Raw genomic sequence first — 144179 nt, 5'->3', positions numbered from 1 at the left:
TGTTGAGAAAAGCTTTTTCCTCTCAAAAGAATCTTATCTTCACATCTTATCTCTTGCTTGTCCTTACAGTTTCTGTAACGACGTAATCGAGACGAGTGTCTCTGAATCAGATAATATCGTCCCGTGAATGTTATCTCCATCCCATCTTGTGTTATCCTACAGTCATAACGCCAGTGTGAGCCCAATTTTCTCTATTATCAATGAACGAAATAAAGTAAAGAGCCTCTCGCTTCTCAAACGAAAAAAATTAGAAGTTTCCGCTCAGTTACGGCTGAGAAAATTGCTTAAAACCATTTTAAAATGCAGTTCCCATAAACCCAGACTGAGCTATAAATGGATTAAAAAGTATTTTTCTTCCCTTAAAAAGGTGAATTTTAGCCCATAAATGTCAATTATGGAAGAAAGAACTGATAATGATGATTTTACACGTATTCAGAAAATACGGGTATGCCGAGCTTTTGTTCTCGAATTCGAAACACAGATTTCACGCATTTCTTCAGAACTAGGGTAAAATAAGGACTCCAAAATGAGGACGCATGCTTATGTACCAACCTTAGTAACGACTCACTTATATCTATTCACAATAGATGGTGCCACTATACTGAAAAATCATTCAGTGTGTCCTATAAATTCGTAAAACTGCGTAGTTTCATAAAAATTGATGGAATTGTTATGTTTGAAGAAGTTACGGGGTTTGTGAAAAAAGTCCGCCTTCTCACAAAGGCGGACTTGTTTTGTTACAGGAAAAAAAATCTGGTTCAAATTTTCATTTATAGAGAGCGCTGCACGAAGCTAATCACTGGTAATATGCAAATAAGAGCTCTATAAAATGCAGGGTGTACGACCAATCTACGACCCTCTACCACCTTTGTTATTGCGATTCGACCGCATATTCTATGATCAAAAATACTTGTTTTTAGGTGTCTTATACAGTATATCTCCTCTTAAAGTTTGTCCCATGAATTTAGAATCACCCTTAATTACATATGAGAAACATCAATGAAAACTGGATCTCCTTCCGCACCTATCACAGAAAACGGTTAGAATTCTTCGATTGAAATTTGCGACCGGATTTTAATTAATGTGCCACGTGAAAAAAAAAACAATTTGACATAATATCAGTTTATATTTTATATGCAATAATACGGGGTGGACAAAAAGTCCGTAGAAACTAAAAATTCATAAAAACCGGAAAAATAACTGAAATAAAAAACGATTTGCAGGGTTAGCATCGCTAGGTCACGGGAATTTTTTTGACGGTGAAAAAGTAACTCAAAAACAACCTATAGGTGGCGCTGACGTACACGAGTCAAAGAAAAGATACACGCAAATAACGAACAGAATGCCTCCAAATTGTTTATTACAGCAGTATGTGTTCTACATGACCACCACCACAGGGGATAACACATTGCAGGCGAATCACAAATTCAGCAACAGCAGAGTGCATCAGCTCCACATACACGGTTTACAACGGTGAACTGATTGTGGATTAGGAGCGCACGTTCTTATAACCGTCTCATTTGCATATTTCCATTGAAGTCACTCGCACTAGCGCCACTTATCGGTCATTTTTTTTCCTGTCTTAAAAATATTCCCGTGACCTAGCGATGCTAACCATGCAAACCGTTTTTTATTTCGGTTATTTTTCCGGTTTTTATTCATGTTTAAAGTTTTTACGGATTTTTTACCCACCCTGTATTAGTTAAATTATCAAGTTTGCCTCGAAATTTTAACACCTGTTATTTGTATGCGGTAAAACACGGATGACAAATTTCAAAGTCCTTTCGACTCGAGTTACTATTGGTATCACAGTCGAAGAACTACAACATAATAAAAAAAAGGATAAAAGGAAAAAGACTAAAAACAAACTTTACAGTGTTGAAAATTCTCTATCTACCCTAGCAAACGAAACAATTAATACTAAGGGGGAAATGAATGTGCCCCAATCACCCACTGCGGTGGATGGCAGCTCTGAGACTGAGCTGAGGACCGCGCTGGTGGCGTTGATGATGGTCCTAGTGGTGAACGTGATGAAGACACTTCCTCATCTAACAACGGAGATGTGACAGAAATTGCTCTTGAGCAGAATACTGATGTCAACGTGAGCTTTACTGAAGTCAATCGAAAACGTAAAAAAGCCCCCCCCCCCCCCGCGCAACGTTCCTCAAATAGTATTACTAAATGGGGGGATGATTGGATATCAAGTTTTAAGAAAATAAGAGAAATCTGTGAATTCGTTCCTGTATCGAAATCCACCAATAAAAATATATTACTTAATTTTTTTTCAGTAAACAACCATCGTACTTCAACCAAATTTCTTAATAGTCAGGGTAGCGAGTACCACACCTATCAACTTGAGTCGGAAATTTATCATCCGTGGCCTACCGGCTAATGTCAATGTTGATGAAATCACTCAAGATCTGGAAAAGAAAGGGTTCGAAGTCATCCAAATTTGTAATGTGAAAAGTTATATGACAGGAAGAATACTTTCACTCATTCTCATCAAGGTACCCATTCGTTGTAAAGAAATAACAAATATTGTTGACATTGATGATTTTCCAATACAGATTCCCGCTGCAATGCCGGAACTGTCTTCTATTTGGACACTCGTCCTATTATTGTTATAACTCCCCAAGATGTGCATTCTGCTCTCTTGGACATAGTACTAGAGTTTGCCAGGATAAAGTAATAAAGTGAAAAAAAAATTTATTTTTACCCGTTCAACAAAACGTTTTAAAAAGTTTAACAAAATATGGACGTTTTAAAGTCTGAGAATGCTTCTGCATTTTTGTTGTTCAGTTTCTTTATTGGGCAGAAAAAAATTCCCTATATTGTATACAGCATGTTATTTTGTAATTCCGCACAGATATCGAAATTCTGTGAGCAGAGAAACATGTATGCGCAGGTGAAATAAAAGGCAATATATCCGCAATTCGGAAAAAAAGAGTTAAAGGGCACACATTTCATGTAAAAATATATTTTTCCTTTTTACCGTCATCATACCGAACATCTTGGTGCTCATCAGGCTCCCTGGAGGACTGAGATCTTTGGTGGGGCCTTCTCTGTAGTTAATTTCTAGTGTAAAAAACCAATGAGGTTTCTCCCGGGCCTCCGTACTGGAAGATGATTGATTTCACACTCAGGTGATATTCACCGACAACTCAGATGAACACCCTATGATTAACATGATTAGCATCATGATTATTTTAGTTAAAGCATGTGTCAGAGTTCTTGTACGGGTGGTTTTTCGTCTGGTGATGGTTATAATAGCTCTTGATCCGTGAATATGAATCCCAATGGGCTTATAGGGCTCCGACCTCGTGAGTCCCAACCATGAGTTTAACCGAGCAAGGCACGGAACACGGAAACCCATGGTCGTACATCCTGCAGTAGGATGTACCTAAGCGTACCTATGCTGAAATTTGGGCTCCCACTTCACGGGCACCTCTATTATGAATTTTTAGTGTGAAAAAAAAAAAGAATGGCATCCGATGAGAATCATCTCGGGCCACTGGACAGGAGCACTGTCAGACCCACTCCCTTTGTAGAGACCATGCAGGGACCTCAGTCGAATAGAGTCTTCCACGATAAGATCTAATACAATGATTTATGACAATAAATATGTAAATTAAGAGGTTCTGCCTATGCCCTCTGTCAGTTTGTCCTGTGACTGATGTTGTTGGGACAGCAATAGAGACACACTTTTTTCTGAGGATTAAATATTCAAAAATTTGTTTCAGTTCTTTAGAACAGTCTTATTATCATCAAGGATTCAGCGGAACAACCTTATAACTATCCTGGGGGTGAACTATCTCTGCAGTCCTTAGTAACTACTAGTCCTAATGAACTACCGTTCGGAGGACTACAGCTAAGGACCGCTTCAACTACTAGTAGTTAAGAGGTACTATGAACTACCAGTCCTTAAGGTCACGTGACGTGAAACAGTAGTTAGAGGGAGAGAAAATTTTTGGTTTTGAGAGTAACAGATCGCTAACCAATCGGGGTGCCGTTTGAAGCCTAGAACTACTACTAATTATTTAACAATCGTTTTTCCGCAGTGGGTGGTGGCAGCGATTTCATGTTTACAACTGATTGTAAACAAACTTTTTTTCCCGAGGGACTCGCCACACATTTTTTTTACTCTTAACATCGCCAGCTAGTTTAATTATTTTGCAAACGTATGAGACGTTGCATTTTTCATCTTGGGACTTTTTTTAGAATAAGATTCGGTATTTTTCTTGTCCGAGCTCATGGATCCCTCTTTTGGATACTTGAAAAAGCGAGTATCTGGGACCCCAGCTGCATATAAGCGGGTCGCATACTGATGAAATCAAAATTTGAAAAAAAAAAATTCTTACAACAAAATACAAAATTTTAAAGTAAGGTTACCGGCACTAGTTGAGCCTATGGTCGTAGTGTGCCTTTCCGGGGCAGACTTTCCCTTTTCTTTGGAGGGGGGGGGGGCTCTTCTTGAAAGGGATATTATGCAAAATAATTGTAGATTTTTGGGCCCCCCCCCTATTCGCCTCGGGGGCCCTACTTGAGGCCCCAGCTGAATACTATTTTTAATATTGAGTGCCACTTTTTTTTTTAAGACCAATTTGTTAAAAATGATTTTTTATTATCCATTTTTATTCCTTTTAAATTCATTGAAACAATGAATTGCAAATTATTTTCGGAGCAACTAAAATATTAAATTATTGATAATTTATAATTAAAAGAATTAACTGCCTTGCTGCGTATTGTAGTTCTATATTTTAAACTATGGGTTTCTCCTCAGTATTAAAAATATCAGAACACGATTTTCTATGAATGAGCACTTACCTGTTAATGGAAGTGAATACTTAAATATTTAAAATATATATACGTCTATATTAAAGATCTTTCATCAATTTATCTGTTTCATATTTAGCTTCCAACAAATAATTTCACCTGATAACTTTCATTTTGACAATATATTTCATTTGAGTTGATTAGAAGATGAATGATTGATTGAAATTGATTAATAGAAACATGAATTAAATAACAACTTGCACATATGATTTGTCATACAAAAACATTTTATTTCAAACATATGTTCATAGAGAGTTATCATAATCACAATTTATTGCTCGTACTTCTCTTAGAAATCGCATCTTTCAAGAATATAATTTTTTAAGATTCATAAATTTTCATCTGCATCTTCAAATGTTGATTTACCTGGAATTAAAAAGAGGAAGAAAAAAAAACACTTTTATTATGCTTATCAATATTTAAATGTACTGTATATTTTATTTCAAATTATAACACAGTCTTTAGTTATATAAGTAGAGATAATTCGTGCACAATAGCACTTAGTCGACTCGCTACCATTTTATCACAGTAGGATCCAAAATGTATAAACTGTGTTTTGCAAGGGAGGCCTGGCGTTCCACATAGATGCACATGTTCATGTCTAGATGTATTTACCTAGGGCTTGGCAAATCTTAAGAACCAACATTGCAAAAAAAAAATTCATACTGACACCTAAAATTTTCTATGCAGATCATGAAATATTTGGAGTTTATGTCTGAATCTTCCAACATGTGAAGATCATCACTAAGTGCTGAAAAAGTTGAATATAATTGTTTTTTACTTCGGATTATTGGTCTCACTAGTTAAAAAGTATGATATTATTTGTCGTCAAGTATATTGTTTTAATATTTCCATTCACAAAATTTGCTCATCAGTAAATATAACACGTTTTTCAAAGAATTAATATTGCTTTTCAGTTAGTAAAGCTTCTAAAAGTTTTTTTTTAATGTCCTCCCTCTCATTTATATAGCGAAGACAAGTTTTTCAACAGTACATGTTTTTACTTGCACTGGTCAAATTTTGAGTGGTATAGGTAGCCATTAAGAAATCGTCTATCTTAATTTCCTCAATTCAATTATGTCAAAAACAGTTGTTCTTTCAATAGTATCTGAAAAAATTATTATAAAGATAATTACTCATAGCAAGATATTTCTCGAGAGAAACCAATATGGTATGTACTAAAACGATGCCACCTTCCCCCCCCCCTTGCTTATTTTGTTTTTGCACATATAAAATGTGTTGCTGAAATTACAATAATTTCAGAGGGAAGTATGTTTCTGTTGAGTTTTATATTGAGAAATATTCAAGTGATTTTACAGTTTACAATTTTTATGAATTTTCTCAACTTAAAATTGAATGTGTATAAATAGGTTATTTTATTCATGGTGCAATATAAATAAGACACTGAAATACAACATTTCTTAATAAACATGTGAATTTATGTAATACAGCCTCTCTGAAACGCTATTATGATTATGATCTGATACAACGTCAAAATTCTGTGGGTGGGATGGAGGTGTTAAATCGGGTTCGACTGTATTTGTTCCACTAGGGTTGTTGATACAAATGAAATCAGTGAAAATGATGATTGTTAAAATTTATGTCATTAAATCATGCATGGAAATATTTCATTTTACATGAAAATAATAATGGAAACTGTTGCTCAAAGTCAAATACAAAGAATTAAAATTACCTTTGTTTGCTCTGGGAGAATTGTTTGGTAACCTTGAAAACCTTCAATAACTTCGTAGCCACCTATAGCCAAGTTCCTGGGAAACAAAATTTTTCGGAGTTAGAAAAGTCTCACAAATGTATATACACTAATATATATATAATCGCTCAGCTGTTTACTAACAACATTGTTAAAAAATAAATGCTTGTTAAAAGTTTCACTTCCATAACATCTCAAAATGTTATATTTTAAAGTTCTTAAATATTCGACATGGAAATTTGTTTTCTGTGTTTACCCATACACACAAAATAAAAAACAATTTTTGACAAAAAATTAAATTTGAACACACACAGCAAGGCCATAAATCAAATACTGAAGTAGTAATACGTTTCGAACACTAATCTGCTTCCTCTAGTTATAATGTATATACCTCAATAAAAACTGTGCCTGAAATTCCAACTTTGTTTTTTAGTCCCATTGTACGAATTTCATTTTTCATATCAACAAAACAATATAATGATTCCTTATTAAATATTCCTCATCTCAGAGCGAGTTACAGAGTGCAATTTTTCAGGAAGTGGCACATGATTTTTTTCTCAAAATTTAACTTCCACTAAGTATTACAATATTGTTCATTTGAACAGTTCAAAATATCAAATCTATATTTTAATCCTTTAGTGCACAAGTTTTACAAAAATTAATATTTAACATTACTGCCAATTTTTACCATGCTTTATTTCAATTTCACCATTACTCTTCACAAAAAAATAATTAAATTTTTTGTCATTTAGGTGCTGTAATTTATTATCAATGAATTGTAGCTTATTAGTTACTTTGTGCATTGAAGGGAGGTTGATCTAAAACACAAATTTTCAATTTCCTTATTTATAGGCGATTATTCATAGCATAGTCATCCAAGCACAATTTTTATTGTGCCAACAATATTCAAATTATTTATTTACACACATGCTCAATTTATTTAGACATAATTTTTCATTGAAAAAAAATAATACGGCAAAAAGCATAGAATGTAAAATTTCAATCTGATATTATCGTAATTGCAGATTTATGTTTCATTTGCCATGTAAATATTTTCAATACAATCCAAAGTATACATGGGCTATTTGATATTTTTCAGCATTACCAAGTGGGATCCACTGCCCTTATTGATTGCGTGACATTGTCCATTTATATTTTTAAATAACGCATTTACCGAGCAAAAAAATATTAAAAATATTTCTAAACACTCTTCTTATATAGTTCGACAGCAATAAAATAATTCTTACCTCAGTAATGAACATGCTAGCACTTCGTCGTGGCTTCGATCGCCGATGTCAACATCTGGTTTTGCAGGATATAACGATGAATCACTTCAACTTTGATGACATCGAAGATATAATCTAAGTTATGTCTGTCATTATTATCGTAAAAAATTGTTTAATTCGAAAAAAAAACAGCATATTTCATCACTAAATATCACAGCGAGAACTCGCGGCCAGAGACGAAATTTCCTCTTTTCCAAGATGGCAGCCGTGAACTACTTTTCTTTCTGCTTTAGGACTGGTGCTAGGTAGTCCTTAGCAGCGGTCCTAAGTGACTACTAAAAAAAAGTCCTTAGCTTAGAGATAGTACCGAAAAGTCGAACTACTGGCCATCTAAGGACAAATCGGGGCTTAACTACTTTTTTTCGGCTAAGGACCGCAGAGATAGTTCACCCCCAGGATTCCGCGAGAAACTTTACGTTGGAAACCTCTGATATAGGGAACAGATATAAGTATACAGAAATAGGCAGTAAAAACATTCCGGACCCAAACAGCACTACACTGGAAATGTTTCTAGTATAGTGTTGGCTGAAAGAGACATTTGTGTCGGAAGTTGAACAAGGAATCCAAACTTGTGCAGGGGAATTCAACTAAAAAAAAGAAAGTCAATTGGAAAAATGTTGATAAAGAGCGAAAGTTTTTCTTTTCAGAAACCAGCTTCTCTAGAAATAGGTGGCACTTTTTGGAAGTGCAAGAGAGGAGGTGTGCTGAGATGAATTAAGCATTGAATAGCATTTCAACACTGAAAAAGTATTGTATTTAACCTCGCTTATTTATCTACTATCTACTCGCACTTTCAGTTCAAAATTATTTCGATGTGTAAAAACTTTCGAGAGTGAAAACACGGTCATGATAAATCAGTCATACAAAATACTGCCCTTGTAATCATACCGCCCTAGGCGGCCGCTTCGTCGCCTCATGCCTGGCGCCGGCCCTGATTGTAATGTTGGCATTGGTGGATGAAGCACTACTGGTTTAGTTGTTTTACCTCCGCCACGAATCGACGGCTGAAGCTTTACGAACGTTTTGAACCCAGAAGAGATTAAAGAAAAGTTGTGTGAATGAACTCTATATATATATGATCTGCTTTCGCGTGACACCCTCCATCGACAAATATATGAACCAAATATTTTTTTCTGTACAAAAAGAAGAAAAAGTCCCCCCCCCCCCACCCTCGTGAGAATTACTTTTTGCAAACTGCACTCAAATATACCAATTTCTACAATTTTTATGAGGTTTTAAACCACTTACGAATTTATAGAATACCCAGTAGTTTTCAATTTTTTTTTTTTTTTGGTCTTTGACTAAGGGTTACCAGGTTTTGAAACTTAAAAATCATGACACATGATCGTGCACTCCTGGCAGCATCACAACATATGGTCGGTGCCTCTGTACCAACAAACAACGATTGTTTTCCAACCAAACCGCTTCATGAAAACAGTATTTTTTCCCCTGAAGAGAAACAGTACTTTTTAATCAAGGATAAGTACAGCTCTGGGTTTCCTCAAAAATTTTGAATATGTGTGGGGGGGGGGGGAAACCAAATAAAAGCATACTGATGAACAGATTTTTGTTTCGCAATACCCACCACAAGATGTGCAACCATGAAAATGAGGACAAAAGAGAGAAATTTCAAGAGCGTATGTGGACGCTTGAAACAGCATAAAAGAGGAAATGTCCTCATAAATAAAGATATCTGGTTAACCCTACTCAGAAACGCATCATCTTCACGCATTTGATGTACTTTAATATTAATGATATCAATTTGAGTTAATATATTTTTTATTTTCAATAAAATCAGAAAATACACAGTCGAATCCCGTCATAACGAACTCCAAGAGACCGGAGAAATCGCTTCTTATAACGAAATTTCGTTATGAAGAATTCCAGGTTTTTTCATTATGGGGCCATTCAAGTATTACATAAGCAGATTTTCAGCCATTTTTGGCCCCCTCCCCCCATTGTCATCAAAAGTCGGCAAATCCGAAACCCCCCCTCCCCCCCCCCCCGATGCTAACGTAATACTTGAATGGCCCCTAGTACTATGTAAACTTATCTGGGGGGGGGGGGGAATAGAAAAGTATTCGTTAAAACGAGATTTTCGCCATAACGGTATTCGTAAAAAAACGGGATTCGACTGTATTTAAACGTCATATTCTAAAATCATTCCTGTAATACTCAATCAGTTCAAATTATTTAAAATGAAAAATGAAGCTTAAAAATTATATTTAATGAAAATTCTCGTTACGCGTATCATCAAGGTTCCAACAATGTTAATAGCCGACAGCGAAAATCCGAAAATCAGAAAAATTTCCGTTTCGAAAATTATTTGCCTGAAGGGATAAAAAAATAATAATATCTTCATTCTCATTACGATGAAAAAATTTTACAATCAAATTCCAATTTAAAAAAAAATGTGTATGATAATTTATTCTCGAAATACGTTATTCCTCTTAATTAATTGATCATGAAACTTTAATTTTTTCCCCTTAATTTATTTTCTGATACCCTCCAGTCGTCCGGAGATTTCAAGAGCGAAGATGATTATGATGTTGGATCGGTTCTCCCGCTGATTTAATATCAACGAGTTTCAAACTTAATTAATTAAACTCCAATTCGATTGAAATGAGTAGGATTAATGAGATTAAGTCGAAGATATAAAGCGTACATGCAGAAATCAATTATGCACATGCTGAGTCATTATTTGGGGATTATATCCTAGTATATTTTTTTTGTGAGAGATTTTTCAATTAAATGTATGACAATGTAATGCATGATAATAATCAAAAAAAAGGGAAGAAAATAAATTTTCTCATGTAGTATATAATCATGTAACATACAGGGTGTCCTGTAAATAATAATTTGGCCTTTATCTCATCAACCGTTCGTCGTAGAGGTATGGTTCTAATTTAAAAAATAATGCTAAAAATGTGTTCAGAAATCACTCTGTACCAGTTCTGTGAGTGAAAATGCAGTGTGTCATAAAATTAAATAAAAATCACTTTTTGTACTGACCGAATTCAAAAACCGAATCAAAAACCTGTCTCTCCAGAGGCTAACAAAAAAAAATTACACGTTTCCAAGTGCAAAATTTACTGACATTTGAATTAAAATCTTTGAGAAAAGTTCGCAAAGAACAGTATAAACTAACGGACAACGCTCTTTTCCCTCGTCTAGGCTGTTCTTTCCCACCTTTTTTCCGATTTTGAATTCAAATATCTTAGCGAATATTGTACTTTGAATTTTTTGTTAGCCACAAGAGAGAGACAGGGCAACAATTTCTAATTGGAAGTTAGAGGGCCGTATAAAGTATAAAAATTTTATTTTTTCATTTTATGGCACACCGTATTTTCACTTTCGAAACTGGTGCAGAGTGATTACTTAACACATTTTGAGCAATTTTAAATTGGAATCAACCTCTACGACGAACAGTTGATGATATAAAGACCAAATTAGGACTTACAGGACACCTTATATAATCTATATTTGCCACTGAATTTTTATGAATACACTTCTTTCAAGCATTGTGTTTTTCATTAACTGTACCTATTTTTTTCTTCTGGTTGTCAGTACGGTAAAACCTTTACTCCTTGACAACTAACTGATAAACACTATTTATGTACTCTAATCATGTTTTTGCATATCATCCAGAAAATTCAATTTCTCTGTACAAAGGGGAATATCAAGCAAAGAAAAAGAGTAGATTTTCCAACAAAGCAAAATGAAAGAAAAAAAAAGAGTTCGCAACACCATGAATTAAATAGAAAAACGTAACATGTAGAAAAAAGTAAAATGAACGGAACTAGAGTGAAACTTTAAACCATGCAGAATAAACAAAAAATGTTTTTCGAACAACTCAAAAGCATTCGCAACACATGCAAAAGAGCAGCACTCGCAACAATAGAAAATGAACCGCATTCATAACAATGCAAAATGAATGGTCTTCACAACAATGTAAATCAAACAAAATTCCACAACGATGCAAAATGAAAAATCCCGCAACAATGCAAAGCGAGCAAAATTCGTAACAATGCAAAATAAGCAACATGTACAACAACTCAAAATAAGTAGCATTCACAAGAATGTAATACCAACAACATTCACAAGAATGTAATACCAACAGCATTCACAAGAATGTAATACGAACAGCATTCACAAGAATGCAATACCAACAGCATTCAAAGAATGTAATACTAACAGTATTCACACAACAATGTAATATGAACACCACTCAACTATGGAAAACCAATCATATTCATAACAATACAAAATGAACGGCTTTACAACAATGTAAAACAAACAAAATTCTACAACGATGCAAAATGAAAAATCTCACAATGCAAAATGAAAAATCTCACAATGCAAAATGAAAAATCTCACAATGCAAAATGAAAAATCTCACAATGCAAAATGAAAAATCTCACAATGCAAAATGAAAAATCTCACAATGCAAAATGAAAAATCTCACAATGCAAAATGAAAAATCTCACAATGCAAAATGAAAAATCTCACAATGCAAAATGAAAAATCTCACAATGCAAAATGAAAAATCTCACAATGCAAAATGAAAAATCTCACAATGCAAAATGAAAAATCTCACAATGCAAAATGAAAAATCTCACAATGCAAAATGAAAAATCTCACAATGCAAAATGAAAAAAACTCACAACAATGCAAGGCGAGCAAAATTCGCAACAATGCAAAATAAGCAACATATACAACAGTGAAAAATAAATAGCATTCACAAGAATGTAATACGAACAGCATTCACAAGAATGTAATACGAACAGCATTCACAAGAATGTAATACGAACAGCATTCACAAGAATGTAATACGAACAGCATTCACAAGAATGTAATACGAACAGCATTCACAAGAATGTAATACGAACAGCATTCACAAGAATGTAATACGAACAGCATTCACAAGAATGTAATACGAACAGCATTCACAAGAATGTAATACGAACAGCATTCACAAGAATGTAATACGAACAGCATTCACAAGAATGTAATACGAACAGCATTCACAAGAATGTAATACGAACAGCATTCACAAGAATGTAATACGAACAGCATTCACAAGAATGTAATACGAACAGCATTCACAAGAATGTAATACGAACAGCATTCACAATAATGCAAATTGAACAGCATTCACAATAATGCAAATTGCACAGCATTCACAATAATGCAAATTGAACAGAAATCACAACAACGTTAATTGAAAAGGTTTCAAATCTGCATAATGAACATAATTTAGGACGACAGAAGCATTTTAATAGAGTAAATTTGAACAGAATTTATATTTATAACTTATACATGTACAGAACATGAAAATAACTTCACCGATACACGAGGCCCTAGCGACAGCAAAAATCAACTAACGTTTATATAACCATACTAAAAATAACCATACCGAACTAACGTTTTTTAAACGTTCATTGCTGCAGCCAGTTTGAAGATTGAGAATTCAGAATCACCCTTTGCGCAAAATTTCTTAAAATTCAAATAGCAACACTCATATTCTTTCCATTTTATATCTTGAATTTGCTGATAGATGTCTTTTCAATTATACTACAACAAATGTTTATTCGTTGCAGAGCATGTGTCGCGGCGATTTCACAAATTTGTTAAAATGTTTTGTTTGCATTTTTTTTTTTACTTTGAAGTTTAAAATGCAAATTTTTTTTCTTACTATATGATCATCTTATCATTGAGAGAGACTTACTATACATTGCATCACAAATTGCAATTTACTACGAAAAAAATTATCAGCTTGAAAAAAAAAATGAGCATTTATGAACTGAATTTATCTGGATATATACCGAAATGTTTTAAGATAATCAGGGATAGAATTTTCTTTAATGTGGTGTATTATCGCACCATAATAAGATGTCGATTCTTTACATACTCATTACAGCTAACTATATTTTAATGTAGCATTTCTTATAAGTTCTTCCAACTAAATACTCAATTACATAAGTATTTAGGTGCTTTGTTTTTTAAAAAAAGAAAAAAAAAAAACCCCTGAATTGTAGCTAAATGAATTTATAGAGCAGCATTTCTGTTCCTAAAGTCCGTTGACCAGAGGTTGTCCACGAAGACGATGCAGATGGTCCACGAATGGATTTGACAGATCTCATTAAAATTGAATTATACGAAAAATATTCTAAATTTAATATCACAAATATTTATAACATTCAGATAGGTTGAAATTAAAGATAAGATTCGTATAATGTGAGTTAGAAGTCCGTCGAACTATTTCCGGGCATTTTACTGGTCCTCAGGTTCAGTAAAATTGAGAAAAACTAGTGTAGAATATAATCGTTTTACTAGTTTTATAGGTTTGTTAGTTATTGTACACTTTTTGTTCATTGTTCATCAGTTCCGTTTCTATTCAAACTTTCATTATTGCCTCCGTGCATATTGTTTCTAAAAATTCTCTTTTATTTCACGAGAAGAGGAATTTAATCATAAACGTTACGAGCTTTATGGCTCGGATTTATAAATCATAGACGGTAACACCGGAAAAGTACAATGGTATATCACAGTCCACAGAATATAACGTAGGTTGACTTTTTGGGGAAGATTCTACTGTGCATATTTAATTTCTAATCCTATGTTTTCAATGAGATTTTTTCATTGGCCACTGACGTATACAGACCGTCGAAATGTCATTGACTTCTTGAACTTTATTCGAACACCATTCATCTACTCACACAACCATTTAATGAAGTGTTTAGAGTTCTTTAAAAAAATTTCTGTCTGGGTAAACAACAGCCGAGTCATCTGTAAATATAGCCGCCACGATTCCCTCGGGCAGTATGAAGAAATCATTCAGGTTTCAATCATTAGGTTTTAGTAAAATCAATAGTCTTCGTTTTCAACAATGTCGTAATACAGGGTAGACGTGAAGTCGTGGACACATTTTAAAAATCTCTAACAAATCAACCAATCGACATAAAAACAAAACATGCGGTTTGCACTAAAATACTTATCATAGCCAAGAGTTTTCTTCTTTTTTTTTAAATTAAGAAGTTCCAATTTCCCTCACAGGTGGCGTTGTAAAACTAAAAACTTGAGGTAACACATTAAATTCAATACAAACAATGAATAATCAATGCTTATGCCAACTACCATATTTTAAAATGAGCACCCTTTCACCCGTTTAGATGTAGCCCGAGCTAGAAAGGGCACTTATATTGAAATGTGATAGTTTTATGTAACGCAAATTATCATAAGCATTAATTACACCCTGTTTGTGATGCATTTTATGCGTTATGTCGAGTTTTTCGTTTTACAGTGCCACCTATGAGGGAAATCCGAACTTTTTTTAATATATCAAAAAAACCTTTAGGTCAGAGGTGCACAAACTTTGGCTCGCAGGCCGAATGTGGACTGCCGTTCCATCGTCCCGCGAAAGATGTTTCAGTAGAAAAGTATCAATACACTCTCAACACGATAAAAACCTAGACTGATAATATTTCTGTCATAAAATACAAGGAATAGGAGATCAAACGGATTATCGCCAATTGTAGCTAAACATTATCAAATGCAAATTGCCAACTACACCAAAAAAAAAAGTCTAAGGCAAGTAAAGTTACCAATTAAAGCAAGAAAAAAAAATTGGTCAAAGTAAATGAGGTTGCCAATTACAGCTAAAAATTATCTTCTAACGCAAGCAAAGTCAGCGTCATCTTAACGCATGGGGACTTCAGGATAATATCTGGTTAAGATTTCCGAGGTTAAGTATGTGAATTGGTAGGCAGGCATTTCTAGTCAGATAGGAGTCTCAGAAAAATCAATTTATCCGGGGGCCCATAGTGCTCTTAAGACGGCCCTGAGTAAAGTTGTCAATTGCAGCCAGAACAAAATTGTCAAATAGTCCACTCTGTATCATCAGTGTCCGTTGCTGAAATATTAACACCGATATTTTTAGTAACCAAACTATTTACATCTAATTACCGATTTTACCTCTAGTATATAGTATGCGTGCAATAGCTTACAGATAAAAGGAACGAATATCCCATAAATTTCTTATCCAATTCTATTCTGGTTAAATGAATTGAAACAAGCTTTTCCTCATTGGAAATTCTTGGTATGAAGATATAGTCACACAGACTCTATTATAATGTGATATTGAAGATTCAACGAAATTTTTTCGTTATAACCGAGATGCCGTTACAACGAAGGATGACGTTTTCAAAACTTTTTTGGATGGAACATGTTATCGGATAAATCAAACACTGCGCATGAGGTTGCTGTTAAATAATGAGTAGAATTCGATAAAGGGGATAGGAATCGTTTGAGCACGGGACATTGCCAATTCCCGCCAAAAATATTGATATATTGATATGATATTGCTAAATACAGTAGCCGCAGCTTATAAGAATCGCGTTTGGTTCAGCCATTTCGATTCTCATAAGCAGTTTATCGGTGGTTAGGTTGACGAAATGTTGCATTTTCATTGCCGCGATGTTGGATATTCAATATAATTATTTTACCGGGTTTATGTGCACAAGAAGTTAAAAAATTTTCAGTGTGTGTGTGAGTGTGTACATCTAGTGTCATCGTGGGAAATTTGGAATTGATTGGGTGTGTTTTTCAAACCAAATCAGTGCATAGCTCTGAATTTCAGGTACTGCGACTTCTTTCGCTTACGTCCGCAATAGCAAAACATTTTGCGCTATAACTGGGCTGAACATCCAACTTTTCTTCGGTGTTAAATTTTTAACTCTAGAGTAATCCAACGGCTAATTAGGGTAATTTGTTTGACTTCTTAGAAGCGAAACTGTTTTCCGCCTATTTCCATTTACTTAATAGTGGAGAGAATTTTACTTTTCTTACCTATCTTTTGTACGTAGGCTTGGCTATTAGGCTGAAAGAAGACCACATAGATGTGATTTTTGAGAAATGTTTGTGTAAGTACGAAAGATTTAATATCTACGCAAGTACGTTCTTGTGAACAATCAATGGCAAATCCGTCACGGATCGGTCTAATCCCAATGATTTAATTTGAAAACTTTCTTGCGGTGGGTGAATAGTTGATGAAAGAATTTTGATCATATAGTATTTCTTATTTCTGAGCAAAAGGACTGTGAATGTTTCTGAGTGGAAGTGTCTGTTCTTCGATTTTTCTTTACGTCGTCTTTTCCTGCCTATGACCTCGTGAAATTCATCTTCCTGGTGCTTGTCTGATTCAGACACAACCTCATCTACTGTAACAAACGATGCGTCTTCATTGTCCTATCTATTCTCAGCATCAAGTTTTTGATGATTTAGCAGTTCATCTGAGAACATTTGGAATTTTCATACAATGCTGAATCTGAAATGTCATCGTTTGGCTCATCAGAGTATTCATCCTGGAATTGCAAAGGTGGTTGTATAATATCACTGTTTAGTTTGTCAGCGGATGTGGCTTGATTCTTGTTCTTTTTGTTTCTCTGAGACAGAGAAGGTGGGTGATCTTTAATATTTTCCGCAAAATAACATCTCACAACAAGAAAACTTATATCTTTCGCCAAAAGTAAAACCACTGCTAATCTCAGCCTCCTACGAGCTTCAATACTGTCGCAATTTCCAAGCACTCGACCACATCACAAAATTTATTCTAGACGGTATATCCAACGTCTGCTCGACGACAGTCTCCAACACGAACCTAAGAACAAACCCTGAAACCCTGGTATACTTGGTAGACAACCAACTTGGCCACAGAAAGAAACTCCAAGCCCTGAGAAGACTCACCAATAAAAAACCACCAGGTCAGAAAAAGATCGATCTTAATCTAGCGTACCAAAAACACCTAGCGAAATATATCCAAAATATCAACAAAGCTAAATCAGACGCTTGGAAACTATTTTTCGAAAGATCGACATATCCCCGTACGGGCAACCCTTCGAAATAGCTAGAAAATTCCACCCTATCCACCCTCAAACAATCAGGAGTAACTTGGATACTGATGTAGACACAATCGAAGCAGCTCGTCTCCAACTCAATATCATATACCTGGAAGATCAGCATACAATTTTCTACTACCCAAATAATACCAGAGGGAATCAACAAAAAAAAGATAAATCATTCTCTATGATGGAAATCGATAGAATAATTACACACACAAGCAACAACAAGGCACCGAGTCCTGATGGTGTCTCAACATCAAAACAATACATAAAACAACCCCGGAATTTCTTCATAGGCTGATGAACAAGTGCCTGGAATTCAGAAAAGTACCTAACCGAATGAATTAGGGGGAAGTGCTGCTATTTCTTAAAACAGGAAAAGACCCGCCACTTAATAGAATCATGCAAGTCGGTGGTTCTGCTGAATACAATAGGCAAACTACTGGACAAACTTCTCACTCAAAGGATGGAGTTTGCACTAGAAGCCACCAACTGGCTCAGTGACAAACAATATGGATTTAGAAAAGGTCGGATGATAGATGGGGCACTTCACAACTTACTTAACAATATCGAGATCCACAGAAACGAAGAAAAAAATGTAGCAGTGGTATCCGTGGACATCAAGGGTACATTTAATAATATAAAACACTCGTCAATAAGAAATATCATGTAGCGGCCCTCTACTTTGGAATCTGGTAGCAAACGACATCCTCTTAATGGACCGGACAAATGACATCGATATACAAGCATAGGCGGATGATATGCTTATTACCATAAGTGGAAGCACAGAGAAACAAATCGCAAAGAACACCAGAAAGTCAATGGCTATAGTAAATGCCTTTCTTACCAAACACTCTCTTCAGGTCGAAACTTCTAAATGCAACTTCATTTGGTTTGCATCAAATAATCAAAGGACACCGACCATTCATCTTCAAGACGAATCCATCAAGAAGACTAAATCCTTTAAATACTTAGGAGTCATCGTAGATAGAAGTCTTTGCTGGCAATCACATCTCAACTATATTGAGGTAAAAACCACAAACAACCTCTTGCAATTCCCAATGGGGCATGAGCACCAACTTTATAAAACATTATACAAAACGGTGATATACTATATCGGTCAATAGCCTACGGAGTAAAGAATGGTATAGAAAGCCCTATGGTATAGAAAGCCCACAGTTAACATCTATCGGAAGCTTCAATCTATACAGCGACAATTTTTACTGTATATCACGGGGGCATACGACACTACCCCAAATAGCGCTCTCCAAGTTATATGCGGACGTAGTAGTATCCCAGTAGATCTTCAGCTTGCTTACGAGGTTAAAACCGTTAATCTACGACTTAACGAAGATATCCAACCACAAGATAAATTCTCGCAAATGGATATCATAGAAAACAAACTCATGGGATGGACAGATCACCCCGCAGACGATATTCCATCCCTGTACACAAATACTTCTCCAAAATATTTCGGAAACACGTGGACGTTACAAGCAAAGTTCGTTGATGTTATAAGCAAAGTTCATTACCATTATTTCCTATGCGAATCAGCTGGAGAAGCAAATCATTCATGTTACAGCTGATGTGTCGTTACATCCGAAGTCGTTGTAACCGAGTCTAACTGTAATACGGTAGATTCGACCCAGTCATAAAGTTAAATGTCTTTTTGATGCGAATATCCTTCCTTTAATATTAAGTCATTTTCAAGACGGTTATGGGATTTATGATTCACAGCACACATCGTGAAATGATTAAGTCAACTCGATTGCTCATACAGTTCGTGATTGATATATCATATCCATGATTTAATGCATATATATAATTCATGACGCGTTGTGGTTACTGACAAAAAAATATAAATTGGCGATAAGGAATGTCGGCTTCCGTTTGTTTACTTCGTGACACTCATTCGAGTGACTTATTTAAGAAAAGACTTTTTCCCCCGATATTTTTCGTCCAGATGAAAATAAAAGGTGAAAAGGAGAAGTCTTGAAAAACTAAGGAACAAGGAGTATACATGAAGATATGCATCTCTCGCTAGACAACACTTAAACCAGACGTCGTCATTATTTTTTACTTCTTTTTTTTATATGCCACGTGTAGGAAAACGGCGTTACCGTTTACTTTTTTTCTGTATTTTACCCCCGTGTAAGAATTTTTGTCTGTTTTGTCTCGTCAAGTTGCGGTTCAAAGCGCACGGGTTTTTTTTTCCGCCCTGGAAATGGAATTTATAAATGGAAAACATGAATTTATAACGAGGAACGTGTTTCTCGTTGATTGAATTATTAGACATGATCCGTCTATGACATATCCGACGAAAAAAAAAGTAATATATTCCTATAATGTCTATATACAGTTTTTTTTTATTCATTCACGTACTTCCTGTCTGTATTTGAGCAGCTTATTTTCAAAAGGGAACGTTTCCACAATTACTAAATTTTACATTGGAAGTAAAAAAAACAAAATTTTCCCCGAATGGGCTGCTTTACAAAAGTGGGAAATAGCCCAATGGATAGCAAAAGGGAGTGGTATATTTAATTAAATACAGTAAAACTCCCTCTTAACGGACACTCCTCAGGATGCGGTCACCTCCCCCCCCCCCTTCTTTTACGGTTAAATAATATTTTCCCATCTTATAATAAAAGTACGCATTTCAAACCCCTGTTTAACGGTCACCCGGTGGGACGTGCTGTGACGTGCGCATCTGGAGCTGCAGTCCACCTGCATATAAACTGGAGTCAACTTATAGAAGAGGGGCGGCTTCCTACCCAGTTCTTCCTCTAGACACCACATTCACGCCGATAGTGCTGATGACATCGATCTCAATTCTTGGATTTTATGTAATAAATTATAGACTCTAATACCGATACTAATATTTAATCTTTGGATGTTTAATTGTTAATACTTTAATAAATAGTTGTTAACCCTTCAAGTTCGTACTTTCAATTTGGAGCCATATACCACACCACCAGAACTCCCGCCCCCCCTTCACGGACGAATTTTGTTTGTTCCGCCGGTGACCGCGAAAGAGAGGGTTTTACTGTATTATGCATCTCAATCAACATTGGAAGGAGGTATGTACATTCAAATTTTGGAAATGTTCCGCTTTGAAAGAAAATTAGTGGAAATGTTACCTTTTGATCAAAATTGGAGATGGTCAATTCTGAAAAAATGCTAATTTCGACGCCACTTGTTGATTCCGGAAGGTTTCACCACTCCAAGTGAAACCTTCTCTCTCGTGAGTAACATAAAAAACACGATCATTCTACAGTGGAACATCTCACAATGGGCACCCTAGTTAGCGGACACCTCCACCAACGGACACTTTTTTAAATTACGTCGACACGGGTCTCTGAGTATTTTACTATCCATTAACGGTCACTCCTCATAACATTATTTCCTAGCTATAAATTAATCTCTGGATAAATAGAATACAGTGGATGAGGCTTATTTTCATGGTCTCGCTTTGATTAATACTCATTCATATTTCCCTTTTTAAAGCGTTTTCTCACTTAGAACGCTTTCAAATACGAATTGACTGTGACCTTTACTGAAAGATCATACAGGGTGATTCATATAGAATCGGGGGGGTCCCACAAACTGAGGTATACCAAAAAAAGATAACTTACCTATAATTATGTTTGCATATATAACTGACCTTGAATTGTGTACTGCACCTTCGACTGCCATTAATTATGACCAGAGAAATGGTGAAAGCGGATGCCGTTTTCTGGAAGGCACGCTGTCACATATGTTGCAGTGTTCTTTTGGTGATTGTCCTGATCGCAGAAGGAATGTTATCTTTCAAATTTTGTAATGTGGGAGATTTGTTGTGTACACTCTGGTGTACACCTATCCTTCGGGAACGCTTCCATACCTCTCTAAGATGTGAAGCAGGGTGTCTATGGTCCTGTCCTTCAATGTTCAATGTGTACACTTTGTTTTTCCGGAAACCACCGATAAAAAGAAATCAAAGCCTTTGAGGTCTGGGGATCTTGGAGGGCTTTATGTGTCCTTGAACTTGTCACCTTATATGCTGCCACCTGTTTGCGCCATTCGCAAATCATTTGACTATTCCACTCTGCAATGCCGAGAGATTAATATGTCCTAATACGGGGTGGCTACAAGTAAACTGACATTAAGAGTACTACTCAGACGTATGTACCGCCCATTCTTTTGTATGTATTTTGATGAAACTTGGAATATATAGCATATATGGACCATGGGGGAAGAAAGATTTGAATACAAAAAATATTTCAGGTTTTTACCACCACGTGAAAAAAGTGAAAATAATTAAACTGACTCTACTCAGCTCAATTACACTGGCACTACTCCCACCTATGTATCGCCTGTTGTGGTGGAGGTTTCTCATTGAAACTTGGTATATAGTACGTTATTTGGATCATGGAAAAAAGATAACTGCGGTATAAAGCGTCATTTTTTCACCTGGTGGTCAAAAATTGAACCTTTTTTTCAATCTTTCTTCCCCCTCCCATGGTCCATGTATCATATATAGTTGAATCCCGTTTTAACGAATACCGTTATAGCGAAAAAGTCTCGTTTTAATGAACACTTTTCTAATCCCCTAGATAAGTTTACATAGGAATTATGAAAAAATCTGGAATTCCTTTATAACGAAATTTCATTATAACTAAGTAATTTCTCCGGTCTCTTGAAGTTCGTTATAACGGGATTCAACCATTCAACTGTATACCGAGTTTCTTCAGAATGGGCGCTACATACGTCTAAGTGTAGAGTCAGCTTATTTGTAACCACCCTGTACTCAGTGGTTACATGCATCAACTACGTAATTATTATTAGCGAATTCATTGAACCGGATATATATAAGAATCACCCTGTACTCTCTTTTCATTTTAGTCTGCCAGGGCACTCAGCAACCACATTCTTGAGCCAGGTGATGAAATTTTCTCATATCGAGTTTTATATTTAAGTTTCACATAGATCGATGCTATAGCACCCTTAGTGGCTCTGCAGATGCCCAAAAGCTAACCAGTAGGTTTGGACCTGAACCTTTCTTTCATCTCTTCTGTGTAGGAAACGTTCGTACAGCCGGCGATTCGTTGCTGAGATAAAACAACTTCAACAATAGTGCTTTATCCACCAATGTCAACATCACAATGAAAACCTTACGAATGAGCTTTAATCGTACATACGCTACATTTATAGAACTCTGATTTGCATATTTCCAGTGATTTTCTTTAGTGCTGCACCCTGCATGGACAAAAATTTGAATTAATCTTTTTTTATACAAAAAAAATCCCCTTTTGCGAGAATAACTTGCCAAAACATTCTCTTTCTCGCAAACCGCATTCAAATATACTGATTATTTTTTTCAACTTTTATGAATTTTTAAACTATTTACGAATTTATGGGATACCCTGTATATGGAACATATACCAGAATGTCTTGTGTTCCTTTTTCCATAAAGCTATGCGTTTCTCCCGATTATAATTTTGCCACAGCAGCAATCTGTACAAACCAAAATCGAAGTTGGAAAATGTTATCGCCTAGCGCAAGATTGTGCTTACTGAAGACCCTGGCTGGCTAAAATAAAACTAAGATGCTTCTTGATTTCACTGAAGGCTACCCCCAATTCCTACTTATCAGTGTTACAATCGTTACAATGCAATATGTTTAAACGATTCAGAAATTATGACGGCCAATTACACGATGGCCTCTGTTAGCTCTAAATTTTTCAAAAACAATAAGAATACCAGAAATTTCTGCGAATTATAAATATTAATTATTGTTTACCTTTTTTCCCTCAAATTGATGATTAGCCTTATAATTAATCTTCAAACTTTTATATAATAATTAGTCGATAAAAAGTATTCTCTTCAAGAAATGATCCGATGAATTCGATTCAGAAATAGTTGGTAAAATATGAATTTCTGCCCGGAATTATCTGGAAATCCCGTCCCGTCAACCCTTAACGAAAAATCCAGCACGACAATGAGGAGATACCTAAAGATACCTTTGACGGAGGGGAAAAAAACCACTTAATTAGAAACTCATCATGGCGAATGAATATCTCTATTGCTGAGAGAGAGAGAGAGAGAGAGAGAAGTCTATCCTATCTCTCCTTTTTTTTATATAAATACGATACGATATTCCCGTGGTACACTTCCTCGTGCAGAGTAATTAACAAAACTCCTCCAAATCTCCAAGGGTTATTATATTTATTTCGAGAAAACGGATAACGAGTTACAACTCGGAATGCCTAATTAATTCAGTCTGTTTTCGTCCCTAATGAATAATTAAGAGAAGTCTAATGACTATAGCGAGCCAAAACATTCTCTGCGAGAGAGATACGTAGTATACAGTCTCTATCTCTCACCATTCGGTAACGAGAGTCTCACTAATTGCGACATTCGTCGTGTGTGAGAGGATTTCGTCACCGTTACGTGGTATATATATACTGATATATAGTGTACGTATACGTGCATACACATGTACAGCGTTTTCTAATTCGAATCGCTTCGGGAGGTTTGAAAGAGTCTCTAATGTATAAGATGTCTCCTAGTTAGGTAATTGAAGAATCCCCCCATGCGCGCATAAGGAAGCGGCAATGGGCGTATGACGGAATGAGTACGCGTTTCGAGACTAACTGAGAATTAACTATCAAGACTTGAATAAAGTCGAGCTTTCCGCCTTTCAATTTAGTCCTAACCTCAGAGATTTTCTCCTTGAATATGAATTAAGTCTTTTCGCTTATAAGTTCTTCGTTCCAGACTCTGTAGACATATAATTTCAGATTCATGACCAATGAAACTAACTTTTGTAAAATTTTACTAAATTTCATTTGTGGAGCTTTATTTTAAAAAAAAAGGAACATTTCCACTTTTCCACCAAAATGCACTTTTTAGTGGTTTATGAATCTTTTTGATGAGCTCTTTTTCAGATTATGCAACTGGGATTATTCAAACGGGAATATATTTTTGGCAGAAATTACAATGTTAAGTTCGTCGTTTCTATCAAAAATGAACATATCCATCTTTTTCATACACTTCGGTATTTTTGTCTCCCGATAACGGACACCCACGTGACCGGGAATTTTGTCCATTAACGAGGAGTGCCCGTTAATGTACAGTAAGATGCATTGAGTCTCGTCGATATAATTCAAAATTGTGTCCGTTAGTGGAAGTATCCGCGAACGGGAGTGTCCACTGCAGAATGATCGTGTTTTTTATGTTAATGACCAGAGAGAAGTAAGGGTACCTTCCTGAGCTAGTTGAAACCTTCTGGAATAAACAGGTGGCGTAGAAATTTCCAATTTTTCAGACTTGACCAGTTCCAATTTTGGTCAAAAGATTAATTTTCTTTCAAAATTCAAATGTGGATAACTCTCTTGAATATTGAACAAGAAACATAGTATGTAATACCCACGAAAGATTTAACAACTGGCTGTTGCGAAGATATATTTTGGAAAGAGAGAAAATTCAACTGCCCCTGCGGGGAATCGAACCCACGTCCTTTCACTTTCCGGGTGAACACCCTAGACCACTAGACTACAGAGGCACCGAATCTCTCAATCTTTCCTTGGAGCTCGTGTACACTGAAAGGGACCGTACATGGACGGCCGGACCAGACTCAGGCCAAGCTCACAACTGCTGACGCTGCCACCAGATGGCGACTTATGCAAGGATCATCCTTGCGGAGAGTGACGTCATCCTTGCATATGTAATACCCTTCTACCATTCCTACATGCTGCTACCTGTAATTTATTTGTGCATTAACCTTATACAGCAAATTCGAAAATGATTACAAAATGGCATATCCACTTCTTGAAACTTTTCTTTCAATGCGCAAAATCTGACGATAGATAATAGCTTGTATATTCAATATTCAATTCTCAACGAGTTAAGTAGGCGAAAGAAATGTTCTCAAGAAATCATTTCTTCCTTTTATGTGAATCCAAAGAAAAAGTGAGAAATACAATAAAAACATGATAATGGCGGCCATCACACAGCTTGAAAATGACATTTCGATTTAAATCGATGTCTTCTCGTGAATTTATAGCGACAGACATAATAGAATAAAAATAAAGTATGTAATGAAATATTCAAGAAGTGATATTACACTGATTGGTCCGTCAGCAAAAGTCATCAAAAGAAGAAGTCTCATTTCCATATTCATGTTAAAACAAACAACAACATGAAATCACCCACTATTACATGGGTGTGTGTGTCTGTATATATATATATATATATATATATATCCGAACAGTCGAATTTGCTATTTTTACCTCGTCTTTGAAACAGACTTTTATTTATTTTTGCCTGGAGGAGGAGGATCGTCTTTCCTTGCATGTCCCGGATGAAGTTCCGCCAGACAGGATGCGATCGATTTCGTATGAAAGCCAATCGCCATTTTTATTTATTTTTCTTTCTTGTCCGTTTATTTGGCTCATAAAAGAATGTCGTAGAAAAGTTCTGGCTGAAAAGGAAATGCGTCTGACACGTCTGATGTGTTCAGACACAATTATTTGCTATGTTTTTTCTTTTTTGCATTTTATTTTTGAATTTCAATGCAAATGGCCTTTCACTTTCGTTGGAAAAGAATATAATGTGTGATTCAAAATTTTAATAAAACATTTTGCATTCAATTTTCCATAAAAATTATTTTTTTTTCGAATAATTTATTATGCAGTCAAACTCTGTTATGACGGCATCGAAGATTGTTCCGCGAAATTCTGGAAGTTATAACTGAGTTGCCGTTACAAACAAGGTTGACGTTTTCGAGACCTTTGTAAGCATGAAAAAATATCAGACGCAATCAAATATAGCGTGCATGAAGTTGTGTTATTATAATTGGGGAGGGGGGGGGGAGTGACCATATTTCGTCAGGAAAGGTAGGGGAAAATTGAGGTCACAAATACTGGACTCTCGTCCTGAGGATCCAGGTTTGAACCCCGTTGACGGCACAGTGGTGGTCGGCTGAAATTGGTTTTCCAGATTCGAGGTGCGAATGCAAGAAGGTCTCCCGTTTGAAAAAGTCTCTCCGCTGAGAGCAGCCAGGCCTACAACACGATACTACTTTACCGCACACCAATTCCGGTCATATATCACCATACGGCAATTTCCAACCAATGGGAAATAAAGGTTCCATCCATCGGTGGTCACCCAAGGCTCGGTAGGTAAAGAACTTTCTTCTGATATTCTATGCCCGGGATCGAATCCATGGACCTTGATGGTAACCTTCATAGTGGAAGACGAGCATCTTTACCACTGTGCCACTCAGGCACAGACACTATACTGACATAACATGAAAAATTTAAGCATTTCCATCTTTACTTCAGAAAATGGAAGACAGATGACAGCATGAACACGAAACAAGTGTAACTCAACGATATAAATACGTTAAGGTAGGGTTACCAACCATCCTCCTTTTGATGTCATTTCAAGAGTCCTCCTACGTTTCGGAAAATTCGCCTTTTTTTCCTCTTTTTCAGATTTCCGGAATTATTTTTCATTTTTCCTGTGGAAATTTTTCTTTTCTCCTATAATCTAACTTCATCTAAATAATAAATCTTGTCACGGCAATTATGAGCGATTTATCATATTTACCAACACGAAGTGGTGATTATGCATAATAACCAGTGAATGTGATGAATTTAGTACGATTTATCATGTTTATCAACGACGGCGACGATTGGATATTATTTATAACCGCCGGTGAAAGTGACAATTTTTTTTAGTATAGTATTCATTAAATTTACCAACGACGCTTGGATATTATGCATAATCGCCGGTAAAAGCGGACCATCAAAATTGGTCATAATAAACGGATTTATCACATTTGCCGTAACATATATTGGAAAAAAATATACGTATAATTTTTTATACGAACTCTATTTTTTTCTCTGTGTGCATATTTCAGGTATCTTATTCAATATTAAACTAAAATATTTATCAAAACTAATGAGAAATTTTAAATTAATTTCAAAAAATGTATGGAAAAAAAACATTTTTGTTTACCTTATTTAATTTTGTCTTTATACAGATTTTTTTTTTAATGTAAAAAGATAAAAAAAATAGAAAATTTCATTTATCTATCGAATTAATTTTTAAAGAAAGTTCAATCACAAAAATTAATGCGATTATAAAATGAATGAAAGAATTTGAAGGAAAAAAAATGGAGTTCTAATTTCATTAAAATCTTCTCTAATCTTTGATTGGTATTTTTTTTTTCCTTATGAATCGTATGGAATTTAATTATTTTAACTTATTTAAGTTCTTTCTTTTGGATCAAGATATAAGAAAATGTATTTTTAATTATTAATTTAAATAATTTCTGAAAAAAATCTGGAAATCTACATGGAAATTGAATTTTTATTTGAATTAAAACTTGATATTGTTCTTGATCAATATTAAAGCTCAATAATAATAAAGCTCAATATTAGCTTTAATAAGACTAGGATTAATAATTTTTAAAATTTTGAGAATGGATTACAATTTTTTTATTTTTGTCTTAAGGTATCCGACTACCTTTCCTGTCACTTTTCTTTAAAACGGTTCTGGAGTGAACTTTAAATACATTTTTTGATAGAAAGTGTCCCGAAATGGTGAAAACAGTGACAAATTTTGGTCTATCTATAATATTTTCTATGAAAAAGTCGTTTTTATGTCAAATTTTAGGCAAAATTCATGTGATATTCGAAACACGATTGCAAAAAATTTTATTAATGAAATGCTTTGTGATTTTCACAGTGCATTTAGCTAGTAATGTTGCAGGTTATAAACCAAAATTTAAAGGATTACATGATATGTTCATAAGTTACACCAAAATATGTTTAAGTACGTGTAAATTTTTTGAAATTTCATCCTACATTTTGTCTATAAAACACTGTAATTCAAAAAGTATATGTGATAGACCTTAGATTTTGGTTCATAACCTCAACAATATATAGTAAAATATCACATTAAAATTTCGTAAGTATGCAATGCCTCAATTTTTACAAATCATGTCACAAAGTCAAGTAAAATGTCAAAAATAGCATTCTTCGTAAAACACGTTTAAAGTCTTTATTCGCGTATTACTTGTATGTAAAAACACAACACTAGAGTGAACGTAACTTTGATTCTAAGAATCATATAAACAAAACAAGGCCCGTTTTAGAATCACAACAAATAGGGATATTATAAAACCAGCCCAGCAAAAGTGATCGGACACCTGAACCTTTCTTCATCTTCAATCACTTCCGTGTCCGAAACGTCGTCAAGCCTCCGCTGGCGATTTGTGGCGGACGTAAAACGATAGCGCTTTATCCACAATAGCAACATCACAATGAAAAACTTATATAAGCGCCAGTAACAGGAAGATTCAGAAATGAGCTATTAATCGTACACCCTGCATTTTACACACACACGGGACTCTTATTTTCATATTTCCAGCTATTCGCTTTCATACAGCACCCTCTTTCGACGAAAATCTGAACTAATTTTTCTTTCGTGTACCAAAGAAAAAAAAAAATTCTACTCCACAAACCCCGTTAAAATACACCAATTCCTTCACTTTTTATGAATTCTTAAACTATTCACGAATCGGGTACAGGAACAGTTTTCCATTGAGAAATCAAGTTCACAGAATATCTGGGCTTGTCATTACTTAAATAAGAAACTTTTGAGGAGGCCTAAGATGCTCGCTTAAAGTACCAAAGGATGTTTAGAGGTGTCGCGAGTTCGATACTCGGTTCGTCCTTGTCAGAAAACTTTCCTGATACAGGGGTACAACAAAAAACGGCGACTTGACCGCAGCAAAAAATTGAGTATCTGATTGAGTAAAAATTGAACCTCTCGATGAGTATAAAAAACAAGCCTGCCGTTCGGAATCGGCAACAAATTGTAGGTCCCGGTCTAATTAGCCCTGGTGTGCAGAAAATGACCGTGGTGCGACAAAAATGATCAAAGCGAGATATCTCGTCAATGCCGTTAAAAAGTTAACCAGGGATCCTTGACGAATTTTGAGGTGGTCCTCGAGCATGGATGAGATAAAAATGAACTTATTGTTTTTTCAGAATGAAGGGTCCGTTGTCTCATCTTACTGGCGAAGGGAGTCCAGGCCTTCTTTTTATTGCACAAAGGAATGCAAAAGGGTTTAATGACCCCTCTGCGATAGGTCCACACATTCACTCATAACACCCATTCCATAAATAGGAAGGAGTACATAACCAAAAATTGAAAATATTTTTTCGATATTTTTGTAAGGGAATTAAGGTATCGAAAGAAAACATATCTTTTTATGTATGCTAAACACCTATGCTATCTTAATGAATTTATATTTATTTAAAATCTTTTTTTTGAAGGTTAGTAACTCTAAACCTTCGGAAGAAATTACTTGTCGCCTTCCTCCCAAAACCCGGTGTGCTCCCGTCCTCCACAGGACAATCCTGTGTACGTCTGTTCCATCATGCACCAATTAGTTAGAAGTTCACCAGAGAAATATTTACGAGCTGCATGAACGTAGTAGTTCCAAAACATATAATATAAAAAGGAAACGCATAAATAGAAAAAAAAATTGATTATAAGAATCATAAGAAATGCAAAAAAAAAAAAAAAAATTCGTTTCAATGACCCACACCCATAAATGACTCCCCATAAAAATCAAATCCCCCCCCCCCCCTACTCAAGGAGGACGTGGCCCAAGTTGAGAAAAACTGTCCTTTGCAATCCTTGCATTTTTTTTTCTGGATGAACCTAAACTATTTCTATTTGTTGTATTTGTAATATTAGTCATTTTTTGTAATATTAGTCACATTAGTTTGACTAATAGACTGGGTACGTCATTTGATGTTGAGGAGCGTATAAAATGTAGAGTTTTACAGACAAAAACGAAAGATGTCTATTCATTGCTCGATAAACAAAAATTTCATGAGAGTCAGTTCATGTATTAGACATTTTAGACATCTTGATGGTTGGTTAGTTTTAGTTAAGAATTTATGAACTAATAGTCGAATGGAGAAAGAAGAAGCTATAGAGGAATCCAGTTGAATTGGTGCCATTTGAAATTACTTTGTGTCAGTAACACGAATATTCGCGCAATGCATCTTTCAACAATGACGTTACCAAAGTGTGTATTGTGTTAGTCTTGCTGAAACCCGCTAAGGAAAAGGTATCTATATATAATACATGTTATTGTTACGGCCTGAGATAAACATTCCGGAAAGAAATATTCAGCCGAATTCTTTCGAAGAGATTCCGACTTAACAATGCCCCATTAACGAACGCTATAATAAATGGATGGAAACCATATAAAGAATGCACACCGGCCGGTACTCGGCAGACATTGTAACGAATTCAAATACTGCTTGAAGATACATTGAAAGCGAAGAATCTAGTGACTCCTTGGAATCTTATCCTATCGTAAATTCGGTTGTTTCCACGCGATGATCGGAGAATAACTCAACAAATTTTCGGAGCAGAGTCGTTTACATCAGCGTTTCTTATTATTTTATCGTCCGCGACGCCCCTTTAGACCATGTTTTCTTATTGCGCCCCACCCCCATCCGAGAGAAAAAAAAAATTTCTTACTTATTCGGTTGATTACTGCATAAATTTCTAGTGTTGAAAATTTAATACCGATCTCCAGAACTTCCAGACTCTTTCTTGCGATTGCACTACGAGAGAGAGAGAGAGTGGTTCTACTACTGTTTCTATTACTTAACCGTACATGTAGCACCTAGTAAACATTTTTCTGGAGGAAATTTCTAACGAATTGATACATTCCGAAACGCGTTGCTTGTGCATATGTAGGATTTGGGGTTAAAACTAACACAATTACAGAGAGATGGCTCCAGGGCTAGTGTCTGCACCGAACTGGGAGGTAATGTCATGTGCGAATATGTGAATGGGGGCAGTTTGAGAGTTGAGAAGATGCGTCAGTTAGACGCTTTTTGTTACCTAGGTGTGTGTGTTTTGTTATGTATATTGTGTTTACTCAATTGTCAATTCCAAAATGCTGTATATACATAGTGGTAAGATTAGCGAGAGAATTTTCAAAACACAAAACTGAATGTATGAAAAAATGTTGAAATAGTGTGGAACCGGTTTCAAAACCGGTATGGCATGAAAACGAACAGAGTGTGTTATGATACCAAATATTATTTATTTCTATGTACACTCGTATGCAAAATTCGAATTTCTGAAAAACCAGTGGACAGATTTTAATGAAATTACGAATACACAGTTATAACAGAGAAAGAGATGTACCATACAAAAGTCATAATACGCACGCATGATTGTCAGTAAAGATCATCAAGTTGGTTTTCGGCGGCTCCCAACTTCGAGGTGCAAATGCGAGCCGATCTCCCCGTTAAAAAGTCTCGCCGCAGAGAGCAACAGACCTACAACGGTACAATTATTCAATCATTACACTTCACGCACTATAAGTTGAGGAAAAACTCATAGTTTTAAAAAATTTATTGCAGATGGCAGCACTACATATAACAAGCATTACGCAGAAACAAACTTCACGGAAGGTTCACTATACATGCACACATTCCAACATGTACCAATTCGTTAGAGGTTTCGCAGAGGAATATGGACGATGTGCATGTCTGGTTTAGATTCACTTGATTCACAAGAGCTTCACGGATAAGTCGTAAAAATTCACTTACATCCCCGTTATAAATGTACTTATTGCGTCACTGGTTACACTAATTTCGAAAACCAAACAGTCCCATGGGTCGCGAAACTGATCTTGTAGTTTATTTTGAGTCGCGGGTTAAAAAGAACCCCTAGGCGCAGAGCCGCAACTAGAAGTTTGGTCAGCAGGGGCAAGCATGTATTTTGGCGCTCCCTTGTAATGTTAAAAGAGAGGTAAAAGTGTGAAATTTGCGCCCCTTCAGGTCCAGCGCAAGGGCAGTAGGCCCGCCGGCTTCCCCCCTAGATGCGGTCCTGCCTATTCGAATTAGACCAAAAGCTACTGACACTTGATATCGATTTCACAGAATATTCACTTGAAATATCGCTAGCTTGAAAATGTTTCGTAGATTGGAGATCGAAAATAATGATATCATAATGAGAAATGATGGAGAGAAAAGAAGACGAAGTCAAAATGGAAAATATTGGAATCAGTTGTACCTCTCGGTATCTCTCAGCATTTTTCTTATACAAAATTCTAATTTTAAATTCGAGTCCGTCTTGGCGTGTGCTGTATTTGCTTCTTTCTCTTCAACAAACAGGAAAAAAATTGTTCGACAAGAACTTTTCTCGGTATACAGCCTCCCAGTACAGACGCAATTACAAGTTCGTATATTTTTTCAAAAAAAATTTAATCTAGAAACTTCGATAGCAATGATAAACTTTCTTATTTCAATAGGGGGAAAAGTTCGAACCATCGCGAGTCCTTGAAACGACGGGAAAGATCTAGAAACTTTCCTTATTTCGCTCCAGGATAAAGAAAGGAACAAAAAAATTCCCATTATTTATGTCTAGAAACTTCGAAATGATGATTTTTTTTTCAATTCCCTTCTCATGGTTGTCTGTCTGTCTGAAAAGTTTTGAATATATACGAGTATAAACTATTTATTCTTCCAATATTTTTTCCCAGGCAGTCTGCAATGGAATTGGAAAATATAATTATTATTTTCTCAGAATATAATTGCATTAAATTCTGTCTTTTAATTACTGTAAAACCCCTCTTACGGTCACCCCCCCCCCCGTCACACCTCTTTTGCGGCCAAATAATAATTCCCCATTGCATAACAGGAGCATGCATTTCAAACACCTGATTGAAGGTCACCTCTCTTTTACGGACGCATTTATTTTGTCCCGTTGGTGTCCGTAAAAGAGAGGTTTTACTGTATGTGAATTTTATGATTGAATTTTAATCTCGAGAAAATTGATTGATAGGTGTGTGCGGTTCGATGGTTAACACTGGCTCCGTAATACAGGGTGTGAAAAAAAGTCCGTAGAAACTTTAAAAATTCATACGTTTAAAATAATTCATAACGGTTTGCAGGGTTAGCATCGCTAGGTCACGGGAATTTTTTAAGATTGGAAAAAAACCTCAAAAAACAGCCGCAAGGTGGCGCTGACGTGCACAGTAAGGAACAGAATGCCTCCATATCGTGTATTACAGCAGTATGTGTTCCACATGACCATCACCACAGGGAATAACACATTGCAAGCGAGTCACAAATCCAGCAACGGCAGAGTGCAGCAGGTCCGGATTTATACATGACACCTCTCGGCGGATCGCATCTTTCAGTTCTGACAGATTGGATGGATCGGATCGATACACTTTTCTTTGACTTGTGTACGTCAGCGCCACCTATCAACTATTTTAGGGGTTTTTTTCCCCTGTCAAAAAAATTCCCGTGACCTAGAGATGCTAACCCTGCAAACCGATTTTATTTCGGTTATTTTTTTCTGTTTTTTGGCATTTTTAAAGTTTTTACGGATACTGCCTACCCTTTACTATTCTTCTGATGATTATACCTAGGATGTAACTAATACAAGTCCATACTTAACGGAGCATTCCCGTAATTTTTGCCTTCTTGTTTCCCCTCAATTTTATCCATCCCGACTTATTCTGTAAGAGAGAACATCCCGTTTTTCGGCATTTCAAACAAAGCTTGTTTGAATTTTTATTCTTTGATGAAATCATGGATTATATCATTTTAATTTGATCCTTTTTGTTGCATCACGGTCATTTTCTGCACACGAGGGCTAATTAGATCGGAACGTATAATTTATTGCCGATTGCGAACGGCAGCCTTGTTTATACTCACCGATAGGGTGGTGCGCTAACCTCTCGATGTAGGACTCCCTGCGGTAGCAATCTATTTCTTTGGTTATGTTGCCGTTTCTGTTGTACCCCTGTGTCAGGAAAGTTTCTGACAAGGACGAACCCAGTATCGACCTCGCGACACCTCTAAACAGCATTTGGTCCTTTTAGGTGAATATTTTACCGGCCAGAGCCAGCTAGCCCCTAATCACTTTAATAGACTTATGAATCTCGATAATTAAGCTCCAGATGTATACTGGCTTCTAAAAGTTAGGCATGCGACGGTTTACATAACATAACATAACGACACCACTTTTATCTTGACCCCTCTGAGTCTTTTCATGTGGAGTCCAGCACATAGAGTGTCTTAAGACTGAATTATGTTGTAAAAGTTGTTTTATAAAACTTGAAAAGTGCAGCAAATAAGCTAGTTGGTTACATACACAACCGATACGCTTATTGGTTGAATTTTTCAAGTTTTATAAAAAAACGATTATGAAACTTTTATAGTGTAAACCCAGCATTACTGGCAGGCATTGTTTCACCAATTGATGCTGCAGCCATGGATGTATCACGTAACAGTTGTGGAGGTCCAGGAGCTTCTCCAAAAGAAAAACCTCTTCCCATTCCAGACCTGTTTTTGGCACACCCCGTTCACATTTTTTCAGCCGATAAAGCTTTTTTTTCATCTTTTCGACTCGGATTTGGCTTCCCTCTCCAAGAGCGGAGCCCCGTGGGTCCCAAGACTCACACTTGAGGTCACTCAACGGAGGTCGCTCATCGATTCCTTTAGGCTACTATTGCAAAAATAACGATCATCAGAGGGGGATGGTAACCCTTGGTCAAACGGAAAAATTGTTTCGAATTGTTTCCATAATCGGTATATTGCTATAGTAGACAAGTGGAGTCGACGAGCGAACTCCACAAGTGTGATTCTTGGGCCGTTCAGCCGCATGGGGTACAGCTCTGGGTGTGTCTAAATCGGAGTTGAAAAAGTGAAAAGAAACCTAGTCGTCGAAAAAAAAACGTGGGCAGGGTTGGGTAGAATTTTTTCTCAAGAAGCTCTTGTACCTCCACAACTGTTACATCCATGATTGCAGCATCACTTGGTAAGACAATATCTGCCAGTATTGTGTTCCGGCGACCGAGTGGCGTGGTAGTAAGATGCTCGTCTACCACAGTGAAGGTTGCTGTCATGATCCTGGATTTGAACCTGAGGGAGGATATAGATAAGATATTTTCTCTAATCGAACTTGAGGCGACCACCAATATACAGCACCTTCATTTCCAGCCCATCTCATTAATGACAGTAAATTGCGATATGGTCAGAGTTGGTGTTTGGTGAAGTGGTATTGTGTACCAAAGGCTACACTCAGAGCTGCATTAAGAGCCACTGATTTCAATCGGCTTTGGCTACACTTGAAAGAACTGTACGTCCAAGTACCCATACAAGCACGTGGTACTTGGCCGTCCAATTCAGAGAGGCAAGATTAAAATGGTATCGTTATGTTATATAAGCCGTCGCGTACTCAACTTTTGGAAGTCAGTGTAAATACTCATTTCACACACATTTGTCGTTTTAGATTTTTCTCAAATGCATCTTTTATAGCATTATGGCAAATCACATTAGAATTTCATCCCCCCCCCCAGCTGGCAATCTTTTAGCAATAACTGGCAAACTTTGCTTACTTTTCTTCAGAAAATCCGATATTTAGGATCTCAATAGTAGCAAGTATTTTTAATCGAAGAAATATGGTTAGCCTACAATTTAACAAAACAGCGTATATGTGTGGTGCTCTCAGAGTTAATTTTCATGAAATTATATTCATCAGACATTTTAATGAAATTAAATTCATCAGACATTTTAATGAAATTAAATTCATCAGACATTTTAATGAAATTAAATTCATCAGACATTTTAATGAAATTAAATTCATCAGACATTTTAATGAAATTAAATTCATCAGACATTTTAATGAAATGTCCAATTTTCGCGAATTCTTCAAAAGTCTGTCGTTTTAGGGTGACCTTGTAATCACACAAAAAAAATATAAGCATAAATTAGGAACACAGTAAAAATTATCACCAAATGATCATAAATTTCTTAATATACGTACGAACTCAGAAATTCGGCCGCTGACGTCCCAGAAAGTGTAGGCACGTGTACAATCGCCTTTTGGAGTGGAATGCTTAGAACGCGTAAAATAAGAGGAAAACGTGAACTAAGTGACTCTGAACGAGTAATTAGATATTATCATGTTACCGTTGGGAAAAGGAAAATTTCAGCGTTTTTCACGTGCCAGGTTCGACTGTCAATGACGTTACAGTGAAATAGAAGTGAGTAGGCGTTATACAAAACTGGATCATTAGGGGGACGTCGCATGCTGAAAAGGGAAGTGAGGATGGGCATAAATTCGGACAAAGGTAGCTTTTGGGATCACATTAATGTATTGACACGCCCAGTCAAAACAAGGAATGCGCTAGAAAGACAATTGCACCCCTTTTTTGCTCCCTTGGGGAGGGGGGGGGGAGGAAGGATCATATCAAAACTATCAAAACCATGGAGTAAACCCTTTAAGAACCAAGAAACGTGTTCCAATGTGAAATACTGATTAAACACATGAACGAAAAAGGGACTTTTCAATTATTTTCTATCGAGTATGTAAATCTGGTATATATTTTTAATCGTTTCATGACTGGAAAACATATTAGCGTCACCTATAAAAATTGCCAATTTTTTTTTTTTTTTTTCAATTCATGATGTTTAATAGATATCTCTAATGAACTCGTATCGACACCAAAAAGTTTGTGTTACTCCACAAATCCTTGTGATCCTGAAAGGGTATACATCAGCGGGCTGAATCGATTGTCGCCAAAACCGAATTCAGCAGATGAATTGAGAGGCAATGGTCACAATCGGGTCGTCAATGAATTCCAAGATGGCTCCAGAGGAAACGTCTCTGCCCGAGTGTCGTGGTGGTAAGATGCTCGTCTACCACCGTGAAGGTTTCTGTCTGGGTCCCAGGTTCAAACCCGAGGGAGGGTATTGAAAAGATATCTCCCTTAATGAGCTTGAGGCGACCACCGATAGCCAGCGCCTTCATTTCCAACCCATCGCAGTAAATGGCAATATAGCGATATGGCCAGAGTTGGTGTGTGGTGAAGTAGTAGTGGATGAAAATTCTATATGATGACGATTTCTGGCAAAATCTGGACTATATATATATTTTTTGGTTTTCATGACTGAGCAGCCGCACCCAAACCAAACATCGCTTACAGTGGTGTGAAGCGTGAAAACAGCAAAGAAATACACAATGGCGACGTGGGCCATGACGTTGCAGATCATTCTAATACAAATACAAATACAAATACAACGCCACAACAGGCAAATTGCCCAACGAGGTGGCTGACTTAAGAACATCATGGATCCCCGAGCCATTTTTTGGACGCCCTACATACTACTGCTACACCACACATGTACTCCGCCCACACCCCCCCCCCCGGAACCCCCAACGAATCGGTACATGCGGGAATGTGCGTGTACGTGTAGTGAAACCTGACGTGAAGTTTTTTTTGTTGTTTCTCTGTAATGCTTGTTATGTGTAGTGCTGTCATCTGCCACCAGTTTTTCTAACTATGAGTGAAGTGTTATGATTGAATGATTTATCGTTGTAGGACTGTTGCTCTCTGTGGCGAGACTTTTTAACGGGGAGATCGGCTCGCATTTGCGCCTTGAAGTTGGGAACCACAGAAAACCAACTTCAGCCGACCACCACTGTGGGGTTCGAACCCGGATCCTCGCATCGCGAGTCCGTCACTACATTGTCTGGAAGTCCAAGTTGGTCCTGGAATGCAGAGAGAGTTGAATTGTAATTACAAGATTGGGCCTGAAAAAATTTTCAAAAAAGTAATGGTGTGAAACTGTTTTTCAACGTTTGGGCTTAATCCATTAGTTTCCTGTGAAGACAACTATGGGAGTACAGCTTATCTTGACAGTTTCTGCAGAGAATGGCAGACTCAAAACATTAAAAGAGATACGTTGATTATATCACAAATCTCTGCACGTTCAGGAAAAAAAATGGCAGCACACACCTACTGAGCGCATATCATCCATGACACAAGATACCTAAGAAAAAAAAACGATCTCCTGGGTTTCCTCAACAAAATATTCTGTCACAACTCGCCTCCTCTTGGGTAAAGTAGTAAATATCCTAAACACGATACTTACAAACATGAAAATTCAAGAATTTGCCATTTTCACTTCAAAATATGGAAGACAGCAGACAGCACAAGTACACCCTCGAAGCAAGGATAACTGTGATACGTGTATTCTAAATATAATATGAATACATATATGCATTTTTTAGCACACACACACAAACAAACAAAATTATTAATTTTCTCTTCTAAAACTAGCGTATAGAATCGAATCGTTCATGTTTTGTTACATTTTAAGCGTAAGCAAACGTACAGGGTGTTTCAAAAAACATGGGCTAATTTCTAAGAGGTAGTAGAACGCATTAAATTAATATATTTTTTGTCTTACAAATACTTGGTGGAAAAAGAGGGCAACTAGGTGCCAGAGTACCCTTTAGAGTGAAGCCAAGGAGGTGAATCACTTTCTATTTTTCACCATGCAATTAGCTTAAAATTCGAAATTCTCTTGACTGCTCCAGCTGAGAGGGGGAGGGCAAAGTGGGAGGAACAATAGGTGGCGAAGCATTAGAGTTTCAGGTTACCTGAGCCCCTTTCCCCCAAGAATTACTATGAAGCATGCCCTCAATAATTCGTAAACATCCAATGCACGTACCCCCCCCCCCCCCCAGCGTGCTTTATTAAATCCCTTATATGCCAAATGTCTGGTATCCCTAGTAACTTTTCATTGTTTTGCCTTATCGGAACCCCTGAATGGGAGTGGGGGGGGGTGCCACTCGGTTATCGTGGAGCAACTTACATTCCGAAATTTTGAAATCTATATAAATCAATATAAATTTAAAAATATATATAAACATAAGATAATAATATAACAAAATAAATCCACATTTATAGTTGCATCACGTAATGGCTGCCAAAAAGACCACTCCAATAATTCCAGGAAGTATGGAAATAGTGCTAAGAATTAATATGTTTATATGTAAAAGTGCCACCATATGAACATTTTTGCAGTTTTTGTCTACGACCAACGTTTGAGGGGGGAAAAAGGTCCGGGTAAGACTTTATATGGAAACGCTGTACACTACGTATATGGAAGACCTAATTCCAAAAGATGAATAACAGTAGATCGACAAGATACGATGCCAAGAAAAATAATGCACAATATCAGTTATATCAGTACGAATCTTTTTATAGCGTCAGGGCCCATATTCTTCGAAGTCAATTCCATACAAGTAATATGTATGTGTATGTACAGTATATCTCTGAAGAACTTATCATAAGGCCATATGGTTGCGTTATTAAAGCGGACATAAAGACGACTGGTCGAAACGACAGCATGATGATGATGAATGGGTGGTATTTTTTTATTATTATTACTTATTTTATGTTGGGAAGTCGAGTAGATAGACATCATCGTTTCCATGTCGTTGATCTCTCGACATAATGTCCGCCTTTTTTTTTTTTTTTTTTTGCAGAAAAAAAAATCGAAGGAAACGACATGTCGTTGACGTAACAAAATGCTTCGCTAATATCTCTCTGGATCTTCTTTTTTTTCCTTTTGTTAACTTTGTTGCACAAAAGAATATAATGGTTATATTTTCTTCTTTTTCTGTCTGTATATGTGTCTACTCATTGATGTTGACAGTCCAAGACCATAAAGCTCGTTTTAATTCGGTCAGCGGATGAATACATAGACGAGAAAATAAAGATTGAGAGGAAACACACACAGACGAGGTCAGACTGTGCACAGAATAAACACATAACAAAAAACAACATCCGCGTTTATTTTCAAAATGGCTGACCCCATCTATGCCTTTTTTTTCTTTTCCCCCCATTATTATTATTATTACTACGCATTCCAATTACAGTTATAATTATTGTTATACTGGTTGGTGTTAAGAAAGAGATTGGACTATGGTGCGTGGCACTCATATCCTCTCCTAGTCAGTCAGTCATCAACAGGGATTATAAACCATCTTATTTTTACTTCCATTCATTGTAATGACCCTTGATTATATGGCGAAATATTTCACACAAGTTGAGAGATATATTAATGGTTTCTAAATTAAGAGACGTAAATTGGAATGACAATAGAAAAGAAGGGGGGAGACACCTGTCTAATAACGTTTAGCTCCTCCCTTGGTCAGAGTAGAAATGTCTACTCGACGAGGTGTGTTATCGTGTATCAAGAGTCTGCATACGAATCCCGAAGTATTCAATGGCTGTTTATTATTCAATGTTATTCTATCCGATAGCTTTGCCGTAAAGACAGACTGAACGGGCTAGGTAACTAGGGAAATTTTTATTTCTGGTCTGGTCTAAATAGCTTTGCCGTGTAATGATCTCTTAAAGTTTACGTCTGACAACCAGAGTCATCTTAGGAGCATCAAAGGCATTCCAGGCAAAGAGATGTTTTTGAACCCCCCCCCCCAATCTGGCTAGAGATATCTGTCCACCAAAGATACTTACTCTGGAAAACTTTAACCAAATCTCATTATCATAAGGCCCCCCCCCCCGGGCCGTGCCCTTGTGTGCTCATTCGTTAAGAATGAGCTCATATCGTTAAAACGCGATACTACTGATAGCCTAAATGATCAAGAAAACTATGGAAACTTCGTAGAGCAGTGGTTCCCAACTTAGGGCCATATAGCTCCCCCCAGCGTTGTCCTGGGGAATTGTAAGAAGGTCACGGGTGGAAATAAAATAAAAGTAGAGCTGTAGACGTATCTGGGAATGCCCCCGTGAATCTTATATGCATATCAATGTGATTCATATATGTCAATGCGGGAGCCTACATAATGAGATTCAGTACTACTATGATTTTTGAGAGTAAATAAGTTGTTACTTCGAGACGAGTACGGATCTTTAGAAGATAGCTTTGTCCGGAGGCACCCCGATTAGACGGCCTAGAATAGAAACTCTGCAAGAGGGAAATACATTGAAATAACAGTCATTTTTCCACTATGAGATGAAAGCAAGTCGATCTCCCTTTAAAAAAATATCTTCGCAGAGAGCAGTAAGTCGTACAATATTTAAAAAAATTCAAAGGATAATAATTACAACAGGCAAAATATATCTAACAAGTTGTTTACTTTCGGATTTTGAAAAACAGAGGACACATAGTAATTACTTATGCACGCAACAAGCATTCTTAAGGAACAAACTTCACGTTACGTACAGAACGCATTCACATCACATGCACATTCTGACATGCACCAGTTCGTTAGAAGTTCAGCAGAGGAATATTTAGAAGATACGTGTATGATGTAGCAGTAGTCCAAGAGTCCGGAGACTAACCTTATTTACAGGCCCGTCGTTTAAGGGGGGGGGGGCGGCTTTTGAAAATACACTAAAAATGGTATATATATATTTATATATATATATACATACATTGAGTACATGTGCTTTGCCCCCCCCCCCCCCCACTGGAAAAAGTTGAAATGACGGCTCTGCTTATTTACAAGAAAAGGGGCCCCCAAAAGGGTCTCGTTCCTGTTAGAGCGGGATGCTGAATAAGACAGGTTGGAGGGGGCACGAGAAAAAAACATGGTCAAAAAAAGGACCGCTAGGTCCTCAAATTTTCTCCGAATTTCCTGAAATTGTGTTAAAGCCACAACATGATTGAGGAGTTGCATTGTTGCGGGATGAGAAGGGTATATACTTCGGAAATTTATATTTATGCGAAAAATCGTTCCGTCGTATCAGTAATAAAAACCAAGCTGAAATCGAACGGAACTTAATGCAGCGCTTTATATCACAGAAACAACGTATGCGTATAAAAAAAATCGCAAAGAAGCGCGCAGCGTAGATGTCACTACTACTTTCTTTATTTCTTTCAAACCAAGCACAACTTCGGTCAATCGCTATGGGCAATTTACTAATGATTGAGTTGTGCCAGAACTGTGTTACCTAACAGTCTGGATGCATTTTTAGTGTTGTGTGTGAGAATTCTTTTTAGTGCTGTGATCTATGCAATGTTTCAAATTGTAAGTGAATTGTAATGATTGTGAATATTTGTATCGTTGTAGGTCTGTTGCTGTCAGTGACGACATTTTCTAACAAGGAGATCGCGGCTCGCATTCGCGGCTTGAAGTTTGGAGCTACAGAATATCAGCTTCAGCCGTGTCACTATTACTACTCTCAAAAATTGTAATTCTGCGCACCAAAAAGTAATTGCTAAAACACTGATATCAATGAAAAGATGTTTCAAAGTGGAAAAAAAAAATTCCAATAAAAAGAAAAGAAAAATAATTCAGAAACCTGAAAAGGAGGACAAATGGGCGAATTTTCCGAAACGTAGGAGGACGCTGGAAATGGTATCAAAAACGACAACATGTCTCCTAAAGGAGGACCGTTGGTAACCCTAGTTGTATTAGAAGAATTATAACAACAGTTTTTTTTACTGTATAGATGGCAGCAGGAGTTCCAGCTTAACAATGTTTCTCACGCTGAAATCCTTCGACAAACATAAAAACGTAGAAATTGGTAAAAAGTTACATCGGGGTGCAGTGATAAAATAAACAATTTTTGGTATCATACCATATAGGCCTATTGTTCATTTTGACGCTACACCGATTTCAAACGAGCAACCAGTTTTACTTTTTGAATTGTAGGAATAGTTTTGTATTTATATTCGATAGGTATCAGCAAGAGTCCAACGTTTTTTTTCACCCGTGTACAATAATAGAGCATATTATCATTACACTGGAAGCACTGCTGCCATTTACAAGAAATAAAAAATATATGTAACAAAATATTTTATTGGGCGTAAGAGTTTCAATCTATATATGTATATAAAATAACATGTCCTGACTGACTGATTCAACATCGTCGAGCCGAAACCGCTGAAGCTATAAATATGAAATCTCTTCAGTAGTTTCATTTTATGATATAAGGGATCACTAAGGAGGTTCTTTCCCCTTCAAAATTCTACCCATAAGGGGGGTTCAAAGGTTATATAGAGAAATCACGCTGAGCCGAAACCACTGAAGCTAGAAATGTAGAAATTGGTCAGTACTATATGTATTAATATAGAGACTCACTAAGACGAGATTTCTGGAAATTCAACCCCCCACGGGGTCCATGAGGGGGTTCAAGTGTTATACGGGAAAAAATCATCGCTGAGCAATTTTCAGATTACCAAATCCACGCGAGCGAAGATGCGGGTAACAGCTAGTTACGTTCAACGAAAAAGAAAAGTAATATTTTTATTTTGTAATACTGTATACAACATAATATATATAACTAGATATAATACCCGGCGCTGCCCGGGTTTTCTTCGTTTACTGGAAGGATTGAAAAAAAAGTGACAAACCATTATAAAGAAATAAACTATTATACATAATACTGGGATCATTAAAGGAGTGACAAACCATTGTAAAGGCATATGCATGTGTGAAACGCATTGCTAAAGGAATCACGGTAATCAAAGTAAACATGAAAGTAGTTGTTGAGGCCAAAAAACCATTGTTCCCCGACAGTTTTTAGTTCATTTCGGTCATTTGCCCAGCCCTGACGAATTTTTTAAGTAGCCTATCATTCAAGTCGGGTCCCGTTTGGTATATATGCAAAATTGGCGACGGTCGATCTAAAATTGTAAATTTGTATACAGAACATACACACACACACACACACACACAAATAATCAATTATACCGGCATGCAGCATGAAAATAAACAACATGTGGCATCATACCATATATTGTTCATTTTGACGCTGCATACTAATTTTAAACCAGCAACCAATTTTAATTCTAAAATTATAAGAGATAGTTCTGTTTTCATTTGATAGGTGGCAGCACATGTCTCAACCAAACTGTTTCTCAAACTTGGATTAGAGTTACGAGATTCGAAAACTGAGAAAGGAAGACACCAGAGCGCGCATCCCCTTAGTGACGCCACTTATCCCAATTTTCACAACAGATGACGCCACTATTCCGATCAATAAAATCGACCAGAACAATATGTTTTCCCAACTCTGAAACGGAACTCCTAAAAAAAAAGTAGAAACAGAAAAAATTCTAGGAATTTCGGCGACTATAGGTGAATGCGTGTGGGGAAAAGAAACACAAAAACACTCATATCAGTGAAGAAATATGTTTCAAACTGGAAGAAAGATTTCCCCAGAAAAAATAAAACTTATTCCGAGAACCTGAAAAGGAGGACAAAAGGGAGAATTTTCCGAAACGTAGGAGGACGCTTGAAATGACATCAAAAAGGAGGACGGTTGGTAACACTACGTATGATAAGTGAGGAAGTTGGGAAATTTTTCTCTTCTCACTATTTTTCTTCTCGGATTTACAAATTGTTTCGCCCATTAATGCCAGTCCACGAAATTGTTCGCCGCAAGTATGAAATGGTTGAAGAAGGGAATTCCTCGAATATTGTTCTGTACCGTCCCTGTACCATGGAAAGGAAGGGCTACCGCTATACTGTTGGTTGTGTAAATGATCACTAACAAAGACTATAGCAAGTCTAATAAAACGGGACATGAAACACAAGATTATAGACATCATAAGCCTTCTGTCACGATGGATGACGATGGCTTTTTATGACTGATTCACACATACGAAATACGACTCTTGGTACGAATACGACTTTTGATTTAAAAGATAGGATCCGTTACAAAGAGTCATGGACCATTTCAGACCAAGCAATTTGACACCAGTCGAAAATAGGACGATTTCGATGTTATCTAGCTCAGAAGAGGGTAATTATAGCAGATGCTTTGAATGATTAGCATCAGTACCAGATCGGAAATGTGGCTTTTTTCATTACACCGCATACATGTACCTCAAAAACATTTCTTCAGAAAATTATCATGGACCCCTACATGGGGAGGACGAAGCTGGACTGGAAGAGATCTCGGCAACGGGATAAGTCCAGTGGCAAAGTTCTGGCGTTCATTCATTCAGGTCAGAAGTTCCGGAACGAATCTTGTTATGTTTTGCTCTTCTACAATATAAATTTAGGATAGATAGATTCACCAAAGCCTCGGTTTGATCCTTTGAAATAAATGGTCACAAAGAAAAAAAATAATTTTGGTTGAAAGGTGATTTAATACAATTTTTCATTCAGGGAATAATTGAAAAAATTTTGAGACCACCAACGAAATCTCCAATGCCTCACGGAACACAGTTTGAGGAACACTGTGACTATAAATGGACTTTTGAGGTGTGCGTATCCGGTGTTTGAAGCTCTTCCCCAAATCGGAAGCTGGCATCCGATTTTGACTTACTGAGATATAGCTTGACATATATTTTCGGTAGATCCGGTCTAGTATCCGCAATTGAGGATGTTTCAGTTCACATCTATGGGTGGGAGTGTCACTGAATTTGATTGAAAGAAACGAAATCTACCCAGAGATAAAACTAACTTAGCTTCTACATGCACCATGGATTTCTTGAGACATGGCGTTACATATTTTCATTCACATATACCTACAATCGATTTGCTACCTAGGAGTGTCTGAGATGTTTAACACTTGTGAGTGCTCGGCTTGAACTTTACGTATATGGGATTTTGATCTTTGAATCATTTCTAATGTGTGGACATGGTGCACGCTGGTTTCCGATTCTGCAAGTCTGCGCCGTTTCTGATTGGTTAAAAACCGGAATTTCGAGTTTTTTTAACCAATCCGTAACGGTACCGACTCGCAGAATCGGAAATCAGCGTACACTATGTTCGTACCTGTCCGCTTCTGACACCACCGCTGATATCCGAACATGAAAATGTATGAAGGAATGCGTATCTGTATAAAATATTTTAGATTTCTTTAGGATTCATCCATAATTTTCTTATGACGGATATTTCTTGATTAATTGTGTGTTTGAAATGCGTGCGTTACGTTTACGTTAAACTTTTCAGAAGTGCAGTTCGTTCAGCCAGAACCAACAGTCAAGCACTACCCGGTTTCAAAAACATATTCACATTAAAGTTCAATTTAACCACTTCACGGACAAGCTTTTGGCACCAAATTTGGATTATCTCGGAATCGGCAGTAAATCTGATAACCTCATCCTAACTCAACCACACGCTAGGAAAAGGAAGGAAAGATATATGTAAAATGAAATAGTATAATAGATAAGAAGTGATTTTTTTAGAGTCTCTTTTCACCCTCACCCTACGTGTTCTGTCACGACCTCCTATATAACCTATCTAGGTGGTCGTGGTTCTGTTTCACTCTTACATGCCTGTAGTAGAAAGATACATTATGTTATATGTATGGGGAAAAATCATTTACAGGACTAGCGAAAAAAACGAGGAAAAGAAAAACAAACTTCAGCTGATAGGGTTGTTATAAAAATTCGCGATTGTGAAGAGAGAGAGAGAGAGAGAGAAGAAAACACAGAGAGAGGGAGAGAGAGAGAGAACTCAATTGAATTTATTCCACTGGCGTTTGGACGCAATATTACGTCCGTGATCGTAAAGAGGTTAATATACAACACGATTATGATACGTCCATTGAGCGGAAATACTTTGGATTGCTGCTCGTGGAACAGACTCTTCCCATGAAACACCTGGGGAATTAAAAGCCTACAAATTCTTGTATATTTCTAAATAAACATTGACGAATTCCTCTTGAAAAGTAAGCGGATCATGGATCAATCAACTAGTAACACCAGTCGTGATCGTCAGGTCCCACCATGTATAAATCAATAACCATCAGCTTGAAGTATAAGCTGCACAAACACAGACCTATGCACACTTTCGAGAGATCATTGCCTCTCTTCTTACTCTTATTCGTCAGAAAATAAAAAAAAAATTGTCGTGCATTCATCGTCATCGACAGCACGCGATGGACAGGAAATCACACGGTTTCAGATTTCTACTCATATTCGGCGATACATATATATTTTTTATTATTATTATTTGGTCAAAGAGAACGTTACTTGATGAAGTAAATGCCTAGATATATCCTACTGGTAACTTACAATTTATCCAACACTTTCGAAGTTGTGGAGACAGTGGATTGCCTTCTCCACTTTCACGTAATACCCCAGACATGTTCCACGACCGAATTCCCCAGACAGCATAAATATGACGGCCGTAAAAGAGAAATAGTCTTTTTTTCTTTTCTATTATTTTTGTCGCCAGCTTGAGAAGAAAGATCGACTAGGTAGGTAGACAAAAATGGATTTCGAATCGATCGTCTAGCCCTTTCCTTGGCCATCTATGATGTTAGGTTGGGGTTTCGGGTCGATTTCTGTGCTGCACGCGAGACGAACGACGACGACGACGACGGAACAAACAACATTTTAGCAAAATAATAAAAAAAATAAATAATAAAGGACATCGGATCGACGTTCTGAGAAATTACTTTTGTCTCAGGGAACAGCTAATGATCTGGAGCAACAGACGAACTGTCTGCGATTATAAGAGAGATTCTTCTCGTTTTCATGACCTTTTCTTCGTTGTTTGTTTCTTTTAAAAAATAAAAAAATAATAATAATAATGAAACCCGATTTCGAAGTTATGTCAACATTTTCAAGGTCATAACTCGGAAATTTGTCTGGGTAGAGAATCGAAGAAGAAGAAAAAAAGCTATTCTGATTTGATTTTGGATTCTATTGCGAGAGAGAACGAACGGGAAGAGACACTTATGAGATGAAGTTTCACAATTACAGAACATGACTTCTCGAAAGAACGACCATTTATTTGTTTTTTGGACCATCCATTGTAGGCATGGCTGAAGATGGCGCTTTTATTAATCTGCGTAGACTTATTGCATTCGGTCACTGCAGAGCCGGACCTGACCCTTCAAGCGGTTTTTTAAATTTTACCGAACCGCATTATAACTGGCACAGCGGAGCGGAAGTCTCTAAACCTTCTTTAAAATGCTACAATAAGAACATATATATATTTTCCAATTTTGCGCAGGGGATCGAGTTCTTCCCCGCACCCAACTCTGAGTATAATAAATTCAGGAAGAGAAATACTTTGGCTTTTCTCTTTTTGTGTCATACTGTACGCTTATTCCTATACTACCACGAAGAGGGAGGGCAAAAAAACACAGTCTCTCTCTTATTCCGTTATCAAACTTTATACAAAAGCTGACTCCTGCCACTGTCAGTTACTGTGACAGGCTGGAGTGGATGAAAGAAATGTTCACGAAAAGAAGAGCCTACTTTACAGAGATATCTGAACTGGACATTGTTGAAATAAGAAGTTATAAGGAGGTGAGATATCTCGCATTGTGTGTGCAGGGCAGTCTTCAGAGCATCATAGCCCCCCCCCCCCCAACAAAGTAATTTATCTGAGGCCCTACCTAGATAGAAATACCAATTTACATACTCTTGAAAATTTTATGAATGTCTCATTATCATGAGGCTCCCCTTCTGCACTTGAGGCCCTCGGGCCGTGCCCGGATGAGCCCATGCGTTAAAACGGCACTGCTTCGTCGAGACACGAAGCATCAAATTAGGCAAGATATCTCGTAATGAGAAGTTTAAACAGTTACGAAGGGTACGATCGCACAGGGCCGCCGAATAACAAAAACCTGGATATTAATATACAGGGTGTTCTGTGAATGGACCGACAAACTCAGAAGGTTGTTAGTTAGTGAATATTAAGAGCAACAAAAATTGCAATGGAACATGGTGTCGCAAACCACGTTGAGAGGGTGAAAATCGCAAAAAACGCATGCAGGGTTCAACGTCACGATGGAACGACAAAAAGTACAATAATAGCTACAAAAACATTTATTTGATTAATTATTACAAGAGTTGTTGGAAGTGGCGGCCGCTGATGTCATTACACAATCTACAATGACGTAAAAACAAATTCACGGGACGCGCTCGAAGATACCAGGTATGCTTACTACGGCAATAGCGCTAATTTACGTCGTCTTCAGCACGTGATCCTACCCCAACGCATGCGTTTCGCGACGCTGCTTACGTCAGATATGGTGAGTGAATCCACGAACGCATTCAGCGATCAACTGACATCCACCTTTCGTCTCCTCTGGAGTTTATAAGTGTTTTTCGCAGGGGCGTAGCCAGAAATTTCGTTCGTGGGGGGACCACTTTCATTTCGGGGGGGGGGGGGAGACCAAAGTGACAGAACAATGGATTTGGCCATCTTTCCCCTTTTTTCGGTCATTTTCTCACATTTCGGGGGGGGGGGGAGACCAGACCCCCAAGTCCCCCCCCCCGCTACGCCATTGGTTTTTCGTGATTTTCATCCTCTCAATGTGGTTTGCGACACCATGTTCCATTTGCAATTTTTGTTCCTCTTCATGCCTACTAACAACCCTCTGAGTTTGTCTGTCCATTAACTGAACACCCTGTATTTATCACGTAATAAATTTCAACTGATTAGCGAAGACTTGAAATTCGATCGATTTATAAATGCTTCAAGAAATATTTCGTTCTGTTAACAAACATGTACGGACACGAACTCATGGCCGTGGATAGGGCCTTTGGTTTTTGACAAGACCTCAGTTCAACGCTACTGTATTAGCGGGATCTTGAAATCGATTTTCAAGATGGCAGATGGCAGCACTGCACATAACAAGCTCATAAAAAAACTCTTTAGTTCACCACACTCACATTCCAACATGTCCCAATTCGTTAAAAGTTCCGCAGAAGAATATGAACGAGGTACATGTGTGGTTTACTAGTAGTAGTAGTGCTCTTCAACCGCTTGTACGTGGACCAGAACAGGTTCGTAGGAATTTCCTGCCGTTCCACGAAAACTTTTGTCAAATTCTTGTAGCAACTTATATGATTAGGCATCGCGTTCCGATGCTTTTGTATGAAAGAGAAATGCGCATAAACGTTGCTTGGAACATAGAAGTTTTGCGTTGAAAACCCTGCTGCCACCTACAGGTTAACAAACCTATTTGTTATTAATAGGTTTGTTCTCTTACTTCAAGTAAAATACCATTGTGGTATGATACCATACAATGTTTATTTTCACGCTATATAGGTAAACTTAAAAACAAGTAACCGCTATTATGGCGCCTAAAATTTATACAATATATAGCATGAAAATAATAAAATTAAATGATATCATACAATATAACATTCCTATTCGTACTGCTTTCTCACTGGTTTAAAACATGCAACCAATTTAAATTCAGGATTCATCACAATTGCTTTGCTTTTATTTGATAGATGGGAATAGATATCACAGTACATTTGGGGTTTTTTTTTTGCTAATATGGACCAAAAAGGTCTGTTTAAAAACCGGTATTATGACGCGGGAAATTTACACCCTTATGCAGCATGAAAATATGAAATATATGGTATCATACTACACACTATTCATTTTCATGTTGCATACTGGTTTATAAGAAATAAAAAACATTACGCGCGCGCGCGCGCGCGTGTGTGTGTGTGTGTGTGCGCGCGTAATAATTATAACAAATAGTTTTGTTTTTATTAGATAGGTGGCAGCAGAAGTGCCCAACGATGTTTCTAACATAAGATATAATAAGTTAGGAAGTGTTGAGAACTTTTCCTCTATTACTTTTCTCCCGCCAGTTCACAAAATATTTCTCCCGTTTATGCCGCTCCGGTCCGAAATCAATAGGTTCTCGACGGGTTCTCTCTGCCACTTAAAATCTCGCAACCCTTTCACGTCTAAAAGTCAAGAACTGATGGTTTTATGGAGACAAGTTGCAAAACATTACCTATACAGTGTTTCGCAATTTCAGGATATTCCAACACACCCGTCTAAAAAAAGTAAAACCAATCTTTCTTCTCTCTCTCATTACAACCGTTCGTTATTTCTCTTGATCATAAAACTAATTCCAATAGAAACCGATTCTTATTTTTACACCGCAATAAAAGAATGAGAGAGTTGCGTCCATCTTTTTTTTTTTTTTCATATAAACTGTCCATGTTTTATGGTCAGGGGAACGGAATTATTATCTTTTTTTTCCCCCCGATGTGTGATGACCCCTCTGCATCCCCATTAAAAAAAAAAATAAGCTCCTGTCTAGACTGTTTGGCCGCAATTCGAGAGAGAAGTTCGTAGACCAGCAAAACACGGGGTCAAGACGCTCTTATAATAAGTGAAAAAATAAAATAAAATAAAAAAAACCCTACAAAAAACATTCAGCGACTGGAAACTACGGCACATGCACGTGCTACATTGGCTTTTCCTTTGATTTTTGCGCACGGAAAGACATGGCTGCGTTTTAAAACTTCCCGTCTATCTCTCTTGGTGGTTCTATTTTTTTTTTTTTTTCATCACCTTGTCTGTCGTCCTTTTGTTCGGCCTCGACATTACTGCTGTCTTTCTCAATAGTAACGGTTATGCTTAAAATGTTTATACTGCTGTGTACATAATAATGGATTCTCAAATGTCATCTCACAGTGAAACAAAAAAAGAAAAAGAACGTCGTATGCCCTTGAAGTTGAAATGGGAACCTACCGAATATTTGATGTCAGGTGAGAAACCAAGAGTGTTTGCTCCGAACGAACAGCGATGATTCAAAACGTCTCATGCAAGTTTCCTTGTTTTGTGACAGCTAGAAACCTTTTACTGTAAAGACCCGCGAGAGCTGCACTTCGTCGCGTGGATAAACGTGCGATAAGAAAAAACAGTTTTTGAAATGTCAACAGCAACATGGCTTCCGGCAAACGTACAGCATAGGCGTAAGAGATGAAATTTCTGACATTTTCACAGAAGAATGAACAGTATGCAGCAAGACCGTAGCGAGGAGAGGGAGGGGATCAGACCCCCCCCCCCCCACAGAAAAGGGAAAAAGATGGCCAAATCTATTGTTCTATCACTTCCCCCCCCCCCCTTCCCGAACGAAATTTCTGGCTACGGGCCTGTCAGTATAAATCAGCGTTTCTCAACCTTTCTGCACCCAAGGACCTTTAAAATGCCTAAAACAATTCAATGGACCACCAATGCACAGCTTGGGTATAGTGACCATATGTCCCGCATTTTACGGAGCATTTTTTTTTTTTTTTTTTTTTTTTTTTCATGTATTGTTTTTCCCTCGATTTCAACAGCCCCGTTCTTTTTTCAACGAAGCTTATTTGAGTTTATAATTTTTACAGATATCGTGAATGAAGATATCAGTTTTCGGTATTTTCGTCAATGAAATTCAGTCACCTTGTCATGTGATGAACGTTCTTTTTCGTTAAATGCATTTTTGTTCACAGCTGTTTGTAGCAGCCTTTGTCTCCCCAGCCTCCGGCAATAATTAGCAAATATGTGGAAAATATCTTTTGGCTACAATTAGGATTATGAATATCATGTATTTAGGAACTTTTTTTTTTTTTTTCTGCTTATTTTTCTCAATGAGATATGGTTATTGTAAAGAGAGAGCTGATTGATTTTTTTTTATTTGAACCCATGAAAAAATAACAAATTACAACAATTCAAAATTACTTCATTCAATTAGAATTAAATCATCGTCTGCCAGAGGATCACCTATGCACCGTCGAGAACTAGTGGTGGTCCGCACACCATAGGTTGAGAAAACACTGGTATAGATATATGAAAGTTCCATACTAAGTTTGGATGAGCTATTTTCCGACAAGTCCATTCAACGGAAACTGATGATTTCAGTTTCGAATTGAGTTTGTTGGGAGTTTTGGACGAGGCAGGACCAAAATTTATTTTCTCGACTTAGGGCCAGTGCCCATTTTGGCGCCGCTCTCCCTCGTAATTTTGAACGGAAAAACGGTAAACTCAGCGACATTCCTGATCCAGCGCCCGGGGCACCGGAATATCCTTGCCATTCCCTAGTTGCAGCCCCGTCTCCACTATGAACAGTAGTTTTTCGTATTCTTAGAAGCATCAGCTCCTCTCCTCACAATTGTAATTTGTCAGCAGAAGGGAATTTATCGTTTCGCCGATTACATGAATTTTGCCGCCTTTTCTCTCATTTTAGTCCGATTTTCTTGAAACTCGAATTCGTAATGTAGAAGGAGCAGTTAAAGAGAGTGAATTCGGCACCCACCAATTTAATATAGCGCCCGGGGTTCTAGACCTGCCTGCTCCTCTCTAGTTGCGGCCCTGTTCCCATGCTAACACACACACACACACCTTCGGTCACTCCCATGCATGCACACTGTTTTGGTCAGTGTTATGGGCCGTCATTTCAACTTTTTCCGGGGGGGGGGCAAAGCACATGTACTCAATGTATGTATATATATATACCATTATACCAGTCTTAGCGTATTTTCAAAAGCCCCCCCGGCTTTTCAAAACGTACATCCCCGTACATGCTCATATCCCATGCTTCACTCATGTGCTTGATCACTCTTTTTCACTCATAACGTTTGTTATCTCTCTAGGTCTCTTGTTTGGTCACTCACTGACCTAGTCCCTCGGTGTCTGGGTCATTGATCATTTTTGTCGCATCACGGTTATTTTCTGCACACGAGGGCTAATTTTAGACCGGGACCTACAATTTATTGCCGATTCCGCACAGCAGGATTGTTTTTTATACTCATCGAGAGGTTGGTGCGCTAACCCCTCGATGTGGGACTCCCTGCGGTAGCAATTTTTTTTTTCTGCGATCGTGTCAGGAAAGTTTTTCTGACAAAGACGAACCGGGTATCGAACTCGCGACACCTCTAAACATCCTTTGGTACTCCTATGAAGCGTGAGTATCTTATCGACCTGGGGTACCGCGCCCTCGGTGTCTCGGCAGAAGCAGATTTATGCATAGGCGGTGATAAACTCGAAAGTCTGGGGGGCATGATGATGTGGTGTCAATTCATATAATATACGCAAATACATTAGATCAGTCGGCTTTATCATTGACGCTGGGGGGGGGGGAGAGACCCTCTCCCATGCCCCCGTATCTCCGCCCATGAATTTATGGCGGGTTTTACAAATTTTGCACCCATCTTGTACAGTCGAATCCCTTTATAACGAACTCCAAGGGACAGTGGTACCACTTCGTTATTACGAAATTTCGTTATAAAAGAATCCCAGGTTTTTTTCATTATTCCTATGTAAACTTAGGGGGAGATTAAAAAAGTGTTAGTTAAAACGAGATTTCAGCTATAACGACATTCGTTAAAACGGGATTCAACTGTACTAACTTCTTTGATCATGCATTCCTCAAACTTGCCGACCAGGGCTATAGCCCGTTAAGCCTTTCTGAAGTTTCTAGGAAACAAGCAACAGTATGATCGAAAGTAATTTCAAAATCGTGACTAACCTAAAATAACCGATTTCTTAAAAAACCCGAGAAGATCCAAATAAAGAAATCACAGTTTTAGACAAAATTATGCACATTATGGCACATTAAATTGCTTCAAGCGGGCAGCCTTTAATATCTTAATCTGTGTCCCTATATTTTCTTACAAATACAAATACAAATACGACGCCACAACAGGCAAATTGCCCAACGAGGTGGCTGACTTAAGAACATCATGGATCCCCGAGCCATTTTTTGGAGGCCCCACCTACTACTGCTACACCCCAAATGCATCCCCGCGGAACCCCCCAACGAATCGGTACATGCGGGAATGTGCGTGTACGTGTAGTGCAACCTGACGTAAAGTTTTGTTTCTGTGTAATGCTTGTTATGTGTAGTGCTGTCATCTGCCCCCAGTTTTTCTAACTATGAGTGAAGTGTTATGGTTGAATGATTTACCGTTGTAGGACTGTTGCTCTCTGTGGCGAGACTTTTTTAACGGGAGATCGGCTCGCATTTGCGCCTTGAAGTTGGGAACCACAGAAAACCAACTTCAGCCGACCACCACTGTGGGGTTCGAACCCGGATCCTCGCATCACGAGTCCGCACTATAACCACTCGACCACCACAGCGGCCGAAGTGTGTGAAATGAATAAAATATATATAAAAGATATTTTTATAGCATCTATATTAATATTATATGGTTACATTGCAGGACCGGACATACCCCGCTTCCCATCTCAGAGAGATATCGAAGCTTTCCCAATTATTGTATTGGTTACAAAATATTATATGGTTACAAAAAATGCGATTAATCGATTAAAATTATTTGATTAACCAGTTGAAAACTTTAATTGATTCAAAGTCCTAGTTACCTAGTTATCTTAACAATTATTATTTTGTAGCTATCGGTACAAAAACTACAAAATTTCAAATTTTTTTTTTGGTTACGTAACCAAATTTCATAATACATGTTTCGCAACCCTTGGGAGGTACATTCGAATATTACACATCCCTGATTACATCGGTATTAGGTACAGGGATAGACGATTTGATCACAGACGTGCCAATATTCATTTTTAAACATCATTACCCTCATTTACTTCTGAATTTCGCAGCTACTTCACGATGATTAACCATTGAAATTGAATTTCGAAAAGCTAAATTGCAGTTAAACTATTTCTTTTTTTAGGTTTTACCAAAGATAAGAGGAGAGGAAAAAAGTCAAATGGATAGACGAAATGATTAATTATACGCTTTCATTCCAATTAATAACCGTAATGCTCAGGAATTAAATTCAGTTCAAGAGGATTATGGACGGAACTAACAAAGAAATAATAGTTTCGAAATTCTTCTAATCGAGAAAATAACTGTCCTTTCACTGGATTCCAGACTGTTTGTCACTGTATAACGCTGTCTTATCATTTTGGCACTCTTTCCTCTCCCTCCTAAGCGTGCCTAGAGTGAATATTAATCATTCGTGTAATGATAGTTATAATAACAATAATAATAATAAAACCCAGACATCTGTAATTAGAGCAGACTAAAGAAAAAGAGTTTTGCTACTGTTTTCGAAAAGACCATGTCTGGTATCGGGCTTGTATTTACGTTACGCCTCCCTTTTTCTGGACTGTGGATTTGGCGTTAGCCTTTCTTTTCTATACTTGAGGAGACGTTTCCGCCAAGGGAAATCCGTCAAATTATAGTGGATAGTAACCAGCAATATATAGGAAAGAAAGAGGGATCAGTTTCACGTCTCAAGCGTAGTATTTTCTTAAAATACAAGCATAAGAACCGGAAGTGAGGAAGACGGCACGGTATTGCATTACCTTTCGTATCCAATGACCTTGGCTTTCGATAAAAACAATAAGAATAAAAAGCTGCTTTAGCCGGTGGTCAACGATTCTTTGGTCATTTTGTTGTGATCACTATTGACCTTATTTCTGCTGGCTATGAAAACTTCATCGAGTTAATGATAGAAAAAAGACTGAAAATTTAAAACCGGATTGTAAAAACTAAAAACACTACAATATGCATTCAAATAATCAATTTTTTTTTTTAATTTTCAAAACTATATCGATCTATTTTCGATATTCACACTCAGGAGAAAGGAAAAAATCGCACTATCGTGGAAAATCGAATGAATTACTATGATGAAAAAAATAGTGTTTTTATACATATTGAGAAAGATTTTAACAGCTTAAATTAAATGAATGAAATAAATAAATGGGATTCAAATGTTGTGTTATGAGCAGTTTTTGTAATAGTTTACATATTTAAATAATCAATATTAACTATATTTGTGTTTATTTATAATCAATATAAACTAAACATTTTATGCATTGATATTTAAATAATTCAATTGATACATGAATATAATAATCCAAATACTAATACAAATAAATTATTTTCTTATATGCTCTCATTGATGGCATTGCCTTTTGCCTATTGCATTACATCTGCATTTCCCAGATGATACGGTTTTTTTTAAATAAAAAGTGGAATTTATTTTCTTTCATGGCTCTTGATCATGGACAGAGATACGGTCCCCCCAGCATCAAAGATGGAGTCGACTGATCTAATGTATATGTCTCCATTGGCGTGAGCAGGGGAGGGGGGGAATTCTCACTCCCTCCCCTCAAGCCGCGATTATAGTGTTATTTTGCAGGAAAAAACTTAAACCCTCCCCTTGAGACAATTCTGTGTACTCCTACGTATGTCTATAGATATATGAATTGACATCATCATCATCATTCCCCCCCCCAACAATAATGACCGTGCCCTCCCAGACTTTCAAGTCTCTCCGCCTATGCCCTGAATATAGAAACAACTCGGAAGTTTCATGCAGCATTAATTATATTTCTTTGCTAGATTACGAATCGAAACTTCGTGTGAAATTGAAAATAATATTCACGGATATAATTTATCGTCAATAACCTTGTCTAATCAGAGAGATTGGAGCACAATTTTTTACGGTATTTTTCTTGGTGCTAAATGATTAGAATATTTTTTTTCCTTCTGCAAGACATTCAAAATCGCAGGTTGTTGACAAAGAGATTACCAGAGCCCGGATTACATGCACTAAAAAAGTGGAGAAATATGCTCCATAAGTATGCAAATATACACTTAAAAATGCTAAAATACGCACTTAAAATGCCAAAATATGTATACAAACCCAAAATATGCACTATAAAAATCCTGAAAAAGTTAAAAATTCTGAAGTATGTACCAGAAATGGTAAATTATTCATTAAGAAAATCATGCAAAAAGGGGACATACTTTGAAAATGCATATGTTCTATTTGGGGCCGTTCAAGTATTACGTAAGCAAATTTTCAGCCATTTTTGCCCCCCCCCCCCATGTCAGCAAAATTTCGTCATCAGCTCTGCTCCTCTGAATCCTAACTCATATTTTCATAAAGGGTGGTTGATGACGTAAGCGTTATCAAAATCCCCCCCCCCCTTGTCATCAAAAGTCAACAAATCGGAACCCCCCCATCGATGATGATCTCTGTTAATTCACTATTTTCCGGTGTATCTTCTGCGTTTTAAACGTTCTAGTAACAGCGTATGCATCTGCGGTTCAAATGGTTCCCTATGGCACTATATAACCACGTGTCCCCAGACGAGAGACTTCCACTTTGGCCAACTGCCAGAGTCCAGAATGCTTGCTTGGAAAATGAGAATTCTAGACAGCCCTCTGAACTTTCAACGTTTGCAGAGGTTGATTCGATTCCTGGACCGCAACCTACATCTACTCCACAATAAGACACGAGCTGCGGGATCAAGGGGACGCAATTCGCGCTCGGAGGACCCGTCTTACGAGCCAACAAGAGAGGTAACACGGTTACCTATTAAAAAGTACAATTTACGCCCAAGAAGACAAGTGTCAACTGTTTCATCCTTTTTCCGGCGGGTGTGAATGAAATGGAGATGCCGGACATATAGACGTCAATTTATATCTTATTACAGCTTGATTGCCGAGATTGTTATATTCTAGATTGGATAAACTCACTTCCAGATTTTATCACATACAAGACAAAAATTATTTTTTGATTATTTATATAAGGACTATTACGATTACGGACTTATTATCTGTGGATGATGCTATATGATCACAATTTGTACGATTATTTATTCCAGATTATTTATTGTATATATGTATATCATTGTTATTTTCACATAAATTAATAAATTTCCGGATACACCCATCCTCCGGGAAAGCTTCGATATCTCTCTGAGATGGGAAGCGGGGTGTGTCCGGTCCTTCAATGTTCAATGTTAATTCACTAAATCCTACCTGTGCAAAAAACCAATGTTATGAAAATATTATGGACAATTTTATTTGAAAAATTATATTAAAAAAATGATTGAGCTCATGTAATAAATAAATGTTTATAGACAAATAAAGATAACTATTAGCTATTAACCTATTATTTAGCTATTAACATGAAATTAAGGTTTTAACATATACGTTCAGGGGTGCACTCTGCCTAACATAAACACATAATAATGTTTATATTTTTTGCTAGGTATCCAACTTTTATGTGCCTCATTTGTATACCATTACCCTAAACATTATTTAACATCATATTTACAAATTCAAATTATACTAATACTCCTAATACTCCCCATACCTCCATTTGAATTTTATCATGATCATTTATGTTTATCTACCTTATTGTACTAACAAAAACGTTTCCTGTTACTTGTCTTAATGAAATCTTTTAAGCAATGCTATTTCAAATTCTCTTACTTCTAAGTTCAAATACTACATTTTGGTGTCTTGAACAGGATCATGATTTGATTCATTGTACAATTAGTCAAAATACCATCCAAACTTGATTTTGATTAACAGGTATTGAGAAAATAAAGACATTTACATTTCTTGTGAAAGGGAACTATTATTGTTTTTTTTCCTAATGATAAGCTTTGCAAAGCTGTTTGAAAATTTTTACTGTATTAAATGTCAAATTCTTGAACGAAAACATAAAACATTTTGGAATGGTGCTCCATCAAAAACCAAATAAGGCACAAACAACGCATTGATCCAATAAAAACAAGCATATTACAAAAATAGCAATATTTAATATCAACAAAACTGGCACTTGAAGTAGAGATTGTCCGAATAAAAAAAAACTAAATTTAAAAAAAAAGAAAAATACATAGCTCTCTCTTTGTTAAAAAAAATTTGAGTATAAAAGGTTTTCGATTGTGCTTATAAAACAACAAACATTTAAGATAGTTTACCAATACAAAGAATAAAAAATGGCACGCACACAAAAAAATTTATAATAAATGCCCTTTCATTATTGCTTGGATTGGTTGCTTATGGGAATAATGCCCAAAGTGTGTGGCGTGTGAATACAAAAAGACTGCATATAAACTACTTGACTTCCAATGACTTTTCACCATCTTTTTGTAAGTAAATGTAGAGGACTACATAAATGAACCCTAGAATGACTACAAGAAAGGAGACCAAGATGAAGATGTCCTGTTTGTAAGAGAAAGTGACAAATATAAGCAACACATAACTTTGATTTCATCAACACTTCAAATTTATGTGCAGCACTTAGACTAAAAACAAACCATTCTACCCGTATTCACACATAATAAAGCTGAAAATATATTAAGATAGTAAATATATTGAGATAACTAGAATTTATCTGGCAAAATCTATAAGACAGGTTACGTTCTGGGAAAGGCTAATAGAAGTGAAAAAAAAATGATGATGAGCCTTTAAAACAGGGTTGTAATTTTAGCTGGTCAAAATTGGTTATGACCAGGATACTAGCTAAAATTGGTTTTAACCAGCCAAAAGTGGTTTTAACTGGATAAAAATGGTCAAAGTTGGTTGAAACTATTGCAATAAATTGAAATGGTCTTTAACTGATGTCATAATAGTTCTAACTATTTTCTTTCATATTAAATTTCAAATTTAAAAAAAGATCGGGTTTTACTTTTAACAAGCATCTGAATTTTTTTTAAATGGGGTTGCATTCATTTTGACGCAACTCGGGTAACTATCTTCTCTGGTAACTATCCAAAACCTCAAAGTGGAAACCAATTCAAATTTTTTTTAATGATATACTAACATGCTATTAGAGAACCGCAAGCAGTCAACTGCCTAAATTTTAAACCTGCCTGTATAAAAGTGCCATTTGATTTTTGTTTGTTGGCCATTTTGTCAAGCTGGTGGTTAAAGCAGAAAATCTATAATAAATTGGTATATCAATCATATAGCTCTACATTAACTTTTTTCTTTTTTATATTTCTTAATGTTTTTATCTGCTTATAAATATTTCAGCTTCATGTCATATTTTCATACATGGTAATGAGGTGAAGGTTTGGACAATTTAGAATATAAGGGTGTGGACTATATGGTAAAAAAATGTGTATATATATTACGAAAAATAATGGTAGCGCAATTTCTGGAGAACTCCTCGGACAGTAAACTCCTGTTGCCAAACCGGAAGTGTAAAGATAAACGCTCGAATCGCGTGGAACGATCGAGGTCTTGGAAGCTCTTCCTTGACTTCCAGACGGTAGCGCCACGAGACTAGTCCCTGCGGTGGTCGAGTGGTCATAGTGACGGACTCGCATCGCGAGGATCCGAGTTCAAGCCCCACCGTCGCCGCAGTGGTGGTCAGCTGAAGTTAGTTTTCCGCGGTTCCCAACTTCGATGCACGAATGCGAGCCGATCTCTCCGTTAAAAAGTCTCGCAGCAACAGGCCACAACACGTACATTCCAACATGTACCAATTCGTTAGAAGTTCCGCACAGGAACATGGACGAGGTGCATGTCTGGTCTAGTAGTAGTAGTGCCACCAGACTGGTACTATCGTAGAATTCCTGGAAAATTCGATGTATCTTTAAAAACGACGGGAGGAATAGAGAGAGAGGAGTCAATGTTGTTGGACTTTATCCTCAATGCGAGATACTTATTTGTTAATAGCTGTTTTCTGTGAAATAAAGTCCTGAAGATTGATTCATCCTCTGATCATTTCAAGGACTTGTGAGAAATTATCCGGAACAATTTTGTGTCAGAGGTGGGATAATTCAAGGACTTGAATGGTAAAGACGAGAGGAATGAAGATGGACGAGATGTGAGAACAGCTGAACCAACTGATGTCTGTGATGGGACAGATGAAATTAAGCATCGTGGAAAATATGAACACATCTACGGCCGCCGCCAACACCTCCATCGCCGCCGTAAATGGTAGGATAGAAGCCACGAGCGCTGCCGTCAACACGTCCATTGCTGAAGTCAAGGATGATGTCATCGCCGTGAAGAGAGACATCGCTATTGCCATCGCTGGAGTAAAGAACAACATCGCCACACACTGCCGTCGCTGAAGTGAAAGAAAAGCTTTCCCAGGAGATGAATGCGGTTGATGAGAAGCTCTCGAAGTGAATACAAGAGCTGGAAAGGATATTTCAAGAGTCTACGCTTTCCGCAGACGCTCACCAGGTTCTGCTAGCCATAGCTGACTTCATCCGGCCGAACATCAAGCCCTCAAAATACGACGGAAGGACATCGTGATCGATCTACAGGACCCAGTTTGAGATGATCGCCTCTGCGAACGGATGGGACTGTGTACTCAAAGCCTTCCACCTAGCCACCGCTCTCCGAGGTGAAGCCGCTGAAGTCCTACAGACGATCGCCGCTGAAGACCTATCCAGCTCTGATGAACGCACTTGAGTTGAGGTTCGGAGAAAATTACCTCAAGGACTTTCACCGGCTGCACCTTAAGACTAGACAGCAGAGAAGACCAGCGAAGCATTACAAGAGCTGGCCATGGACATCGAGAGACTCTCACAGTTGGCGTATCCCTGCTGCCCGCCGGACATCAGGGATGGACAGGCCCGTCATTTGGGCTTTGTCCACCCCCTCCTGGCTTTTGAAAATACACTAAAAATGGATATATATATACAAATATATACATACATACACTGAGTACATGTGCTTTGCTCCCCCCCCCCCTCCGGCAAAAGTTGAAATGACGGCCCTGGGGATGGACTGACCCTGTAATGCTTCGTCGACTCCGTCAAGGACCCCGACATCCAGGAGGCGTTGCGTCTGAGCGAATACAAGGACGTGAGAAGTGCTTTGGTCTACGATATGAAATTCGAAGTAGCCCAGCAAGCTTCGAGGAGAGGCAGACGAATGGTCAGCGGTTCTGTTGCGGAGGACTCTACGGCGGATATCATCAGAGAGCTGAAATAACTCCTGAAGAGTGCCACCAACGATCGTGGGAATCGGAAAGACAAGTCACGGGTGTGCTGGAAAAGCCCTGAAAAAAGGCCACCTGCGGAGCTCATGTTCAGTCGCGGCTGCCGGTACAGGAAACGCGCCATGCCGAGTGTACCACGTTTCACGGCTCCATGGTGGATATCGTGGACTCTACGTGAAAAGCGAAATTGATGGACTCCCATGCAGGATGGTAATCGACATCGGAACCAACGTGAGCATCGTCAGGACGGACCTGGTTCAAACATTACAGCAACGACTTCTCTACGTGCCATCATCGTTGACGCTACAGACAGTCACGGGAGAGAAAATGACCGCATGGAAAAAAATTCGAAGTCTCAGTGAAGTTCGCTACGGTCGTCTCTTGACACACCGTCTTCGTGGCCATGTATCATCGGACTCGTGTATCATCGGACTGGACTTCTGAGGAAACATGGATTTTCCTTGGACATGAGAAATGACCAGCTGAATATGCCGAGGGAAAACATCGCTCTACTTGGATGTGGTCGTGGCGAATTTCCTCCACAGAAAGTGATGGCCATTCCGGAAGCGGTAAAAGGGTCTATTCCCGATGGCAAGAATTGAGACGCCTGCGCCGCTCGCAAAAATCTCCGAAGCGCACCAGGGCCTGTTTTTAACACCACAACGTTGGAGCACCGTTTGAGGGAATAACCAGGGATGTCTTGGGACCGTCACCGAGAACCGCCCACGAGAGTGCTGAATTCTCACCATCGCAGGTGCTTATGGGACGAGATCGTCGAATTGCCAAAGACCGGATAAACATCGTCTGTTGAGAAGAGACTAATGTGATGCGAGTGCCACGTCTCATCACTTCGAGGAAGGAGACCTCGTCTGTCTCTGGAACCCGAAGCGCCGGAAAGGACTTCGCCCGAAACTTCGGCCATCTTGGGAAGGACCCTATGGAGTCGTGAAGAAGCTGAACGATGTGGTAATTCAGATTCAAAAGACTCCATCGTCAAGATGCAAGGTGGTCCATCTGAACAGACTGGCTCCCTACCACAATGAGTGACTAAGTACGACCCACCGACTCGAGGACTGAATTGTCGGGACGAGCAATTTTAAAGGAGAGGGCAGTGTTACGAAAAGTAACGGTAGCGCAATTTTTGGGGAACCCTTGGGACAGTAATCTTTTGTTGAAAACCTGAAGTGTAAAGATAAACACTCGAATCGTGTGGAAAGATCGAGAAGGTCTTGAAAGGTCTTCCTTGACCTCCAGACGGTGGAGCCGCCAGACTGATACTAAGGTAGAATTTCTGGAAAATTTGATGTCCATTTAAAAACGATATGAAGAATAGAGACAGGAGTCAGTGTTGTTGGACTTTATCCACAATGCGAGATTCTTATTTGTGAATAACTCTTTTCTGTGAAATAAAATCTGTGAAGTCCTGAAGATTGATTAATCCTCTGCTTGTGAGAAATTATCCGAAACAATATATACTCTGGTTTTTAATATAATGACCAAAACCTTACCAACCCTGATTTCGGATGTGCTGTTTTTGTTTTTTTTTGGTTTGAATTCAATTATATTCAATTTGACATTAAATCTTTATTCAAATATAGTTAACTAATATACATTCAAATATTCATACTTTATTTCTTCAGTCATTAATTTAATTGTGTTATTAAGGCAGTATGATGTAACTACTTTTTAAGAATTAATGTAAAAAAATTTGAAGCTTGGGTTTTGATCACTTGAAATGGCTGAAACTAATATAGACCAAACTGGTTTTAACCATGGTTTAAACCAGTGATACCCAACGTGGGCGTTAACGCCCCCTTGCGGGCGATGGAAAGTTCCAGGGGGGCGGTAGAAGCTACGGGTATAACATTGGATCCTATGGGTTAGATTACGTTGGTGGCGATGGGAGAAAAAAATTTCTGAAGAAGGGGGCGATAGGACAAAAAAGGTTGGGAAACTATGGTTTAAACCAACCCCCTGGTTAAAACAGATACAACTCTGCTTCTAACCAGGAGAGCTACAGTTTACTCGTTTATCCTTGTGTATGAGTCCCCCCCCCCCCCCCCCCCAATGTAGGAACAAATTCAGTGAGGAAACTCAATTTCAGATGTTTTGAGGAAAAACAATGCTTAAAACTAAGCGTAGTGTATATTATGCATTATTCAGCAATTAAAACTCAAAGAAATAACTCAGCTCGATAATCACATCGGGAAAACAATCAGGGAAACAGGAAGGGACAATCATTAGGCAATTGGAGAAAAAGGGGAAGAAAACTTTAAAATTTTTCATAAGGAGTTCTCGAAACCTTGAGGAGGACAGAAACTAGGTGCTTTTATTACAGCCACCTAGCTGCGCCAATAGCATGTTTTAACTTGAATATTGTATTGAACTACTTGGAAAAATGTTATGGGGTAGTATAGTTGTAGCATATTGAACTGCACATGCTAACACACTTTATTTTTGCATTTCCAAAAATCTACCCATTTTCAAGTTATCTGGTTGTTGTACTCAACTCATGAAATAGTCCACAAGATGCTATAAAAATTACACTCAGTAGGTGAAAATTATCTTGGATCTGCAAAGAAAGGTAGATAAATCCCTCAGGATATCAAAATTCTTTCTCAGTTTTAAATTAATTTTACTTGTAGTTGTTGTTTACAAATTCTTATGCATATTGTATCAATTATTCCTAGTGCTACTGAATTTCTGAATTGGTTTGATTTTTGTTTTTATGGCACAAGGACCAGCTAGGTCATGCTGTGTCATATGAGCCGCTGATTCAATTTAAAATGGCACAAGATAAAAGCAAACTGATTGGAATTGGGTGCAAAATAAATAATATAAAAATAAAATATGTGTATATTATAAAATCATGATGCAAAGTGTAAAAAACTACAACTTATCACAAACATCTTTGATGAAGTTAAAAAAGACAAGATACACACATCATAATGGTCATTTAAAATGTGAAATGATGATGATTGTGACCAAAATCGGTCATAAAATGACTAAGATGATGTAGACAATTAAAAATATGAGTGATGATCACCAGACTTTAACAATGTGAGCCCTCGGGTCAATTCTCTTGCAATAAAAAAATATGAGTTGGTAAGGCAACTGTGTCCTACATGTAACCAGGCAAGCAAGACTTACTCTTTTTGATTGATCCAGCAACTCGCATGCCATTGACCATTTATGGGCTTGATCACCTGCAATTCATTATTTATGCAGTTATCCCAGTAGTCCTGTCAACGACAATGCCTCACTTCTCATACTACATATATTTTTGGCTCTAATGAACTGGTGTGTGAATTTGATATTCCCAAGTATATGAGGATCTGAGTTACTGCCCCCATTCCCCATGAGAAAAAAATCTATTATAATGCAGGTTGACAGTTTTTTTTGGATTACTTTTGTGTCTGTGTGTTTTGCTGTCACATTATTTACTATCACAGAACTGCATAAACCTAACATCTATAATAATCATTGTAATTTTTAATCAGAACAAAAAAAAATTAATAATTTGCGGATTTAACTGTGCTAACCACTTTGAAAGAGAAGCATTAATAATATTGGTGCATGTTTTCTGTGTGCAACTATACTTGCATAACAACTATGTGTATTGGAATTTGATCCATATTCCCTTACTTTAACCATTTCACCTTTGCCTTGCTTTGCTTGAGCCTTCATTTTCATTTCTTTTATTTCTGTCTTTGACTTCTTATAATCATGTTTCCCTATCAAAAGAAAAAAAAATCATTACAAACTGAACAGAACAAATTTAGAGAGCGAATAAAAATTTGTAAAACCAATGTGAATAAATTATGAAAGTAAAATATATGACACTAATAACAATAATTAACAGGTTAAAATTTTATACAGAAGAACCTCAACTTAACAATTTCTGAGATTTAATGAGCTTTTCCTTGAAATGACTGCACATACATTTGTGATAATTTAGAACACATTTAACAAATAAGCATATTTGAGTTCCATCCAAATACAGTGAGCTTTCGCTTATGCGTCGGTGCAAAGAAACAAGAAAAAAAATATATATATAAGTGAGAGAGGTGCATATAAGTGAAAACGAGTAAAAAAAAATTCATTTAAAAATTATATAAGGTAGAAATTGATATATCAAATTACCAAAGTAAAACATATGCCTAAGTACTGACTTTATTCTTGAAACGTAAGAAAATAATATTTTTTCATTGAAATTTATATGCCCTGTGATTAGAATATTACCTTGTTGCATTTTAATTTTTTTAAAGTTACTTAAAATTGAAGACCGTTTTTGTTGCGATTTATGCTGCAATACTGCTCATACGATTAAAAGTTAATTGCATCAGTTTCTGAAGTTGTACCTAATCATAAAGAATTTCTAATGTTTCTAAAGTTTTTGCGAATGTTGTGGGATTTTTAAAAAAAATTATCTCCCCATCCATTTTTTCACACACACTTCATCCTGCAGCTTCTTCAATGTAGTTCTCATGGCTTAGTTATCATCAAACTTTCATGCTGTCATTTACTCATGCTGAAATGTAGTAATGTTAAACATGTGATGGAATGGATACATGAACTCTAAACGCAGTCTCTAGCAAAAATGAAAATTTGTTACTTTTCTAAAACACTTGCTAGGCTTCAACTTCTTACCTCTATCATTATTCACTCATCACATCAATTCAACTCACCACTTCAATTGGCATTCTTAGTGGAAAGTAAGATCCATATTATCTCTCTTGTGTGCAGTTGTATGGTTTATTGATACCGATAAGCCTCACAGGACAGAGTGATGATGGATACTAGAATCTCACCTTAAGCTGTAGGAAGTGCAAAAGAATATTGCCAAAAAAAAAGAATTCCAAAGAGAACTCACTCTGATTGATCTCAGTCATAAACAGCAAAATAGTCCATATATAGAAGGAAGAGAATAGGCTATCCTCTTCAGCACAAATATAAGAAATATAGTTAGCCATAATTAGCCATTTTTTTGCTCAAAATCTTTTTGAACTCTTTGTAAGCCTTTTTTTTTTTAATAATAATAATCAAAATTTTCGGTGACTCAAAACTGAGAGGTATGCCGCAAAATGATTTGCGTAAATGAAAAAAGTCATACAAATGATTAATAAATATCATTATTCTCCTATATCTTCCGAATAGTAGGAAAGTGAATTTCTGAGGAAGTGCAGAAAATTATCTTATAACTAAAAGAAATGTATAAATGAGAGGGTGTATAAGTGAGAGATTACTATAGTTAAATACACTGTAGACAATAAAAATTTATGTTGCACCAAAGTCATTAAGCTTGTTAAGGGGTATGGATAACTTCTCATCAGGGCATGGATAAGTTCTCAAAATGAAGTAAAAGAAAAAAGATTCAATACAGGACAACACAAATTTACTCACAGGATAAATATGAAGTCAATTTGATAAGCAATAGACTGATTTCATGCCGCTAACAAACATGCTAATAAAGCAGAAATGACTCACTTTTTACATGGTTTTATTTCTCTGTCTATCATCTTTCCCTGTTGTTTGGCAAAAATTTTCTGTCCTTATAAAATGGAAATGTTTTGAATGAATGGGGGAATTTATGTCCTTCCAGTATCATTTACTAACCTCCACTCTCTACATCACAAACGTTGTCATTGACTAGGTCACCAAATTTGTCAAAACTTGGCATGATTTATAAGGAATATGTAATATTTTCCCTAATTAGCATTCTTATATGGATCAAACACAGGTTAAATAAATTACAAGCGGAATTGACATAACTAACAAAAAAAAAGTCAATATTTACAAATATTTTGTAACAAGCATTTTTTTTTAATTTTATGTTTTTAAATTATGAGATTTTTAGGTTTTTTTTTTCATTAAAAAACTTAGTTCAAAATACGATCAATTTAAATTACATGAATATTTATATGTTGTGAAGCAGAAAATACTGACTCAAAAATTATTTGAATACACCATACCTATTTCTTTTCTGTAGCGATCAACTGGAAAGGCTTGTTTTGTGTCATTCTTATTTCTGGCCATATTAAAACCTAACAATACGAACATAATCATAGAAAACAATTACACGCACAGCGGTTACTCTAGCAATTTATTGCTTATTGAAGTTTGTAACTAAATGAACTAAAACAATTTGAAAATAAGTGAAATTCATTTATGTAAAAAAACAATAATCTGCTTCAGAGTTGGATTTGACCTTAGATCCCTGATTCCCAACGTGGAGGGACCCAGGCTCCATAGGGACGGGGATGGGGGGAATATGACTTTTAAGGGAGGAGGCAATTTGATTTTTTAGAGGTGGCAATCAGAATCAATGCAAATTCATATTTGATTAATGAATAATGTAAGAATTAATGAAAATTCATATTTAAAGAAAAAAATTATCGTACAATAAGTAAAATTCTCTAATAATGTAGGGCTTCCTATTTAACTCAAAGCCCTGGAGTCCCTCATTGGGTTCACCCTGTTAAGATGCCACTGTGTGAATAGAGATACCACATTATGACACATTGCCATTGGGCTTTATGGACTATTTTTTAGCCCACACTATCTCAAAAGTTGGAAACCCCCCTGTTTCAGATCAGGTTAATACTCTTTTGGTCTTCCTCCACATGGATAAAAGATCCCCTTTCTAAATAATTAGAGCTACGGTAAAACATCTCTTAGCAGACACCTCCCAATAACGAACTTTTTTTTAAAAATTACATCGATGTGCCTCAATGTTTTCTGCTATCCATTAATGGACAAAATTTCTGTTCTCATGGGTGTCCATTATCGAGAGGCTCTACATACATAGGGGCCAGAACCTAGGGGCTGAGGCTGTTTGAGCCACCCCAATATATTTTATGGGGGGGCTGAGCTTCCCCCAATAACTAATGAATTTACAATGTGACGCACCACTCCTCTTGCATAATGGTTTGAGTCCTGTATATATGGGATAACTGGCAAGTTTCAGCCCGTATATGTTTTCTTCATTTTGGTGCCATTGACTGTGTATGTCACAGAAAGGGGACAGGAACATAAGTAGGACCTATTTTTGGGAACTACTTACAAATAGATGACACCTTCATTTCCCATTCAACTCCACTGGTTAGAAATTGCTGTATGGTGATATATGACCAGAGTTGATGCGCAGTAAAATTGCAAGAAAATGACAAATGCTCACTGAAAGTATTTTGGAGGTCAGATTCTAGGGCAGGCATCTGTGCTCTATTCCCGTGTCCGATTTCATGTTCCCCAAGCACTTAATCAACATTCTGCAAATAGCATTCAAGAATTAACACCATCCTGATTTCATGCATTTGTATGTCAAACTTGCCGTAAGGGTGCCCTTCTTTTGATGATGGGTACAGATAGTGCTTGTGACTAGGAAAGGTTGAACACCCTGTTTTATGGGATATATAACCTCAGCTTTTTCTTCTTAATAAGGTTTTCTCCAAGCAAATTTATATCATGGGCCGAGATACAGGAGGGGGGGGGGGCGCTCCCCCCCTCCCGTATCAAAGGTGGAGTCGATTGATCTAATGTATATATGAAATGACATTATCATCATCGTGCCCCCACAGACTTCCAAATCATAGGCGGAGATAGACTTGGAAGTCTATCTCCACCTATGATATTTGTATAGAAGATTTATATAATAATATAGGGAAGAAGAAAAAATGGAGCAAAATAAGATTTTACAGTACCCAAAACAGCTCTGGTAGAATGTTTTTCAGGGAAAAGAAAGAAGAGAGAAATTATTAGTTGCAGAAAGTTAAATTTACAGATAAGCTTTAGATAAGACTACAAAGAAATTTGTGACATTTCACGTTTGAAAATCAGTAGAAAATTTATGATAGCCACGATATGAAATCAATGTTTGTTTTAAGTAAGGCTCAAATTTATTACTATGCCTTTAAATATTTTTTATTTCACTATTCTAACACAATAAAGCATTTTTTTCATGATTTTCAAAAATTTTAAGGCATTTTGTCACAATTTTCTATAATGTTAAGGTATCTTTCATGATTTTCAGAATTTAAGGCATATTTTACAGCTATTTTGCATATTTCAGCAGAACAATGATGAGTGATTTTTTTCTTCTCCCAAGATCACTCTTCAACAGCTTCATTTCCCGCATCGGCAACTTTTCACGATATTGGCAATAATTGGCAATTTTGCTATTTTAGCATCGTTTTTGACAAAAGATTGGCGATTTTTATTAGGAGCAATTAAAATTTTATTTACTGCCTCTGGCATCATTTCGGACAATGATCGGTGGTTTTCCGTAATTTCCTCGACGAAATATGGTCAGCCCATTTATAAAGACGTATCTTTGGGTTTTATTAAGATTATTAAGATTTTTTAGCGCATTAATGCATTTTTAGTGGAGCATATTCTGTGGGTTTTTAGGTCATAAAAATCCTAGCTTTAGTTATCAGCATTCAGAATAGTATAGATAAGCAATACGAAATTTACGGGATGCGAAAAACTTCGTTATACATGAGTATACGTGATATCTGTGTTCGTTATAAGAGGGTCCGTCCGACTGTATTTCGATGTTGATGCAACTGAAAAAACGGTTATTTCTCACCTTCACCGATTACGTAAGCTGATGATCAAGCACAGAGATGGTCTACGGGACCGATTATGCCACATTTGCAGGTCTCCTAAGCCGCTATCAGAACAGCTGAGCAATCATGATCTTCAATGTAAACAAAACAAGTTTGTTGTTGTGGATCAATCCCGACGGTTTTGACCCTATTCTCCCACGCCTTCCAGATTTTGACTTGACTGGACTCAATTATAATATTTTATACATTAGTTTCAAAAAAGTTGAAAAAGACATTTTTTTTGCGAAATAACAGTTTTTTTTAAAGAGCTTGATTGAATTTTTTACTTATTTTGGAAGTCAGAGGTTTCCGGAAATATAAATTACGTCATATCCGCATTGGAAGCTATCTTTTCCGGTAGGCCGGAGTAGATAGCCAATCAGGTGGACTTTCTTCCGGAATTGCGATTTCAATTATTTACCTTATTGATTGAATTCGTGTCCACGCTGTGTACGTCACGATGGCAGTAAATTGCGAATTTAAAGAGCGCGAAAGATTGAAAACAAACGGAGCTCTCGCCGAAGACGACACCAAGGATGGACCCGTGAAGCTGAAGAAGCAATTGGGACTGCTTAATGGCGTCGGCATAATTGTCGGAATCATTATTGGCTCCGGTATATTCGTGTCTCCACGTGGTGTCCTCAAATCCTCGGGTTCCGTGGCTCTGTCTCTCTTGGTGTGGGTGATGTGCGGATTCTTGTCGATGAGCGGAGCGCTCTGCTACGCCGAGCTCGGCACCATGATCCCGAAATCCGGTGGCGAGTTCGCTTACATGAACGACACTTACGGGTCGCTCTTCGCTTTCCTATATTTGTGGGTCGCCCTGCTGGTTATAATACCGACAGGACATGCTATATCTGGACTAGCCTTTGCCGAGTATGCCTTGCAACCTTTTTTTCCGGATTGTGACCCTCCGTACTTGGCTATAAGGCTTTTAGCTTCGACTGTGATATGTAAGGTGTCACTTGTGTTTCATTCAATTGTAATATTTTATCTGTGTTGATAAAAAAAACATTTCAAGTTCTTACCATGCATGTTATGAACAACACAAATTTATAGATTAAAAGTGTGATTATAATATACATAGGGTACTCGGGGGGGGGGGGGGAACTTTGCCGATATATGATTCCCTAATGGCAGCAAAAATCAACATGTAGATGAAATTTGAGATATTGGAGCTGCAGAGTATGTGCTCAAGAATGAGAACAAAAACCTAGTTTTCGTGGTTATGGTTACAGCGAAAATTTTTTGAAAAATTGAAATGGTGACACTCACTTTTATGCAACGCAAAGTAATTGGTGTAGTGAAAAACCATGAGTGGCATTGGAACGATACCTGTAGCACCGTAAACACTGGCGCAGGATGTAGGCAAAGAAAGGGGATTTCACGAAGAGGTTGGTGTGCTAACCCTACAGTGGGAGACTTTCTGCGGTAGAAATGTGATCAAACTATATCTCGAATTTCATTTGCATTCATTGATTTTTGTGGCATCTAGGGTTCTCGTATATTGGCAAAGTTATTTTATGAACACTCTGTACGTATGCAATTTGGAATGACTTGTTATATCTTGTATGTAGTGGAATCTCCATAATAGATATTCCCGTTAATGCATATTTTTTAAATCTGTCGAAAAGGACCTCAATCTATTTTGCTATATGTTAATGTACACTCCCGGTTAGCAGACAAAAATTTCAGTCCCGTGGTGTCCGTTATTGAGAGGATCCGCCGTATATTTGTGTATAAACCAAATAATTTTACTCAAAAACCTGTTTTTTATTCACCTGTTTGCTTATAAATGGTTAAGTTTGCAATGGTTAAATTTCAACCAGAGAATTACTAGTTACTCTTATAGCAGGGGTACACAACCTGTGGGCCAAATGCTATCTACAAAGTAATTTTATCCACCCTGCGAAAGTAGGGTCCCTCTAGGCCAAGCAATACATTGAGGCACACCTTCATGCTAGACACAATTGATGGTAATCGCTTTGCTATACTAGGTCATCGGGGTCCCCCCCAAAGTACCAAAAAACCCTGCTCAAAAGGCAGGACTTGATAAATCCCAGGTCGCCATTGGTGATTTAAAAATTGGTATTGGCACCAAAAAGTTTTTATATGTGATTACTATCGTGGGCAAAAGAAATATGCTAGGGTCCTAAAATATTTGGTTAGCAGCTAGATTTTTTCTCAATTTGTCAAGCCCTAGCAAAAGGTATTCCCAGACCTATGAATCCACTCGTATTAAATTAAATAGCTTGTAAATGGTAGCTATCTCATATCCAGCTAATATTAAGCAGATACAAGCTCTTTGAATGGGGGGGGGGGGGGGCATCTTATTGGATGTGTACTGTTATGCATCAATGAACCTCTCTTCTAATTATATGTAGTACAGATGGCACACACTGGATACCAAGCGAAGATGATTTCGAAAAAAAAAGAGTCAAATTTCTCTGTGCGGAATCGAACCACCAACCTCTCACTGTTCAGGCGAGTGCTTATTAATTTACAGAGGACCAACATTTTTCTAACCGTAGAACAATATGTTCCTTGTGCTGCACGGGACTGTGTACATCTCACCATCTGGATTCATGCTGTTGCTGAGTTGAAGGCTGTCTATTGTGCTGTGATGTTTAGTCCAAGGAACATAGACTGTTCAAAGGTTAGAAAAATATCTGTCCTCTGTAGCTTAATGATAGAGCACTCACCCACGGACAGTGAGAGGTACTTTTCTTTCCAAAATTATCTTCGCTTTTTGTCCAGTCATCTATACTTTGTATGGTTTGATAGTCAATCTTCATCCTCTGCCTATGCTGCTAATACACTTTTTTGTAATTTTAGTCAAGAGAGGGGGGCAGTGGCCTCCTCCTTTTTACTGCCTATGTGATTGGGGAACTTGACTCACTTGGTTGTCATTGATTCACTAAAAATTCTGTCTTGTTGGAAAAAATTGGGGAAAATTGGCAGGTTGAAAAATTGAGAATTGGTAAAAAGTTTTGATTATTTTAATAACTTCTATATCTTAGAAAATATAATTTTTACCCTCTGAAATGTTCCTAATTTCTTGTGGTTGGTTTATCCCCGGGTCCTCCTTTCTGGCTAGTCTTGCATAGTCCTTTCATCTCTTTCCTTTCAAATCGAACACAACTCTTTATATTTGTATCGTTATAGCCCTTTCGTTATAGCTCAGGGAAAGTGTTTCCTTTGATACATGAGGATGGGTATTGTTTAAAACTGCCTTTTCTGCCAAACATTTTTTTTTAAATGACGCATAACACTCTTCACAAAACCACTTCTCTATTATACTGGAATTTGATTCTGAATTCTGGTAAGTACAGATAACATGTAGTAACGTAACACTGGCATGTTCCAAAGCTCTCTGATTAGTTCACAATGACGATTTCAGCCGACCTTCGTTTGACCTGCATCAGCAACTCTTAGATGGAATTGTTGGATGGCTCAGCCATATCACTTTTTTTTCTTTTGAAAATGCTGAACATCAGTAACGAAATTGTAATGCTGAATTATAATTGGAAAAAAAATGATTTTTAAACATTTATTATATATTATTTTTTTGTTCTTATTTGCAGTGCTTTTAGTTTTCGTGAATTGTTACAATGTCAAATGGGTCACAAGAGTTCAAGATAGCTTGGCACTTACAAAGTTGTTAGCTCTGGCAATCATAATATGTGCTGGTATAGTCTTCGTGTGCATGGGTAAGTGACGATATCAACAGAATTTTTAATGGCATTGCAAATGGTAGTTTGATGCATTTGTTAAACGTATAAATCTTGTGTGATTTGTTTTCTCAAATTATTTGAAATGACAATGTATTTTTTGTTACTTAAATTTTCCTGAATCTTATTTTTTGATCTAAGTTTTAATTTTCGTCTTTTGTGAATACACTTTCAAATTTCGCTAAGTAGGTATATTTTCAATGCCAAATGTGAAAATGTAGACATCAAATTGAAAACCTCTAAAAACCTCACCCATATCTCTTTTGTTTAGTGTCAATTATTATAGATAAAAAAAAAGCAATTGAAGTTTTAATGAAAATCGAACAGAAAAGTTCTGAACCCTTCTTCCAGGTAACGTGGAAAATTTCTCGAATCCCATGGAAAATACATCTTATGATGTTGGTGACATAGCTGTTGCATTTTATTCAGGAATATTCTCATTTTCAGGATGGTAAGCCAAATATTTTGCTTGCTGCATGTTTTTTTGAAAGTTATTTTATTCATTCCTAGAATTATTTTATTAATTTCTATGTGCTTTAAATTCATTCAGGAACTCGTTGAATTTCGTTACCGAAGAAATGAAGAAACCAATGAGGTAAAAATATAAGCTTTTATATATAAGTGAGGGCTTGACAAATCTGGAAAAAATTTAGGCACCAATAAAATTTCACAGGAGCCAAGCATTTTCCTCTGACAAACTGAATTTAAACTAGTGTATTGTTTTACTTCTATGGGACTTTAGGGAACCCTTTCCCAGTTAGGAGACAAACTGACATTATTTCAGAAAATTTTGTGATGTCCTCAGACTTAGATTCAGTTATAATACACACACACAAAAAGAAATAATAATGAAGTGTCAATATATATTTTTAGTCGCCGTGGGGACCTGGCTCCTGATATAAGTTAAATCAAATTTTTGTTTTTCATTTCAATAATTTTAATTTTTTTTAAACTTAGTTGTTTTTATTAAATCTGTTAAATTGTAGCCTAGATATAATTTATAAAACTTTTCTTTGTCAAAAACTGCCACTAATGCAAGTTACTCAGTTTCATAAACAAGTTTTCTATAGTAAAGTCGACGTTCATTATAATGACCCGAATCATTCGTCAAAAATGATGTTATATTGGGTGGTCATTATAATAAAAAGAAAAACACATAGTATAGTCAATGTAGGAAAAAAATTGAGACTTATTTCAGTCATTTCAATGAAATGGTCGCTATGGCATTGGGCCGTTATATCGAGCATTGGCCATATATTGTCATCCCAAGAAAATTTTTTGAACTGAAACTTCTTTAGCCAGGGGAGTGGATTTTTGTGGTGGGGGGAAGAAAATTCCTCACTGAAAGTGAAACACTTTCTTTTTTCTCAAAACTGGTTCTGTACAATAACTGTTTGTGTGATGAAGTTCTCCAGGAGTAGATGGGAACAAAGACAGTTTATTACCTTTCCCTACCGCTCATGATGCTGCACGAGAGTATATTTCACGTGGGAATGCAAGTTTTGTGATGTTACAGTGCTTGTTCCTAATTGGCTGTGCTGTCATAGCACAGATTACATCCAGAGTACTTCACTTTATCCTTTTCTTCTTTCTCCCTTACTATTCACTCCTGTGCTAGACTTGCACCATTGTGTAATTGATTATTTTTAGGAAACATACAATAATGAATACCATTTCAATTGATAGAAAAGCAGTTGCAGCATGTATAGGAAAGACTTTGAGAAATCACTTTAATGATTTCTTTTGCTCTTCTCATGGATCTGTGCCTTGGTAGAACCATTCTATCAACAATGACAACATAATTGAATAAAACCATGTCATTTGATATTTGTTTATTAAAATATTATTTTGGTGCTCGTGTAATCAAAACTTCAGTTCTTTTTAAGTGTAACATTCTTTTGTACATGTTTAAACTGAAAACTTCAGTTTTCTTTGTGTGTAACATTCTTTTGTAGATTTTTGTAGATGTTTATTATCATATAAAAATTTTAGTCCCAATAAAAAGAACCCCCCCCCCCCTCGTAGCAAAACTAAGTTACAGCATATTTTCTTATAAAAGCAATACATACCTGAGTTCATTCATGAATTGATCATGTTCACATTTATAAGATTTCTTAGTGAAAATACAAAGTTTAAAAATACTCTTTTGAGTGAAAGTTCGCTGGCATGACTCGTTAGCCAAAGCATCGCAAGTTGAGATACAGTATTAATTGAAAAACACTTCCTTTCCACTGAATCATAGAATTATGCATTATTACTGTTGCACTAAGAAGGTGGGGAGTTTCATATCCAATCGGCACTGACAAGCATCTGTTAATTTTTTGTGTTGTCTAATTTAGAGTCATATCAATTTGCACATTAGTCAGTCCTTCAATTTTATGTTTGATTGCGATATATGTATGATAAGATATACAGGGTGATTATAAAAAAACTATCCCAACATATGGGTCCCTAACTATCATACCATTCACAGAAACTGAATGAAATTTTGGCATAAGGTATTTTGAGGTATGCGCTCAAGAATGATATGGAAAACAACAGTGTCACTCAAACAGTTACGGTTACAGTGAGAAAATTTCGAAAATATCAAATGGCAACACCAAGTTTTTTGTATGGGAATGCGATCTCCATACTGAAAAACACTAAATAGCATTGGAATGGCACCTGTAGCACGAAAATGCCCGGAGCTAGGCAAGGAAAAAGTAAAAAGGACTTTGCCGTGCACCAGAGCATTAATGTTCGTTTCATTCGTCACACCGTTTCTTTGGCTGAGATCCCAGCCTGATTAGTCCTCCACAAAATGAGAAGAAACCAAGAAATGCAAATTTCAGGTTCTACGTAAGACACAGTCATGACTGACGTCGTCACGCTAGGTGAAAGAAAAGGCACTGCAAAATGCGAGCCACGTATGTTGCTTTCTGCCATTCCGAACAAGATGCCGCTTTCAGGGAAAGAACGTGGGGAAATCATAAAGATTTATTGCCTGAATGGACAAAATGCCGCAGAGACATTGCGTGTTTACCGCAGAAACCATGGATTACGGCGAGGCCCGTGCACTGTCAAAGCTGTACGGGACTTGATTCATAAATTTGAAGAAACTGTTTGCACATGCGATTGACCTCGGTCTGGACCACCTTCCGTTCCCATGGAAGCTGTTGCAGAAGTTCGTCAGACGATAAGCACAGTTCGTCCCGCAAGTGCACGCAGTGTTTCACGTGTTCTGAATCTGCCGAATTCAACTGTCTGCAAGATTCTGCACTCTGTTCTAAACATGTTTCCGTATCGATTCCAGCGTGTCCAGATGTTGGAAGCGGGAGACTATCAATTACGGCTGGATTTTGCGAATCAATTCCTTATCCGGTACGATGAAGATAGCAGCTGGCCTTTACGCATTCTGTGGACAGATGAGGCTCATTTCTCGTTAACTGGTAACGTGAATTCGAAAAATTGTGTGCACTGGGCAGACAATAATCCACATGATGTGCTTGCACGTCCATTACACGAGGAAAAAGTGACTGTGTGGTGTGGTATAACGAGTATGTTCATCCTCAGCCCTTACTTTTTTGAAGAGGTTACTGCCGGTGATCTGCAAACATGTACAGTAACGAGTGCTCGCTATCTGGACATGTTAGCACGTTACGCGATTCCAGCATCGCAACGGCAAAATGCTCTATCTGAAGTTGTGTGGATGCAAGATGGCGCTCCTCCACATGTAGGGTCTTCAGTCAAACGTGTCTTAAGTCAACAGTTTGGTGACAGAGTTATCTCCCGTCATTTCCTGTTTCCGTGGCCACCAAGGTCTCCTGATCTCACACCAATGGATTTCTGGCTGTGGGGATATCTGAAATCCAAAGTGTATCAGTTTCGTCCGCAAACTGCATCTGATTTGAAAGATGCTATCAGAACTGCGATTCAAGAGATTCCTATTGCCATGGTACGTGCTGCAGTGCTATCCACCATCTGCCGCATGCAAAGTGTCATTGTGTGTGAAGGAGGTCATGTGGAAAATTTGTGAAACACAATAAAATGCTTTATTTTATGCTGCTTCTCTGTCCTTATTGGTTGTCCTCACTTTTAGCCTATCTACCGCCGGTGATTTTCATGCTACATTTGCTGTTCGAACGCTATTTAGGGTTTTTCACAATGGAGATCGCATTCCAATACAAAAAACTTGGTGTTGCCGTTTGATATTTTCGAAATTTTCTCACTGTAACCGTAACTGTTAGAGTGACACTGTTGTTTTCCATATTATTCTTGAGCGCATACATCAAAATACCTTATGCCAAAATTTCATTCAGTTTCTGTGAATGGTATGATATGTTAGGGGCCCATATGTCGGGATAGTTTTTTTATAATCACCCCGTATGTTACTGCTATGTATATATCCATCACATTTCTACAATATTAGCTATTGATCCATTTATAAGCTACAAACCTTATGTCAGCCCATTTGCAGCTTTACAAAGATATTTACTGATAATCTGAAATGGATTCCACCTTGTCTATTTCACACTTGTAAAAATACCAGGCACTGCTCAGATTTTTTCTATATACCATAATTTCTTGTGTGTTATCCACAGATTACATGGTAAAAACATCAAAGTTTCGTAGTGTAGATTATCTTCCACTCTGAGTTATCTGCAACTTTTTCTCTTAGGTTATGAGGATATAAGTTACATTTTAAATTATATTTAAAACATATGCATTTATTACATTACATTTTATAAAATTTATTGTTCCCCCAAAGATAATAGATTGCCTGTACATACCATTTAGGAGATGTATCTCACATATCAACATCATCATTATGTTTGATATAGCAAATCAAACATGATGATGATGATGATTACTACTGGAATGCTAACTAACCATGTTACCTTCCTCTTTTTCTCAACAATGTGTCACCTGTAGTATACATTGATTTGTCATTCAGTTTATACTGACCTGATTGTTATGAAAATGACTTAAACGAGCATATCAAGGATATTAGCTATACCTCATAGTTTAAACTAGGAGTTGTGACAAAAGCAGGAAAGGTTGGAAACCATGAAGCCAATAATCAAATGTTAGGCTCTTCTGGGAAGAGAACTTGGTTTGAGACATCTGACAAAAGTAACAGAGCCAGTCGTCAATTTTAGAGGAACTCAGTGTTCAAAAATTCGAAATCCCATTTTGAGGATTTCAAATAAATTCACCCCAATTTTGAAGACCAAAGTTTGGGGGAACTTTTTTTAGTCTGGTGAAAATACAAAAATTACTATAAAATACCTCCTTTTCTTTGTTCATTTTAATGCAATGAATACAATCTGCTGTACCTTCTTATGCAATGTAATTTTTTACTCTTTGTATGATTTGTTTTTAAATTGTCAAATCTTATTTGCTAATTTTAAAACAAATTACAAGCTTTCTTTACATTCTTGTGCTCTCAGATGTAACATTATTATTCTTGTGATATTTCATATCAATTTTTTTTTCAATTTCTTATTACAAGAAATATTAATTTTTGTTGAAATAGTTATACATACACCATATAACCAAAAAATTAGAAACACCCTGCTACTCACCACTAATATCATGTGGGACCTCCTCTGGCTTTGATAACAGCAGCTATTCTAGGCATGGACTGTACAAGTTGCTGAAACCGTTCAGGAGGAATATTAGCCCATGTTAATAAAATGGTAGCTCTTAATTCCCTTAGATTGGAAAGTTGTGTGTTTCAGAGCTTTTAATAGACCGTTCAATCTCGTCCCACAAATTCTAAATTGGGTTGAGATTGGGTGACTGAGGAAGCCATTGAAGCTCTGAATCATGTTCCTCAAACCGATCTGAGATAATTCCAGCCCTGTAAGAGGGTACATTGTCCTGCTGGAAATAGCCATCATCATCAGGAAACATTATGGCCATAAATGGTTGCACGTGGTCGACAATAATGTGGAGGTAGGCGCTGGCATTGATGGATGTTTCCAATGGAAATAAGGGACCAAGAGTGTACCAGGAAAATGCTCCCAATACCCTGATTCCGCTGTCACCCGCTTGAAGAGTTGTCATGTTGCATGTGGGATCCATGGCATTGTGCTGCTTGCTCCACACACAGATCTTGCCATCAACATCATGGAGAAGAAATCTTGACTCTCATCAGACTAGATAACTTTCTTCCATTCATCAAGTGTCCAATTTTGGCGTTCTCTAGCCCACAAAAGCCATTTTCTTTGGTTTTGCCATTTTCTTGCTCCACACATGGATCTTGCCATCAACATCATGGAGAATAAATCTTGACTCATTAGACCAAAAAATTTTCTTCCATTCATCAAGTGTCCAATTTTAGCGTAACTCTATCCCACAAAAACCATTTTCTTCAGTTTTGCAGCAAAACCAAAGGGACTGTTGTTGGACACAACTTTTAAAAGTTGTTGTTTTGGTGTTGGCTTGTTTTGTTTTAAGATTCATCTTGTAGAGCTAACAGATATGCTCTGCGATGACCATGAGTGGTATTGCATTGCAATTTGTTGTGTTGTAGCTCTTCTGTTGCTGCACACAAGTGCATGACAGTCGTCTGGCACCTCTGTCATTCATGAGTAATTTCCGCCCACTATTCTGCTTTCTGCTGGAAGTTTTTTTGGCTTAGCTGTCATTCTTTGAAGCTGCTTCAGAGATACTGCAACTGCCCCTTCTGGTGCCCACAATCATGTGGCCTTCAAAGTCACTCAAATCTCTTGTTTTCCCCATGAACAACAAATTACAATAGTAAATTTTACTTCTGACCAGGAGAAAGATTTTTTATCAGTTAATCTTGTTTATTACATCAGTGCACGTGCTGCATGGATTAGATGAAGTTTGAGTGAGGGGTGTTCGTAATTTTTTGGCCACTGAGTGTACATATATACTGAAATTCTACTCTTTTTTTTTTTTAATTTAGAGATTTGCCTCTGGCTATATATATTTCTCTCCCTCTGGTAACATTTGTCTACCTGTTGACTAACGTTTCATATTTTGCTGTATTGTCACGGAATGAAATTCTAGCATCAACAACTGTTGCTGGGGTAAGTTGCATTTCTGGTTTCATTCCATTCATGGCTAGTGGTCATTTGTTTACTTTTACTGCACCACAGTCATTTTGTGCAAATGAATTTTAATTAGGTAGTGTCCTGCAGTTTATAGAATTTGATTGGATTTCTTTCATGCCTGTCACCCAGGGGTTGATGCACTCGCACCAACTCTCACTGGTTAGTTAACCGCTGGTGTGAGGACTTCTATTGAGAACAAAACAATTGTGCTGAATCCATGTATTAATGTCACAATTATGTTGCACACATCATTCTATGAAATTAATTTTTATTAATGTCAGTGCATCTTTCATGTAACAGACATTCGGGGACAAAGTTCTTGGCTCGATGGCATGGATCATTCCAATATTTGTAGCAATGTCAACTTTTGGAAGTTTGAATGGTGGAATTTTTGCATCTTCTAGGTAATTATTGTATGATATAAAATCATTGTTACTTTTTAGACAAATATTAACCATGCTATCTCATTTGTTATTTTTTATGTTCAATTTTAGTTTGTTGAATTAAAAAAAATGCTGAGGAAAAATAAATTTTTATATATCCATATATACACCCAGTCCTTGGTATAATGTGAACCTCAGTCCACTTATAACATCAGTTTTAAAGGTTTCTGCCAGCATAATCAACTAATTAAGCTTACTCATTGAATTTCTCTGCTTATTAATTGATTTTTGTTTGGTCTCAAGGGGCAACATTACACTGAAGTCTAACTGTGTTGTACATGTAAAGTATGATACAATCATGCAAATATTTGTTTTATTATGTGAAAGATTGCAAAAATATATTTAATCACAACATTTTCTACAGTAGTGATTGAATATCCTTTTTTTAAATTTTTTTATTTTGGTTTTATACATGTGTGATGTGATATTTATAGAATTTTGGATGTAAATGTTATCCAGTTTATTTTTCCCTATTTGATTTCCTTCTTATTTTCTATATTTATATTGAATAAACTTTTTTAAGACAAACCACACTGTGAGAAAACATGCACTTTGGGAACATCCCTCACAGGAACTTCTAACAAATTTGTGCTTGTCAGAATGTGCTGTGTGTTTCTTGTACCTGGCATCATACATGACAACTTCTACGATGTCTCTCAATGAATAATAACTTCAGCATGACAGCTTATCTGTTCGGAGCTTCAAACTTTGAGTTGTTACTGATGAGAATTCACATACTAATGCCAAAAAATCTGACTATGCCAAGTGAGGTTTGCTATAGTGTGAAATAGGAATATTATTTTTGACCATTCGGAATCGAACTGAACTCTAGTAGTATACATCACACTATATTTTCTGTCAGTTCAATGGACATGTATGTGAAGTAAGAGGAATAGCAGTTACCATACTTATAATTTGGTGGTGGTTGGAGACGTGATAGTCCAGAACCCCTATAGATTCACAGTTCAGCCTCATGATCTTTGCATAGAAAAACATCAGTATGGATGCCTATATCAACAATTTAGATGTTTCAATGCTGAAATATGGAAGTAGTTTAGTGAGGGTCCATTTTTATTTTACCAAAATTGAGCTTCTATGCATAAAGTATGGGTTATGCAGAGCTTGTGTTTTTGAAATTTGACTAACCTGCTCTGAGTCCTCATCAAAACATTTGCAGAACGGATTGTAGCATTGTTCACTAGCTACATCACACATCCTCAGATTAGTAACAGAATATCTCTTATTCTTTGCAAGAAAAGCGTAGCATTGAAACTGTAATGTTTCCAAGTGAAATGAGTAGATAACTTCGTAATGTAGTAGATGTTACTGCAGTCAAAAATTATCAAGGAACAAGTTAAGTGAACAAGGACAAGTTGAAAGAGAAGTTATGAATTAGGCAGTGCCTGCATGCGCATCAAGAGATGCCAAGAAAAGAGGGCTGCTGCTGACAAGGGTGAAAAAAGTTCATATTCAAATCCAAGATTCCAATCTTATATTTATGATTATGATTGGTCAAAAATGATCTACTCAATTTTGTGAAGCAAAAAAAAAGTGTTTACGTATTTTTATCATACAGCATAAATTTTTAATGTTATACTGATTGAAATAACTGATTGAACTGCTTACTTTTACCTCACTTTAATGACACTAAACTTTCTGAATTTTCTTCCTTCAGATGCTACTTCTATAAAATACCATTATGGTTCGCTTTCATCTCTGCCTTCTGATATGGTGGTATGTCAATCATGCATGTTCCAACACTTTTTTCTGTGTTCTTATTCATTCGCATCACTTTATAAGCTGGGAGTGAAAAAAATAACCCATTTCCGCCATATAAATCAAATGATGAGTTCGGCTTGCTACCCTGCATTCCCCCATACATCCGCTAGCTTATAGTTGCTGTTTTCATTTTCTGCAATAAATCATCAGTAATAATAAGTGATATGCATGTAAATGTTTAAAAAATAAATATTCATAGGTAAATTTCTTGCAATTTTTTTTAATATTGCTATACTTTCAAAGTGCTGGAAAATTTAAATTTTATTTTTCTGTGACTTAGGAGCGCGGTTCCCACTTTTGATCTTCATTACCCCAAAATTTTCTATTTGGCTAGTATGTAAAATGATTGAATTTAACATAATGAGTATATTCACCCATCAATGTTGCCTTGAAGCACATTAGATTAACCACCCTTTTCACCCATTCGGCTATACATTTATTTTGTCTGGTTTATTGAAATTGCTACAATTAATGAAAAGCCAGTGCAAACCCTACCTTGGCAAAAAAATGGAGGGTTTAATTTTGATGGGAAGTGTGGTTAGATTTCCTTTTATACCATATCTTATGCATTTCAGTTATTCTTATCTTTTATATCCTATTCACTTTCTATTTTTGTTATTTTTTCTTTTTTATATCAGACAATTAGAATTCTACAGATGAAGCTGCCTTAACTGAATTTATTTTTGATAATTTTTAAATCGTTTTTTTATGTCCAAGAGATTGATTTATATTACTCAATTTATTTTATTTGTTCTCAACATTGAGTCTGAATGTTTTACTAAAAATAGAAAAAAAATTAATTTTCAGTCAAAAACATTTTCATAATTTCTGTGATTGGTCATTTAATATTGCTAATATTAAAATGTGTGGCTATACATTTAACATTTTTCAACATACAATTCTAATTGATTTGCAGAAAAAAAGTTTTGTCATTTCATTTTATTGAACATTCAAAATTTTAAGTATAATAACTATTCACTTGCTCATCAGATAAATTTTTCCATTGTGCTACAATTTATATTGCTGTTGCTCAATTAGGAGTATTTTATATATGCAGGCTATCCCAAATTGTTTGTACAGCTGATATCTCTGTAACCATTGACTTTCGAAACATACTTTCAATTACAAATATTTTTTCAATGATGTGCAGTTACTTAAAATTTCAAAATTTGTTTCAGGGGTCATATACATGAAAAAAAGAAAACTTTTTATGCAGTCCTAGTGTGCTTAAAAACTGAACTAGAAACTTGTTGTCCTGTCTTTCCTGATGCCAAAAACAAAAATCCACCTTTCTAAGTGCAATATTTATTGAGATATTCAAATGTGAAAAAAATGGAGGAAAATTAGGAGAAAAAAAGCATTAAATGCAAGTAAAATGGTTATGTTGAGCTGTTTCTTTTTTCCAAATTTCTTCCATTTCTCTAATTTGAATATCTCAGTGACTAGTCACTTAGAAACGTTGCATTTTTTTTTTTTTTTTTTTTTTGGAATCATGAGAGACAGAGCAACAATTTTCTAATTTAGTTTTTGAGCACACTGGGACTTTATAAAAATTTAATTTCCTTATTTTCTCATGTATACGACCCCCCAAACAAATTTTGAAATTTTAAGTAACTGCACATCTTAAACTTTTATGATCCAAAGTATGTTTCAGAAGTCAACAGTTACAGAGATATCTGCAGTGCAAGCAATTTGAGATATTCTGTATGTGAGTATTTTGTTGTGACTTTTATAAAGGTTTTTAGTTAGGAGTAACAGTTATTATTTCCAATTAAGGATATTTTTTGTTGGAGCACGGGAAGGCCATTTGCCATCTGCTGTAGCCATGATCAACATCGAACATCTTACTCCAGCCCCCAGTTTGGTGTTTATGGTAAGAATGATTTTTTTCATTACATGGAATATTTAGCGCTAATAATGGTAGCAAACATGATTATATCTCTGATGTTGGTGATAATATATGATTCATATGTTACAGGGACTTGTAACTTTGATCTATTTATGGGTTGGCCATATTTTCTTTCTGATTGAGCTGACATCCTTCACTGAAGCAATCTTTCTCACCCTAACAGTTTCTGCATTATTATATCTTAGATGGAAACATCCTGATTGGAAAAGGCCAATAAAAGTAAGTGATGATTTTAGTTTAAAAAAAGTATTTTTATATGTGAAAATACAAGTACTGTTTTCTATTGTATACTGATAGTATTTGATTCATATTGTATTATTGGGATCAGTTGTTGGCATAGCTGTCATTAGCAGAGAGAGGAAATTACAATTGAACCTCTTGCAACTTGATATGGCTAATGTTGGGGGTAGGGGGTATTGAGCTATAGTCTAGTTCAGTGATGAGAAAACAGTTTTTTATAGGAGTGGGCCAAAAACTGTTTAAAAAATTTTGATAGGCCAATATAATTTATTACAAAACTCAAGAAGGATTCAAAATACAGTATACATTACTGTCACTTTAAAATATACTGCAGGCCATATAGTACTTCAAAGTAGGCTGCAGTTTGACCACCACTGGTCTCATAGTTGAGAAACATTCGTCCAGACCATTCATTCCAGATTGTTAGGAGCTGTTAGAACCAGTGGATGAATAAAAATATGAGTAAAGACTAGGGACATCCTCAACTGAGCACTAGTAGAGGAGGGCATCTGCTTCTCCAATAAACATAAACAGTTCCAATACTTTTATTCTGCCATCCAAACATAGGTGGTACTATTATTACACAGGCCAGTCTTTGTTTTCACCATATTGGACATTTGGCTGAAAGGCATTTGATTGTATCGCACCCACAGCATGTGTAGCCATTGATAGCCATCCACCATTGCTTATATCCTCCACGGTATCATTCATGATGTAAATATATTTTTAGCCTCCAGACATGGTTACTTACTGTATAATAAGGGGGATTGTTCCATCAACATATTTCCACCATTTTGCCAAACTCCAATCACTAGGCTTTTCACTAATATAACACGTGGGACTATCTGGAATTTCAACTTTGACAACCTATAAATTTGCATAATTCGAATGCCTTGGTACACTACTATAGGGATAGATATTCTGCAAGATAATAAACAGGGCCTGTATTCCTCCATGCCTGCCCATATTACTTCTTATATTCAGTCTAAAGATAACAGAATGCTAACAAACCCCCCCCCCCCATTTCATAGTGTTCAGTTTTCCGTAGCAAAATAATTCTCTTTCTCTGATATCAATATATTATTGGTGTTAATATTACAATCACAAAGTTCTTCACAAAGATTTTAAAAATTCCAACTTGGTTGACAATTTGCATTTATTTATTTTTGACAATGAGTAAAATATAGAGATAACTAGTAAAATGTGTAAAAGAGTATGTAGGTTTTTGTATTTCCTGAAAATTTAGAGCTCAGCGGACTTTTGCTCAATCAAAATTTCTTTCTTTTCAGGTTAACTTGTTCTTTCCTCTACTATTCATGTTGATTGGAATTCTTATAATTGTGTTGCCATTTCTTGAGCGGCCTGTGGAGACTGGAGTTGGATTAGCAATAACTTTGGCTGGTGTACCCGCTTATCTTGTATTTGTTAAGTGGCACAACAGGCCATCTGCCATCGAAAAATTTTCAGGTAGCTATATATTTTTTTGATCATGATAATATTTCAGTTTGAAGTAGTTGTAGTAGTTAATAATTATTTGCAAATTTAGTACCTTTATGTAAACATGACTTGGTTCTTTTGAATACTAGTGAAGTCCCAATTAAGTTGATTGAATTTGATTTAGAAAAATATTTATGTGTCAGCGATAGCTGCGATTTGTTATCTCAAGAGAATAATTGTGCTGCAAATTTAACAATTTGAGGGAATCAAGTTATTGTCTGCATTGAGCATTGTGCATAAAGAGCATTAATGGTTTTCCATAGCTGCCAAGTCTCCCGAATTTTTCGGGAATCTCCCGAATTTTAGCTTCATCTCCCGACCTCCCGAAAAGTTCTTAAATCTCCCGAATTTTTACAAAAATTGTAATAATCCCTAATTGTCCCTAAAAATTTCCTACTTCATTGAAAAAAATCCCTAATTGTCCCTAAAAATTTTCTACTTCATTGAAAAAAATCCCTAAGAATTTTCTTGGGAGGGAAAAGGCTTTTGCTTTTATTCTTTTTCCCTTTTGAAATGACGTCACGCGCAGTAAGTGGAGAATAGTGGGAATTTCTTCTTTTTATGAAAGTTTTGCAGTGTGAACCCTCTAATGGCAACAAGAAAAGTTATTTGTCTTATCGTGCAGGGAAATAGCTTAGCAGCCAATAGTCCTGGATAATAATTGAACGTTATAGTGGCGCATATGGGCAAACCTTCCTCTTTGTTGTTGAAGTCACGTACATGCAGTAACGAAACATGGATACTGATAAGCCGAAAAAGTATTTAATTAATTTTAAAAATACTTATTCCAATGAATTTCCTTTCATCAACCGTTCCAAAAAAGGGACGACTTTTGCTTTTTGTACAGTTTGTGTTACAGATATCAACATCGGTCATGGTGGAAAGAATGACATCATCGTCCATGTGAAATCAAAAAAACATCAAGCAAGTGCCAAGAAAAGTCAGTGTTCTTTAAAAATTGACTCTTTTTTTCCTTCATCTTCCGATGATTTTGGGGTCATTCGCGCAGAATGTTTGTTCACATCATTTTTGATTGAACACAATTTGCCGGTCAGCTGCGCCGATCACGTAGGACCATTACTGAAGAAAATGTTTCCGGATTCTGAAACTGCAAAAAAGTATGGATGTGCTCGCACAAAAGCAACAGCTATAATTCGCGTGATTTCTGAAGAAGAACAATCTTCATTAATTGCGGTTTTACGTCAGAAACCGTTTGCTATAGCTACCGATGGTAGTAACAAGGATGACAAACTATATCCCGTTGTTGTGACGTATTTCGATGAAAAAACTTTGCAAATTCAAAGTGATTTATTGTGTGCTCCTGTTTTGAACGGTGATGCAACAGGGAGAAACATTGGCAATCTTGTTGTTGACAGTTTGGTGTCCAGGGGAATTCCAATAAAAAATTGTATTGCCCTAGGTTGTGACAATGCAAATGTGATGATTGGGCGTCGCAAAGGTGTTGCGTCAGTTTTAACTGATCATCACAGTGAAATTTTTGTATTTTTGATAACAAAAATGCAAAACAGCCTCGTAATACAAAACAGCCTCGTATTGTAAACAGCCTCGAGTAAAAATTTCAAGGGGAAGGAGCGAAAAGGTATAAAATCAAAACACAATGAACAAAAAATTGATACACCCAGAAATCAAAAAGAGCGTGTCTTTGAATTTCTTTTATCAGATCTGAATAAGGCATTCTGTTTGTTCTTGAAAAATATCATACCTGTATTGGAAAGGTTTTGCTCTATTTCACAGTCACAGTATCCTTTGATACATGTTTTACGACAAATAATTATAGATCTTTTTAAGGAGCTGCTCTCGAAATTTGTGAAAGCAAATGTTGTAAAGGAAAATAAATTTCCACTGCTTGTGGATTACCATAATCCTGAAAACCAAAAAAAAAGATCTTGAGATTGTCATTGGCAGTCTAACTTCAAACTTAGTTTCGTCTTTGCCAGATAGAGATAGAGCATTTTTCTTTTTGAATGTAAGAAAATATTTTGTTTCTATTTTGGATTACATTCCCTCTTAATTCAGACGTTTTGGTCAATGCTGAAGTAGCAAATCCAGGAACTATTTCATATTCTGACTTTTCAAAGGTCAAGTATTTTGTTGAAAAGTTTCCTGTCATTTCATTTAAGAAAGAAGATGAAACTATGGAAAAGGTCTTGGATAATTTAGAGTCCCAGTTCTGTGAATTGCAGATGGAAGATTTGGCTGACTTGTTAAATAACAAAAAACGAGTTGATGTTCAATGGACACGGATTGGTAACATCACAAATGCAATCGGGGAAAAAAAATATGAAAGACTATCCAAAGTGATGCTGTCCATACTTGTAATTCCTCATTCCAATGCTGAATGTGAGAGAATTTTCAGTCAGGTTAGAAAAATAAAAACTGACTTTAGATCATCTCTTTCTAATGAGAACCTGGAAAGCTTACTTGTAGCTAAACATTGTCTGAAAACTAAGTGCTTTCAAAAAGATTTCACTAATGAATTTCTGAAGAAAGCTAAGTCTGCTACACATGCACAACTTCACTTTTAAGTCAAACCTTTGCATTGTATTTTTATTTTCCTGTAAATTTTTTCGATCCAAGTATTTTTTATAAAAAATTTTCTTGTTAAAAGTCCTTTGACTTTTTTTTTTTTAAAAAGAAAGCATTCCCACTTCTGAGTAATAAATTTACATTAAAGTACTTTTTCTGAAGAGGCTGTATTTAGTATTTTAAAATAAATTTTTGATATTCTTTCTGTAAATGCTGCTTTAGATCGCCATTGAAATTTTGGCATCCACTTTCATTTGTTTTTTATGTAGGGATTTTGTTTTCAAGGGTTTAACTTACATGTGGGGAAAATCCCTATTTTATTTTACTTCAATTTTTGAGTAGGGATTTTATTTCCTACAGTTTAACTTTTATAGGTGGAAAATCCCTATGTTATTTGGAAAATCCCTATGTTATTTGAAAAATCCCTATCTTATTTAAAAAATCCCTATTGTATTTATTTATGGGTGGTTTTAGTAGAAAATACGGGTTCGCGCGAAAATCTCCCTAATTTTCATTTTCAAAAGTTGGCAGCTATGGTTTTCTATTTTTCGTTCCTGTATTGGTTTCTGTAGTAGAGTTTCAACTATCAATATACCTTTCTGGTACTCTAAACGTGCTTAGTGAGGTCTAAGAATGATGCCACCAGCCAGAGTGGTTCCTGAACATCCTGGGATTGTCACCGGGCAGGGTGCTGTGAGATGTTCAAAATTTCTTAATCTCATTTCTAAAGGTGTCATAAACATAAATATAAGAAATCCTTGATTTATATTTGCGGCTTCCACAGGTGTCTGCACCTATTGTTCTCTTCATGAAGTGTTTTTTATCCATTTTATCCAGAACCTGTGCATGTGGGAGTATATTCCATGTACCATTATACCTCCTTTTAAACATAGTTTGAAAATTCTTGAATATATTTATCCCGAAGATTCATTGAATTGTCTAAATGCATACTGCCATCCTTATACAACCTGGCTTTTCATGGCATGCTAGAAATGTACCAGACCGGCCCCCCCCCACTTTTAAAAAAGCTGGTGTCCCTTGAGTTATATACATCATACCGGTGAATATAGTATCTAAGAATTACACTGAATCTGTTATACTCAAATTTTTTGACATTTTTGTCTCCCTCCTTATTTCCCAGTATGCTGACTAATGGGCGGGGAGGGAAGATATAGTATCTATGTCATTAATTGATTACCTGGATTGTTTGTTGTAGTTATGTTATTGCTCAAAACATCTGCCTAATGTTTTGGACATTATTATAAATGTTTTGGGTTATAAATGTTTAATGTTTTGGGCTTATTTTTGTGTAGAAAAAGTTTTAAACAGTGAATGTGTCATCTATCTTTTGTGTATTTATGCAGAATTTAGTACTAGGCTAATCCAGAAAATGCTATTGTGCACTCCTCAAGAAGAAAATGACTGTATTGACGGCCATAGCTGTTTGAGTGATCCTATGATATCAAATGGGAAGAACATAGATGGAAAAAACGAGTGAAATCTTGCTATGCCTTCATTTTGAACAACAGTTGCATGACAATAATGTATATAAATCAGTATTATTTTCCACCAAAATTTCAATTTTCAGTAAATTAAGTCATATTTAATAGTCATATTTGTTGCCATCCATATGAGCTGGTCTATCCTGAGGAGCCAATACTTTTCTTTTTTAAAAAATATTTATCACCTAAATTAGCCTCAAATAATGTCTACAAACATATTACATTTATTTATGAATGCAAAAAAAATAATCATAATTCACCATTCAAGGTTATTGTATTGAAATGTGCACTGAAAAATGTGGGGGGAACCAAAGAAAAATAATTATGAAGCAAATATTTGTCACCAGCATTAGGTGTAACATGTTGCATGTTACGTATACAATCAAATCTTGTTTACATAAAACTCAAGGTCCCGCCAAAATTTTTCATGTTAATCGATAAGCATGGCAAAGAACAAATTTTTGACATTCTATTTGTGTTAGACTGAAATTTAACATAGTATAAATTTATACAAATATTATTTACTGAATTAATCATCAAGTTCTTTTTTAAAACACTTTTTTTTCATAATTTTTACAATGAAAGATTTACATGCAACCAGAATTCAATCACTTTTTTAAACTACTGTCGTTAATTTCATTCAAGATTTTTTTCTTAACCTCAAGAGGAACTGGCTGCTGCCTGTGACTCATGGTGAATGGACAAGTGTCTAATGATCCACAGCACATGCAGAGTGCTGTAGAGTGACACGAAAAGGCAAAGATAGATGAGGCAGCAAATTTTAAACAATCACCACATTTAATGATGAAAAACACAACATTAAATAGGATATTTATAAATGAATAAAAATTTCAGACGATTACATGACACAATGATCAACCACTAACTATGTTCGACATGAACAAAAAACTTGCAAACAGCTCTTTTCCCTCCGTCTATACACAGGCTCAGAGCCAATAAAGCCCTTTCCCCAATCAATGACAACCAAGGTTGTGCCTTCACTGCTCCCCGTTATTAACTCACGCAACCCTTACCTTTTTGCAATTTTTCTACACAGGAAATTTGTTTTATTCAGGTTGGCAAATCCTTTCATGTTAATCATATTTTTTTTAAACATTATACTCCAGAGAATGACGGGACTGAGAATTTTTTTCCCATTGACCTTGGTTTCATGTTTCATTAACAAGGTTTGACTGTATACATGTCATCCAGCAGCAAAAGTGTTAAATTGAGGGTGAAAATGACTGTTTTTTGATGTTGTATGGTGCACACGCATACTCCTTAGTCAAGTTCTATTCTTTGACAAACTTTTAATTAAGGTGATTATACAATACTGAAACTTGTGTTTAACGATACTTTGTGCACCGAATACTGTTGCAAGTATTTATTTAACATTGTTTTTTTTTTTTTTTTTGTCTAAATATTTATTTCCTTTCAAAGGAGAAAATAAGTCTATAAAATAGATGAGGAAAATTAAATTCAGTGATATCTTCTCTGCAAGATTATATTTGAGATGATTGTTGACTATTTTTCAAGTTATTGTACTTTCCAAAACATTGATAGTTTCCTATTGATCAATCATTGATTAGTGTAGGGAACGTTCCAGCATTATTCTATTCAATGGAATATTATTCCAGTGCTGGTGTTCCAGAATTTGGTTCGTTCTGATGTAAGAAATTTGTTCAAGGATACAGTCGGACCTGCTTATACTGAGTCACTTATTTTCACCAAAATTTTGCTAGTTAAATCTGGTCACTCACTAGATCCTTTTTCAAATCAAATAAAATAGAATTTCTGAAAGCTCAGTGCTTATAGCCAGTATATATAATATTATATCTATTTGACGTGTAAACTATTTTTTTCACCTTTTTCTATTAACTTGATTTTTATTTTACTTTGACAGTAAAAAATTTGCTTTCGAAAGTTTTTTTCTCAAAATAATAAACACAGTACATGGGGAAGCAAAAACTTGGGTGATGATTCTCACGCTCAAACAAATGTAGATAGTATTGGAAACTGAGCAAGGGCTAAATTAGTCTTTTTTTTTTTTTTTTTTCAAATCTCATTTTTCAGTTTCTTGTCTGTCTTCATTTTCCATGATTATTCTTCCTTTCTAGATAAAGTGTTCCTGCAAATTGTTGTCTTTTCCTCTTCCTGTCCATTGACAACAAACCTAAACAGGCAGCTGACAAACCTTTTGTCAAACCATTTGATTGAAAGTCATCCTTCGTCAATGTCCATTGTTAAATTTCTACATTATGAAAAGTGATAAAAGAAACTCAGTTTATTATTTTTTCTTACATTTACTTTTCATTTTCTCTCTATTTTTTCTTTTTAGATTTCCCCCTCTTGAATCTCGTTAAATCCAAGCTATCATTAAAAACCTGCACACTAAAGTGACAGATTGCAAAACAATAAGCATGTTGTACCCATACATGCAAAACTAGGAACCAGGCCTCTCCGTAGTGGCAGTGTTCATCGGGCTGGAGGGGGAAAGGGGGAATCCCTCCCTCCCAAAAAAAAAATCCACGACTGTTTTTTAAAATTCAAATCTATTTTCTTTAACTTTAAAAAAGAAAAATTGTGAATCTGGCATTCTATATAGAACTAGCACAGTCGATCCCGGTTATAATGTTCCCACTTATAACATTTTCCCACTTAGTATGATGTATTTTCGGGGTCTCAACTCTAAGTAAAATTCTTATTAAGATTTCCCTTTTAAAGCATTTTCCCACTTACAATGTTTCTTCATGGCAGTTTTATGGAAAATGTTATAAGGAGGATCCACTGTAATAATACCTGGCACTGCCTGAGTTTTCTTCATATACTGGGAGCATAAGCCCTTTATATCCCAACGGTACTTTAAAGTACCAGGTTAGATAATTTGTTTTGAGTTAAAACTGTTTTAAAAACATTGTTTTTTTGTCTTTAATTAGACCTGCAATGACCTACCAAATAATTTACAAGATAACTTTATTATCATTACATTTTTATTTTTATTTATTATAATTTCTTCTTATTCTACTTTTCACAATTTCGGATATAATGGGTTAAAAATGGCAAACCATTTCAAAACTAAGGTAATCAAAGTCAACATTTCAAAAATCATTGTTGCTGGATGGTTTTTGACTCTATTAGGTATTTGCCCAACTCTTACGAACTTTTCAAGTAGCCTATCATTTAAGTTGGGACCTGTATGCTACACATACAAAATCTGGCAAAGATTGGTATGAAATTGTAGATTTTTATAGAGAAATATACACACAAAAAATCAATTTTATATATGCATAGATGTCGAGTTTTTCGTTTTGCAGCGCCACCTGTGAGTGAAATTTGAACTTTCTCTTATTTATCAAAAGGAATTCTAGGCCATGATCTTAGTGCAAACCTCACCTTTTTACATCAGTTGTTGATTTGTTATTAATTTAAAATTTATTTTTGGCTTGATATTGATCCTTTGGAGATGCTGTCTTTGTATGATGTCATTTTTTATTTTATAGGAAAATGGTATTCAAAGGAATCCATGAACAAAAGTTTAAAAAAAAAAAAACTAGACTTCTGTAGTTTTTCACGATTCTCTGTAGTTCTGTATTTCATGGTATAAATTCTTAGAAACTGAGAATTTTGTAGTTAGTTGGCAAGTATGATACCAAACAAAATTCATTAATTTGCTTGTTGAATCCAGAATCTTGCCTTTAAAAGCAAGCTCATTTTAAGCAGGTCCGACTGCATTTTGTAATATACAAGTATATTTGTTCAGCAAACTGTGTGTGTGTTCGTGTGGTACCTACAATTCTATGAAAACATATATTATATCAACTGCTTGTCATATTACTGGTGAAATGCTCAATTTTTTTTACACTCTACAGCCTAAGTTTGGCGATGACCAACCTATTTTTGAAAAGATAGGTGATTTTTCATTTTTTTTCTAGTCATACGATTCGTCTTTACTGCCCATTTTTAGCCTTTAAACAGTTGGTTGCTTGTTGTGGAGCAGTGTGTCATCGCATATTATATGAATCAACCCTTTATTTACCATAATTAATAATATCACAAATATTCTTCTAATGATGAACAACGGGACATGTAAAACAAACTTCTATGAGCCGCCAGAAGATGGCAGGATTATTTTTCTTGCTTTTTTGTGTTATATCTTGTTATATTCTTTCTAGTAATTGATGAAAGCCATATCAATAGAACAATGTAATGATGCAGTCAAAGCTTTTCAGCAGAATTATTACAATAACCTCCCCTTTCTCCCCCCCCCCCCAACGGTCACCTATCTTTTACGTCCAAATTATAACTTCACAGGGAAAAAACCCCTATTTAAATGCTGCAGCTTTCAAAATATGCGCACACTATTTTCATTGAACTTGAATGCTCTGTATGAACATTCTGTGTTTGAATATTTCTTATCCCGTACATTTTTGCAATGCCAATTTTTCCATAATAAAACTGCAGCTTATATAGTTTCAAGAGTTAATTTTTAGCTCTTGTGGCTCATTCTATCCCACAGCCTATTCAGTAACATTTCTTTTTTCTTACTTTAATTTTGATAAACTTTCATAAAAAATTTTTTTTCTTATTTTCATTATGGTTTTTGTAATGAAAATAAGACATTAGGCGCTTATATTTTCAAAGGGGGAGCATTTTCACAATTGCTAAATTTACAGTAGAAGTAAAAAAACGTTTTTTTCTTCTGGAATTGGCTGCTTTACGAAAGTGGAAAATAACCCAACGGGTAGCATATAGCAATGGTAGAAGAATATTTAAATATTATGTTTCTTGATCAACATTCAAGGGAGTTATCTACATTTAAATTTTGAAAATGTTTCGTTTTGAAAGAAAATGTCACCTATTTATTAAAGTTGGAGATGGTTTTTTTAAGTCTGGAAAATTTCTATGCCGCCTGTGTTGATTCCAAAAGGTTCCACCTAGCCAAAGAAAGTGCTGTTACTACTCTCTCATAAGAAACACGATCATACTACTGTGGAATTTCGCATAACATAATCCTATCAGCGGCCACTTTTTTAATTTTGTCGACAGGACTCAATGTATTTTACTATCCATTAACGGACACTTCTTGTTAGTGGATAAAATTTTTGTTGGTCCCATGGGTGTCTGCTATCGAGAGGCTCTATCGTAAAATTCAACTTTGAAAGCACTCATGAAAAATATACTGTTTTGAAAAAAAAAAAATCTCTCAATGCTAATAAGACAACCGTTTGTTATGTTCCCTTTTGAATGAAAAATGCCTAACTAAATAAACAAGGTGGATATGTTTGGTAGAAATGACTGTCTTTAAATTTTAATTCCTACCAAAAAAAAAAAATATTCCTGTTTGAATAAATCCTGTGCATAATCCAACAAAGCTCATCACAAAGATTAAGAAACTGTTGAAAAATGAATTTTGAAAGGAAGTGGAAATGTTCCCTTTTGAAAATAAGCTCCTTGTGTTATAACTGAGATAATCAGAACATAGCTTTTTAGTTATTTTTCAAACTTTGCACTAACTATCCCTGAAAGCATTTATTCTTCTATTAAATACTGTGCAGGTAGTGTCACAAAACAATGTGTAATTCAATTTTACATAAATTCTCCTGTTGCAGTATTTTGCCTGTATATTTAGATCTGTTGATTTTTTCATTTAACTCTGTTTCAGCAGTTTTTTTTTTCTTTTAGATGTTTTTGTGTGAGCGGAAAAACAAAACATGTCCTTTGATTCAGCTTATTTTTTTGTTTACATTAAATTGAACAACTTTTTCTTTTACTTTATTCTTATTTTAGTGGAGAGGGAAATCGTTTTTTTTTTCTTTTCCGCAAATTTTACAAAAAGTCATTTTTTGGAGGATATTTTTCTTTTGCTTATTTATTGCACAATTTTTCTTTCTCACCTGTCTTTGTGCTTTACATTTCATTGATAAATGCTTAAAATGAACTAATTTCACACTATTTTGCAATGTGATGTGTAAAATTGTCATTAGTATACAAATATTGTGTTCATTTTGGTGCTATTTACACTTTTTTTTTCTTGAACATTCAGTTATTATTGATGCTGTATTTATGTTCACTATTAATTTTTTCAGACTGATGAACAAATTTATCAGTCTATGTTTATTTGTATCTTTTTTTTTTCTGGAACACTCACTTTTGCATCAAAAATTTTTTCTATAAAATGCACCTTTTAACTGGAGTAACTGTTATATATCAAGGCTCAAATTTATTCATTCTCGATATGACACAAGTATTTTTCTGTTTTCAAGGAAATTGGTGCTTATGATGTCTTTAATAGTTAAAAAGACCTGTTTTTCAAAGAAAAATAATGGTATTAAATATATTTATTACACCAAAATGACTTTTTCTTTCATGAATCAGCTTAATGTGAATCCATTCTAATGAACCATTATTGATTCCTTCATAACCGTTTTGCTTTTAGACTCTACTACTTACAAATTTCTGACTTTAAAAGTTGAATCCACACTATCTATGTGATATTGCTCCCCTCCCAGAAAGCATCTCAGGATTTCATTTTTCACCAGTTTCATATCAGTTGCTACTGCATTGTCAGACATTGTTATATAAGCTTTACACAATTTTGGAGAAATGGCAAGACCCTCTTTGGTGTACCGACATCAGATCCCATCTTTTCGAGCCACCGGCATGTTGCTTGCCATCTTTCCACTTTGCGTTGAAGGTCTTAAAGCAGAATGTTTTACATTATTCTGTAACGAGCACTGACTAGAAATGTTCTGAAGTAAAAATTGTCATAGTTGATAGAACTTTTTTTTTTGAATTTTTTAAATTATTTTGCAGCAGCTGTGATTGTTTTGTGCACACTCTTCTTTGGGATATAAGAGGCTTAGCAAATCACACAAACGAAAAGGGTACAGTGGAACCTGTGTATAATGATGCTATCTATAACAATATTTTCTTTGGTCCCAGCGGAATCTCTATTCAATAGGAAATAGCACAAATGCTCAAACTGTCTATGCTCAACGATAAGGGGTCATTCAAGTATTACGTCAGCATTGATAGGGGGAGGGGTTTCCAATTTGATGAGGGGGGGGGGGGGTTGGATAATGCTTAAGTCATCAACCACCCTTTATGAAAATATGAAATATTCTTAATGACATTTTACTCTGTGCGTCAAAAATGAGAAACCTTTTGATAGTTTGTAGGCACTTGAAGTAACATTCCCCCCTATTTGATAAGTGCTGTACAAAGTCACTTTAGTGATCTGTAAATGTTTCGCCGATGCAAGTGATCTGGAAATGTGACTGGGCCTCTTAAGTGCTCGAACTGTACCATGCATCATTCAAGTGATCCATAATTATATGCTGCTGATCACTTAAACCATCTGAGAATGTGTCAAGGGTAACTGGAGTGATGTAGCACCGCACTGGAGGGGGGGGGATGCTCTAAAACTATGCAACATGTCACTCAAGGGATATCTAAATGTGTCACGGATCGCTTAAGTGTTCTGGAACTGTGTCCCGGATCATTGAAGTGATCTGAAAATGTGCTAAAATTGTGACACAGGTTACTTAAGCGATCTGTAAATGTGCTGCATAGTTCATTTTTACAAAATTAGGTTTCAGGAGGGCAGGTCATATTTGGTCCATGGGTCTTTATGCGATTTACCATATATGGCTTAGAGGGTGGGTTGCAATTAATTTATTAAAGTGAAATTTTGAGTTCATGGCCTTCAAATAGCCTTGAAATTAACAGAAATTGATTATAATAGCGTATAAAGGTATTTTTTAAAAAATATTTTTGCGTTAAAAATAAATTTTTTATCGATGGGGGGGGGGCACACACGAGCCCCCGTATGCACGCCTCTGATCCCACTCATATGCGTTAGGATTCAGAGGGGCAGAGCTGATGACAAAATTTTGCTGACAAGGAGAGGGAGGGGGTCTAAAATGGCTAAAAAAGTGCTGACTTAATACTTGAATGGCCCCTAACTTGTCTATAACAATATTTTTTTCTAGGTCCTTAAAGTATTGTTATAGACAGGTTTTAGTTTTGAAGATCTGTTTCGAATTCTCTGTCTGTTGTGCTTTCCATTCTCGATACAAATTTTCTTGATCGTCAGTTTTTCATATTCATCCACTATAACGCTGCTTTGTCTTAAGGACAAACTTTTTTTAAATTTGGAAAACATTCTGACAGTAGGGTTACATAGGACATGTAGGTAGACATGAAAGGCTGGAGGGCTTGACAATGAAAGCTGGGGGATGATGATGGCAATTCATATACATTAGATCAGTGGTTCTCAACCGGAGGCCATATGGTCCCCCTAGTGGTACTGGGATACTTCAAGGGGGCCACAGAAGAAAATGAAGGGACCATGACAGATGGTTTGCAAGGCTGCAGAGAGCTGGTAAGAAAAATTAAGGTGTGAAGAAATACAGCTTTTATATTAGCCGCTGTGGTGGTTGAGTGGTCATAGTGACGGACTCGCATCGCAGGGACCCGGGTTCGAGCCCCACCGTCACCACAGTGGTGGTCGGCTGAAGTTGGTTTTCTGTGGTTCCCAACTTCGAGGGGCAAATGCGAGCCGATCTCCCCGTTAAAAAGTCTCGCCACAGAGAGCAACAGTCCTACAAACAGTACAAATATTCAGTCACTTCACTTCTGAGATATAGATGGCAGCACTGAAAAATCATACACAACACTAGATGCGCACTCAGACTGTTAGGTACATGCACTTACACTTCCGGCACAACTCACTAGGTAGTAAATTGCCTATGGCAATAGACCTGAGTTGTGCTCGGTTTGAAAAAGAAAAAAAAAAGCTTTTATATTAGTGACTATACACTTACAGAATCTGATAAAACCAGGGCCGTCTTAGGGCATGGACCCACCCGGACCTCACCGCCTACATTTCGCAACAAGTTTCCTAGGATGGGGTTTTTTGCAGGTCCCTGGCTAGATTCTTCACAGACCCCTTTTCTATTTTAAATTTATAGTCTGAAAAACAAAAAGTAATGAAAACCATATCAGGCCCTGGGTTGCAGCTCTGTCAGTCCCACTCTGGTGAGGGGTCTTGCCCGGGGGGCCTCATGTCCATAAGTGACCCCACCTTATGATATTTTGTATAGTACAATTAATTTTGAAAATAAGTGGGAAATATGTAGGCTGTTTATTTCCAGCTAAGTATGGGACTACCATAGCATTACTTTGCCTGAGGGGGGGCATGATGTTGAGACAGTCCTGATAGAACTCGGACTAGTGGAAAGATCAATAAATTCTAGGCCAGTGGTCTGGAAGCCTATTTAAGGAATACTGCATTAGATCAGTCAGCTTCATCATTGATGCGACGGGGGAGGGGGCATTGCCACCCCCTCCCTTCGCCCATGTAGGATTAACACAGGGTTACAGATGCTCGACAATCGTCCAGCTAAGATTTGTTTAAAACATGAAAAAGCAGACAAAAATATCAAAAGCAGCTTATTTTTTTTCAAAATCCCAATCGTCTTTTTATGTAAGCAATGGTCCAAGTCAGAAGCCTAAGCAACCCCCAACTTTCAGGAAATGATCAACCACTCTGCATTGCAGACTTCTGACACCAACGACAAAATCACTGAACAGTTGGTGGTCACTTTACAAAGATGCTAGACCTTGAACACCGACTTTAATATCATTGAATTGTAATCTGTAGTACATAATTATTTTTTAGTGTGTTTTCATGAAGTGTGTCCTTGATAGTCCAACACATACAACAATCACTTTTTAGCTTGTGGAAAATAAAATTTCTTTGCTGGGCAACAGGTCCGCAAGTTATCAAACCCATTTGCTCACCAATAAGGTGGTAAGTGAGGTGACTCGCTCCGATGGATATTTTACATTTCACACAAGATTCTCATTTTGTTTTTTTTGTATCCTGTGTATATAATATGGCAAGTGTAAGATAATAGATGAGATGGTGGGGGCCTCTATCCTAATATTTACATCTATCCATCTTAACGAAACCCCGAAACTTTTCTCCAACTCCCAACCCTATCTCGTCTGTAATCACCACAAAATTTATTAATCGCGACAGTACCCAATTGCCCTGGGAAATTGTTATAAAAATGTTGTATGTTTCTTTTCTTTCCTGACAAAATAGTGTTCCAGACTCTGCCATGAAGCTGGGCTGGAAGAGATCTCTGCAACGGGATAAGTCCAGTGGCAAAGTTCTGGTGTTCATTCATTCATGCTGGACGATACGTGGAGATAAACTTGAAGGGGGGGGGGACATGACATTGTCAATACATATAGATCATTCGTACCCATATCTGGTGCTGGGGGATGCTCCACCCCCCTTGTATCCCTGCTAGCATCCGAGCTGATTGTACCGATTGTTTGCAAGGAAACAATGACTAACTCTAAATTGTTTTCATATTCCACAAAATTGAACTATTGTAATTTAAACCAAGGTCTAATAAATCAAAATCAGTTGTGAGTTTAGTCCCACCTCACAATTTTGCATGCACAGCTGATTGAAACCTATTTTCATGTGGAGGAGGGTGTCACTCTATTTCAAAAAGTATTTTTACAGAGAGCAGGCAGACCTTCAACATACTTACCAAAAACGAAAATTCAGGCATCTGCACTTCAAAATATAGAAGAGAGAAGCGTCAGTAGTACATGTAACATGCACAACTCTGGCAGGACCACACGTGCTCTCAGAACACACATTTTCGCATGTACCAATACAAATTTTTACTAGGTGTGTGCAGGGTAAAGTCTGGGCTTGACTTGATTTGTGAATTTCAGTACGAGAATGACAGAAAAATATTTTTACAGTATATCTTTCACCACAAAGAATGGAGTTAGTATTTCCAAAAAAAGTTCAATCAATATTTTGGACTATTTTTTTTCTACAAAAAAAAAAAGATAATCTTTGCTTCTAGATTTTTCCCCAATTTGTTAAACTCTACATTTAGTAGTAATCAGGGCTGTAACTAGATGCTTGGTCACCCGGGAAAAGCTTGAATTTTGATGCCCCCTTGTAATGTTGGAAAGGTTTCAGAATGAAATTTTTGCCCCTTGGCACGAGACCCGCCTGCTCCCCCTATTTGCGGCCCTGGTAGTAATGATCCCCACGTAAAAAAAAGACAGCCCAGTCTACTGCTTAGACATCTCTGGTCTAGAATCAAACCACTTTTAGGCTATATGTCAAACTACTTGAATAGCTGATATATTTATCAGATTCGTGTGATGCTTTCTGCATAGAGTTACAACACCAACAGTTCACAAGAAATCAATATAGAGCCAATGGTCTTTAACCGAACTGAAACTTCCCACAAAAATAGCGGCCTACCCCCCCAACATGAGGCATTTAGAATTATAAGTTGGAATCTATATTTAAAGAGTCATCACGTAACTGAAGGGTCAACAGGAGCCTTAAAATAATCTAAGAGTGAAACTATACCTTTTATCAATTCTGAAACCATTTTTTCTACAGGAAAATTTTCTGGTCAATCATTTGATAACTGATGCAATAAAATTATTAGACTCCCTTTGAATGGGCCTACACCATTTTAAATTTTGGAGGAAACGGAGGTCGCCGAGTAAATTCGTAGCAGTTTTCATGATGGACAATGGCCCTATCTTCTAATTGCTTACATAAAATCATTGGGAAGACAGTTAAAAGATATCTATCTTGGTGCCGTTTACCATCTTTTATCTTTATGTCCATTTTTTTAATTACATCGTACCACACATTCAGGAATTAAAAATACAGTAACTATAAATAGTTTAATACTAGCACTGCTTTCTCTAAATTTTACCTTTGAACTTGTTCTGCAAGATGTGTCAATTTTTGTGACATATTCTATTTTAAGTAACTCACCTGGTTAATAATTCCAAATTTGAATTAACCAAGAGAAAATAGGTTCATCAACAAATACGAAAGAAAGACACAATCACAACCTTTATTATCACATGCAAGGGACCAGAAATTATACTTCGATTTCAATTTTTCTTTCTGTACATGTTTTACAAGATTTGCTTGAGCAAAACATTAATGGGATATAAAGACAACACATTAACTTAAACAATATTCGATAACAGATTCCGTGAACTCGTCCACTGTACTTGTCGCCTCAAAACTTGTGCCTGAAGAATTACGAGCTATGGCAGATGAATTGCTATCGGAATCATCAGACAGGAAAGAAGAGCTGATCGGTAGTTCAGAACCGAAAGCGGAGTTATTGACTAACATGCTGTCATCCTGATAGATATCAGTGGACGACGGCTCATCGTGCAGGAACGCAGTCTGCGTCAACTGATCACAGCTTGAATCTTGGAAAACCATTGATGATGACAATAGCAGCACGTCGGGGGAAGATGGAATAGAGTTCTGAGCGGTTGAATTCAAATTACTGCTCGAGTCTAAGGTCTTTGAATCACTGGTATTAGAAAACGAATTCAGACGTACTCGTCCGCAAGACGAAGGCCATGCTTTCTTGCTATCATTCGAACGAGCGCAACAGTAATCTGTCCTCGCGGATCCACTGCTGTTTCTTTGCAACAGTTTTGTAGAAGAGATCTCCGCCTCGCTAGATGTGCTGAACAGTTTTGGCGACAACACCTGTTCCAACGAATTAGGCGTCACAAATTTCAGTTCACTGGAAATATCCTCTCCGACCTTGCTCAAGCTATCAACAGCATTTATGGGTACAGAGCTATTGATATTATCTGTTTGGGAAGTAATAAAAATAGGCATGCTGGTATTTGGCAACACTGTTTCTAGTTCACTACCACTCTGTTGCAGAGAAACAGGGACAGTGCAAACTGTAGCACTCTGCACGGGTACAGTAAGCTCCACTTGCTCAGGCATTTCAATCGTTCTACCTTCTTTCAGTACGTTTGGGTGTGCTTTCTGTATGTGTTGCTTCAGAGTAGCTTTGTTGTTATATTTTTTTATGCACGGGGTGACAGGACAAGTATACACTATTTTCAGGCCGCTGGCAGCATGCTTTTTCACATGTACATACAAACTTGATTTCGCTGTAAATCTGGCATTGCAGTTCTCGTGCGGGCATTGGAAAGGCTTATCTCCTGAATGTATAACGACATGACCCTTGAGATGTTCGGGTCGCATGAAAGATTTTCCACACTCTGAACATACAAACTTGCGTTCGCCAGTATGCTTCCTCATGTGTCTGGTGAGTTTACTAGCGCTCATGAAGCTCCATTTACAACCTGCAGCAGGACATGCATATGGTCTCTCACCGGTATGATGCCTCAGATGTTGCTTGAGGCGACATATCTTATCATATTTCTTCTTGCAACCGGTAAAAGGACACTTGAAGTCATCTTCACTATATTGATGAGTCCTATAATGTGATGCGATACAGTTTGCTGAATAATACGTTTTGCCACAAATGCTACATTTATAGGGCGCTTCTATGTCATCATGCACTTTCAGATGCAGCTCTAGTTTACGGCGGTTGCCAAAACTCATGTTGCATCCTTCGGCTGGACATTCCAGAGAAATAGGCCATATGTGACGTTTTTGGTGGCTCTTCAGATTGTAAACGGTGGTGAACTTCCTATCGCACCCCTTAAAGTCACAAGCAAAGTTCTTCTGGCCAAAATGGGTCTCACAGTGCCGTTTCAGCCTGTACAAGGTAGAGAAAGCCCAGTTACAGCCATCAATATCACACTTAAATGGTCGAGGAGCCTTGTGGCTGATCATATGAACCCGTAGCTTACACTCCTTTTCGAACACAACACCACAGTTCTCGACTGGACATGTAAACTGCTTCGGTTTACCACGAACGGTAGATATCTTCTTCATGAACTTTGCCAAATCTTCCTCATACTGGAGCTCTTCTTCTTCGTCCTGCGACGTCAATAGTTCCCCACCATTACTAACAACTGGACCCGCCTGTGTTTTATCTTGAACCAGTTTTACAGTTTCAGCCACAACCCCTCTAGACAAAGATGGAACGGCTTCCATCGCTAGGGCGTCAGTGTCAATCTCGAACAGCTGTTGCCCTTGGCTCGTGCTGAAGATTATCTGCATCTTGTGATTTTCATTGTCCGAGGAAACGGATATTGTCGCAGGTTCAGAAACCCCAGTACTCAAAGTCTCCTTCAGCGTCTCTGTCAACAGATCACTAGCGTTAACTTCAATCACAGCCGAATTCTCTACCACAGGTGTTTGTTCTTCTTCTTGGGGAATGATTTCCGATACAGTTTCCAAGACGCAACCTACAGATGGATCGTTGATTACCTCACAAAATTCACCACCATTCGTGAAGAACTGATCACCATTGCTGTCTTCAACCTTGACATTATACGGTACCGTGGCGAATAATGTTTTGCCATCCTTCGAACCGACTGCATACTTGACATCTTTCACCATCAACGGAATCTTCATGAGCAGCGAGCTGTCAAACTCCTCGCATTTCTTTTTCAAAGAATTCTGCGCGCATGAATCGAGGAGGTTCACCTCTGGAGCAACAAACTGCATCGATGGTGAATCCGGGATGTGGAGCTCCACAGCAGTGGTGTTGGCGGCACCGCTCTCCTCCACCTCCTCGAAACCGTTCTGATCTTCGATTTTGTGAGACACCACAAACACACCCTTTCCATCCCCGTCGTCATCCTGGATCGGCTCGGGGATGAAATCATCCAGGCCGAAGCTCTTGGCGATCGCCGAGATCGTCTCGTTGACTTTCTTCTGTTCCTCCGAACAGCACTTCGAAAGTTTGAAGTCTGGGAGTGGTACTGAATATCCGCCGATCATCGGTTCGTCCATATTTTCACCGACGATGTCCTGGATCCTGTCCACGAAGACACCGCCGCCATCATCCACGGATATATTATTACCGCCGCATACAATGTTGTATAATAATTCGCCATCTTGAATAGAAGGGTTAAAACACGAACCGTTCGAAATTAAAGAGATCGATTCTTCCTCTGTTTTAATCTGGGAATCAATGATGTCCCTCTCGGCGTCCAAGCAGGAGCTTTTTAACACCACCTCGTGACTCTCTTCAACGCCATTATACGAATGATCACCATTATTTCCTTTCGTTGATATCGGAATCCCCGTTGTGAAAACGTGCGCGGGGTTCTCCATATTGTTCCCAAGTCGCTGAGTTTTTTGACATCGACTTTACGATCATCGGCTACACCCTTTTTCCGAAAAGATAGGTTTTTCGCAATTTACTTCATCTGTCAATGAAATATGTTTTTTTAAATGAAAATTATCCATTATCGATACAATGAAAATTAGTTTTTATTGGATATTATTCAATGATGAGAGCTAAATAATTGTTAACGATTATTAATTTAGTTGTCGGGTTGGCAACAAAAAAAAACCCCTTTTTTTTTCACATTGCACTACTGACTTTACTACGACGCTTTTTTTTATAATGCTTTTCAATGTCAAGCTAGAAATTATATAGATTCAGATACATTTGAAATTTTTATAAAATTGCCGTATGACTGAAATAAAATTATTTTATGTTGTTTCTGATTGAACTCGAAATAATTATCATGTTCAATTAAATTGATTTTTCTAGTGAGTATCAGGTATGTGCGTATGTCCCATTTTTTCATGAAATATGGTCTACAGAAATAGTTTTTTAATCCTACACTTCAGACCAAACGGCAGTGAAATCGCCAATTATTGCAGGATTTTTTTCCCAAAGAATCGTCAACTAAAGTAAAGGGAAATAAAGGACAAGTGTGAATGTGCAGTGTAATTCTCTATTATCATAATATTGCTTCACTTGTAGGCAATGAAAATTATATCTTTCCACAAGCATCTTTAAAAAAAAGTATTCATTTCTGTACAGGGACGTAGCCAGAAATTTCGTTTTGGGGGGGGAACCAAAGTGACAGAACAATGGATTTGGCCATCTTTTTCCTTTTTTTCGGTCATTTTCTCACATTTCGGGGGGCGGACCAGACCCCCAAGTCCCCCCCCCCCGCTACGCCCTTGTTTCTGTATAAGAAAAGCAAACTTTGTGTAACCAAAAATACTGGAATGACCCAGCACATACGGGTCATATGGTCACGATGAAAATAAGTGAAGGCCAAGCCAGATGACGTCAGTGTTGATCAATTTTCACACGGATGTATCAACGAATCACGCTGAGCGATAGAGGTTCGTCGACAAAGGCCGTAGAGTTGCCGAAAGTGCGACCGGCTTCATAGAAAGTAGGAGCATAATTGAAAACTTTGTATTAATTTGATATTAGTTGTTCTTTATAAATTCATTTGTTGTGTTTAGTAGTTTTTTTAGTAGGTTTTTTTTATATCATCAGAGCTGTAAGTGGTAAAACATGCAATATGTACTATATCGAATTATTAATTAGAGCCATTTTTTTCTTTTCATCCTTATTGCTGTGGCGTTGCTTTTGTTTAAGCTTTTCATCTCATCACTATTATTATCCATCATTATGCATTTTCATTCAAAGTACCTCTTTGTGTAAAACATTGTTATAGATAATGAATGTGCAATAGACAGATAAATGTATATGTAATATAAGACGTTTATACTAATTGTAAAGTCTCAGTATTGAATAGGTTTGAAATTTGATTCTCTAATTGTTTATTTTATCTATGGGATCGCTATTGTTAGAATAGTCACATTCAGAGAAAAACTAAATGTGTAAAACATTGTTAAGAATTGAATTATATGACAGCAGTGTTGTGTGTAATGATACTGTGCATTGCAGAAAAAAAATAGCTGGAAGTTCAATTATCCAGTCTCAAAGGGGTTTTAAGTGAAACACTAATGTTTGAAGTAAAATGTATATAAGAAATATATGTGAATTGCAATTGTGATCATACAGTTACATGTATTTGACCTAATTGAGTACAATCATGGGGTGGAACTGCTCTAGCATACGTGGAAGACCTACGGTCCCCGCAGAGCCAAATGTAACCCTCTCTGTCATCTGATGTGGCTTGCGAAAAATAATCAAACCACTCAAGTGACGGAGGCCGTCTTAAGAGCATCATGAGCCAACTGATTTTTCGGACGCCATACCTGATAAATTCTTGAAAATTTGAACCAGTTCTCAGTTTTTTTAGGTCCCCGGGTTCATGCGTTAAGACAGAACTGCAAGTGACCAATTACCAATCACTTAAGTTGCCTGTGGCATGTTTCAAGATCCCTTGTGCTAACAACTGTGTATATCCAGGTCAGTAAAATGACCCAAAGTACAGTTCCAAATCACTTTAGTGACCTAAAACACTATCTTCGGTGTACTTATGTGACTTGTACTTTTGAAAATTACTGAAGTGGCTGACGGCACATTTTTAAATCACTTTTGTAGCTCATGGCACATTTTCAGATCACTTGTGTAGCTCACGGCACATTTTCAGATCACTTGAGCAGTTCACAGCATGCTTACAGATCACATATGCTGCCCATGACACTTTGGTTCACTTAAGTAGTCGGTAGCATTTTTATAGATCATTTTAACGGCCCTTTTCACATTTCCAAATCATTTAAGTGACTCCAAATGCATTTTCAGATTACTTAAATTGCCGGCAGCACATTTTAAGATCCAACAATTTCAAGCTAGCCGACACCACACTTTCAGATCATCTGACTTTTGGCTCGTTTCCAGATCACTTGAGTAGCTCGTGACACATTTCCAGGTAACTGAAGTTGCCCACTCTCCCGAAAAGGTTGACCACACCCATCCCCAAAGCAGAATATGCTGAAATGTGTGACATACATCGCAGAAAAACCAGTGCTGTTGCAGAACAATCTGGAAGAATTTTAAGAAAAGTGTAGAAAACGCTATTATGTATATGCAAATTTTTACCGCAGAATATTTTCAATCAGCTGAGGGCTCATTGCAGACCAACGCAAAACATTCTGCTTTGGGGCCACCCATGTGCTATGGTATAATCCATTAGGAAACTTTTTTTTGAAAAAAAAAAATTCCTATATTGTAGTAAATCACTAAACCTCAAACCTTCTGTACGTAAGGGCCGCATATAATTAAAAATGGATGAAGATCAGTGCTAGACATCCTAGGTTCCCATGGGGACTATCGATATTGGTGCCTTAGACATGTTTAACCCCCTTATAATGGTTTGTCACTTTTCTTATGATCCCAGTCTATGGAGAAAGCTTGGGTAACGCTGGGGTAGTATGGCTAGTTATCAATATTCATTCACATTTGTATTACCAGAGTTGGCACATGAAAGTTATATTATTCCACTATGTTGATGTTTTACATTTATTTAGCCATTTTATTATTCTTTGTTTTCTAGTGAAATCCTCTTATTAATATGGACATACATAATGGCGATAAGCTGCAAGATGTAATGCAAGGTGCTGGTGCTGATGACCAGTCTATGAACGATCCAGTAAGTTTTTTCTTTATTATATATGCTTCCAATGTTTGATACTTGTCAAACACATAAAATAAAGTTTAAAAACCTAAAGGATTTTTTACTCTTGTCAGTTTCTGTGATCTGGACCACAGGAAACATTTTCACACAATCTTCATGAAAAAAATTTGAGTTTTGTAGTTTTTCCCAGTACTGGAGCCTGGAAGTTGAAACAACGTAGCCAAGGAAAAGAACACACACTGCGTAAAAGCACTGAGAGCATGGGAATATAATCAAGTTACAGTTGAAACCTCTTACTATGTGATCTGTGAAATTTTATTGAGGTTTTGACTTTGCTCGATGGCAAAATAAAATACTGTATAATATAGGGTAGTTCATGACTTGAAGTTCCTGTATTTTGAGAAGTTTATTCCCTGAAACCTCATTCGAATGTAGCCAAATTTTCAGGATATTTTAATGAGACCATGGGAGAAAGATTTATAGAATAATGAATATTTCAATTTCTAACCATCAGGTAAAAAAAGTGACACGTTTTATTGTATTTTACTTTTCCTGTGGTCCAAATAACGTATGTACCAAGTTTCAATGCAATACATCCACGCCAACGAGCACTACATAGGTCTGAGTAGTTTGAGTACTGACACTGCTCGGACCTATGTGGTGCCTTCTCTAGTAGACGTATTCCATTGAAACATGATATATATGAACCACGGGAAAAGTAAAATGCAATAAAAAGTCACTTTTCCACCTGGTGGTCAGAAATTTAACTAATTTTTTTACTGCATAAATCTCTCCTCCGTGGTCTCATTAAGATATCCTGAAAATTTTGCTGCATTCCAATGAGTAGGTTTTGAGAAAAACTATTCAGAATATGGGAACGTTAATTATAAACACCCTGTACAGTATAAAAATCCAGAGTAAAAAAAATACGAAATGATGCATTCTCATCTAGAAAAAAAACCAGTAAATTACGGCAAACTACCTGTCCCCATCCAATGACTGTCAACCTCATTAAAAATTCAGGGATTACGTAACACCTCTAATATTTCCAAAACGTGCAAAATTGTTCATATGAGATATTAAAGGAACGAATAATGTGCCAAAAATTTCTGAACTAATTTTGTTAGATTCTTTAAAAAAAAAATTCAAAACAAACAAATTTATAAATATTTGATCACAATGAATAGAAATGCAGTGAAGCTTTGATTATAAATTAAATTTACAAACATTATTGATCTTGCATCAGTTTCCGATTTTTATTTGTAACATACACCATCACCTCTGTCATATTTCATCACTGCATTGTCTTGTATAGGCCTCAGCCAAGCAATATTGAATAAATAATGACACTCTGCAGACTAAGAAAACAAATCGTATAGGGAATTATTGAGAGCCAGAGCATAACATAAGAGTATTCACATTTTGAAATAAACTTGAAAAAATATTGTTGTGGAAAGATTTATTGCTACATTGAGTACCGTTGAGATGAGGTTTCTTGTGTTTTGAGGTTTTGCGATATTCACACCATGTATTTTTCAGTGTAATACATTTTAATTCACTGCACTTTACATTTTGATTACTGCCCTTTATTTTTCGCCCAGTTATAAATTTGACCTTAACTGGCATTTTATTTGGCAAGCTTTTTTTCTTTTTTGAGAATTGACAATATCCTGTATTTATGAGATTTCTGTTTCCTGTATTTTTTCCTTCAGTGAAACATGGCTGATGGCAACCTACATATTTGTCATGTTCGATGTTTTCTGTGAAATACATTTTGATGCACTGCACATTTTCAATTTATTCAAGTCCTTTTATTGTCCTTCAATTTTTTTAAGAAATTTTGAAAATTGCTTTTCAATGTGATCGAAATTTAAGATTTTTTTTTATTTTTCCCCTATGAAATATGGTCAGTCTTTTCATATTGCTTATACAGGTGGGTAGGAGGGTTCCACTGTCTCATTTTATAAAAAATCAATTTGTAATTTTGAACAAAAATATTTTTTCAAGTTCATTGTAAGTATCTTAGTAAGAAAATATTGTTTTATTTGTTTCTGTGAAAATGTTTAGTTTTTTTAGGAAGTAGTTTCCATCTGGGGAGTGAAGTTATTTTCAATTAAAACTATCTAACTATCTAAACCTGTGTTATGTGTGATGGAGGAAGCCACAGTTTCTTGTTTCTTATTCCTCTTACTGGTGTGTTGAGAATGAGTTTGGGATATTATTTTTTAACTCATGAAAGAGAAACCATTAGATTAGCTGGTCTGCAGGGAACTAATGCAAGCGTAGGTGAATATTATCTAATTTTTGCTCTCATTGTTGGAAATGGGGGGGGGGAATAAATATAACAATGGGTTTGGGTTTACATATCTGTCTGAATAGTTTTTTTGTGTCAAACTAATGTCATTGTTGGAAAAACATTTTTTTTATGTTTTAGAAATCCCTTGTTTAATATCCATGTTACTCCTCGACCCCCACCCCCGTTTTTTTTATATAATTCTCTTTCATACTTTTTTTTTCATCCATATGTGTGAAATGCTTTTGAACCCAATATGGTGAAATCTCTCCAACATTTATATGATTTTCTGTAAAATTTAGGGATAGGATGAATATTCGATTGGTATTTAGTATCTCACTTACTCAGTCTTTTTGCTGAACATTCAGTTCAGCTAAATGCTTGCTAGGTATTCAGCCAAAAATCTGTGGTTTGACAAATAGATGCCATGTGCCAAGTCTCCATGGTAACTTAAATTAATATTGATATTTAAAATTTTCTATGTGATGTCTAAAGTGGAGCACGAGGACAACCCAAAATTTTCTAAATTAATTTATACAATATTGTTGGCCCTTGGGCCTGTACAAGAGGATGCGATTGAAAATAACAAAGATGTTGTTTGATATTGCAGGGCTCCCACTCGTCCTACTTTTCCTACTTTTTGGTAAAATGTCCTACTTTTGTCCTACTTTCTAGTTTTTTACAACAAATCCTATTGACAAAATTTGTGTAATTGATTTTAATGGAGCAGGAAAGCATTGATATATTGCCAAATATTACAAATTGAAGAATGCAATTAATGATTCTGCCAAAGCAGAAATTTTATCATTTTTAAAGTTATTTGGGGGGGGGGGTGTATGTGGGCCATTTGGTTGATTAATTTTTCATTTGCTTAGTTTGAGGGTTCAACATGTAGAGTAATCATTAAAAACTTCTGTCTGGATGGAAAAAAATTATTTTGTATTTGTTACTTCATGGTCTTGGACAGTTACTAATATTCATCATTCAAAATTATGGTGCAAATAGGTGAAACAACAGTTTGCATTACAAAGCAGTTGGATATGTGGCCTATTCTAGGTTTGGTGATTCTGATGCTACCCAATAGCATTCAGTTGTCTTCTGTATTTTTAAGGCATTAAGAGGCATAAACAATATTTACAATGCTCAGCAAAGAGCTAGAAATGGAAGTGTTTCATTTGTCAAAAATGATTACACTGGCATTGAACAGTAAAATGGGAACAAATCCCTTTAAAAAAATGATGGACAATGCAGTAAAACAGGTTCACCTTGCCTTATTTACATCGGATCTTGTAATCTACACATTTTGCACTGTGCTTTTGAAAGTGGTCTCGAAGGACCGTCATTCTTAAAAAACGTACGTCTTCAAAATTTGTTGTGCCTTGTCGAAGAGAGTTGACAAGCTCTGCACTTTAGAAGACTCCAAAAAAAGAATGTAATATATATGAGGAGAGACAGATAAGAATTATCTGTGGTTGCTAGCCACAAAGCAGAATGTTTAGCGCTGTTCTGCGACGGGCCCTCTGCTGACTGGAAATGTTCTGTGGCAAAAACCCCCTATACATGTAAGGGTTTTTTGCACTTTTTCTTAAATTTCTTCCAAATTGTTCTGTGATGTACGTCACGGATTTTGGCACATTCTGCTTTGGGGGTTGCTAGTACACTTGTTTTGGCCAAAAATTAGTTTTGTAACCAAGTCATTTGTCATTTTGCTTTAGCTTGAGTGAATCTTATAGGAAACTGAAATAGTGCTATGAAAAAAAAAATGAATTCAAAATTAATTTTTTTTTTGCAAAAAAAAATTTTTTTAGGAATTTTTTTCCATTATGCTATGATTATGTTGTCTAAGGGGCCTACCCTCCCCCATCCTACTTTTTAGTCCTGCGTTTTTCTACTTTTTCTCATTTTTTGAGTGAGTGGGAGCCCTGGATATTGGACAAAAAACTAGTGGTAGTGGGGGATTCGACAATAGAGTTTGGGAGTTTGTATTTAAAGCAGTCAGTGGAAGCAAAACTGGGTTTTCTTTTTAGGGAATGGTCAAGTCTTTGAGAGATGTAGGATGGTTTTGCTAAGATACAAGAAGTATTTATGTTGAATTGACTATGGAAAATTTTATGTAACAATGTTAATTGAGAAATGAGACGAGAGTAGAGTAGAGAGAGGGAAGAGAGAGAGAGAGATGAAGTTCTTTAAAATAAAATTATACTTTGGATTATTTTTTTTCTTATGGGAATGTAGAAATTTGACTTGTGCTTTATTTTCCCCACTTATTTCAAGTCCTAGTTTAACGAAAGGTCAGTTTTTCAATTGTTTGAAATTATTCTTAATGTTGTTTAGATTTTTCAAGTCTTTAAGTACCAATTTTTTATTATAACTCATGAATTTTAAGAAAAGCATATGTTCCGGCCACTGAATATTTGGTATGTCAATATCACATTTTTTTGGTGTGTCAGTTTTGAATATTAGATTGATTTGAATCGTTCAAAATTATCTTTAATTTTTTCTCTTAATTTAAGTTAAGATCAAAAACAGCAATTTCATTCATAATCATAATTTCAAGAAAATCTGAAATTGAGCCAGAAAATTGACCGAATTATTCGGCCGAATCATTATTCGTCCCCCCTTCAGTAACGTAATAATCCATACTGTGTGCAATTAAAAGAAGCTGTTTTACAACACATGACATTTATTTCGCATATAAAATGTGTGAATTTTGTATGGAGATCTTGCGCGCTCCCATTAGCAACTGAATGTGTGAAACTCTGTGGTTGCGAGCCCCTTTTTTGGAGACCACTGATGTAAGTAAGAATCCATACTTTATGTTTGTGTTTGTTGGGTTCAAGGAAGAAAAACTCCTGGAGAAAATGTTGAGGACTATTATTTTCATGTCCAAAAGTGGCTGTTATTCAGAAATCCTTGTTCGGTGGCTGATTTTAAAGGTGTTCTGTGCGTTCCAAGAAAATATGGCTGTTGTTCAAAGGTGACCCCCTTCATGGGTGGTTCTTCTGTATTGTGCTACACCAGGCCATAGTTGCCAGATTTTCAGCTAAAATCATCCTTAAAAGTAGCCCAAAATATTTGAACTTCATATGGTCAGCTCATACTAATGCAATTTGAAGTCCATAATGGCTTTTGCTGCCATCTATCCAGTAATTTGAGAACTTCATTAATTGATCATAAAAAAAAAGATTCTTTCTGCTATCTATTCTAAAGCAAACAAAAAATTAACTGGTACTATTTCCAAACCATAGATGGCAGCAAACTCGTATAGAATATTTTTCCACCACAAGTCAAAGCCGTCCAAATTTTTTTATCAACAAACATGGTGGCCCACTTTTGAATGAGTAGACAAGCCCAAAGGGAATGCTCCTGGCCGTATTGCTGATACAGGCTGCGAGATAACAAATTCTCCTAAAAAAAAGCCAAGTGAAGAAAAAGTGCACCAATGGTTGTCCTGATAACTGACCCTGACAAGTGCAAAACAATCTACAAGCATACATTACTGATGTAAATATAGTCGGTCTTACCAGTATCTAGAGATAGAGGACTATCCATCAAGATTATATTAGTAATAATAGTTTGATCGCTCTATCTGTAGAAGGTGCATACCAGACCCACCAGCTCCCCTAGTTGTGATTCTGGTGGGCTGGGACTGTCTCCTGTCGGGAAGAAACCACATGAGGTGGGAAATCAAGGATAAGAAAAATTTGTTTGCTCGCAAAAGGAAAAAGAAATTTGCCAAGGACACTGTTGGCTAAAACCTCCACCCACCAAAGCCATAAATTTCCCATCAAACCCATTGTCAAAGAGCTCTGTGAACCACAACTTGAACACATGGGTATGTGTTGAAGACTCTGAGGGTTACACAGCTTGATTTTCTTGTTCACTGGGGTTATCATGGTTTGTAAACGATGTATTCAAAAGAGAAAAAAAAATTTCATTCTTGTAATATTATAAGCACACTAGAGTGGTTATTCTGATGTCTGATGGTTAATTGAGGCTCTATTGTATTTCAAATAGATATGCTTTTGATCATTGGCATATGCAAGGGGGGGGGGGTATGGAGTTATAATCCCTCTCCCTTGAGCCAAGATTATAGTATTTTGCAGGAAAAAAAATATTGAACTCCCCCCCCCCCTTTCCTGAGAAAACCCTGCCTATGCTTTTCATATAAATTCAAGATTTTGATACAATCTCATGAAAGTCATTGAAGAGTTGTTTCCTTCTAAGAATTTGTTGGTAGTTTTTATTGATATTCAAGCAAAGCATGTCAATTGATTTTAAACAAAATTCTTTTAATCTTCAACATTTGTTTAAAATACAGCAATCCCTTCATTATATCGCACATGTCAAGGAAACCACAGGAAAGCGTGATATAACTGACAACTTTATCCACTATTTTCAGTTTCAATGGTGCACAAAAATCTGGATGAACTTTATGATAACAAGGGACTGGTGTAATGAAAGGCTTTGAAAATGAAGTAAATTTTTATCCACATTTTGATAAGTATACATTTTAACACTTTATTTTTTTTGTGTTTGAAGGATCTAGAGCTCATAAAACAAAGAGTTAAAGAAATGGAAGAAGAAGCCGAGAAGATAAAACTAATGCAGAGTGAAGTAGAAAAACAGTTATCTCATAGTCCAGCAAGTAAGAAATTATCTTATATATTTCAATGCCTCTATCTTTCAAGGAATCATTCTTAATCTTTGCACATTTCCAGCTTTACTGATAGATATAGAGGATTAAATAGAGGTAAATATACTGAATTCATGAGACACTTGTTAACATGTGTCTAAATGTTCTGTTTTAAATTTATTTCAGCTGCAGGATTGGGGCTTACTCTTGAAGAAAAGGTGGAAATTGATTCTAGATCCATATACGTAGGAAATGTAAGTTTCAAATCTTTTCACTTCATTGACTTTCTTATGAAATAGCATATGCATGTTGTGGTTTACAAAAAAATACATTTTTACTTATTTTCTTTAAAGATTTTGATGTTATTTATTGGCTGGAGCACTTACAATTTGTTCTAACTTATAGAAATTTTGGTGGTCTGTGCTGCTTCATTCATGCCATTACCTATATTGATTTTTTCATCCAAAAAATACAATTTCTGAGAAATTAACTGCAACTACAGACCTGCCAGCTCTCCGGATTTTTCATCCTTCCTCCTGCTCTCCGGATTTTGGCAGAAAATTAGATTTTATGCTAGCTTTCACGTTGTCGTGACGTCAATAATTGCCGTCATCATTAGGAAAAACCCATAGAGGACAGCCATGGTAATTTCCATCGAGCAACCGGGAAAAAAGTCTTGATGACCGCATTTAAGCAACTGGCAAAATGTGACTTTGTTTACGTATCGTTTATCTGCAATCAGTTATCAGGAGTAAGCCCTTGGTTGCCTGTGTAATCGATATTGTATTCCATTAACAGCCATCAGCAGCTTTGTATTTTGAGGTTTTTTAATTGTGTCCTCTGATTAAATGTCTTCAGAAAGAAAATATAAAATTTTAAGCTGTATAAAGCTAAATATAAAGCTTTTAAGAGTTCATTTACCCAAGATTATCAATCACTGATAACATCCATGAAAAGAAATACTTATGTTTTATGAACAGTATGTAGATGTGATTTCTCTATTCTGCATGGAAAGACTGACATGGAATTATATTCTGCTTGCTCATGGGCAATGCTGAATCTGCCTTGGGGGGGGGGGAAATGGAACTTTTTCTTAATTGATTAAAAAAGTTTTTTTGCAAAAGGAAAATTTTTGTGAATTTTTTTGATCAAGTCTATGAGTTGCGGTGGGGGGGGGGGGAATCTCCGGATTTCTGGATTCCAAAAGTTGACACGTCTGCAAGTATCAGAACAAATTCAGAATTTGTCATAGAATCTATTATGTTGAAATATCAACTTATTTAATTGTTTCAGAATAATCAGAATGAATTCAGAATTTGTTCTGATATATTTTATGAATAAATGTGTTTGAGTTTTTTGTGCGAATATTTGGATCTTATTAATGCATTTTTTTTTCTGGAAATATTCTTTTTTGACATTTCTTTTTCTTTTCAGGTGGACTATGGTGCAACTGCAGAAGAATTAGAGCAGCATTTTCATGGGTGTGGATCAATCAACCGTGTCACCATACAATGTGACAAATACAGTGGTCATCCTAAAGGGTATGTTGGAAGTGATTTTATTTGCTCTTGAATGTGTTTCAACAATTTTTCACAATTACAGTTTCCTTACCGAAGCTGTGTCAGTAATCCTGATATCTGATTGCTTTTATATTTTCCAGATCGTAATCTTATGTTAGCTTTATACCTTGAGAAATTTCAGATTCTTATTTTCCATTAATTAGACATTTCAATCCTATTGAATTTTCTGGGATGGGTATCACAGATGCCACCAAGAACAGTAATGTGATATAGAGGGGAAAAAATAGTTACATATGAAAAAAAGTTACAAAACAGGGAAAATGGACAATTTTATGAATTTTATTTTTTGAAGTATAGCTATACACCATTTTGAAAAGCTGCTTTTCTCTGTAATCAGTATGGGGAGCAGCAATAAAAGGTACTTTCAGATTGTATCTTCTCGATATACTAATTATAAGTTAATTTAAACTAAGCAATTCGCTTGCTGCCATTACATAGAGGTCGGAGGAATATTGTGTGAAGATAGGATCTCTCCTTCAGGATAGTTTGGATAGAAGTTGGTTATTTCTATTTGAAATTCCCTGGAGCTGGCTACACATTTGCAGAGTTACGATCAATAGATATTGTTAGAAAACCAAATATCCGTCTTATTGAAAATCAATGGTATTAGTTACAATCCTGTAAGTTTCAAACCATAAATAGATGGGATGTCCAGATCCAATTTCCTTATTTTTGATTAGTTCCTGCATTTTACAAGAAGTTAGATAGGATGAGAAAAGTATATAAATCAAAAACGGCACTCAAAAAGTTTCTATAAAAAATAATCGGTTCATTTCCACGTGTGCTCTTTTTGTTGCCTGGATGAAAAATGGCCCAATAACCATTTCAAGTGAGAGCACATTGATTTTGAGATTTTTTCCTTTTCACTTCAAAAATTGCATGGAGATTTTCAGAGCCTCAAATTTTGTATTCATGCTTATTAACTATGTTGAAGAGACATGAAATCTTACAGCATCTGAAAAAAAAAATCGTCCTGGAGTGGAAATCAGGTTTATTGATAACGAGCTAAACATATGTTCAGAACAATATGCACCTTCTGTTATGGTGACACCATTTTTCTCTTTGTTTGCTTGTAATATGATAGCATATGTAATAACACTTTTTCAGATGGTTTGTCGTTAAATGTGTAGTTTGGCAGCCAAATTTTTTCTAATATCACCTTATGTGACATTATTGATTTTTAATCACTGTTTGAAATTAGGGACATTTGATCCGGACTCTCTGTATATACCTGCTTTTTTCAGTTTAAATTACTCTGCCTTTTTTTTTCATTCAGCAACAACTACAGTTGTGTATGCACTCCACCTTTTGCACGTTTTACCTTAGCTAATTACTTATGTAGTAAAAATTCTATATAACAATATTACTCTGTAACCCAGATAAACATTTCATAGCGTTATTATATTCTATGCTTAACGATAACTCCTTTATAACTGATACATTTTTAAAAAATCCCTAGAGTATTATATGCCTGTACCATCTTATTTCATCAGTTGGTCACAACTTTCATGTGTATGTGTGGGTTCTCTTGAAGATGGCCAGCACAAACATCTGTTTTCCAACTTCAAGGCGTGAATGCGAGCTGATCTCCCATTTGAAAAAGTTTTTTTGCAGAGCGCAGGCAGACCTTCAACATGATACTTACATGACATTAAAATTCAAGTATATTTACAATCTTTACTGGCAGCACTAGCAAGAACACGAAACAAGCACAGCTCTAATAACAGGAATACATCAGTGTATATACATGAACTCACACAACAAGCTCTGACATGTACCGATTTGTTAGAAATTCCTCAGAAGAATATGTATGAGGTGCATATTCGGTTAATAAGGAGGGACAAGCATCCAAATTTATTGTCAAAATGACTTTTATTTGCTGTAGCATAGTAAGTACACAGTAGACTCTCAATCCAACTCTGTGCCAGTCTGGTCCATCCGGTAATCCAGCTTTTTTAGGTGGGTTTTCTTTGAGCCATAGAAGAGAAAAACATGTCTGCGCAGAAGTTTATATTATTTTAATGAGCTTTTTTTCTAGTAACTTCCAGTAATTCAGCGATTTTGGTAATCTGGTATACCCTGGTCTGATGTGCTGTTTTAGAGAGAATCTATTATAACTCAGTACATTGTTGGTCGTTCCTGGGTGCCTTCGACCACTATATTACATTATTTGTGTATTATCACCTTATTGTTAAAATGAAAGTGTCAAGCTCCCGATGAATTTAATTTTCTTTTAATTGTAGGTTTGCATATATAGAGTTTGCTGACAAAGACTCTGTCCCAACTTCACAGGCTTTGGATGAATCTCTCTTTCGTGGAAGGCAAATAAAGGTATCTTCAGTTTTTTTTTTCTAAAAAATTCATTTGATTTTTGCATTTTTAACATTTTAAATCTGTAATGAGAAATAAAATTAAAGTTTCAGGATTCAGTAACATATTCATACTTGGGAGGGGTGGGAGTTATTAGAATTAATGAAAATGTTTCTGTGAAGAATTATATTTAACTATTTCCAACATTGAAATAGGAAAAATGTAAATGTGTAAAAGAAAGTTTTGTATTGAGTTGAAATTACTAAAAATAAAAAAAATTTTGAAATTTTTTATTTCAGAAAAAAAAGTTTTTAAGTTTAAAAATAAAACAAAAATCTTTCTCAAAGAAAATTTATTTTAATTTTAAAATTTTCATACTATCTCATGCTCGCCTTCATTTGCAGTAATTTTTTCCTACAAACATTACTTATACTGTGAATCCCCCCTCTTAATGGAACATCCTTTTTATGGCCGAATAATTTCCTGGTCTGTTTAAAGTATGCATTTCAAACCCTTACTTAACCCTTTTTTAAGCAGAATTGGCAAGATAATCTCACCCCATTAAAAGCATCTTAATTTAGCTTTGACAAGCTCAGATGTTTTCAGGATTTGAATGACATTCAGAAAGTCAGAGAAATGAAAAATGGTCAGTGAAAATGTAAAATACAGTTAAATCCCATTATAAGGAACTCCAAGAGACCATAGAAATCAGTTCGATACAATGAGATTTTGTTATAAAGGAATTTCATGTTTTTGCATTGTTTCTATAAAAGTTTATTTGGAGGATTAGAAAAGTGTTCATTATATAAAACACAATTTTTTTGCTATAATGGTATTCGGTAAAACAGGATTCGGCTGCATCTGGCAAAAGTTGGTAAGTTCTGTGAAGGGGAAAAACAAACTTGAAAAATTTGAAATTTGGGAAGCTAAATTATATATCTTTTTTTCAAGAGTTTTGGTCAGAGAAATTGTTGAGAAGATTTTGCTGGGAATCCTGTATTTTGTGAAGTTTGCACCTGCTGGAAATTGGAAGAAAGCCCATTTCAAAAATAAAAAAAGATGTGGCTTTTTTTAAGGGGGTTTAGTGATTTGTTCTATACGGCTTAAAGGGTTAAGCGTGATCCCCTCTTTTGCTGAATTTTTCTGCCTCACCAGTGTTTGCAAAAGAGGTTTATTGTACTGGAAATATACTTTCTGGACATTAATCCTTTTCTTTGAAAGAGACACATTTTTTCCAAATTCCAACTTGTAAACAGGTGGAACACCATCAGTCCCACCACTCTTCAAAGGGCTTCAGCTTTAAAAATGCTGAGATGAACTTTTGAAAGAAAGTTGCTGAGCAAAATAACATCTCATTACTGTTGCTGCCTGCTTGTCTTTTGCTGAGTAAGGCTACTATGGCTCTACTCAGTGTATCATGCTATTGTGTACGTGTGTTAGAAAAATAAATAGTTGTATCTCTCTGTGGAGTATTGATTAGTGTTTTGTGGGATTGAAAGACCAGGGACGGATTTCCGGCGGAGACAACAAATCTTTTTAAAGCTCATTCAGCTTTAATATCTGGGAACTTTCTCTTTGATGTTCTGTATTGCTTATACTGTTTTCTTTTCATTTTATTCAGAGTTCTTGAAAAAGTTTGAATCTCCCTTTTGTGCTTTGTCTTCCTATCACATAATGGGGAACTTAAGAAATTAGACATTGATAAATTCATTCACTTTTTTTTTTCTTCTCCAGGTGTTGCCGAAGCGCACAAACCGACCAGGAATAAGCACTACCAACAGGCGTCCTGGACGTTTTCGAAGAGGTGGCGGCGGCGGAGGAGGCTCTAGGGGCAGTCTGCCTATGTATGGCATGTATCGTCCTGTGAGAAGAAGTTATAGGTGAGTTTTTTGTTTTTTTTTAATCTTGTAATTTTCAATTACATTTTGTGCATGAGTTTTTTTTAAATCAATTTTTAGACTAAACCCTTACGCTTGTAGGATTGTTAGCTTCTCTTTTTTTTTCCGAGCTTTTGAGATAATTTTGAGATCATTTTTTGAGATGTTTGATATGGCAGTGATAGTCATCTGCACCTTTGTTTTTTCTACCTCTTCCCTTTTCCCTCTCTTTCTCTCTATATATTTGCAGCTCCGACTGGCAAAAATAAACTCAACCAGAAAATAACCACGAAATTTATTGAAAGTGGAATCCCAAGTGGTAAAAGCTTGTATACTATTCAAAATATTCTCTTCTTCCTTTTGAATTATATTGTATCTCTCTCCTTTTTTTTTAGACTTTTAATAAACTTTGTGGTTATTTCCTTGTGTTGGGTGACATTATTAGTAACTTGCATAACTCTATATTCTCTATTTATTGTGTTGTAAAACTTGTATGAATTAGAAAACTCAGTTATTTGGACAATAAAGTTATTAAAAAATCAAATTCATCAGTGTGTTTACATATTCTACTAGATATGAACACATATGAACACATTCATAAAGGTTGAGAAAATCCAAAATATTATAGTTGCCAAAAGGATTTATTTTCTCTTCAATCCATCTATAGTTTGTTTCCTTTCTGTGTGTGACCACAGGATACTAATTCATTATGTGAAAATTACCTAAAAAAATCTAGAAATAATTTGTCAGTGTTAAAAATTTTTGTTTGCTTTGTTCCAAAGTTGTATTGTCCTGTATCTGACCTCTTGCTGGAGCTCAGGGTTTCGAAACTGTGCATACATGACTATGTTACTGAACTTCAGCTTACATAAGTGTGAAGATCATTTCAAAAGTATGGGCTAGTTGTTTATGGGAAAACTGTGTTTTTTTAATTCTGTGTGGAATCTCTTTTGCAAAATCCTCTGTGTAAAATCGTTTGTCAATCCAAACCAGGGAATTAAAATATGTGAGGGGTTTAAATGACACATACTCTAAAATATTTAGTATCATCTGTGTTGCAATAATACCTTGTGTTACGAAAGCAAGACAAGATAATCAAAATTTGAATCTGAGGACTTTTTTTCCATACAATATGTGCCATTGAAACATGTATAAAATTCCATTTTTACTGTTAGATTGCAATAATAAATGTTGATCTCTATCCAATATCCATAATTTTTGGCATGTTCTTTCCTTATTTTCCTGCATGCAACATATGCTTAATTTCATTTTATCTACAAATATCATCATCTATAACTAAATTTAATGTTCCTTGGAAATTGTGGTGTTATAAAAGGATAAAACTTTACTGCAATTACATTGTGGAGAGACATCATGAGCAGGTTATGTTATCAGGCATCAAGTTATGAAAAAGTTGCATTATATGGGGTTTGGCATATTCATAGCCAAATAAAGAAATCTGTTGTTTTTTTTTTAGATCACAATGTTTTGGTTCAGTGAAACTCATATATATGGTGAATAAGTATGAACCATCCAAAAAAAATGGAAAAAAAAATTACTATTCAATTCCATTATAAATTCATAATTATAAGGGATGTGCAATTAAAAATGAGACTGATTTTTTTGAAAATCAAAATTGACTTTATACTGCCATATCATAAATTATATAATTCTTAATGCGTTACACCAGTTACATCATTCTCAAGCAAATTCTGGAAATTAGGTCAAGAAAATTAGGCTAAAGCAAGAGGAAGGTGATAAAACCCATAAATTACACTCGATTTATGAGTGGTAACCAGCAACAAAAATGGATACCACTCTTTTTTACCTCTATTCAAAATAGTTTCTATTCATATGAGCGATATCATGTTTTATATCTGCCGGATTAGAAAATGACAATGAAAAAAAAAAATCAAGGAAGTGCATGGCATTGCTCCAAGCAACAACTTTTTATTTTATTTTACCAGTCATCTGGGTATAGCCACTGTAGTGATCGTCAATTGGTCATAGTGACAGACTCGCATCACGAGTACCCGGGTTCAACCCCCACCATCGCCACAGTGATGGTTGACTGAAGTTGGTTTTCTGTGTGGTTTCCAATTTCGAAGCGCAAATGCGAGCTGATCTCCCCTTTAAAAAGTCATGCCACAGAGGGCAACAGGTCTACAATGGTAAAATCTTCAACCACTACACTTCACTCATATTTTGAAAAATGGGTGGCAGATGACAGTACTATAACACATTACACAGGAACAAGGTTCACAACAGAGACATGCACATTCCAACGTGTACCAATTTGTTAGAATTTCTGCAGAGGAATGTGGACAAGGTGCATGTATGGGTTTAGTAGTCATCTGGCTATGACAGCATGTGCTGTCGTGACGATTTTTTAATTAATTATTGCAATTTTTGAAAACTAATTACTAATTTCAATTTACATATTTTTTTGAATATTTAAAACCATAGTTAAGAGCACTATGAAGTCAGTTCCAATACATTTCCCTGATTTGAAATTTTTTATGAATGCAACTGGTTGAAAACTTTTAGAAAGGGAGCAGTTAACCTAAAAGGTATAGTCCATGTCCTCCTTTAACTGTTGTTAAAGAGTGTAGCCATCATTCATGAAGACCTAACAGTTTGTCTGACACTTTAAACATTTCTGTAGATAGTGTTTTATAAGTACCATACTTGTTAACATTGAAAAAAAGGACCAGAATTTAGTTTTTCTCTGCATCTTCATTGCAATATAATGCTTGGCATTTCAAGTTTGAAGGTGGAAGATACGTTCACGGAAGGGCAATAAAATGAGTTGTGGATACTGAGTAGTAAAGCTCTATAATTCTAAAATATATGTAGAGCTCATAGCAGCGGGGGGGGGGGGGGGGGGGAGATAGTATGGCATTTATGCTGGTAAAGCTTTGGCACTTCTAGTTAGAAAAAGTTTCGAAATAACATGTAGTACTCAGATGCGCCATTCATGTTTCAAGGGTTTGTGTAGTTATTAAAGTGAAAAAAATTAACTATTTATACAGTCTTTCATGTGACCCAAAACACCAATCAGAAATTTTCCGCCCGGTCTCTTGATGCCAACAGCCAACGAAAAGAATTTCTCTGTTTCTAACCAATATAGATAGAGATATTCAATATCAAATATACCAATAGAAATATTCAAAAAAATAGAGGAAAGTTAAAGGGAAAACAGTTCTCTCTAAATGCGGAAAAACAATTTTACCCGCATTTAACACTTTTTTTCCCCAAAATTACCTCCATTTTTTTAATTTGAATATCTCAGTGAATATTGCACTTAGGAACATGGATTTATTTTTTTGTTGACACCAGGAAAGATAGAGAACCTTTCTAATTGGGTTCTGGAGCACATGGGTAACTGCATAAAAAAGTTGATTTTTTTTTATTCTAATAACTATGTAACCCCATGAAACATGAATGCCATATCAGAGTACTACACATTATTTTGAAACTTTTTCTAAATGAAGTCTACCTCTAGGGTCAATGCTTCACTAATAAAATGCCATTCCCCCATTTGCTATGCACCTTGTATATTTAAAAAAAATCATTCTTTGTTTGCCAGCATACATAGAACTTTTTTTTATATTGAAAGAGTACCTGTGAATGAGCTGTAGTGTGAATTTTTCTCCATAAATCTGATAAATTGAAGTTGTCAAGTGTTCTTTTGCTATCATTAGTCATCATTCATGACTTGGGCTCATATTTTTGTAAAGATGAACTGTCATTTCTGATAAGTTAAAAAAACGTGAAATTCTAGTTTTTGTAACCTATCGACAACAATGTTTCATCTTTAGGTCATAAAAATCTGAGCCCTAGTCGTGACCAACAATTCAATAGCTAAATTTAAATGGTATCAGACAGCTAGCCAACAGTACAAAAATCTCTTTAGTTACTGCAACACATTTAACAAACTGAAATTAATAAGTGTGTAATTTTATGATGGTACTCACAATGTGGTATCAGCTGATTTCTTGTTATGTGTGTGCACCTTTCATGTGAGTGCACATCAGTTTGGATAGGAACAAGCATGTGTGTACATTTTTTATTTTTAATGTGTATGCCACTGAAATTTCTTCAGTTTCAGTTTTTGTCTATCAATCATACTTGAGTCATTTTAATTTTTAATTGGATTTCTTTTTGCCTTCCCATAAGATACATGTTCAATGACTTAATATTTTAGTGATTGCTTAAAAATGTTTTTATGAACTTGATGTCAGTATCTTTTGCACACCCTCTCAGATATTAGGGAAAGTTCATTTGTAATTTTCTTAGATCTTAAGCTTTTGCTGATCCATCAATAAGCTGACTGAATGATAAAGATTTGTAATGTGGAGTTTATGTGCAGCCAATCACAAGAAAAATTGTACTTGCGTGAGGGGGGGGGGGTGTCTGGTTTTCATTTGAAATAGCGAAAGTTTAAGATGCTTTTATTTTTGTTCTAACAGTTTCTTGACTTTCCGATTGACCAGGAAAGTCAAGAAAATGAAAAATGAGCGGGGGAAATGTGAAATATATGGCAAAAGTCACTAGAATATGTGTAAATATTTGATAAAAGTTGGAAAAAGTTCTGTGAAGAGGAGAAAAAACAAACTCGAAAAATAAAATATCGAAATTTTATATGTTGATTTTGAAGTATATGTCTTCCGGAGTTTTGTTCAGAGAATGATCGACCAGAGAGATTGGGAACCCTGTTCAAAATCAACCAAGTAATTGACAATCCTTTATTGGATCTTTTTTGGTCAAATGGTCCATTCAGCTCCAAGAAAAATTATTTTGTTTCAGTGTCCCCCCCCCCCCATCTTTTTCTTCCGTAAAATGCTATCTGTTTCTCTCTCGGATGTGTAGCTTGCAAAGCTTCCCCACCCGCATTTCTGCTATATTTGGGCAGTTTGCCAGTTTTGGTGCCTGTATTTTTATCATGCATAAATTCCTTGTGTTATATTCATTTTTGTGAAAATTGTAGGGAGAAGGAATATTGAATAACACTTATATATAAAGTGATATCTTAGCTAATGAACATCCTTGCCATGAGTTTTTCAGCTAACAAAGTTTTTTTTTCAACGTTTTTCTACTTAGGCTAATGAACATTTTAGTTGAATGCATGCAATAACAGAGCAACTGCAGTGTGAACTAAATTTTTGTACCAATCAAAATGAACCCTGAAGCCAATGAGTGTCACTTGAGCCAGTTTATTTTCACCTTGGAATTGCTTTACAAATACACCTTTGGAAAAGATTTTGAACCATTTCACGTAAGATGAATGATTAGGTTAATGGAGAATCCATAAAAGGGGGGGGGGGAGCCTCGGACTTGAATGGTTTCAGTGAATACAGTAAGACCTTTAAAAACCTAAATGAAGAGTGGACATTTTAGAAACTTATTTTTTCCATCTGTGTGAGGAAATAAGCTGACTATATCAAATAACAAACCACCTCACACGCTGATGTAATGAATGTTTTTTCACTATGGCTTGCGAACCCGCTTATGTGAAGTAGATAGTGTGAGACAAAATGTACAGTTTTTAAATCTTTTCAAATTCTCCATCCAATTGTGAAGTTGTTTACCCCAGCCTTCAGTCAGTATTCATGTATTTTACGGTGCTTCTTAGTGTCAAAAATGAAACTTATCTTCAAATTTTGGGCTGTTCCTCGTATGAATTAAATGATTTGCCGTAGAAATTTATGAGAAATCATGTTTCAGATAGTGAAGGGTTTTGTTATCCCAGAACAAAATGTAAGCCAGCACAAAGTAAAATTTAACCTTTAAACTGTTCCATCACCAATAAATGATGAACTTCATAGGCGTCTGAATAGCTTATTGATGATTTGCAATACAGGGGAAAAAAGGAATGTTTCTCTTGTGCATTCAGAAAAGTATAAAGTCTAGCTATAGTTAGTCTGATGGTCCATATATGCATTTGAATTCTATGCATGATCAAATACATTTATATGCCAGGGTAGCATTATTGGGTAGCAGGGTATTGGCTGTATACATTTATAGCCAGGGTTTGCCGCTGTGGTGGTCGAGTGGTTATAGTGCCGGACTCGTGATGCGAGGATCCGGGTTCGAACCCCACAGTGGTGGTCGGCTGAAGTTGGTTTTCTGTGGTTCCCAACTTCAAGGCGCAAATGCGAGCCGATCTCCCCGTTAAAAAGTCTCGCCACAGAGAGCAACAGTCCTACAACGGTAAATCATTCAACCATAACACTTCACTCATAGTTAGAAAAACTGGGGGCAGATGACAGCACTACACATAACAAGCATTACACAGAAACAAACTTTACGTCAGGTTGCACTACACGTACACACACATTCCCGCATGTACCGATTCGTTGGGGGGTTCTGCGGGGGGGGGGGGTGCATGTGTGGTGTAGCAGTAGTAGGTAGGGCCTCCAAAAAATGGCTCGGGGATCCATGATGTTCTTAAGTCAGCCACCTCGTTGGGCAATTTGCCTGTTGTGGCGTCGTATTTGTATTTGTACAATAAGAAGGTTCAATTATAACACTAAAACTAAATCATCATTTTATTCTTGTTACTCATTTAATGAGTTGAATTTCATTAAAAAGAAAAAAATCTCTAAAATCACAAAAGCAGAATTTCATATTTTTTGAGGAAAATTTGGGATGAGTTTAGTATCAACTCAGATGAATTACATTCTTGAATGGTTTTTATTCCATTGAAAAATCGGATCAGGGTGACGATTTAATAAGACAAATGTGTTTTCATAATACCTTAGTTTATCCTATGGAAAAATTTTATATGTTCTCAATGCTTCGAAAGACAAAAACTTTAGCTCTTTGCATTTTTTTTTTTTTTTCATCGTCAATGATAGCTAATTCATTTTGAGTTTTGGTCAAGAAAGAATCAGCTTATTTTTTTCTGTACATATGTGCTTGTGCTCTTATAAAAAACAAAACAAGAAAACATTGGCTGTATAGCATTTTTTTTCCTCCTGTAGTTTTTAGTATGTTCAGAATGTGAAAATTTTATTTTGCATCGTGGGCTGATATGTGTTAGTTCAAAAGTGAATAGAAAATATTTATTTTTCATTATATTTTTTTTAGTTTTCATTATTTTTATAGTCGATAAACTAGATTGTGTTCATATAATTTTATGGTACAATGTGTTGTTTCCAGGAGGCGAGCATCGTGGTTTTATCCCTATTAGTGTTGTCATCTTATTCAATACATCTTACTTGAACACAATAATATCATCATGGAGTAAGTTCTATTTGTCACTTTTAATTTTATCGCCCGAAATTTTTATGTTACTGTTTGTGCAATGTGTGCATGTTGCTACAGAGCACGGAAGCTTATTTTCACAATGATACATATATTATTGTTTGAACGTGTAAAGGCCACTTTTGGAAATTTATTGGCCTAAAAAAAATTATGAAATATGCCTTTTTTAAATTTTTAATTCTTTGCACTCCGATGGTGCTGTTAGGATGATACTTATAATACAAATCAACATTGCTCTTGGTGCAAAGGGTTAATAGTTCCCGAACACTTCCATTCATTTTCTTTAACGTCACTTGAGGGGTTTACGACATTTATCATGTAATTTCTTTAACATTCTGTGAGGGATAGCAGTTTTTTGTTCCTACCATTTTTTCAAACGGGGGAAAAACATTCACGACTGAGTAGTATTTTGATTTTAGTAGCTTTGACTAATGGGTTTCAGCAGTTTGTGGATAGGTAGGGTGAGTAACAGTCTATATTTCAGCGATTTTCGCCATGGAAACAACACTTGTATGTTAGCCTAGCATTGTCCAGATGAATACTTTTTTTATTTTTAAATAGCTCTTTTTTCCAATTATTTTTGTCTGTTTTTGCCTGAGTTGATCCAAATACCCATGTTATTTGTTCTAAATTTTTTCCTTCCAAAAAGAAGCCAATCGTTGGCTTATTTTAACACATTCACTAATATCACTGTGGTAAGCTGTTTGCTGCCTCAGCCAAGCTATTTTTAAAATGAGTAGTTCCAGTCTCAAAATACATCAACAAAAGCAAATGTACATCATGGGAATGAGATACTTTGTCCATGGTAGTAAACATAATTAGAGGAAACTGATAGATACTTTTATATGGAGGAAGCTTTTTCAGTATTGAGAATCTTCACACTTTTATATTATAGTGTAGCATATTGAGTCAGGGTTAAATTAGATATCTATTCACATCTACAATGTGTGTAAGTATTCACTTTTGTCCTAGGCACTCATAAACTTTGTTTTGTTGGGAGGGCATGAGAGATTTTATATGTCAAAAATAAAATGGAGCGCAACAGGTTCTAGTCTGGTTAGATTGTGAAAAATAGCCATGCAGAAAAAACATTTTCGAAAATGTTCTTTTCTCTCACTCATTGATATTTTAGTTTTGCATATACAAACATTGACATTTTGCGTGTAAGACTGGTAAAAGTGGTTGAAGTTTTATAAATAGGGCCTTTTAATTTTCTTGCATTTCCTGATAAAAATTTTTTCCTTGTATCAGTTTACAAAAATAATGTGTTCAGATGTCGGTGTTGGGTCAGTGTTATTGGTAACAATTCTCCAGAATAGATTCGTGCTCCATAATGGAAATAAAAATATTTTTATCTGTTGTCAGATTTAAAATAGAATTTAATAATTATTATTTCATTGAAATGAACTCCTGGGTTGTAATGCATGATAATTTTTGGATATTACCCTGCGCCCTAGCTAGAGAGGGTAGAATTGGATTTGAGGTAGGTCATATTTGAAGAAATATATATAAAAATATTACAATGTAATACTTTCTACTATTTCGTATTCTGTCAGTAATGAATATACATTAATTGTTTCATTTCATTTTTGATGAACTGTTTCTGCATGCATGTTAAACGTATATTTTGTTTGATTCTGTGTAAATATTGTCATAAATACATGAATTTTCATAAATATGAAAGACCTTTAATTGCAGCATATCTGTCTCTTCTGGTATATAATATTTTTGTGTGCAGTGCAAAATACTAACTTTAGTTAGTGACAGAATTCGCACACAGAATTTGTGGGGCATTATAAAATGATTTAATGCTGTTCTAGGGAATAATTCTAATGCAATTTCATGATTCTACAGCTCATTGTCAGTGACCATCAAGGTAAGTTTAGAGTTATTTTTGTATTCTATTCAGAAACTAATCTGATATGGCTATGTTTTTCTGAAGATTTTCACATCAGAGTTCATCCAGGATATAGCATTCTGACACTCATTCCTGTTTTAATGGCTAGAGGAGACAAAGCTGGAAACTGAGTATTCAAACAAATTAAACAGCTAGCTCATCTCTTATTAGAAACAAATGATTTTTGGTGCTGAATATTATTTGTGTGTGTGATTCATAACTTGGATTGATAAATGTTATGGCCAAAGCCCGAAATCGGCCAGTTGATCCGGCCAATGTCCGAATTTCATGATTTGGCCTGTCTATCTCTCTCTATTCGTGAAGTGGCTGGACATCCCTGGCCAAAGAAAATGCATGATTCATTCGTAATTAAAAAAAAAGCCAAGTTCACTTTTTGTGATAGTTATGGTTAGTTATGGCAACCCTAACAAACAAAAGAATCAGAATATTGATATCTTAAGAGGATTGATATCAATATTATAGGGATCTCCCAACACTTATGCCCAATGTCTAAAATTCTATAGTTTTGAACATATTTCATTCTTTGGCCGTAGCATATATATACAGGGTGCATAGCTAACCGCTGGCATCACAACTTACTGGTAAACCATTTATCCTAGACACATACTTCCAGTTCAAAAAAGTATACAAGTAATGTGTAGAAGTCGGATACATCATTCATATTGTAACACTGTGTTCAAAAACCCAGTTAGAAAGTTGTTGCCCTGTGTCTTCTGAGGCCAACAAAAGGTATTCCACTTTTCTAAGTGCAATATTCGCTGAGATATATGAATTCAAAAAAGTGCAGGAAAATTGAGGGAGAGACAGCGTCAATGTGGGGAGAAAGCATTTACCTTTGGTTTATGCTATTCTTTCTCAGGTTTTCTCTTCTTTTTTTTAATTCAAATATCTGAGCAAATATTGCACTCAGAAACATGGAATTCATTTTCTTAACCTTAGAAGAAACAGGGCAACAGCTTTCTAATTTGGTTTTTCAGCATAGGGTGTCTGTATAAAAAGCATTTTTATTTTAGTAACTAAACAACCCCTTGCAATTTGAATGGCATCTGAATGATCATTTTCTGAGGTCTACACGTTATTTGGAAAAAAAATTTTAATTGGAAATATGCCTCTATGCTCAATGGTTTGCCAGTAAATTGTGATGCCATCTGTTAGCTATGCACCCTGTGTATGTACTATACATACCAAAATGCTTTACCACTAACAGCATATTTGTTCTTTTGTTATTAGAACAACTATGCAGTAATGAAGGAACATATCATGTTGATATAACATATACAATCATATTAATACAATAAAACCTGTCTTTAACGGAACCTGTATTAAGCGGAAACCAGTCTAATGCAGAAATAGAAAGGAAAATTGTGCCCTTAAGTGGAAAATTTCATACAAACACTGAGTGTTTGGCGACCAATAGACCAAAGGATCTACCCTTAAATTAGCGAAAACCGTTTCTGTACTTGATGCTATGGTTTTGATAAGCCATATGTAGTGATATAGTTGCTTTATTGCTATATAATGTAGTTGCTTTCTGAAATTGTAACAAAATTTTTGAGAAAAGCATGCTTTTCTGCCGGAGAAATAAGTGTGAGGGTTGGATTTCCAAATGATATGCAAGACTAGCAAAATTGTATGAAGCTGCTTTCCATAATCACACGACTGAGTAAGGCCATAATTAGAGAGAGGTGAAAAGAGAACTGCCTTGGCTGCGAAATTTTGGGGGGGGGGGAGCAAATTTTAACTGGAAACAAAAACATGTCCTTAAATCATCAAATTTTATAGTGGTTGGGGTGGCAAAATCATGTTGCTCTCTCTCTCTCTCAAAATTCTTAGTTTTGGCCCTGATGCCAAGGACTACATAAACATAGACAATGTACAAACTGAAACTGATATGACAGATATTGGCGCACTCATTGAAAATTTTTTAAGGAAGTATGTGTGTGTCATTATTTTAGAAGAAAAATGATGTAGGTCAGAAATTTATAATCAGAAATTTATTATATGCTGCCAAAAAACCCAAATACAGTATTTATTAATTAGACTATTTATTCATATATTTTTTTAAATTATTTACTCTATCTTCAATTAATTTATTTTTATTTTATTTCAATCACACGTGAGATCATTTCATAATTTTAGACTTTTTGTCAATTGAACCTTTATCAAGCGGAAACCTGTGTACAATGGAAAAAAAATCTTGGTCCCTTTCGATTCCGTTGAAGACAGGTTTTACTGTATGATTTCATAGTTGCTTAAATCGTTATGCCCAGCTTATTCAAATGTAAGATGGTCAAGTTTATTGAGTTTCTTTCATTAGGTGATAAAACAGAATTTTATTAAGTTAGCATTTTCTGTCAGCTCTTTAATAGAGGGTGTGCAGAAGCAAATAAAGGATAGGTTAAAGCAAATCATTTATTGACAATTGAGAGGAATTACTTTCAACAGTAACTTGTTGGTCATTGAATATGTAATCTTTATTCTCTTTAATTTTATGTAAGAAGAAGGGAACAGCACACATATAGGACTTTATGCAAAGAAATTTACGAAATGGGTAGATTAATGCACTGTTATGCGATACTGAAGTTTGTGGGCTTGCTGTTTCTAATTTGACAGTTATATAGACCAGGCTGAATGTTTCTTTCTTCTTTGCTTTCTCTTTGGTTATTACTCCCAATGTTAACTAAATTCTTTTGGTTTTTTCTTAATTCTCAAAGCATTTACTTCAGATTATTGGAAGCACATTACAACCTCAAATGCTCAGTATTTTCATGTCATTCACCTATGTCGTGTATGATCTGTTGCCAAGGGGGATGTCAAAGTATGGTATTGAATATCAAATGAGCCAAAGAATTCCAGCAACAATGATATTTCATACAGGAGCATGAAAGTGTTATAATGGATAGCTCACGATGTCATTGAATGACTAACGCAAAAGTTTCTTCAGTTTTAGAAACCACACGTCGTCAAACTTCCCTGATTTTGCAAATGAAAATTTTTTAAATTTTTCATGTGGCTAGTGAATAACAATAATTATGATCAGCTTCTTTATGCTGATTTTTTTTATAACTTGGATTTTCTGCATTCTTATCCAGTTGTACACTTTTTGTTTGAATCTCATTAGCGTTTTGGGTATTTAAATTATTGTAAGTATTTAAGAAAGGGTTTCAATTTACCTAGCTGTGAATTGTGTTTGGGGTTTGACTTCTAACATTTTGCACATAATGATTCAATATTTTGCACTTCATGAATCAATGCATAAAATTATGCAAGTTCTAATGAAATCGATAAATTATCAGCAAATGTGTTATGTATGTACATATTTTTGTGCATTTTTTGCATGTATAACACTTTTCTTTCTTATCCTCTTTTGTTTGGTGGAATGACACAAGACATTTTAGTTTTGCTTTTAAATTGCATGCTCATCCCCCTTTATTTTTATGCATGTGAATCAATTCTTTTTACCCTTTTCATTTTTCATATTTGTTACAGCAACTTATCATATTTCCCCTCCGATTTTTCACTGTGAATGATGACATTTCCACACATTTGTCAGTAATATTATGCTTTAGAATCTATATCATCCGCAAATAATTTTTTAGAAGAGGAATGATGATAGCCAGAAAACACCATTAAGCCACAAAGAATGAAAAATAGTTGTAAAAGTTTTTACAAAGTACTTTTTAAAATAGAATGAGTAGTTGTGCATTTTATCTGCTTAAATGAATATTCAGTGAAATATCGTGTCAAATGACCACAGTAATTATATGGATTTTCCATTTTTATTGGAAAGTATGTTTCAGTAATAACCCAACTTTTGATCCCTTTACTGGAGTTACTTTACATTTGTATCATAGTGTCCAAAAAATGATTTTTTTTTTTTTTTCAATTAGTTGTAATTTGAATAAATCTTAAAAGCTTTTGACGTCACATTCTTAACATTTGTTTTTCCCATAAGAGTTGCATCAAAAAGATGAATAGGTAATAAAGAATAAAAGTAATCTTTACATTTATCTCAAGGTATCACTGTACTCACATAACTTATTCACACGGTTATCTAAGAAGCTATGTGTATTTGCTAACTGAATCTTTAAACATAAACAGGTGGGTGCTTTGCCATGAGGCCCCCCCCCCCCCCCACCCTTGAAGTCAGAATCTGAACTACAAGTGCAAGTTTTTTAAAAAAAAATTGTCCTTCACAGACACTGTCATTACAGACATTGTTTTCTGATGTTTTGTATTGTCGAAGGCTGCAGTTTGTCATGTTAAAAAGTGAATATGATTATTGCATATTCTTATGTATAAATATTTTTTTCTCATTGGCTTGTCATTTCTTCATCTTCGTTTATCCTCCAGCCAATCAGGTTGGAATTTCCGATCATACATTTCTATGTGATTCTGTGGTTTTTGTCCCCCTACCTACCTCTCCTAAAAGTTTGTACTTTGAGTTTTTAATTACCCTGTATAACAGGAGTAGTATATTAGTTTTATATAGTAAATGAAATTTTGGTTTGAGAATATAGCTGTATTGTGGCAGTAAAGTTAATCTTCCTCACCAGTTGAGATGGAGGTTTTGAAATAAGTGTTCATGTGAACAAATCCCTTGTTCACATGCAAAAATAGAAGAGAATATTTTTATTTATCAGTAATTAAAGTTTGTAAATAACTCTTCCCTTCGAAAAGTAAAACGCTAGCAAATAAGGCTGTGGGTTTTTGCTGGAAAGAAGAAAGAAAACATCATGGTCGAAGAAATCTTTTGGTTTGAAAAATAAATTCTGGTTGCTGCATGTGGCTCACAAGTATCAAGCTGCATAAATATGTATGACATCACTTGTCTGGACTTTATTTCCTTCCAGTCATTATAATTCCATTGATAATTTTAGGATTTTTTTGATTAGTCTAAGTAAGTTTGGATCTTGAATATTTTTTTCCCCCCGAAATGTATTCTCAGCTTTTTAAAGATTTTACTTTTTTTTTTTCTTTGTGAAAATGTAGATTTCATATTCAGTTTCAATTTGCGAGCAGATGCTGCTCCAGGGTTTGAACAGTCCTTGAAAATCCACTTATAATCATTTTCAAGTGCTTAATTTGTGAATTTCTTCCATCAATTTTTGTCTCCCCCTTCAACTAAATCCCTCCCCCCTAAACCCTATTCCACTGGGGCAAAAATTGGTAACGCAACAATGATACAATGATTATGAGAAAATGTTCAAAACAGGATATATGGTCAGGCATACATGAGGTATTTCTATGCTAGAAAAGATTTTGCCTAAAATCTGACAGCAAAACACTGCGCTTTAAGATATTGCTTCAAAATATTTTGAACTAATGAATTAATGAATGTCAGTTGCCTACCGTATTTCCTCGATAAACATATGGGAAAATCGCCAATTGTCATCAAAAATGATGCTAAAGGTAGGCAAAGTTGCCAATTATTGCTAAAATTGTCAAAAAACACCAAAGGCAGGAAATGAAGCACCATTGCATTGAAACAATAGATTTAAATGAATTCTATGGGGGAAAAAATCGTTAACATAAAAATATTTGAAGTCATAATTATAATATTCGTAAGATTGGGAAAATAATTTTAATTATTTTTTAATGGTAACTTTTTCTTCCAGTAAAGAATACAAATTTCAATAAACTTTGTTGAAAACATGTAAAATAATGGGGCATTTTCATGAAAATCTGGGAATGTCCCAGGAAATACAGGTCATATAGTCACCCTAGATATATGATTACTTGCTTTATAATTTTTTTTCTATCGAACACAAATTTCAATACTGTTTCAAATGTAAAATGATTTCTGCTTAAATGCCATTTCCATACTAAACTACAGTGGCTTTTTAAAGCAAGACCCTTAGAATTTCACAGTCTACAAATTGAAATATAATTGTTTTAAAAAATTATAGATCTTTAATAAATTAGCATTTCAAACTCAATTAAAAATGAGTAAATATTGAATATAAATTTAACAAATCGAAGTAATTTCATTTTTTTTTTAAATCAAGATTTTTATCAACTGTAATATGAATGTCCTTGAATTTTAAAATTTTGCCTGGAAAAGTGCTTGAATAGTCCTTGAATTTTTTTACATTCAAAGAGTATGAACCATGTGCTCGTTGTTCATATTTAGTTGTGTAGGCTTATTTACTGTGTGAGCCACATAATTTCTGAGAAATCAAAACTTGCATACCAAAGTCTTTCACTATGACATACTAGCTATAATATACGGTGCTGTCCAGGTTTTCTTCAATTACTTAGAGGATTGACATGGTGACAAACCATTATAAAGTAATGAACTATATATATAAACTTGATTTTGTCTGTGTGTATGTTCTCTATACAAATCTACAATTTTAGATAGATCGTTGCCAAATTTTGCATATGTACCAAATGGGACCTGACTTGAATGATAGGCTACTTTAAAAGTTCGTCAGAGCAGGGCAAATGCCCGATGGGCAAAAAAAAAACTGTCGGGCAACAATGGTTTTTTGAGCCTCAACGATCACTTTCCGAACGTTTACTTTGGTTACCGTGGTTCCCTAGCAATGCGTTTCAGACGTGTGTATATGCCTTTACAATGGTTTGTCATTAATGCTGCCAGTGTGTATGTATAATAGTTTATGCCTTTATAATGGTTTGCTACATTTTCAATACTCCCAGTAATAAGACTTTTTAAATAGATGTCATAATCATCAGCATCTCTTTGAGGGTCACGCAAAGGTTGATCCCTATAGAAATCAGTGTTAAAATTGCCGATCTTACTGCAAAAATTTAGTATGAGATTTTCCGCCACATCAATAATTTTAAAAATTGTATCGAATTCTTGATTTTTGAAATATTGAGTTCGCTTAGAGATATATGAAGCCCAGGAGATTAAATATGAAGTAATTAGCCAAACCTATACTTTTGAGTTGGATATTCGAACAATATCATTGATTTAAACTTTTTATTTATATCTTGTCAAGCATGAAAATTAATGTCTCCGTATTTTCTTTTGATATTCAACTGCATAAATTCATGTGGGTGAGGATATTTTAATATTAATTATGGAGCCATTCCCAAAGCTGTGGAATTTTTACGATGTACATAAAAAGTACATCGTAAAAATTCCACAACTTTAATTAATCATTTTTGGAAGCAGAAACAGGGAGATGGATAACTTGAAGTTCAAGTGAGGGGGGGGGGATTGAAATACCTAGCTCCCCTTGAAAAAGGGAAAAAAAAATTCATTTCTATGTTTCTTTAAATCTAGATTTGTTTATTTCATGAGTCACACAGGAAGTTGCCATATTGCTTAACTTAGACACGGTTTGCATGTCCCTCAAAGAAAGAGGGAGATATTGCGTGATCCAAAAAGTCTCATTGAAGAAAACCTGGGCAGCGCCGGGTATTATAGCTAGTTGTACATAATACTGGCAGCATTAAAGAAATGACAAACCATTCTAAACACAGAGAAAATCATATATACATATAGATTTGCCTCTAATGTCTTTATTCTAGCTAGATTGAGTGTTCTTTTTGTAGTGTCATTCTAAGTGCTAGTTAACTTTTTTGTCTATAAGAAAACTAGCTGTTAAATTATTCTTCTTGATTTGTTGTTTAAGTGATGATATTAAGTGTAGGTAGGTAATTAATATTTTTTTTTCAAAAGATTCCTAGTTGATTTAAAGAAACTTAATTTGTAGAACTAAAATACCTATATTCTATTTACTGAAACATTGCTTTTAGTTTAACCTTCCATTTAGTGTAATTTATCAAGTTTTCTGTCACATTTTTATATTGCGCTCAATAGAAGATTTAAAAAAAGTGTTGTGAAAAGCAGGTAACACATTGAAACAACTGACTGAGGGAAAAAAATGTTTCAACATTTGGTATCGGTACTAAGACAGAGTGGTGACAATTATTTTTTGAAAATCAATACTTTTGATTTTTCCCTGGAAGTTTTTTTTATCCTAGAAATATAAAAAATATTTAGTAAAATTGTCTCGCACATCTATTTTCCATAATTTCTTTTTCTTCATTTTCTTGAATGAAAATTAATATTTAAAATTCGTTTATTTTATTATTATTATATCAAGTCTAGTTGTAAGTTCCCTAGTTTTTCTTTCTTGCAGCTCTTCCAGTTAGTATGCTTGCTGAAAAAATGGAAAAAAGAAAAAAAGAAAAAAAAATGTGAAGAAGAGAAAAATAAAAAGACTAAATAAAATTTTATATGTAAAAAAAAAATTGACAAATTGCGTGCTTTTTTTACTCTTGTCTGCATATTTTATGTTCATTTTTATATGCACTTTTTCAAGTTCAAAATCATATCCACTATGGGTGTCATCAAATGTTCAGAATCATATTTTGAGACGTCTATGCTTCTGTACAGTACTCATGTTTCTCAAGGCTTTTATATTCTGTTTGTTAAAGAAAAACTTTGATAGTTTTTTAACATGGATCAATTCTCATTAGTTTTCAAGGAAATCGCGTGTGCTTCCATTAGTATTGTGGTGATGGTTTTAAGGTAGGCCATTGAGAAAACAAAACAAGCATATATAATGTAGTCGTTTATGTATCTTAGTAGGTGTATGTATATTTTATATACAGAGTGCATAGGTAACAGGGCGTTGCCTATTTTACCGGGGAATCGTTAATTCTAGGAAAATACTTCCAATTAGAAAATGTATCGAAATGAAGTGTAGTACTCAGATGTCATTCATGTTTCAAGGGTTTGTGGTGTAATTATTAAAATGAAATAACTTTTTATATAGGCCCCTTGTACACAAAAACCCAATAGAAAATTGTTGCCCTGTTTCTAACAAAACAAAATTCCACGTTTCTAATTGATTGGTAGCCAAGATATTCGAAAATGGAGGAAAGTTGGGGTTTAACAGCATTAAATGCGGGTAAAATGGGTTTTCCTCATTTTTACGGCTGTTTTTCCCCAACTTTTTCTCCGTTTTTTAAAATTGGAATCTCTGCAAATATTGCAGTTAGAAACGTGGATTTTTTTTTTTGCCATCAGGAAAGACACGGCAACAAATTTGTAATTGGAATCTTAAGCACAAAACGTAAACATTTTCATTTTAATAACACTATAAACCCTTGCAATATGAATGAATGGCATATCTGACTACTACACGTCATTTGAATACTCTTTCTAATTGGTATGCCTCTAGGATCAACTGTTCGCCTGTAAAATTCCACATGCCATGTTACCTATGCACCCTGTATATATCTGTTGAGCTATAATTATTACTACTAACGATTTATATACAGTATTTTTTTTTTTTGGACTAAAAGAATGTTTAAAATATTAAATGTTTTGAAGGTTAGTAGTGTAAGGTGAGTTATATCTGTTCAATGCAACTGGTAAACGTGTAATATACCTAATAGATATTAAACGTTCTTGCATGTTTTTTAATCAAAAGATATGCTGCAAGTGTTGCTGTTCATATGACATTTATATATTTATAAAATTTCTATCTCAGATTGTGAGTTAAGGTGTTCATTCCATGATGAAAAATCAATATGTTCAAATCGCATGTTATAAAAATCGCACGCTATAAATTTCCTTTTTTTAATACTTGCTTTTCACTTTGGAAAAAACTATGTAAATTCAATAATGTAGAATTTGGAAAGAAAAAAAATAGGAAATTACGGTGACTCGAGTCGAAAAGAATGTTTCGTTCTAGGTGCCGTAGGAGCTCTGATACGAAGAAGACTGCGATGTACGGCCCACAAGGGCGTATTCAGGTTGGGATGGCATTGAATATTCTTGGAATTTTTTTTCCGGCACGCCCACGATCAATGAACTTATATCGCAAAAGCGACAGAGCCTGGGCGTGCTCGGTTCTATACTATACTATTCTTGGAATTATTAAGGGGCTCAGCAATTTCGGATTGTTCTGGGAGGGGGGTCGAGCCCCCTCTAGGTTCCAGTGCCACTGAGGTGCTGTATTTAATGAACTGGATTAAAATTATAAAAAAATTTGAATGATTTCTTTTTATATTGTACTATGATTAGGGTGGGCCCCCTCCTCCTCATGGTAAAGCTGAACATTCATCACTACTGACGAGCTTTAAACCAATGTTGGCATGTCTGTAACTTCACTAATTACACTGCTGGCCACCCAAATTGCAACACCAAGAAAGACAAGAGATATCGCAACAATATTTATTTTGTAGATAACATGTTGAACAAGCATCAAATGATTAAATTTATAGACTTCTGTGAAGTGTGGTTCCTGCCAAAATCAGTAGCCAGAGTAGCCGCCATTGTTGGAGATCACCGCTGCCACACGCCTCGGCATTGATTCAAAGAGACTTTGGATGTGTTCTTGGGGTACAGCAGACCAAGCAGCTTCCACGCGTTGCAAAAGTTGATCTGGGTCAATCGTTGAGCAACCATGGACCACATGTTTTCTATCGGCGAAAGATCCGGAGAGCGAGCTGGCCAGGGAAGCAATTCAATCTGGCGATTGACGAAGAACCTTTGGACAATGCGTGCCACGTGTGGTCGCGCATTATCCTGTTGAAATATGGCTGTGGGCAAGCCCTGAAGGTAAGGAAGGACAACTGGCTCCAACACCTCGGAGATGTAGCGCTGGCTTTTTAAAGTACCGGCAATGCGTACTAGAGGAGTGCGAGAGTGATATCTAATACCGCCCCATACCATAATACCCGGTGTAGGACCAGTGTGGCGGTGCATAACGCAGCTGTTCAGCATCCTCTGTCCACGGTGTCTCCAGACTCGAATCCGACCATCGTGGTGTTGTAGACAGAAGCGTGACTCGTCAGTAAAGACAATTTCATTCCATTGTGCCGTCCACATCCTTTTTTCATCGCACCATTGGCGGCGGAGACGTCTGTGGTTCTGCGTCAAGGGTAGACGAAGCAATGGACGTCTTGCGGACAGACCACTCTGCTGTAAACGGCGTCGAATGGTACGCGCAGACACTGGATGATGCGGTATAGACTGAATGTGCTGTGCTATGGTTCGTGATGTGGCTGAGCGATCCGTCACTGCCATACGCACAATACGCCTGTCATCACGTGAAGTGGTGCACTGAGGTGGATGCGATCGAACAAGTCGGTCCGTCGTACTCTCCTGCATCCAACGATCACATATCCGCATTACAGTTGTTTGGTTTCGTCCAACACGACTACCGATTTCCCTGAAAGATAATCCACAATCTCGGTAGGCCACTATCCTTCCTCTGTTGAACTCGGATACTTGATCAAAAGATGATCGCTGTTTTCTACGAGGCATAATTGATCGTTTTTTTGAAAAAACCACAAGAAAAACAAAATTGCCGTACTTCAAATCGTCGAAATCTCCAAGCCTTAACTAGCGCTTTGAAGTGGCGCCACAGGCGCGCGTGATGTGCGTCTGCGCTGAAATTCTAATCATTTGCATATCTCACCTCCGCTAATGCATGTTGGAAATTTCATATTATTTGCATGCTTCCTTCAGGGTGTTGCATTTACGGTGGCTAGCAGTGTATATGCAGTGCATTACGTGTCACCAGGAGATTCACCTGTTAAAATACATTATTGTTTGTATAAAGCCTTGAATTCTATGTTCTAATTGCTGATTTGAAATGATAATAGATGTATCACAAACATATAATACCGTTGGACTTGAAATTTAATGTAAAAAGTTAAAATTTGATTTTTTTTTT

General features: G+C 36.0%; 4 protein-coding genes and 1 non-coding gene across 9 annotated transcripts; 2 read left to right on the top strand and 3 right to left on the bottom strand.

The window, feature by feature from the left end:
- Positions 1 to 25197: 25197 nt before the first annotated feature.
- On the bottom strand, positions 25198 to 25271 carry TRNAS-GGA (transfer RNA serine (anticodon GGA)). The gene has a single exon. It is a non-coding gene; the product is annotated as a tRNA-Ser (tRNA).
- A 34548-nt stretch (positions 25272 to 59819) lies between these two features.
- LOC149081701 (triple QxxK/R motif-containing protein-like) lies at positions 59820 to 71711 on the bottom strand. The gene is made up of 4 exons (XM_089237108.1): positions 71573 to 71711; positions 68958 to 69029; positions 66631 to 66719; positions 59820 to 60245 (listed from the first exon to the last, which is right to left on the bottom strand). The coding sequence occupies exons 2-4, from the start codon at positions 69019 to 69021 to the stop codon at positions 60138 to 60140; spliced, it is 261 nt and encodes an 86-aa protein (XP_089093234.1). The 5' UTR covers positions 69022 to 69029; positions 71573 to 71711; the 3' UTR covers positions 59820 to 60137.
- A 267-nt stretch (positions 71712 to 71978) lies between these two features.
- On the top strand, positions 71979 to 98633 carry LOC149081700 (Y+L amino acid transporter 2-like). Its single transcript, XM_089237107.1, has 10 exons — positions 71979 to 72544; positions 75176 to 75301; positions 75674 to 75773; positions 75873 to 75917; positions 82239 to 82362; positions 82687 to 82790; positions 86385 to 86481; positions 86587 to 86736; positions 88047 to 88224; positions 92166 to 98633. The coding sequence occupies exons 1-10, from the start codon at positions 72052 to 72054 to the stop codon at positions 92297 to 92299; spliced, it is 1551 nt and encodes a 516-aa protein (XP_089093233.1). The 5' UTR covers positions 71979 to 72051; the 3' UTR covers positions 92300 to 98633.
- Positions 98634 to 104208: 5575 nt separating this feature from the next.
- Positions 104209 to 107589, bottom strand: LOC149081699 (uncharacterized). Its single transcript, XM_089237106.1, has one exon. It carries the CDS (start codon positions 107383 to 107385, stop codon positions 104338 to 104340), a length of 3048 nt encoding a protein of 1015 aa, XP_089093232.1. The 5' UTR covers positions 107386 to 107589; the 3' UTR covers positions 104209 to 104337.
- Positions 107590 to 108381: 792 nt separating this feature from the next.
- Positions 108382 to 142078, top strand: Pabp2 (poly(A) binding protein nuclear 1). 5 transcript variants are annotated; one of them, XM_089237101.1, is made up of 9 exons: positions 108382 to 108470; positions 110547 to 110642; positions 117463 to 117568; positions 117743 to 117810; positions 118991 to 119097; positions 121380 to 121467; positions 123181 to 123326; positions 130488 to 130571; positions 140628 to 140737. In XM_089237101.1, exons 2-8 carry the CDS (start codon positions 110565 to 110567, stop codon positions 130516 to 130518), a joined length of 624 nt encoding a protein of 207 aa, XP_089093227.1. In that variant the 5' UTR covers positions 108382 to 108470; positions 110547 to 110564; the 3' UTR covers positions 130519 to 130571; positions 140628 to 140737. The 5 variants fall into 5 exon arrangements, with proteins under 5 accessions (XP_089093227.1, XP_089093230.1, XP_089093226.1 ...); XM_089237100.1 differs by having other exon boundaries at positions 108432 to 108581; positions 140628 to 142078; XM_089237104.1 differs by lacking the exon at positions 130488 to 130571 and having other exon boundaries at positions 140628 to 140734.
- The last annotated feature ends 2101 nt before the right edge of the window (positions 142079 to 144179 follow it).

The sequence above is a fragment of the Pholcus phalangioides genome, unplaced genomic scaffold (assembly GCF_987345545.1).
Source record: "Pholcus phalangioides strain wild (caught in Gottingen) unplaced genomic scaffold, Ppha-v1.0 ptg000009l_1, whole genome shotgun sequence".
Classification (NCBI taxonomy): domain Eukaryota; kingdom Metazoa; phylum Arthropoda; class Arachnida; order Araneae; family Pholcidae; genus Pholcus; species Pholcus phalangioides.
Note: the sequence above shows the minus strand (reverse complement) of the source record. Positions and strands in the feature narration are given on the sequence as shown.

Bases quoted from the DNA above. Each gene is read 5' to 3' on its own strand.
- LOC149081699 (XM_089237106.1), bottom strand. From the start codon at position 107,385: ATGGAGAACCCCGCGCACGTTTTCACAACGGGGATTCCGATATCAACG.
- LOC149081701 (XM_089237108.1), bottom strand. From the start codon at position 69,021: ATGGCCAGAAATAAGAATGACACAAAACAAGCCTTTCCAGTTGATCGC. The intron at 66,720-68,957 runs GTATGGTGTATT...TTCTTTTGATAG, and splicing joins TCGCTACAGAAAAGAAATAG to GGAAACATGATTATAAGAAG. The intron at 60,246-66,630 runs GTAAGGGAATAT...TCTTACAAACAG, and splicing joins GCAAAGGTGAAATGGTTAAA to GACATCTTCATCTTGGTCTC.
- LOC149081700 (XM_089237107.1), top strand. From the start codon at position 72,052: ATGGCAGTAAATTGCGAATTTAAAGAGCGCGAAAGATTGAAAACAAAC. The intron at 82,791-86,384 runs GTAATTATTGTA...TTTCCAATTAAG, and splicing joins GGAATTTTTGCATCTTCTAG to GATATTTTTTGTTGGAGCAC. The intron at 86,482-86,586 runs GTAAGAATGATT...CATATGTTACAG, and splicing joins CCCCCAGTTTGGTGTTTATG to GGACTTGTAACTTTGATCTA.
- Pabp2 (XM_089237100.1), top strand. From the start codon at position 110,565: ATGGACATACATAATGGCGATAAGCTGCAAGATGTAATGCAAGGTGCT. The intron at 117,569-117,742 runs GTAAGAAATTAT...AATTTATTTCAG, and splicing joins GTTATCTCATAGTCCAGCAA to CTGCAGGATTGGGGCTTACT. The intron at 123,327-130,487 runs GTGAGTTTTTTG...TGTTGTTTCCAG, and splicing joins CCTGTGAGAAGAAGTTATAG to GAGGCGAGCATCGTGGTTTT.